This window comes from Carcharodon carcharias, chromosome 18, assembly GCF_017639515.1.
Source record: "Carcharodon carcharias isolate sCarCar2 chromosome 18, sCarCar2.pri, whole genome shotgun sequence".
NCBI classification, from domain to species: domain Eukaryota; kingdom Metazoa; phylum Chordata; class Chondrichthyes; order Lamniformes; family Lamnidae; genus Carcharodon; species Carcharodon carcharias.
In genome coordinates, this window is record NC_054484.1 from 74,904,984 (window position 1) to 75,049,162 (window position 144,179).

The window sequence follows — 144,179 nt, forward strand, 5'->3', positions numbered from 1 at the left end:
AAGGAGCCCTACAAAACTGGAGTCAATGGGATCAGGGAGAAAACTTTTGCTGGTTAGAATCATCCCTAGCACAAAGGAAGATGGTTGTGATTGTTGGAGGTCAATCATCTCAGCTCCAGGATATCACTGCATCAGTTCCTCAGGGTAGTGTCTTAGACCCAACCATCTTCAGTTGCTTCATCAATGACCTTCCCGCCATCATAAAGTCAGAAGTGGGGATGTTCGCTGATGATTGCACAATGTTCAACACCATTCACAACTCCTCTGATACTGAAGCAGTCAATGTCCAAATGCAGCAAGACCTGGACAATATCCTGGCTTGGGCTGACTAGTGGCAAGTAACATTCGCACCACACACTGCCAGGCAATGACCATCTCCAATAAGAGAGAATACAACCATCGCCCCTTGATGTTCAATGGCATTACCATCAATTGGCCATTGACAGGTCGGCGGGCCCGCAGCTGATTTTGCTGCAGGCCTGCCTTCCTGAAAATTTAAATGGGGCGGGATGCATCCTGCGTCATTTTAACTGCCGGCGAGCGGCCCTGCCCCCTGCTCGCCGATGGAAAAATTCAGCCGTAAGAATCCTGCAGTGAATGACTAACCTCCTGACTTCCCAAAGCCTGTCCACCATCTAGAAGGCACAGGTCTGTAGTGTGATTGAATCCTCTCTACTTTCCTGGATGAGTGGAGCTCCAACAACACTCCAGAAGCTCGAAATTATCCAGGGACAAAGCAGCTCACTTGATTGATACCCCATCCACAAATATTACTTCCTCCACTACTGATGCACAGTGGCAGTATTGTGTACCATATACAAAATGCACTACAGGAATTCACCAAGGCTCCTTTAGATAGCACCTTCCAAATGAACGACTGCTACCATTTATAAGGACAAGGGCAGCAGACACATGGGAACACCACCACCTGGAAACTCCTCTCCAAGCCATCCAGCAACCTGACTTGGAAATATATTGCCATTCCTTCGCTGTCGCCGGGTCAGAATCCTGGAACTCCCTCCCTAACGGCACTGTGGATGTACCTACACTGCATGGACTGCAGCAGTTCAAGAAGGCAGCTCACCATCACCTTCTCAAAGGCAATTAGGGATGGGCAATAAATGCTGGCCTAGCCAGCGATGCCCAAATCCCATGAATGAAGAAAACAAAAGTGCTGGGGCCTCAGCTGTTCACAATCTATATTGACTTAGATAAAGAGACAGAGAGTAATGTATCAAAGTTTGCATATGACACAAGCTAGGTGAGAAGGTAAGCTGTGGGGAGGACACAAAGAGGCTGCAAAGAAATAAAGACAGGTTAAGTGAGTGGGCAAAAAGATGGCGGATGGTGTATAATGTTATTCACTTTGGTCATAAGAATAGAAAAGCAGAGTATCTTTTAAAAGATGTGAAACTTGTACATATTGATGTTCAAAAGGACTTGGGTGTACTTGTACAAGGACTACAGAAAGTTAGCATGCAGTTGCAGCAAGCAGTTAGGAAGGCAAATGACATGTTGGCCTTTATTGAAGGGGGAATGGAGTACAAGAATAAAGAGTTCTTGCTATAATTGTAGAGTTTTCATGAGACCACATCTGGAATACTGTGTGCAGTTTTGGTCTCCACATTTAAAGAAAGGACATTCTTACATTGGAGGCGGTAAGGTGAAGGTTCACTACATTGACCTTGGGATGACGGGCTTGTCCTGTGATAGGAGGCTGAGAAAATTGGGCTTATATTCTCTGGAATTTAGAAGAATTAGGGCAAACTCATTGAAACCTACAAAATTCTGAAGGGGCTTGATAGGGTGGATGCTGAGAGATTGCTTTCACTGGTCAGGGATTCTAAAGCACAGGAGCACAGTCTCAGGATAAGAGGCCAATCATTTAGGACTGAGGTGAGGAGAAATTAATTTTCTCAAAGGGTTGTGAATTTTTTGAATTGTCTAGCCCAGAGGGTTGTGGATGTTCCATTGTTGAAATACATTTAAGGGTGGGGAAGGCAGATTTTTGGTGTCTCAGGGAATTAAGGGACATGGGGGGTTGGTGGCAAAATGAAGTTGAAGCCCAAGATCAGCCATGATTGTATTGCATGGCAGAGCAGGCTCGATGGGTCATATGGGCTACTCCTGCTCCAATTTCTTGTGCTGTTGTGAAAACTTCTATGGCTCTATAATGAATACAACGTAAAGGAATCTAGCTGTGAGTGCAGGCAGGGAGGCCTTCAACTTCACTCTCCCCCATTACCACTACTGTTTATTCAGTCATCATAGCCCCGCACGTATAACAAGCCACATAAGTCACAGTTTTGGTGTGCTCACCCCTAACTGAATATTTTTCTTAATTTTTTCCTGGGATGTGAGCGCTACTGCCAAGATCAGCGTTTGTTACCCATCCCTAATTGCCCTTGAAAAGGTGGTGGTGGACCACCATCTGGAACTTCTGCAGTCCATCTGGTGTAGGTACATCTACATTGCTGTTAGGGAGGCAGTTCCAGGATTTTCATCCAACGACAGCAAAGGAACATTGAAATACTTTCAAGGATGGTGTGTGGCTTGGAGGGAAGTTTACTGATTTTGGAGTTCCCGGGCATCTACTGTCCATGTCCTTCTAAGTACTAGAGATTGTGGGTTTGGAAGGCGCTATCAAAGGAGGCTTGGTGACTTGTTGCAGTGCGTCTTGTGGATAAGGCACACTGCTGCCACTGTGTAGCGGTGCTGGAAAAAGTGAATGTCTAAGATGATGGATGTGGTGCCAATTAAGCAGGCTGCTTTGTCCTGGATTGTTTAAGCTTTTTGAGTACTGTTGGATCACTCAGCAATGCAATTGCATGGTATTACATCACACTCTGGCTTGTTCCTTGCAGCTGGCTTTGGGGAGTGCTGTCTGTTGTCATCTGCAGCCTTTTGCTGCAAGCAAATAGGAAAAGGACTTATGTTAGAAATATATGAAAAATGTGTACTACTCATGTGCCTAGACCAACTAGTCAGCACTTGAAAGTGGATGAGGATACAGCATTCAGATAACACAAGTTGGCAGCACACTTGGCATTTGCCACATTTAATTGGGTCCAGTGTCAACACATTGATATGGCAACATTACACGATGGGTGTCCATGAGCAGCATGAATGTTCCTCTGTGATGGTACACCAAGTTTATCGCATAAGTAAGGCAAAATTTTTAAAAGCAAGTATCCAGATTTCCAGCATCCGCTGTATTTTACTTTTGTCAATCTATTGGCACACTTACCTTGTTACTTGTGTGTAGCCCAACAAACTTCTTTTGCACTTTTTCAAGATTTTCTCCATGAAGATAATTTTGCAACAATACACTATCAGCCTCACTTGAATGAACAATTTTTCATCTGGGCAGTGGGCCTGCAATTTTCCAATGATATGCTGGTGATGGGTGAAGTTTTTGCCACCAGTATGTAATCAGAGATGTGCAACAGCACTTTCTGCTATCTCCACCCATGTTGCTATTGCACTGTTCTTTATTGCAGGTTGGTCCTCACCTCCAAAAGACCTACCTTTCTTGGCTGAATTCCCCACAGCTGGACCTCCAAAGCAGAATCACTAAATGGAGAAGTTCTCATCCCTTCACCTTCAACTGTTTTCTTCTATCCCATTAGTACAGCTTTAAGGGCGACCAACATCCTTTCAAGGGAATCACCTGTCCTTTTATTTCCTCCCTTCCCACTGTCCAGGTCCCCAAACGCTCCTTCCAAGTGAACCGGCGATTTATTGTACTTCTTTCAATTTAGTGTACTGTATTCAGAGCTCAGATGAGGTCTCCGCTACATTGGGGAGACCAAGAGCAGATTGGGTGACCCCTTTACAGAATACCTCTGTTCAGTCTGCAAACTGTCCAAATTTCTGGTCGCTTGTCATTTTAATTCTCCTCTCTACTCTCACTCTGACCTCTTTGTCCTTGACCCATTACACTGTTCCAATGAAGCTTGGCATATGTTGGATGTACAGCACCATATCTTTCAATTGAGACATTCTGGACCCAACATTGAGTTTCAACAATGTCTGATTATAAACTCTGCCCCTATTATTTTTTCAGATGACCATTGTTGGTAATGTTTCTGCTATTGCCATTTACACCTCCTCTAAACACATCTTTTGTTTCTTTGCATGTCCCACTACCATCTCCTTCGGCCTTGCAGTATCATCTCTTTTGGCAGTTAATTTTTCCTGGCTTCCACCTTATCACACATCCTCCCTATTGTATTACCCCCTCATTCCCTGCCTCTGTTATTGCTTAATACCTGATACATCTCAAACTTTTCCAGCTCTGATAAAAGGTCATTGCATTGCAACATTAACTCTGTTTCTTTCACCACAGATGCTGGGTATTTTCAGCATTTTCTGTTTTTATTTCACATTTTCTTCATCCACAGTATTTTGCTTTTGTACCACTTAAAGGGTCACTGGTGTCTGATGGTATATCCTCTAATCCCATGGTGATCCCAATGTCTTGTGCATTGAATGTAAATAATGTCAAATGTGTAATTAAATGGTCTGACCTTGCAGCACAGTATGTGGTTTATCCCCTTGTCCCACATGCATGCATGATGTCCTGTGATAAGTCCATATCATCTGCCTTAGTTGCTCTACATTTAGAGCAAAGAGACATTGCTCCCTATATTAGTAGTCACAAAAGTACCACTCTTTGTATGTATATTCTAAATCAGAGAAGCCCAGCTCCACATTTACCTATATTCATAAATAGAGATAATTTTTACTTATTTTTGGAACTGAAGAAACATTAGCCTACAATTAAAATACAAAATACAAAATCAAGGATCTAGTGCTCTTATTGCATCCACATTCATATACAAAAGAACACTACGCTCTAGGTATGTCAATAGAGAATATTAAGCATTAATAATCTTCATGGTGAATTTCCAAACGCTGTTAGTTTTATTTTTACTCGCTGCCGTGTTGAACTGGCCATCTGGCTCTTAACCAGTATTACTTTTGAAAATTATGATGTTTGTTTTGACATTGTGGTAAATCCTTTATATGGATGGACTAAAACAATAAATTAATTCAATTGGAAAGGGTTGAGGTGATTGGGGATCGGAGCCTCATATTCGGTTAACTTTACACTCTGAATAGTTTGCTGCTACTTTACGGTGTTATTAGTCACGCTTAAATCAGGCCTTCTAATCAGTGCATTAAATACCATCTTGGTTCAGTGATTGAACTCTACGCCCTGAATTAGAAGATTGCAGATTTGAGCCCTGCTTCAGGACTAAAACACTTTAGGGTATAAATTTATCTTGGTCGAAATGGTTAGAGGGAGGTAGAGAATCAGAAGTCCATTTTACAATCTGCCTGATTTCCTTTCTTTGACATTAACGGAAACTAAAATAGTGCCTTTCACAAAATAGACTACTTGGATGCCTGGAAAAACTCAGCAGGTCTGGCAGCATCGGCGGAGAAGAAAACAGTTGACGTTTCAAGTCCTCATGACTCAGTTCTGTTGAAGGGTCATGTTTTGGATTTCCAGCATCTGCAGTTTTTTGTTTTTATACTTGGATGCCTACTTAGCATGCTGCCCAAGGTGGATTTGTACACCAATGACTGATTTTAACCCCTCCCCACCAGGTATGAACAGGGATAACAAAGTATTAACATTGATGAATGTACTTACTGGTCTCAAGTTTCTACATTCATTTATAATGAAAAATTATTATTTGTCTCCAAGGCTGCAGCCTGTCCTGACGATGCCTACTAACCTTCCTGGTGGCAGGTTTCAAGAGAATGTCTTGGAGTCAGATTTTCTTGGGTGCCTGTGTCCTTTGATCCCTCCTGATCGTCTCCATCTCTTCTGACTGCCTCCCTAATTCCTTATTCCTGACCACTTCTAATCTTCTAACCCCTTCTTCCTTCCACTTGAATCCTCCCCTGATTAACTCCCTCAATCACAATCGCTTCCGCCTCGTGATTGCCTCCCCCCTTCCAGTTGTTTCCCCAGCCTCAAATTATCTCAACCTTTCTGATAGCCTCCTTCTAGGAACTATCTGATGGCCACTGCTAGTAACACAATGACTCGAAATGTTAATTTATTTAGCTGGCAAGCTTCCGCGGGATGCTAAGCAGGACTCTGCAGCTCACCAATCTAATTTTAACAGGATGCGTTAGGAGACATTTACAACATTTTTTTCAAAGTAACATAAGATTTTGAGAGGGTAAATTGAGGTTTTTTTACAGTACAATCAAATATCCTTTATCTGTACTTGTGAAAACTGAACACATCCAAAAACCAAGTATTTTTTTGAATGGACACTAACATGAACCAACACAACTTTTTGCACAGCAAGTCTGACCTAAGCTGACATGAACCTTGCTGACTGGAGCCTCTCCTCAAGCTCCTTCAGCCAGATTTAAACAATGCGGTCATCATTTGGATCCATCTTCACTTTGTGTGTGGATAACACCAAGGCTATTGTGTAAATACTCATTTTTGAATCATGTTAATAAACCAATGTACTATTATATTATAGGATATAAGCGTTAACAGGTAAAAGGTAGGATGTGTGAGATTTTGCAAACAAAGAAATAACCTAGTATTTGTAGACCATAGCTATCCTAGGCTTAGGCCATTGTAATTTAAGTAGGCCTAGGCCTACCATATATATGGTAGATCCAAAAACAGAAAATATCTGAATACCGAAACGCAATCAACCCCAAAGGATACTCAACCTAAAGTCAGCAAATAACAAGGGACCATATAGCAGAAGGCTCTATAGAAGAACAACATAGTAAATTGAGGATTATTAGAACATGGAATGCTTCAAGGCTATGGACTATTAAAGCAGAGATTATAACATCATTTAAAATGGAACTGGATCAGTATTTTTAAAGGAAGAATATAGAAGGATATGGGGAAAGAGGAAGAAAATGGGATGAGACCAGATAGTTCCAAACAAAGAGCTAACAACCACATATTATAGTGAACTGGAATTGGAAATGCCAAAAATTTTACAGGATTGTCATCAACAGATTAGTGACCTTAAAAAGATTGCAGAGAGGAAAGTGAAATACATTTTTTTAAACAAAAAAAGTCTACAGCACAATAAGGAAACCATGCAGAAAATCCTTTTCTGCTATAATTTCTATAATTCTATGTGACATGCCACTGATGGAAGTAGATGGTTTCCTGTTGCCTTAGAATTGAATGTATTCCATTCCAAGATAGCCGTCAAAAATGGATGCAATAGAGGTGATGAAACTCTGTGGATTTATGGTTCATGTCCTATTATTGACCCTGGAATGTGAAAATACAGAAGGACTGTTGCAGATGACAATGATGCATTCAATAATTTATGCTGTTCAAGTACAGATGAAGAGATCAGCAATATGACCTTATTCATGTGAATTCATGACTTTTAACAATCTATCAAATAACATTAATCAGTGGTTAAAATCGACATTATAAAAAGCATGTATAAGCTGCTTATCGGAGTATGATGTTGATTGGAAAACACCGGCCTTAAAATTACACAGTGTGAAAGTTAATGTGTGGATGCTAAATGCATTTATATGGAGTTACATGGTTTGGTTAAAAATACAAAATGGTGCATTAAAATAAATGGGCTACCAGCAACATTAAAATTAAATTAATAATTTTGTGAGTCATACATCTGACGTGGAGCCTTATTGAACAGGAATATGCAGGTTGAACAAACAGCTGTACAATTTTATAGTCCTATATCTAACCCACTCTCCCGTCTAACAAGGTTCCACAGTATGAGTGCATGCAAATAAAATGAACGCTGAAGTGTTCACATATTAATCTTTATCTAGCATAATTTCTAGGTCTTTGTTTTTTGCACTTATCAAACTGTAGAGACTTGCTGTGCTGCTCTTGAAGTAAATAGTAATATTTATTTACTATACACTCAGGTCAAAGATTTTTCGGTGCTTCATGCCGCCTTTGTTGTGCTGTGGACCTTGTTGAAATGATACTTCACCATCCTCTTTGCTATCGGTTACTGATGATCCTGTGACATTTCTGGTACCTTCTTAACCGTATCAGATACTATGATCTAAGCCTGTTTTACCCTTCTATGATTGGTAGAGTCAATTTGGTTCCAACAAAAACAATCTTGGATTTGATAAATTATTTACCAAGTAAACATTTCAGCTTATGATAATATTTACACTTTAAGGCTTGTGCCTTGAAATTGAATCCTTTAAATATTATTGTATAAATGTGCTCTAATAAATTCCTTTATTGGCATTAATCTTCATTTTGCTTCTGATACCACAATGACTGTATGGTGTCACATTCATTAATGCGGTGATGTATTTCATTCTAGCTTGTTGAGGTGGTAGATTTAGATAATTTCAGTCAGGGTCTGAATGAATGTCTTAATTTATTGATAGCAGCATTCTAAAATGCTGAAAATTTCAATTTATAGTGTTCCTGTTTGGATGGTAAATATAACCATATACTAACACCAAACTTTTTGCAATGTCTTAAAATCCATACATCTAGGCAAGATATTGCTTGCTGTCCAATCTATCAACATGCAGATCACAGAGGTTTATCTCAGAGTCAAACTGAGAATCAGAGGAGCATTGCTTTTCATGTATCTTTAGAATACAACACATAATGGGTCAAAATATGTTGCAGTAGGGTATGTAATGGTATCTGCCATTAGTTAGACATGCCCCTGCATGTTTAGAATCATAGAATCATTGATTCATAGAATTGTTACAGCACATTAGGAGGCCATTTGGCCCATCATGTCCATGCTGGCTCTCTGTAAAGCATCTCAGCTAGCCTATGTTCCCCACCTGTAGCCCTGCAAATGTTTTCTCTTTAAATAATTAGGCAATACCTTTTTGAAAGCCATGATGAATCTGCCTCTACCTCACTCTTAGGCAGTTCATTCTAGTTACTAACCGCTTGCTGCATAAAAAGATGTTTCCTCATGTCGCTTTTTGTTCTTTTGCCATTCATGTTAAAGTGATGTCCTCTGGGTCTTGACCCTTCCATGAAGGGGAACAATTTCTCCCACCTAATCTGCCTAGATCTCTCATGATTTTGAACGCATCGAACAAATCTCTCAATTTTCCTTCTCTAAGAGTTGCGCCAGCTCTTCCAATCTATCTTGCAAGTCCCTTATCCCTGGAACCATTCTTGTAAACTCTTCATCAGAGTCACTATATGAATGGCACAGCACCTCTAGTTCTTCTCTGCTCCCTGGCATTGTAAGTATGCTTCTTCAGTCAACACATACATACATAGTGTTGCTCTTGTCTCATCGCCAGCCTGTGCCACTTTCCATGTCCAGTATTGCACCACTGGGAAGTCTGCCATTAATTCAGACCCACAACCACAAATAAGTGACGTGCACCTGGTGACCTGCACTTCACTTGTGACATGGAGGTTTGTTCACCCACCTTGCACCATGCAGTGCTCGTGGCACCTTGGACTTTGTGCTAGTTTCACAGGCAGCACCATTTCACTTTTAAGGGGAGTTACAGAGGCAAAGCTCTATGCACCAGACCAGCGATAAGGTGGAGGTGAGTTGTAATTTGCTGCAAGGCAAGGGTTTGACTGAGGGGGGGCTGGGAGGCCATGACAAGATTGAGGCATGGGAAGGGGCTGGAGGGCAAAGGCTTGACTGTGGTGGAGAGACAAGATAGAGGCAAAGAATGGGGCTGGAGGGCAAGGGCTTAGCTGGGGGGAGGAGAAAGACTGGGGAAGGTTGTACTCAGATATATAACAGGGGGCGGTGTTTGTGAATGGGGGTGTGGGTAGTGGGCAGAAGTGTCTTCTGGGCTAGAATTGGGAGAGAGTATCTTACAGAATTATGTAAGCAACTCGGGGCCAGAATTGGACAGTCTCTTACAGAAGGACATAAGCGAGTCAGGGTCAGAGTGGGAGGATTGGGAAGAAGTGCTTTAGTTTACATTAATGGCCTTCCAAAGAGAGCCCCTGTCCCAGTCCAGGGAGGGGCAGGGAATGTCAGTCTACTGTCAGTTGTGCCCAGCATAGTATGCGCATGCGTGGACATCACTGCATGCATGGCAATCCAGGGGGTTTCTGGCATAGTACTCGGCCGCATATGGTATAGTCACAGTCAGGAGAGGCACCTACAGCCTGTAGATAGGGAACAGGTAGAGTAGGAGTGGGCACTCGATTGTTTCATGGTGGGGGATCCCTATTTTTGACTGTACAGTAGGCCAAGATTGGGAGGGGTAAGGTCTACATGGCGCATAGGCAAATCCACCTCAAATGACTCAGGGGGTAACATAGGGGTATTAATCACAATTACAATGGGACCAAAGGGGGAGGACTGAGAGTAGTGGATGGGAGGGAAACCTGAGCGTTATCCTCCTCCTGGAAAATGGGAGGGATTTCCATGGTCACACAGCGAGAGTTGAAGCGGGTCTGGAAATAAAACCTGAGTGCCACCTTCTTGAACCTCAAGCAATGGCGCAGCAGAAAGTGAAACTAAGAAAAACACTGCTGGGGAGGGCTCTTGGGGCTTTTGGGTGGAGTGGATCACAGCACTGGGGAGTCAATTAAAGGCACACCCACCTGGAATCTGTATTACCACATGAGGAGGAATGCATAACTGAGACAGGTTAGGAGCATCTCAATAACTTTAGAGGCAACCTGGAGTCTTCAACGTAATAGTGCATTCATGCGAGATTAATCTGATGCATTCCAATCATCGATCTCCCTGAAATAGCCAATTGTACCAATCATGGTAATCCCCCAGTGTGATAATGACTCCAAAAACAAGTGGGCACCTGGACAAACAGGGGAAGCCTCTTGGAAACCCCACCTCAGAACCTTGCTGCTGCCAGGTTCAGAGATGGGAACTCCCAGACCCCCCTAAAAGAATCTCATTCCCCCAACAGAGCATGTGCCCTTGTGTGTTTTCCAAAGGATGTCATCATAGAGTCCACTGAATGAATAATTTATCACCTCGATAAATGCAGGACATCTAAGCGTCAGGTCAAATCCATCTACTGAAATGGGTTGAGGTGGGGGGAAGGTGAGGTTGGGGGGCTGGGAGCACACTGTGACACTGAGAGCGGTCAGTGCGATGGTCAGGATTGTATTGGCTAATAGGTACCTAGACTGTAACCAAGCCCTTGAACCCACAGTCACTCATGAGTCAGCGACAGAAAGAGAACCTTTGGAGGCTGATGCTCTGTCATGTTGTTCTTTCAATGTTCCTGCAGAGGGGAAACCTTCAGGAAGATGGAGGGTGTGTCTAATGTTGCCTGCTTCATCGCAGGCAGGCAGGAGGAAAGGTGGAGACGATTGTGATGGCAGTGCCAGGCTCGCCAGAGGGAGGAGCTTCACTCTGATGAGCAAGGAGCAGCAGGGCCCCCTCCAGACCCAGAGGACGAGGCTCACAGAAATGCTGCGAGTAGACAGCTCTCAAGAGCGAGAGTGTACAGACACACATGTCTTTTCTGCAGATGTGCGTTGACACCTCTGCATATCCAGGGATCTGGTGGTTCACATCTGCCACATTCTCCATGAGTTGACGCTGCAGGGACTGGGAGAACAACATTGCCGGTGGCTCTGAAAGTTACTGCCACTCTTAACTTCCACGCGAGTGGCTCTTTCCAGGTTTCCACTGGGGACCTCTGTGGCATTTCTCAAACTTCCACCCACAAGTGCATACAGGAGGCGATGGACACCCTCTTTACCAAGGCCCACAATTACGTGCAGTTCACTAGAGATCAAGCTAGCCAGGAGGCCAGAGCACTGGGCTTCCCACAGGTGCAGGGTGCCATCGACTGCATTCAGGTGGTTACCAGAGCTGCCTGGCAACAGGCAACACAATATATCAACAGGAAAGGCTTCCACTCACTCAATGTGCAGTTGGTCTGTGACCACCAGAAACACATCGTGCGAGTTTGTGTGAGATAGCCGGGAAGCTGCTATGACTCCTACATCTTGAGTAGATCACAGATCCCAGACTTCTTCAGGGGACCACACAGGATCCAGGGTTGCCTCTGTGGTGACTAAGGCTACCCACAAAGCATGTGATTGATGACACCCATCTGACGACCAGAAAATCCAGCTGAGGGAAGGTACAACAATGCTCATACTGCTACCTGAACATTGGTAGAGTAGGCCATTGGCGTTGAAGATGCGATTCCGATGTCTTGACAGATCTGGTGATAGATCTCCAGCGCACCCCCCAGAAGCTCTCGTGGATCATTGTGGTTTGCAACGCGCTGCGCAACTTGGCATTACAGAAAGGGGAGGACTTGCCAGATGCTGAGAATGAGGAGGTGCACCTCTTCTCCAATGAGGAGGACAACGAAAAAGATGAAGGTGATGAGGTTGAGGAAGCAGCGGAAGAAGTCATAACACAGGCCAGTCGAGGCAGGTGTGCACACAAGGCGCTCATAGCCACCAGATTCCATGAGGATGATGACGAGTAGCAGTGTCCTCCATGATGGGCCCATATCACCACCAGTGTGGCTAGTCTTCTCAACCATCCTCTTCATTCTGAAATTGAATAATTACACATTCTGCTCACCAATTCCTCATCCTTTGAAGGATGATAAAGTCTTGGGGGTACGTGTCCTCGTTGAGGTGCGGTTCCAACTGCAGGAGGTCATTCAGGCATCATATGAGAGAAGGTGCTGCCTCTTCAAGCATCTCTCCAGCATCACAGTCACTAAGGCAGCCAACAAGAGGCAGGACTTGCACTGCAGTCCTCAGTGGACTCAGGGCAGTGTACCTTCTGTCTGACAAAGTGCCTCAAAGAGATCCATCGCCAACAACGGAAAAACCCCTTATGTATCACGTTGATGGTGATATTTCTAGGCTGGACTTGGACCAAGGCAGATGATGATGTCCAACAGGTATTAATGCTTGTTCGGAGTCCTCAGTCCTCAGCGTTACCTTAATCCCCATTACATTGAGACCCTCCACTCTCAGTTAGGGATGTGGGGGCTCCAGTTAGTCTGACCTTTCATTGAACGTAGATCACCTCATGATGACCATTTTCACACATTTGCCTGACAGACATGAAAAAGCCTCCTTTTCAACACCATCAGTTTCCCGTAACGGTCAGCCCTGGTGCCTCCGACCCCAAAAATGCAAACACACCATGGAGCCTTCAAGGTTCCACTTCATTGGTAATAAAGAGCACACATCAGCTGCATTATATCCTAGCTCCCGGCCCATTTCTGCCCTGAGCATTGTCTTCCCATCAAGCTAACATATGAGCATCGAGATCAAGACCAAAGGCTCCATTGACCGCAACACATCTCCATATTGATGTAGCATTGCTGAGCTCAGCAAGTGTTTAGGGGAGGGGAGGCTAAACAGAATTAATGGGCCAGTGCTGCATCCCTTCTTTTTGACGATAGCCTTGTGAGTGCTATGCAGACAATTCCAAGGTGCAAGACGCTTAAAACTGTAGCTGTGATTGTCAGGACAAAATTGTGCCCATGAGGGTCAGAGCACAAGCACATTGAGGTGGGAAGGTGCGCACACTTATTGGTCAGCTTAGCAGATGTACACTTGTAGAGTTGACAACACATAAGGCTGGCAGGAACCCATACGACCTCTGAGTATGGGCTTAAAGGTTGCAAACCCTCACAGATGACAGACAGCATAGAGTTCAAGGAAAGGTTACCGTTCCCCATGTGCATCTACATCTCTGCGATTATACTACACCTTCACCTTTCCACAATGCAGACAAGTTGGGGGTCTACACGAGCCTCCATCTTACACAGCCAAGAATGAACGTCACTCGAACCCGCAATGCCCGTCAGCGAGATGTCTTGCACAAGCACACTTTACATTGAGGGCAAGGCCTCACTGATTTCAGTAATGAACTGAGAAGGGACACACACTGTGATGAGATGGCTGCACATAACCTCGACCAGAGGCACATGATGCGAAATCTGCGATAAGTGGGGGGAGGGGACATGGTATGACATCAGATCGAGCACAACGCAGCTCAGCAGAGGAGGCATACACAGAAGATGTGGATTGGTGCAATTCTAATTGCTTTGGTGCAAAATATATACATGTGGTGAACAACTGTGCCACCATTGTGTTCCTAATATTTCTTGAACTTCCTAACTCTACCTACCACTACATCCTGATGCATCCCCAACATCCACAGTGGAGCTGGAGGCAGCCTGCTGATTGTTACACCATGATGTCTGTGATGGCTTTGGTGGACGGCATCTGGAGGGCCGAGACCTGGAGGGCTCCTGTCTGCTTTTGGGGTCCTGCTGTGGGGCAGATGCATCCTCCTTGGCTTGTGGAGCTGGAGATGACGGGGGTCACGTGAAGAGGGGATTGGGATCAGCTGGACTCTCCCAAAGTCACCTGGGTGGATGGCCCCAGGGTATCCAGTTGCTGGTCTTCATCCCTATGGGTGTCCGAGAGTCCCTAGCTGACTCCTTGAGGAGTGAGATCCAGGTGTCCTGGCCCCCTATCACGTAGCCATTGGTGGATGCCACCAATGGCAACAGCAATGGAGCGCAACTCCCACAGCACCACAGGCACTATATCCTGGACCAAGATCTCCATGGCAGCTGCTATCCTACCAATGTTGACCTCAGTGCGCTGGCATGCTAGCACTATTACCTCAACTAAATGCAGATGGGCTTCTCCATCATACATTGCAATCTGTGGAATGCAACTGTCAACCCTGCCTGATATTCCCGTGTCTATTGCTTTAGCTGCAATATCTGCATTAAGACTGAGTCCACAGGCTTGTTATCTGACTGGGACTCAGCAGAATCCTGGCCTTCAGCAGTCCTCTGAGTGTTGGTGACCTTGGATGTCCCTGCCTCTGCCTGCTATGATCCAGAATCTGTGCTGTGCTCACCAGATTGTGATACCGAGCCTGCTCTGGATCTAGATCCCGCCATGGTGTGTGTCTCTGTGCTGGTGGAGTTTGTGGGTGAGTGCTGTGGTGGGTCTTCCTCATGTGGGTCCTCAAAATCCTCATCTGAGGTGTTTTTGGGGCTGGAGATGAGGGGCTGGCTCCTAGTGTTCCTGTGGCACTTGGCTGTGATGCCTACGAAAGAGAATAGAGATAATTCGTGCATGGCAACAGACCCCAGGACATAACATTGGGCTGTGGGGGATCAGCTGGAGCAGGCTCCTCTCTTGGGTGTGTGCCTCCAACCTCACTGTCACTACAGGCATGGCCCTGGTCCTCTCCGGCCAGGTGTATTGCACGCTGATCATACTGGGCGAGAGCCCTGAACTCTGGCATCCCACCACTGGTCTGGGACCTCTCCCTCTTATTGTGGCGAGCTTGGCCTGCATAAGGACAGATGGATAGTGTGAGCTGGAAGCATGCCAAGGCAGATGATAAGGATGCCTGCTTTGAGTGAGTGCTGAGTGGAGCCATGGATGGGATGGGAATGTGAGCTGCATAGGATGTGAACCCAGATGGAGATGTCAGGGGGTGTGTGGAAGAGTGAATTGTGAAGTTCCTTGTGCTGGTCGTGTGTGAGATCCCTGTCATCCTCTGAATGTGTGAGGAGCTTGTGAGAGTGTTAGCTTAGAGGGATGAGAATGTTGGCTTACCCTGGCTGTGTAGATGAGATCATTCATCTATTTATGGTACTGTATCGCTGATCTCCTGCAGGCTGAGGTGGTGCTCACTGCCACAGGCACCTCCTCCCAAGCTGGGTTAGTGACCTTGTTGGACCTCCGTTGGCTATCCCCAGGGTAGAGAAGGTCACGGCAGGCCTCAACAGTGTCCAGAAGGTGACTCAGCAAGGCGGCACTAAACTTGGGGGCTGCACTCTTCCTGCTTTTGGGGGCCATCTCTTGCCTGGAGCAGTCCTGGGCTGCAGACATTAAAAGATATGTGTGTGGGTGCGGTTTAAATATGGTGCCCGGAGTGAGGATCCGCTGAGGTCAGAGCAGAGTGGGTGAATCACAGGCCGCCCGCTGGCAAAGCAGTGTGTTTCCAGCTGATGTATATTTAATGAAGCGAGAGGTGGACAATCAGGCAGGGAAAAAGCTGCCTTTCCCACCTGCCACTTAGTCCACGGAGGTAAAAATCCCACTCGTTAACTCTGTTTCTCTCTCCATAGATGCGGTCAAGTCTGCTGAATATTTCCAGCATTTTCTGATTTTAGTCCTGCCCTTTTAACCTTTGCTGCACATTACTGCTTGGTTGCCTCCTGCCCTGGAGCTCTCGCTGCTTCTTAAAAGCTTAATTCCAATATCAGCTTTTAGTCAAACTGAAAATCCTCCCAGCAAGTGGAATCTACCAGCCTAACTTGGCAATGGTTACTACTGAATTCAAATGAATAGAGTTGTCACAGGAGCAATAAGTGTGAAAGATCATGGCAAATTGTCTTCCATTGTCTCCCGCCAGTCCAGACACCTGGTCTGAAATCTCATCTACAGCTGCCAGCCTACTGTCCTGTGAAGTTAAGGCCTTGAGAGCTTATTTGACTCAACCATAGCTTTTTTAAAACTTATATTGCACCAAGGCCGCCTTATGATGGGAAGAAATCCCAAAATGTGACAATTATCAATTAGCATTTTGAAGGTTTAGAGGGCTGCACGCAACAGTTTTTTTCACACTTAGGGAATATATTCATTTTAATTTGTATGAAAATGAGTCTGAAGGATTGAGATTATAATAGTAAAGTCCTTAGAATATGTGTCAATCCACTTTCCGTAGCGCCCCTAGAGACACCAATAAAGCCAAGCGTCCTTTTGCTTGTGCACACTGTGATGCCAACTGCTTCTGGTATGGCCCGTGCGGTGTGCAATCTTGAGAACGATGCACTTGTGGGTGACACCTGCATGCACTGGAAGCAACTGATTAGGCACTATGGTGATGTCTCACAATCTTACCAGCTGATATGACGTCCATCTACCAGATTGGACCATGCAAGGTCCGTTGGGTGAATTTGTATGTTATGATGAAGAAATATTAATGTGTATAAAGTTATTTTAAATTATATTAATTGAGTGAACAGTAAGGAGAACAGTAAGGTAAAGTGTGCATTTGCATTTGTTGGATAAACGATTCAAGACTGTGGGTAAAACTTTGCACCTAGCTAGAAGAAGCCAAACAATGTGCTTATTTTTTCAGCCTACTGATAAAATTGGTGCTATGAAAGGAGTTTTATTGTTAGAAGAGCTAAAGTTCAAAAGACCTAGGTGATACAATGGAAAATTTACATTCAAAGGGAGAGCTAGGTATATAAAGAAAGGAGTTTGTATGTGTAAGGTAGAGGCATTTAAGAACTAATCAGAATGTATGCCTCCAACTAACTTGCAAAGGAACCTCATTTGGAATTCATAAGGTCAAATGTGCTTTGCCTGGTGCCTATTTAAAATCTATGGAGATTTGCCTGCAGTGATTAATTTGGGGATTTGTTAAAAAGTTATTATAGTAGTAATTTGTAGCCATGTGTATGTGTTTAATTTGTTGTTAAATCAATAAATGCTTAATTTAGTTTTATATAAAAACCACAAGACTCGATGGTCTTATTCCAACTAAATTCAAAGTCTGTATTTCAAAATTACAAATTGCAAAAATGGGTTATGACAGTTGTTTCAAGTTTCCCCCTGGGATTTGAACAACTCAGCCTTTACCAAACTGCTATGTCATAATATTTGGGGGCTCTTGGCAGGATGTATTTGTAATTCCTTGATTGGTTTGGAATCGGTGAATCTTAAGGCTACGAGTATGAGAAGCACTTTGAATTCAAGAGTTGGTGAGTTTTTTTGAAGTGGCAAGACTGCAAAAATGGATGTATCCATGGCTAAATCTTTTTTTGGAAGTGGAAGATATAACTCTGATTGGGTTACAAAAAGTAACCAAGAGTAAGTTAACAGAGTTAACGGATAAATTACAATTGGGGTTACCTATGGGGACTAGGAAATAAGACTTAATTGAAGTGATAACATAGCATTTGAAATTGGAAGGGATACCTGAGAGCCAGAGTTCTCCAAGAAATGGTTCATTGGAATGGGCTCAAATTCAGTTGCAAATATAAACAGGCAGAAAGGCAGGAAAGAGAAAGAAAACAAGAAATGGAATTAGAAATTGTGAAGACAGAGAGGGAGGAAAGAGAAAAAGAAAGAGAGAAAGAATTCCAACTCAGAATGTTGGCAGTTAAAAAAGAGACATTGAGAGGTGAGGAAGGACTTATCTCCAGAGTAAAACCCAGTGGGGAGATGTTTAAATTTGTACAAGCTCTTCCAAAGTTTCTGGAAAAATATATTGAAGCATTCTTTATTCCATTTGAGAAGCTAGATAAACAGATGAAATGGCCACAGGAAAACTGGACATTATTGTGCAGTCCAGGTTGGTGGGAAGAATGCATGAGTTATATGCTTCGCTATCAGAATAAACGTCAGCGAATTATGATGTGGTTAAAAAAGGCTATCTTGAGTGCATATGAGTTGTTTCCTGAAGCATACAGGCAGAAATTTAGGAAAAGGAGAAAACTGCCTGGGCAAACTTATATTGAGTTTGAAAAAGTAAAACAAAGTAATTTTGACCGGCAGATATAGGCATTAAAAATAAACACAACATAAGCAGCTCTTAGAGAAGTAATTCTTTTGGAAGAATTTAAAGATTCAATCCCTTCGATAGTGAGAGCTCATATGGAGGTACAGAGGGTTGATTCTGTAAGGCAAGCAGCAGAGGCAGCTGATAATTATGAGTTAGTTCATTGAGTTAAACCTTTTTTCAGTCACCTTTTCAAATTGGAAAAGGATAGAAAGCAGGAAGGTGAAAGGAAGGTGGGTAATCAGGGAAGAGAAGGAGTAGCTAGAAATTGCCAGGAAGTTTTTTTCAGAATGAAAAGCAAGGTGCAGAGAGTAGAAATGACATTCGAAAAGTGAGGTGTTTTCATCGTAATTAAGTGGGGCACACAAAGTCAGTGTGTTGTAAATTAATGGGAAAATCTGTTGGAATTATAGGGGTGCAGAAAAGTTCTGGAAGTAAAAGTACTATGGATTCTGAGGTTCAGGCACAGGAAAAAACAATGGTGTGTGTTCAAGTAGAACAGGGAGAATCAATGATAGGTAAAAAAGTAGGAATTTGTTCACAGTTTACCCAAGAGAATTATGAGGAGCAAGTTGCAGAACTGTTTAAAGACTTTGTGTGTGAAGCGCAACTCTTTCCATGTGTACAGGGTGGAGTAGGTAAAGATCTTACAATTCTAAGAGACACAGGGGCTAGTCAATCTTTAATTTTGTGGAATAGCAATATTTCTTTTTCAGAGGGAGTATATCAGGAGCAGGTGATAATAAGTGGGCTTCATGGAGATAGTAAATCTATTCCATTGTGGAAAATAAATTTAAAGAGTAAATGGAAGGCAGGTGAAGTTGTTGATGGAGTGGTGGAAAAATTGCCCATTGCAGGGGTTCAATTTATTCTGGGTAATGATATAGCTGGATCATAAATGTGGGTGATGCCTATGGTAGTTGAACAGCCTGTAGAAGTGTTTTCAACAGAGGTGTTACAGAAAGAGCATCCTGGATTGTTTCCTGATAATGAGATCAAAAGCTCATCGGGAAGAACAAGATAAACAAGAAGGGCAGGCAGTTCAAAGGCAGGAAGAAGGTGTTGAAATCCAATTAGTAGGCACTGTGTTTGATAACATGGTTCAGGAAGAAACAGGAGAGGAAAATTCAGTTGAAGTGTTTAACTCAAGGCAGTAAATTAAGTTGCAGCAGGAGGATTTGCAATTAAAACAGTTATATCAGAAAGCTTACTCAGAAACAGAGGCAAAATGTATTCCAGTATGTTATTACCTTAAAGGTGATATTTTAATGAGAAAATGGAGGCTGGGTCATGCCACAGCAAATGAAAACTGGAGGGAAGTGCATCAGATTGTTATCCCATTAGGGTATAGAAATGTGATTCTGAGAATTGCTCATGAAATTCTAATGGGGAGATTTCCACAGGAAAAGATACAAAGGTTTTTTTTGGGCTGAGATTGCATAGGGATGTAGCTAAATGCTGTAGAACATGTTACACATGTCAGGTAACAGGGAAACCACAAGCAGTGATTAAGCTGGCACCTTTAATCCCAATACCAGCATTTTAAGAACCTTTTACTCGGGTCATGATTGATTGTGTAGGACCCCTCCCTAAGACTAAAAGTGGAAATCAGTGCTTACTGACAATAACAGATGTGTCTACCAGGTTTCCTGAAGTGATACCTTTAAGAAATATTACAACTAAGAAGGTTGTGGGAGAGCTAACTAAATTTTTTTTTACAATTTATAGTTTACCTAAGGAAATACAACCAGATCAGAGTTCAAATTTCATGTCACAGCTGTTTAAGGAAGTAATGAACAGTTTGGGGATAAAATAATTTCGGTCAACAGCTTATCATCTGGAGTCATAAGGAGCTTTGGAAAGATGGCATCAAATTTTAAAACTATGATGAGAGTCTACTATCAGGATCATCCCCAGGATTGGTATGGAGGAATTCCAGTCTCGTAATTTGCTATTAGAGACGTTCCTAATGCATTGACTGGTTTTAGTCCTTTTGAACTAGTTTATGGTCATGAAGTAAGGGGACAACTGAAATTGATTAATGAGAAATTGGTGGGTCAAAATCCAGAAAGTGCTCTCCTGGATTATGTATTATCTCTCAGAGAGAGAATGGACAGAGCATGTGAGTTGGCTAGGGAACATTTGAAGATATCACAGCAAGAGGTGAAAGTGAAGGCAGATAAGAAAGCTAAAACTCGCAGTTTTGTTGCTGGAGTGAAAGTGCTAGTTCTGTTACCAGTACTGAGTGATACATTAAAGGAAACATTTAGTGGATCTTGCAGGATTGAAAAGAAATTGAGTGAAGTAAATTATTTAATAAATACTCCAGATAGAAGAAAGAAGCATAGAGTGTGTCAGATAAATATGATTGAAAAGCACTTTGAGAGGGAAAAGGACCAAAAGGAGGTGTTAGTGGTGATAGATAATGAGAAAGAGGTAGAAATGCAAGACTCTGAAATTGATTTTCCTCTAATCAAATTGGATAATGAGGAGGCACTTGAAAATTTAAATGAAATATTGAGTTACCTTCCAAACAAATGTCAAAGTGATTTGGAAAAGCTATTGCAGTCACATAAACCTATTTGTGGGAATAAGTTGGGGAGGGAGGATTTAGCTACACATGATTTGTCTATACAAGTTTCATCTTCAAAAAGGCCATATCCTTATGGATTAAATCTGGCAGAGTTATCACAAGTACAGAAAGAAATTAATTTCATGCTTCAAAATGATATCATTGAGTCTAGTTGCATTAACTGGAGTTCGCCTATTGTACTGGTACCGAAACCAGATGGAACACAAAGATTGTGTGTGGACTATTGAAAGGTGAATGCGGTGACAAAAGCGGATTCCTATCCTATACCATGGTTGGATAATTACATTGAGAAAGTGGGAGAATCGAAATTTATCACAAAGATTGTCTTGCTAACAGGATATTGGCGGGTACCGTCATCAGAAAGAGCAAATGATTTGTGATGCCAAATGGCCTATATCAGTTTAAAGTCATGCCATTTGGTATGAGGAATGCACCTGCAACATTTCAAAGACTGACAAAGTAATTGCAGGTCTAAGCAATTGTGCTGTTATGTTGATGACTTAATAGTTTCCAGTCAGACGTGGGAGGAGCATTTACAGCATCTGGAAGAATTATTTTCTTGATTACCAGAAGCTAATTTAGTGATGAACTTGGCTAAAAGTGAATTTGCAAAAGCGCAAGTTATGTATCTAGGCCATACCATTGGACATGGTAAGGTGGTTCCAAAAGTTGTGAAAGTCAAAACTATTGTGGATTTCCCAGTGCCTACAGCAAAATGAGAAGTTTTGAGATTTCTGGGCATGATTGGGTTTTACCGGAAATTTGTACCAAATTTTAGCAGTGTGGTTGCTCTACTGACTGAACTATTAAAAAAGAACAAGAAATTTCAACGGACACTGGAGTGTCAGAAAGCATTTTATAGTTTGAAAACTGTATTAACTATGATATCAGTTTTGGCAGTATCCAATTATGTCAAGCAATTTAAGTTGGCCGTTGATGGAAGCAGTATAGGCATTGGGGCTGTACTGTTACAAGAAGATGACACTGGAATTGAAAAACCGAGAAGAGTATTTTTCACAGAGGTTCAATGCACAACAGAGAAGATATTCAACGATTGAAAAGGAGACGTTGGGTTTGGTGTTAGCATTGCAGCATTTTGACATCTAGGTGGCAAACAAATAGTCAGAAACAATTGTTCATACGGACCACAATCCTTTAAGGTTTCTGGGCAAATTTCGAGGCAAAAGTGCAAGGCTATTCAGATGGAGTTTATTACTGCAACCATTTAATCAACAGATAATACATGTCACTGGATGAGAGAATCTGATTGCAGATGCCTTATCAAGAGTCTGAAGCTTAAAGGGAAAATTGGACATTTTAAAACCTGAACACTGAACTGGAATGATTTCTGCTGATACCAAAGACTTATGTGTATATATATATATATATATTATTTTAATGCATGCATCTAGTAATGTAATAGTGCAATAAGTATAGGAGATAGTGTAAGATGGGTTATTAAAATTGAAGCCATCTTTTAAAATTATGACAGTTCATTTTTCAATAAGGAGGGTGATGTGATGAAGCGATATTAATGTGTATAATGTTACTTGAAATTATTTTAAAAATAGAATTCTAGTGGGGTCTGTGTCTAGATGTATGTTTGTGTGTGTCTTAATTGGATTAAAGCCAGCTAGTCTATGTGCTTTGATGTATAGTAGTTTTGAGATGTTAATTGGGTGAACAGTAAGGTAAAATGTTCATTTGCATTTGTTGAATAAACCATTCAAGACTGTGGGTAAAATCTTGCACTCAGCTAGAAGAAGCCAAACAATGAGTTGAATTTTCTGGCTGATGTGTCAGCGCGTGGCATCGCAATATTTAGGTGGGCGGGCACGCGCGCCCGCCATTATTTAAAGGCCTTGTTAAGGCCCTTAACTTGGCAATTGACATCGATTTTGAGGAGCCCGTGTGAACTTCGGCTCAGCGCAGGGGCCCAACGGGCAGGCGGGTAAGTGATTTTTTAACAAACCTCATCCACTGGCGGGATGAGGTTTAATGTCGGCTTTAAAAATGTTTAATAAAGTTTTTGTGCACTTTATTAACATGTCCCATCTCGTGTGACATTGTCACATGAGGGGGACATGTTAATAATTTTTTTATTTTTCTATTTTTAAACTTTGAGAAACTTTCAGCGATCTCCCTGAGGCAGCACTTAGCCTCTTAACCATGTGCGCACTCTTGCATTTGGAGAATCTACGACCCCCCCACCCCCCCCGCACGCACAGGAAGCGCATAGCACTTTCCGTCGGGCGTCACGCTTAAAATGGCGGCAGGGCCCGTTTTGGTGGTGACAATCGGCTGCCTGCCCGCCGCCGAGTCGGTCGGGCCCATCCGCTCGTCAAGGGCAAAATTCAGCCCAATGTGTTCATTTTTTCAGCTTACTAATAAAATTGGTGTTATGAAAGGGGTTTTATTGTTAGAAGTGCTGAAGTTTAAAAGGCCTAGTGATACAATGGAAAATTTACATTCAAAGGGAGAGCTAGGTATATAAAGAAAGAAGTTTGTGTGAGTAAGGTTTAAGACCTAACCAGCCTATATGCCTCCAATCAACTTGCAAATGAACCTCATTTGGAACTCGTAAGGTCAAATGTGATTTGCCTGGTGTCTATTTAAAATCTATGGGTTACTATTGCCTTAGTGAAGATTTACCTGGGACGATTAATTTGGGGATTTGTTAAAAAGTTATTATAGTAGCAATTTGTAGCCATGTGTATATGTTTAATTTGTTGTTAAATTAGTAAATGTTTAACTTAGTTTTATATAAAAACCATGAGACTTGGTGGTCTTATCCCTACTGAATTCAAAGTCTGCATCTCGAAATCACAAATTGCAAAAATAGATTATGACAGTTGTTTCAGGTTTCCCTCTGGGATTTGAACAATTCAGCCTTTGCCAACCTGCTGTGTCATAATAATGTCATTCCACAAAGATAAAGTTCCAGCTCCAAGCTGAGCCATACATCAATGCGATTTATAGGATCACTCAACAAGTTGCAAGTGAGGTGCTTTTGATTTACTTTTACTAAGGCTGAGTTCATGGAAGTACTGTGATTCTTTTTGGACTTCATACTTACAGGCAGGGAGGACAGAAGAATACCCAGCACAAGTATGGGAGTGTGGTTGCAGTGGCCCTTGGTCTGACCAGGACATGGAGCAGATGCAGAGAGGGGAAGCTTTGAAAAGAGGGGATGAGGAGGGTTCTCCCTGAAGGTCCTCTCCATCAAGGGTTTTAGAGAGCACTTCTCCTACCTCCACTTGACAAGGAGCAATTCCTGAGGAGCTTCAGGTTCAATAAGGAGGTGGTCACTGCTGTAGGATGGTCGAGCTATACTATTAATGATAGAGTTGATCTATAGACACTTCTTGGGTGGAATCATTAAGTTTATTTACAATATACTCAGCAGCAACTACATGTGTGCTTTCAACTCCAACTTTATCTCTACATTGACTGCAGAGGTAGCCTGCGCTACTTCCCTATTGGTTACTATAGATCATGTGATCTTCCTTAACAAGTATTATTCTTAAAGGTACATTACACATTAAATTAAACTATAACTACAGCATTCCTCCCCCTTTAACTCGGCCTATACATATTATATTTACAAGTACAAAAGTGCAAATCAAGACCACATAATATTTACACTGGGTAATGAATTTACAATTTCAGTCTTTCAGGTGGTTTCCTAGTATGTGTGGAATGCCGCAGCTCCACAACTTCATATTCTTTGTCAGGAACCTCCTTTTCCGGAGTTGTCTGAACATCAGGTGCTTCGATAGGCACTTGCAGTTCTGCATCCTGAACTCTTACAGGAACATCAGACATGTGAGTCCTGGGTTGAGTATCCTCAACAGGAAATGTAGACCTTGCCATGGTCACTGGTGGAACAATATCTAGATGACATGTCGCTCTCTTCCTTAAATGGCCCACATGTTTATGGATGATCCAGCCTTCCATCTCCAAGTTGAAAGATAGAAGTCCAGTCCCCACCCTTATTTTAGCCGGTAACTGCTTTGGTCCTTCCATAAAGTCCTTTACATATACTGGCTCTCCCACCGTAAATTTCCTCTCGTGACAATGCCAGTCATGTCTAGTTTTCTGGCCTCCCTGACTCCTTTCCATCTTCTCCTCTAAATGCGGCATTATTAAGCTCAAATTCATCCTGAGATGGCGTTTCAACAATAACACCGCAGGTGTGACACCTGTTGTTGTGTGAGGGGTAGTCTTATAATGAAAAAGTAAGTGTGCTAGCTTGCTTGCCAAACAATCACCAGTTAGCTTTTTCATGCCTGCCTTGAACATTTGAACCACCCCTTCAGCCAGTCCATTTGAGGATGGCTGGTACAGTGAAGTTTTCACATGAGTGATACCATTGAGGCTGATAAACCATTGAAACTCAGCACTCAGCACAGTAAATGCCATGCCGTTATTGGAAATGATTACTTCTGGTAATCTGTGAATGGCAAAACTCTGACGTAGTTTCTCAATTGTAGCGCAGGACATTGGTGACTTCACCTCATATACGTCCAACCATTTTGAATGGGCATCGACAATGAGCAGTAACATTGTTCCCAGGAAAGGTCCAACGTAGTCAATGTGTAACTGTACCCAGGGTCTACGAGGCCACTCCCGTGGGGGTAATGGAGCTGTCACTGGCAACTTTTGCAGTTGCTGACATTGCACACAATGCTTTACTAAACTCTCTATTTCTCCATCCAAACATGGCCACCATAGATAGCTGTGTACTATGGTCTTCATTCGGGAAATTCCTGGATGGGCACTGTGAAGTTCAATTAAAAGTAGCTCCCTTCCCTTTGGAGGAATTAACATTTGTGCACCCCACAGTAGGATGCCATCCTGGCTGGTTATTTCATGTCTTCTGTTCAAGTACGGTTTCATTTCATCAGATACAGGCTCCTGAGACCAACCATGTAGCACTTGTTCTTGTACTTGAGATAGTACTGGGTCCCAACTTGTCCAGTCTCTGATGTGCCAAGAACATACCGGCAAGGAACCTAGGAATTTTAACAGTAAAACAAGTTCCTGTGGAACTGGGAAGTGCTCATCATTTTCTTGTAAAGGCAAATGACTAAGGGCATTGGCATTGCAATTTGATTGCCGGGCCTATGTATGAAAGTATATTTGCATGCTGCCAGAAATAAGGCCCTATTAGCATTTCTGTATCTTCTTTCTACGTGCAGACTTTAATCTTGGCCCTCTTTTTGACTTCACTATTGGCCAAACTTCTCTCAGATGCAAGCTCAACTTATCTGAGTTCAATGGCTGAGTCTCCCAAAATTTCATTATCTGTCTGCTTCTTGGAAAATTCTGCAACTTTTGCTTCCAAAGCCTTTTTGGCTTCATTTAGCTGATTTTTCAGCTCTTCCGTCTCATTTTTGTATTTGTTTGCTGCTGGAAAATTGAACATTGTTGTGTCTTCTCTGCCAACTCATTCTTCAGTTTGTTCAGAGAAGTGCTGAATTCTTTCTGTTTCTCTTCATACTTTTACAGAGGGACAAGCTTTGGCTTGAGGGCATCTTATAATATGTGAAGGTCTTTCACCAAGTTTTCTTTTCCCCTGTGAAGGTTGCTCACCTCATTTCAAACTCTGTCATCAAGCAGGGTCTCTTCGAGTTTCTTCTGCTGTTCTTCCAGGTTTTGGCTTAAGACAGCCTGCATTTCTTCAGGTTGCTGAGTCCTTACACACTCCTTTTTCAAAACAGGAACGCTTCCAGCTTCCTTTTGTACTCTCAGTGGCCAATCAAGGTTGATTTCCCTCAAACATATTGCCCTAGAAGGCTTAGTCCTCTGCCTCTCAATACCAACACTGGTAGCTCTGCTGATTGGCTTCCACTATAGACAGTTACTGTGCTTATGCCTTTTACTTGAATGTCTTTACCTGTATAAATTTTTAACTTGGTCGCTGTTTGTTCCAAGCTTAATTGATGTTCACCATTATTCAAATATCTGAAAGCATGTCCCCCAATTACTTTAGTGGAAGCTCCCGTGTCTACATCCATTTTAGCAGGTTTGCCATTTACTTTCACTGTGACAGGTATTGGTTCTGTCTTTCCAACTTTCAGATTATGTCAGAATTTGTTGTTTCAGGCTCTTCTACATTGTAGATTTCATTGGGCTTCTTCTTTTGTTTACAAGCCTGCTTGAATCTTTCCTTGCACTGCCTTATCATATGTCCATTTCTGTGACAATAGTAGAATTTGATTTTCTTAAACTGCCAATCACTAAAAGACCACTTGTTTCCACCTCTTTTAAAAGTATTCTCCGATTTTGCTGTTAAGTTATTTTTCTTTTTTCTTCGGTCAGTGGGGGCTGTTTCTCACTTCTCAGCAGAGTCTTGCTTTCTCGTGCCACTTTCAGCTGAGGTTTCCCGCCTGATGTGAAGGACGGTGCCATTTTGTGCAGCTTGTATTGCTTTTGAATCTCTTACTGTGCTTTCCATGGCCAGCGCTATCTCTAACACCTTTTTGAAATCCAGATTCACTTTGGACAATGATCTTCTCTGAATAGAGTCCTCTTTCACACCACACACTAAACAATCTCTGAGCATGCCGTTCATAGTCATACCGAACTCACAATGTTCCATTAACTGCTTCAAATTTGTCACGTAGCATGCAATTGTCTCACCCGGGCTCTATTTCGCAAATTAAACCTGAACCTCTGCCTTGTTACTGAGGGTTTGGGTTGAAAATTACTCTTCACTAAGTCCACCAATTCATCAAAATTCTTTGAATCTGGGGCACTGGGTGCTGTCAAACTTTGAATCAAACCTTAGGTTTTGCTCCACAAGTACTGAAGAGGATCACTCACCTCTTCCTCCATAATCTTGTTCACTTGAAACAAGAACATGAGGCGTTCTATACATCGAGACCAATCATCTGTGGCTGGTTCAAAAGGATCAAAGGACCAAATTGTGGCATTTTGAGAGAGGATAATTTCTTCAATTCTAACGGAGCTTGCTACATACAATCACTGGACGAGGTACAGTGCCGATTGCTTTTCAACTAGATTTCCTCCATTCAATCCTGTTTTATCCTCGTCACCAATTTGTTTTAGGGTGGCTGAGTTGCATTATTAATGATAGAGTTGATTTGCAGACACTTCTTGGGTGGAAACATTAGCTTTATTTACAATATACTCAGCAGCAAATACATGTGTGTTTTCAGCTCCAACTCTATCTCTACACTGGCTGCACAGGTAGCCCGCGCTACTTCCCTATTGGTTACTACAGATCATGTGATCTTCCTTTAAACATATCATTCTTAAAGGTACATTACACACTAAATAAAACCATAATTACTACAGTCAATGAGCTGTATTACCTTCTGTAATCCCACCGAGCACCTAACAGCAGGAGATGAAAGATCCTTCCGGTGGCTGTGAAGGTCAGAATTGCCTTCAACTTTTATGCCTCTGGATCCCTCCAGGGAGGAACACAAGATATTGTCAAAACATTGCCCAGTACGCCATCCATTGCAACATCCAGGAGGTCTTGGAGCCCATCGAAGAGTTCATCATTGTTACAAACTGGGTGGCTCTAACAAAGAAGACAGGTGCCAAAGGTAGCCAGTTCACATGTCCTATTACATCATTGCACACTGGCTAGTAATCTAGAGGTCCCAGGCTAATGCTCTGGGGGCATGAGTTCAAATCCCACCATGGCAGCTGGTGAATGAATATTAAATTCATTTAATAAATCTGGAATTAAAAGCTAGTCTCAGTGGCAATGACCATGAAACCATTGTCAATTGTTGTAAAAACCCATCAGGTTCACTAATGCCCTTTAGGGAAGGAAATTTGCCATTCTTCCATGGTCTGGCCTACATCTGACTGCAGATCCGCAGTAATGTGGTTGACTCATAACTGCCCTCTGAAATGGCCTAGCAAGCCACTCAGTTGTGTCAAACCTCTGCGAAGGAATGAAACCAGACGGACCCCCAGCATTGACCTAGGCAACGGAAATGACAATGGCAAACCCAGCCCTATTGAGCCTGCAAAGTCCTCCTTACTAACATCCAGGGGTGGGGGTGTGGCTTGTGCCAAAATTGGGAGAATTGTCTCACAGACTAGTCAAGCAACAGCCTGTCATCCTCATGGAATCATACCTGACAGACAATGCCCCAGACACCACCGTCACCATCCCTGCATATGTCCTGTCCCACCAATAGGGCAGACCCAGCAGAGGCACAGGCACAATGGTATACCATTGAGAGGGAGTAGCCCTGTTGCGTCCTCAACATTGGCTATGGGCCCCATGAAGTCTCATGACATCAGGTCAAACATGGGCAAGGAAACCTCCTGCTGGTTTCCACCCACCACTCTCTCCCACCCCCCCACCTCAGCTGATGAGTCAATACTCATGTTGAATACCATTTGGAAGAAGCACTGAGAGTGGCAAGGGTGCAGAATGTACTCTGGGTGGGGGACTTCAATGCCCATCACAAAGGGTGGCTCAGTAGCACCACCACAAATGGAGCTGGCGGAGTGCTAAAGAACATAGCTGCTAGACTGCGTCTGCAACCGGTGGTGAGGGAGCCAACAAGAGAGAAAAACCTACTTGATCTCATCCTCACCAATCCATCAATCGCAGATGCATTAGTCCATAGCATCATTGGTAGGAATGACTACAGCACAGTCCTTGTGGAGATGAAGTCCCGTCTTCACATTAAGGATACCCTCCATTGTGTCATGTGGCACTACCACCGTGCTAAATGGGATAGATTTCAAACATCCAGCAACTCAAAACTGGACATCCATGTGATGCTGTGGGCCATCAGCAGCAGCAGAATTGTACTCAAACACAATCTGTAACCTCATGGCCCACTATACCATTACCATCAAAATGGGGGATCAACCCTGGTTCAATGAAGAGTGCAGAAGGGCATGCCAAAAGCAGCACCAGGCATACATAAAAATGAGGTGTCAACTTGGTTGAGCACAACACAGGACTACTTGCGTGCCAAACAGTGTAAGCAACAAGTGATAGACAGAGCTAAGCAATCGCACAACTAACGGATCAGGCCTGCCACATCCAGTCATGAATGGTGGTGGAAAATTAAACAACTAACTGGAGCAGAGGCTCCATAAATATCCCTAATTTAAGGATGGGGAATCCCAGCACATCAGTGCAAAAGATAAGGCTGAAACATTTCCAGCCATCTTTAGCCAGAAGTGCCGAGTGGATGCTCCATCTTGGCCTCCTCCTGAGGTCCCCAGCATCACAGATGCCAGTCTTCAGCTGATTCGATTCACTCCATTTGATATCAAGAAATGGCTGAAGGCACTGAATAGTGCAAAGGCTCATGCTTTGGTTCATCCCTTGCCCGGATCATGTGATCTATGTGAACATTTCTCACCTTCCATCAATTTCAACCAAGTATGTTTCGGTTCCACAAACTTTTATTATATTTCCCTCATCCCACGTGTGTAACTTGTGACGAGGCTCAGAACACAAACAGGCTCATTTTGCCTGAAACTGCATTCCTTTTTATTTGTGTCATACTGACATTTTAACTGTTTGTGTTCAACTTTAACAGTCAAATTTGGGAGAACTGTATTCAAACATGGCTTATAACTTTCTCATCAAAAGCTCAGTGGATGTATACTCTGTAGTGGAGTGTGGAGTTTGTTCTACACTTAGCAGGAAATTAGCCAGCCACTGTTTCATACTGAATTTTGAATATCCATGCAGCATTTGTTTTTTGAGTGCTTCTTTAACCGTCCTTACAGATCTTTCAGCTGTTGTGTTTGATATTGGATGGTAAGAAGGAGTGAAGGTATGTTTGATACCATTTTGCTTCATGAAATTTTGGAAACAAGCAAAACAAAACTGAGGGCCATAATCTGAGACAAGCTCCTCAGGTAATCCATGACAGGCAAAAATAGACAGCAACTCATTCAATATCGGCGTTTTGATCCATCTGCTTTACTTCACTCCATCTTGAGTGGCCATCAATGGGTAGAAAGAAATTGTTATTTTCCTTCTCACAGCAGTTGACACAAACGCTTTTGATTGGTCAAGTTGGCCATGGCCATAACTGCAATTTTGGCATTTGTTTAGCAGTGATTCTAGATCACTTTCTATACCAGGTCAATAAAACAAAACATTTTGCTATCGATTTCATACTGACTATTCCTGCATTTTCAGTGTGGAGTTCTGCCAAAATCCAATCTCCCCAAGAACTATTCTGTGATCCCACTTAATGCAGCCCTGCTCACATGGCAACTCATTGCGATGATTTTGGAATAGTTTCAGTTCCTCATTTGTAGGCTGGTCAAATTCTGTTCAACCATTCAATGTCTGTTTGTAGACTCTTTTCAACACTGAGTCTTTCTGAGTTTAGATGAAATTTCAATAGCAGTGATTGGAAAGTCATCATCTATTATTCCTTTTGTAAAGACTGCACCTTCATGGACTACTTCTGAGTCCTCTTGTAGCAAATGCAACAGTGTGTTTGTGATAGCATTCTCTTTTGCTTTGCAATATTCGATGCTGTAGTCATACTGTGAGAGACGTACAGTGCACCATTTCATCCTTGACACTGCCATCATCAGTATTTCAGATTTTGGTCCCAGAATAGCCACCAGGGGTTTATGGTGTTCGCTGATGATTGCACAATGTTCAGCACCATTCGCGACTCCTCAGATACTGAAGCAGTCCATGTCCAAATGCAGCAAGACCTGGACAATATCCAGGCTTAGGTTTACAAGTGACAAGTAACATTTACGCCACACAAGTGCCAGGCAATGACCATCTCCAACAAGAGACAATCTAACCATTGCCCCTTGACATTCAATGGCATTACCATCACTGAATCCCCCACTATCAACATCCTGGGGGTTACCATTGACCAGAAACTGAACTGGACTAGGAATCATGCAACAAGTGACTAACCTCCTGACTCCCCAAAGCCTGTACATCTACAAGGCACAGGTCAGGAGTGTGATGGAATACTCTCCGCTTGCCTGGATGAGTGCAACTCCAACAACACTCAAGAAGGTTGACACTGTCCAGGAAAAAGCAGCCCAATTAATTGGCACCCTTTCCACAAACATTCACTCCCTCCACTACCGATGCACTGTAGCAGCAGTGTGTACTATCTACAACATGTGCTGCAAGAACTCACCAAGGCTCCTTAGAGAGTGCCTTCCAAACCCCCGACCACTACCATCTTGAAGGACAAAGGCAGCAGATAGATGGGAACACCACCACCTGGAAGTTCCCCTCCAAGTCACTCACCGTCCTGACTTGGAAATATATCACCATTCCTTCACTGTCGCTGGGTCAAAAGCCTGGAACAGCCTTCCTAACAGCACTGTGGGTGTACCTACACCACATGGACTGCAGTGGCTCAAGAAGGCAGCTCACCATCACCTTCTCAAGGGCAATTAGGCATGGGCAATAAATGCTGGCCTAGACAGTGATGCCTACATCCCATGAATGAATAAAAAATTCTGTTACTAGTGTGAAGTTTCTGCCGCAAAGAAAACTAGCAAAGCTTTTTGATTCTGAAGATGATTCCAAGTTTTTCCTTTTCTATCTTTGCGTAGTTGTGTTCAATCTTGGTGAGAGTACACAACATGAATGCTAAGGGCTTCTCAAGACCATCATTCAGGACATTACTAATCATTGCTCCAACTCCATTGTTTGAAACATCACATGCCAGCTTCAAGTCATGATTTGTATCGTAATGAACATGTAGTATATCACTGGTTCTCTTCTCTTACATGTGCTATAAGCATCTTCTGCTTTGGACCATTCCCATTTCACATCATTCAACAACTCATGGGGCATAATTTTACATTCTGCTGTCAGCTAGTTTGTAGACAGGTGTTGGGGGCGTGACCATAAAACCTCTTGGACAGCCTTCCCACCGACTTCTCTGCACCCTCCCTTGCCTGAATTGAAGCTCTAAAGTGGCCAATTATTGAGCACTTAAAGGCTGTTTCCGCCTGCCTCAATTTTCAGGCTGGCAAGCGGAGTTTAGGGGCAGAGGGAAGCCTGAAAATGAACCTTGTTCAGGCCTTAGGTAGGAAGGGGGATGGGTGGTGCCTCCATCAGCAGCCCCCTTTAAACATTGGGCACCCCCTCCCCACCAACCAACAAGGTCCGGCCCCTGCAGGTGCTCCCTCCTCCCCCAGCCTCTCCACTAGCCCCTCTATCTCACTCTGCCCACATCCCTGGGCCTCACCTCCCCTCCCCACCCTGAGACCCCCACACTACCCTGGTCCTAAACTGCCAGAACTTTAGACTCCAGGGACTGCTTACTTTCCCAGTCCTGTACATTGCAACTTCTGGCTTTGCAGGGACTGGAGAACTGCTGGCCAATCAGATAGGCCAATCAGATTGGCCGGCAGCTCTCTGAGGAGGGACTTCCTCTCGAGTGAGGGGCGGAAGTCCCGTCTCCAGCCAATTAACACTTGTTGGAGTATTAAATGGCTGCGGGACAGGCAGTAACAGCAGTGATGTGTTTTCCACCGACTCTTTAGGACGGTGAAACCCAGCCATCCTAAAAACCCTGGCCTGGAAGTAACACCGTTGCAAGCTCAGGCAGAAATTATGGCCAGGATTTTATGGCCGTGCCACAGCATGTCACCCCACCACCTCCACCTGGCGGATGCGGTGAGCCTTTTAAATCTCCACTCAGTTTGGTGAGACTGTAATATCCCGGGAGGGACAGTAGAATCCTAGCCCATGAGTAGAATTGAACTACACCTAGAAAAGATCCATTAAACTTCTTTCTGCAGTGCTTCCAGGTTCTCAGCGCCAGACCCTGGACATTGATGTCCCTGACCACCTGTTCTCACTCCCTTATGCGGATAAGTCTCAAGGGCCTCCTGACCCTCTGAGTAAAAAAAAATTCTTCTTCCCTTCCATCTACATCCATCACTGGTGCTTCCAGTGTGACTTGGGTGAATCTTGGACCCCTCTCCCTGGGCTGGTGCTCCATTTTCTTTCACCCTGAATGTTTCTATTTCAGCTGTTTCCAGGCTTGAGTGTTCCAATGTGGTCCACTTTAAGATGGACAGGCTGCCTTTAACAGCTGCAGACTAGCTAGAACTTGTGTTCACCTCACACGCTTACAGGCCCCCTAGTGTGTGTGTGTGTGTGTGTGTGTGCTACCAGCCAGCAGTATGGACCATGTTGGGCTACACACCATAATCATGGTAATAGGGAGGCAGCATAATGTTAACCTGCTGCCTTCCTCTACTGGAAGAGGCACAGGAAACTCACCAAGCATGACACCCCTGTGCCCAACTAATGGAGTAGGTGAAGTTTTAGTCCATATTGTTTACACAATAGATGATACTTTCTAAGGAGAACATGAAACGGTGTTTGCAGCTGCCTTTGAAGTTATAATATGCGCACATCAATATGTGTATGTATGTTAGTGAAGGTCCTGGGCTGGTGTTCACTGTGAAAACTGTAAAAATGTCACTTATTTTTACAGGTGCCTTATGCATCTTATTTCTTATTTCTGTCTCGTTTATATATGCAGTTATTTTCCTTTCCTACTTTCTTGAGATTTTGGTGTTTTTGCCTTTCTATCCTGTTCTTCCCTGGTTTATTCAACTTTTCTGAAAATCTTTATTTTGATATTTCAGTTCCTATTGCTGTGTTTTGTTTCTGTTCTTCTGTTATCTTCAGGTCCTAGTCCCAATCCACCTTAAGCATTATTTAACATTCCCAAAAATCTGATAAAATAAGCTCAGTTACAAAGAGTTAAAATGGAATTGGGGAAACAGAGAATGCAGTGGGGACTTGAACTTAAAGGGGAAAGGAGCACAGAGAGAGCCAGCATTGATGAGAGTCAAGCTTTAGAGTGAGTTCACAATGAAGCTGAGAAGCAGTTTAGAAGCACAGCTCGGGAGGGTGACTGAAAATGAACTGGTGACAGAAGTGTCTCAAATATCTGCTCTGGTTACCAAGCCCTCTACAGTACAAATTTAAATCTATTTAAATGCAGTTTGACATAGGCTATCATTGTCATCACTGAAATCCATTGATGCCCTTGTTATCTGGTCCCCAGTTTTATATCCCATTAAACCCTCCATTCACACTAAACTGCAATAATGTTCACTTTTGCTTAGTAATTTTGTAGAGTGCTGCTATTGCCTGACACTTCACCTCACAAATCTCCTCCCACCTATTTACTAGCAATTAATTGATACCCTTACCAATTTGTCAAGATAATGAAAGCTGGAGCTACACAATGATATTAGGTAGAATTATTGATATTAATTTTCACCTTTGTGATACAGTACAGTGAACATGGAAATTGGCCTGAATTTCATGGTCAGCAGTGAAGTGACAGCACTAGCCACTGATCTTGAAGAAAACTGTCCACAAAGATCTAGCAATCTCCATAGTTTGTATTTTAACATTACTGAAGTTAATTTGATCTGATACCAAATATAGATCTCTGGTGTCCACAAACAGCAGTGCCATCAAGCAAGCTAAGCAGCCAATCACATTGAAGAGAACATATACATAAGGATTCCTGGAGGCTATAGTATTATAAATAAACTTCAAATTATTTTTGTTTAATTAAAAATCTCTGTTTTTTTATCCTAATAGAGAAATATAACACTCCACAAATATAAAATTAGTTTTTCAGGGCCAAAGAAGTTTTGCAATAGTACACATTGGAGAGAGTGCAGAAGAGCTATACAAGAATGGTTTCAGGGATGAGAATTCAGCTATGAGGAGAGATTGGAGAGAATGGGACTGTTTCCCTTGGAGAGAAAAAGGCTGAGAGGAGATTTGATAGAGATGTTCAAAATCATGAGGGGGCTGGACAGGGTAGATAGGGAGAAGCTGTTCCTACTTATAAAAGGATCAAGAACGAGAGGGCATAGATTTAAAGTGTTTTGCAAAAGAAGCAAGTGTGATGTTAGAAAAAACTTTTTCACACAATGAATGGTTCAGGTCTGGAATGCACTGTCTCGAAGTGTGGTGGAGGCAGGTTCAATTGAGGCATTCAAGAGAACATTAGATGATTATTTTAATAGAAACAATGTGTAAGGGTACGGGGAAAGGTAGGGCAATGGCACTAGGTCATAATGCTCATTTGGAAAACCGGTGCCGACATGATGGGCCTAATAGCCTCCTTCTGTGTCATTAAGATTCTGTGATTACGAACTTAGCAGTTATCCAGTTATACATCATTCACCCTCTTTTTAAGGGATTTAACAGTGAGGCTAATGGCATAAAAGTGGAAGTTCATGTCAATTCAAGTGATTTCAAAAGATTTCCCAGAGTGCACTCTAGGAGGAGCAAGGAATCACTGACAGCACCTTCTGCGTTTTTGTGTTTAAATGCACGTGCAGCTCCCAGAAATTGCTATCGGTTTCACAGTTGTCATAATAATGAATGTTGACAGTTTAGCTGTCATTATAACTCCAAATTTCAGACCATTAATACATCTTTCTCTTTATAATCATGTGAGACTGAATAGCCTAATGGAGGGTTAGCATTAGTCATTAGACATTGAGTTAAGGGCTGAATGATCTCACATTCATCAACATTTAGCAGAAGAAAGGAAGCTTCAGAGAAGGAGCAAAATTCAAATCCCAGGCCTGTGAAAGAGAGTAGGCTTCTGCATTAAACTCATTGGATGAATTCCCACAACTTATGGGCAATTTTATGGATAAACCTTAACAGACATGCAAAATACTTAAGTTTTTATGTGAGTTTGTTTTGCAATAAATATTATTTTACACGTATATAGTTGGCTAAATAAACAATCTGACCACTAAAAAAGTCAGAAAAATTTTATGAATTGGTTGGTTTTTGTATATGGGTTGCTTTTCCTTAGCTGTTTATACTTGAATGTAACCACAGATCAATTTAAAAGTTGGTTATTAATTATGCCAATCAGGAAACTGTGATGTGAAAAGCGATGGTGTATACTTTTGAGCTTTGATGCTCCAAATTTGACTCTTTTATGATACTTTATGAAGGTAAGTTCTACACAAGTTTTTATGAAGAGAAAATGTTATGCCTGTAACACTGACATTAAAATTTATGGCTGCACCCCTCCCAATGCTTCAGTGAATAAATGTTTACGTTGTGTGGCATCCCACAAGATAAAGGACAGCTCTGTTTTGATCCCTAATACATGTTGAATCAGTTAATCTCATTCGGGGTGGCAGTACGCTACAACTAACTTCAGTATTAGCAGGCCAGGAAAGGAAAAAAAGCTTTGATTAATATCTGTTCACATTTGCTGGAATTTTGTCTCTGGAATAAGAGTTAGCTCAGGTTGAGGCTCATCTGAGGGCCCTTTTGCTTGGATATCCTGTCACTTTCTGGGTTTACACTGTCAGAATGATGACATAAAGGCTGTATGTTGCTATACATCACAAGAACACAACACAAAATCTAGCATCAGTGATTGCTTTCTGGATAAGGAGAGGAAAATCAAGAAAAAATTGTGACTACTCATTAGATTCATGCAAATATTCTATCTTGCATGCATAATTTAAAAGTGTGGCATAGGATTTTGACTTGTATGTGCACTAGCACACTTGACATAAATTTATTGAGCTATTTATAATTGTATTCTTTTCATAAGAGCTCAAAAATTATCCTTTGATTAAGCCTTCCCCTCCCAAAAATCATAACTCATGGAAGTTATTGCCAACTTATATGCAATATTTTGATATTTTGTAGTGGATTTCAGCTGATTATTATAACATTTAAATAAGGATGCTACACTTACTGTTCAGATAATTGTGTCTGTTGTGGACAAATAGTTTTTATGCTGTGCGAACAATAATGTGTGGAGAATAGACGGTCATGGTGGTGTGAGAGTAGTTATCTGCTAAGTATGAGTAAAGGTGGTAGAGTGAAGCATGGCAAAGTGATTTTAGGATAGTAAAAGGAAGCATAGGAGGAGGGTATTGTGAGTAGTGAGGTTGCACTTGGTGCAGGTGTAAGGAGAAAATAATTGAGGTGAGAAGGATGACTCTTACCACAACATCTCTGATGTGGTCATTGAAATTTTTCCAATGTTGCCAGCAGCAGCCAGGTTAGTGTTGGTTGCACCTGCTGATCCATGATGTTGCGCTGTTTGCATAGATTTCATGATGTTCTTGCACTCAAGTGAACAGTGGAGGTTGGGGTGGGGGTGCTGTACACACTCAGAGCCCTGTATGTTCATTTTCAGTTGAATTGAATTTCTAGGCTGTGATGGTTTTTGAGAATGCAAGGACTCCTTTTTCTATATCTCATCTTTTTGAAAGTCAAAGGTAAGCTGGGGGATGGTAGAGAAGATGTTGAGGGATGAAGGTAGGTATTAGGCTATAGCAGCACTAAGATTTGGAGAGCAGTGGGGTGTCCTGCACATAGGCAACTTTGGAATGGTCATGGGCTTGGTATAATTAGGGTAGTAATATTAGACTAGGAATCCCTGATATGAGGAACCATTGATGTGGCAGAATTGAGGGTTTCTGTAGTGTGACAGAAGTGGGAGATGTTCTGGCATTGGACGAAAACATTTAATTTCACAGAGAAAAGACTTGCAGTTAGATAGAAAATTTTGTGATCTCAGGAAATCTGAAAGCATTTTACAGCTAACGAAGTACTTTTGATGTGCAGGCAGTGTTATATGTAGGAAGCACTGCAGTCAATTTGTACATTGTGCCACAAACGGCAGTGTTACAATGGCTAGTCTGTTTTTGTGATGTCAATTGAGGGATATATATTGTGCAGGACACCAGAGATCACATCCCTGCTCTTTTTTAATATGGCGCCATGTGATCTTTTACATCCACCTGAGAGAGCTGACAGGACCTTTGAAAGATGGCATCATCCGATAGTGCAGCACTCCTTTAGAATTGACCTAGAGCATCAACCTAGAGCAGAGCTTGAACTAGCAGCCTTCTGACTCAGAGGCAAGAGTGCTAACATTGAGTCACAGCTGACACATGTCAAAAGTGAGGAGTCCTCAACTCCAATGGCAGAGAGGGTCCTAGGATGTGGGAGAGCTGGGCATGTGTACTCAGGACCTGATAATATTGTGTTTGTGTCCAAGTGTTAACGATCATTTGGGGAATTGAGGGTCTCCAAGTATGAGAACAGTTGAATGGGTGTTACTGGGTTATAGGAGCATTGAGTAGTCTTGGAGTATGGGAGTACTGATAGATGCACCAGAGAGTATGGGAATAGTGTGAGTTGTGGTTCACGGCCTTGGAGCAGTGTGAAGTGGATCCTGGGATCCTGGCGCAGGGGGATATACTGGAAGTGGCTTTTCAAGGTCCTCAAGGACTGGGGAGATGGCCCTTGGAGTATTGCTGGGTCTAGTTGTGTCTGGTGGCAGGGTCTAACAATATCAGGAGTGCTAGGATCTAGGATTGACAAATTTATTGAAATTTTCTGAGGGTCGAACTAGTAAGGTAGGTAAAGGGGAAACAATAGATGTCTTATATTTGGATTTCCAAAAGGCATTTGATGAGATGCAACACAAAAGGTTAATATACAGCCGAAGGGTTCATAGGGTTTGGACCAATATATTAGTATGGATGGAGGGTTGGTTAACAGATGGAGAGTAGGGAAGCAGAGAGTAGGGATAAACAGGGCATTTTCAAGTTGACTATAACTAGTGAAGTGCCGCAAGGATCAATATTTTGGTCTCAGCTATTTACAATCATAATAATGACTTAGGCAAAGAGACCAAGACTAATGTACCTAAGTTTCTAATGATACAAAGGCTAAGTGAAGAATAGAAAAGCAAAGTACTTTCTGAAAAGGCATGAAGCTTTTAAATGTTGATGTTCAGGGTGACTTGGGAATGTAAGCTACGAGGAGGAGACAAAGAGGCTACAAAGAGATACAGACAGGAAAAGTGAGTGGACAATAAGGTATGAGGTTATACACTTAAGTAGTAAGAATAGAAAACCAGAATATTTTTAAAAGGCATGAAAATTTTAAATGTTGATAGAGGGATTTGGGTATGCTTGTGCAAGGAACACAGAAAGTTAGTAAGCAGGCAAGCAGTTAGGAAGGCAAATTGCATATTGGTCTTTATTGCAAGAGGATTGGAGTACAGGAATAAGGAAATCTTGCTACAATTGTATAGGGCTTTGGTGAACTCACACCTGGAGCACTGCGAATCATTTTGGTCACCATATCTAAGCATGGGCATACTTGCCTTGAAGATGGTACAGTGAAGGTTCACTAGATTGGTTCCTGGGATGAGAGGGTTGCTCTATGATGAGATGCTAAGAAAATTGGGCCAATATTCTCCGGGGTTTAGAAGAATGAGAGGTGATCTCAGTGAAACACACAAGATTCTGAAGGGGTTTGACAGGGTAGACACTGAGAGATTGTTTCCCCTGGCTGGGGAACCTAGAACACAGGGGCACAACCTCAGGGTAAGGGGTCAATGATTTAGGATTGAGATGAGGAGAAATTTCTTCACTCAAAGGATGGAGAATCTTTGGAATTCCCTACCCCAGAAGGTTGCAGATGCTGCACTGTTGAGTATATTGTGTCAACCATGGTTCAATTTTGCCTCTGAGTCACAGGTTCTGGGTTCAAGTCCCACTCCAGAGTTTGCGCATAGAAATCAAGGCTGATAATCAGTGCATTACTGCGAAAGTGCTGTGCTGTTGGAGGTGCCGTCTTTCAAATGTAATGTTAAACAGAGGTCCCACTTGCCTGCTTGGGTGAATGTAAAAGATCCCATGGCACTATTTTGAAGAAGAGCAGGAAAGTTATCCCATTGTCCTCACCAATATTTATCCATCAATCAACATCATGAAAAGACATCTGGACATTATCACATTGCTGTTTTTGGGAGTTTGCTGTGTGCAAGTTGGCTGTAACTTTTCCTATATTACTACTGTGATTACATTTGAAAATTACTTCATTGCTAAAAGGTGCTTTGAGATATCTGGTAGTCATGAAAACTGCTGTAAAAATGCAAATCTTTCTTTTTATTTTCAAGACTGAGATTGATAGATTTTTGATCTCAGGGAATCAAGGGATATGGGAAAATCAGCCATCATCTTATTGAGTGGCACAGCAGGCTTGAGGGGCTGAATGGTCTACTCCTGCTCCTATTTGTTTGGCTTCCATGAGAAGTGTGGTACTGGAGGAGAGGGGTCCAGGCGAATGTGACTTTAATTCACCCTGTCCACTTTAGAGCTTTTATCTGGTTCTCTGGCAAGTTGGTAGTACTGATGCTTCACTCACCATCCAGGTCTCCATCTAATTGGCAAACTCACATTTTACTACATTAAATATGATATATAAATGCAAATTGTTGTTGTTGTTGAATCTAGTAAGTTCCAAAGCACCAGCTAGGATCTAGTTTTAGGTCAGTTGAAAGCATTTACCATGCTTTCTTTGTCATTGCCAACTTAGTCCAGTCCATTTGATTATCAGAAAACCAGAAAATGCCGTATTGAGGCCTTAAGATAAACATTGACAAATGGGAATGAGGGAGAAATAGCAGGGAAGTTGGCTGCAGCAGCATCAGTGAGGACCTGAAGAAGGCATAGACGGAGGGATGGCTGGAATCTCAGCAACAACAGGAGAAAGAGGGATTGATTCTTGGATTATGTGCCGGTCAGGTTAGCTATGATAGAATAAGTCCCTTAAACAATCCATGGGGCATGTGGGCAGTTGGATATTGAGCAGAGGTAAGCAGCAGCTCAGGTCAGGCAGGAGGCTTAACAATCAAAGGAAAGCTGTTCAGAAATTTGCCACCTATAATTCTGAAATGCAACTCAGCAGCTAAAAGGACCAGGCCCTGATTGAATTACAGTGCGCAGATGAACCAATCATAACTAAATATATGAGAATGGTGAATAAGGGTGACAGACAAATGTGGGGAAAGTGTCATGGTAAAAGCATGACCAGAAAGATTGGGAAATGTTAAAGTTGGTAAGTGTTACACTCCTATGAATAACACATCTAATGGAAGACTTTGAATATGTTATATATATATATTTTTAAATGGGTGGATATTAACTCATTCCCTTCAAAAACATTATGGATGGTCACTGACACTAAGCCACTATCCACTGGTAATACATAACCTAATAACACATGACATTTTGTCTGGTATGTAGTTATTCAGCAATATTGTAATAAAATAGTAAGTTGCTTAAATGGTTATAAATTGTTTTATTTTTTATAAATTGATGCAGTTTTCAATATGAAAGCAAATTATTCCCCACTCCCTAGATTTTGGGACCCTCAATATTAAAATGTATTAATATTTTATCTGTAGATCAATTGATGATGTTCCTCATGCTCAAACAAATGGAAACTTCACTTGAAATGGACACATATTTAAAAGAATTGTGTTTCATTGCTGTTGCTTCTAAAGATCTGGAGCTCTTCCCTTGCTCAGTGTGTAGCACTCTTGCCTCAGAAGTAGGAATCTGTGGGTTCCAGCCTCACTCCAGAGACCTCAGCCTATATTCGGGCTGATATCCCAGTGCAGTAGTAAGGGAGTTCTGTACTGGCTACATTCTGGTGAGATGTTAAACCAGGGGTCAGAATGTCCTGGCAGATGGACATAAACGATCCATGGCCCACCACTTGGATAAGAGCAGAGAAGTTCTTTCCAGAGCCATGCTCAGTATTTATCCTGCAACAGACATTGCTAAAAACACGTTATCGGGTCATTATCACACATGATGAAATGTTGTGTGGAATAATGGTCCCGGAGTTCCTACGCTCTCCAGCACTGCTGACAAACTCACTGAATGGATTCGTTTGAGTTATTGAGAAAAGGATTTGTGAGTGGTCTGTGGACGGAATGGACTTAGCAGGCTGAACGATCCTTTCTACTTTGAAGCTTTGCAATACTTTTTGTAATGCATTTTAAATCTATATTCTGACCGCTCCTATTGATGTCCAACATTTGCCGTTATATGGTGGGTGATGGGCGAGGTTGCAGTTGGTAGGTAGAGCAGTGCACGGTGTTCGAAAAGCCTAATTATCCGAAAAACCCAAATAAAACTCTTCGTCATTTCGCTTATCCAACCCCTTAGAGCAAGGCATAAATTCTGCTCATCCTCTCCCTGAAACAGGGCTCCTATCCTTCCTAATCCTTGCAAAATTGCCTTGTCGTATAAGTCTATTTACGAAGTACCTCTTCAAAACGCTTGCTGACAGGTAGTTATGATTACAGGTCCCATAACAACAGCGTAGGAGAATGGTTATGTACAATTAATTTTCTTTCGAAAGCGTGTTATCTTTGACGCATCACTCCCACAGAAAGAGGACGCAAAGAAAAACATAACCACGTCAGAAAAAAATGAAACGCACTTTGGAAAGCTCAGAAAGCACACCTCTCAACTCTTCTCTATCTCTCGTACATCATGGCAATATAACCACGCTTGCTCATTTGTCCCTGGGGAAATATGACGAAATTTTAAATATAACTCCTTTCACCATCCCCTCGCATACTAATAACTATGAGCTGACACACGTTATTCGCGCTCTGTCTAACATATCTCCCGGATTTATAAAGTTGTGTTCCGTTTATAGCCAGATTAAGCTGATGGACTTCTTTAACTATTTGAAGCCACTTTCGCAATGTTAGTTTTAAATTCATCCTATTGGTCATAATCCGTCGTGTTGATAAAACATTAAAGTAGGCTATTGACAGATATTTCACTTATTCTTAATGAAAGGCAGTGTGTATATTTTGCTGAGTTGGTAATAAACAGACAGACTGCACTTTTCATTTTTTATTGCCAAACGGCACCATTCAGGAATAGATATGAAAACTACCTTATATAAACCAGCTCGTTGTTTCAACCACAAAATATTCTGAACTAGGCAAAAAACACATTTAGAAACCCTGAAAAAGACGAGATTCTTTGGATGTCAGTTTGATATGTCCATTTTTTTGTTTGTTTTTTTTGTTTTTTTACAAAATCCGCGCACTTCAGGGGTGCTAAGCAGAGATCGGGGTGGGGGTGGGGAGGGAAAGGGGGCAATTAATAGAAATTCAGTTTTTGGTTCAATTCGAAAGGAGATGATTCGCCCAGATTATTTTCTAAATGTGTTGAAGGATAGACTAATCCACTGTGGGGGGAGGGAGGGGGGAGGTGAACTCCTAGGAGTTGCTGCACAATCTGGGAATCCTTCTCCTCTTGTTTACCGTGTTCAAAACTGCGACACATTCTACCAAAAAAATAAACATTTTGTACAACAGCAACCGCCACGGACCTTAAAACATTGAAATGAAACAAAAGCATGAAGTGCGAGTGCTCGACTCTCCTAGAAACAACAACAAACTCATTGCACCAAATATTTAAGTACGGGGTGGGGGGAGGGGGAGGGCGAGGGGTGGTGGTGTTGGGTGGAAATAAGACGAACATAAAAGCTCTACCTTCAGAAACAAGTGCGAATACAAGAGGCAAAAAACATCACTGCTCTCGAACCAGCAACCTAGCACGACGAGAAAGAAAGACAGAAATAACAGCTTACAGCTCTCCAACAGAAGGTGTAAACACTCGACTGAGAACAGGTGGCACAAAAAAAACATCTTGACACACATTTATATAAAAAATAAATAAAAATAATATAGAAATATACTAATTATCAATACGCACATTTATAAAAAATAAAATTAAATATAAATATACCGCACCCACTAACACACTTTAAGGTCACAAACAGATTTTAAAGTTCCATTTGTTTTGGAAACGGTGGCACTTGACAACCTCCTCAAACAACTCTTTTTATTTCCAGTTTTAAATCCACAAACTTTACTTTTCCCATTCTGATCTCCACTGTTTCACTCTCTCTCTCTTTCTGTCTCCCCCTCTCACTGCCTAGACATCCAGGACATGGTTCAGGTAGGAAATGTAACAGATGGCCAGGCGGAGGATCTCGATTTTGGAGAGCTTTTTATCGGGGGGCAGAGTTGGCAGCAGTTTGCGAAGTTCTGCGAACGCCACGTTGAAGGCCTCCACCCTGATGCGCTCCCGGGTTGCGTGAGCCGTGCGGTACTTGGCAGTGGCTCGCCGCCGGCGGCGCTTCTCTTCCCGGCTCAGTGTCTGCTGGACTCCCCGCTTGCCTTCGGCCTCATCTGGCTTGTCCCGCACGCAGCCTCCCCGAGCATCGGACAGCACCGACTCGCTTTCCGAAGAGCTGGGGTTCAGGTCTAGGTCAGTCTGATCGGAGTTCAACATCCTGGAGAACACGACCCGAATTGCAATAGGGCACACCTGAAGATGCAGAGAGGAGGGGGAAAAAGGCTTGATATTTTATCAGAGTAAATATCTCCAACGTACTCGGGGAAACACAAATCCAATAGCAACAACAACCAAGTAACTAAAGCTAAAACGAATAATATTCAAAGTCGAGCAATCAGCTTCGAGCAACCCAGTGAAATTGGAATATACTGAATTACAAAGCAGACCAGAGTTCTCCACACAGTAAACGAAAAATACTACATATGAAGTTGCCCTAATAATAATCCAATATATGAACTCAAACGTTCGCTTTAAAACTGAAACAACGTTATGAGGCAGATAGCAACATATTAAATCCCCCAGTTTCTAATAAGAAAATATCAGAGTGTTTATCAACTCACTATCTGAATCTAACACTATTTACCTACACTCTCTATGTACAGCATGTAATACCAGTTCAGGCTTTATTTCCCTCTTTATCCATCTATCTATTTAATGCAGGCTGTTTTATTTAATATATTTCTTTTGTATTCACTTGCTCTAACAATCTGATATTTTATATGATGCCAATCCTACCATTTAAAAAAAAATGTTCTTTCTATCTAACTATCGATCTGTTTCTATCTATCTCTTTCTATCTTTCTATCTAGCTATATCTAGCTAATTTTGCGTATCTCTGGCTATATCAATGTAATCTTAGTTTACAGCTGTTTATATTTCCAGGGCTATTGATTCCTGCCTGTATGGTTATTACCCAAGGCCTGCAGGATGTTGTATTTGTAATGGGTGTTAAATGAGTTTATTAGAAAACCTTCTACGAGATTAAGACAAAGGCTTTGTTCGCAGTATTCTTGATATGTGACCAGCAGTAATCGATGTTTGCCCGTGTAGAATATTAATTTATTATTATTTCATTTGGAACCGAGCCGGGGTGAAAGGAGAGACAGACTCAGGCACCATCTGTCACCCGGAAAAGCAGACTGCAGGGACATCCTCACACCCAGACACACACACATACACTCACACACATACACACAATGTGCACCGAGACTGAAGTAAACTGGGCTAGGAGAGAGAAAAAAAAGGATAATCGACTGAAATTAACACATGCAGACACAGATTGAACATAAAGTACACTAGAATTGAATTTGTTAGGTATGACTTAATATAAATATGTTATACATTTAATGCTCTCGAATAAGGAGAATGAACATATAAAGTAAAATATCCACACAGCCAGACACAAAAGAGATAGGCTTCAGGAGAGCCAACAGGGCAAGTGTATGAGCAGAAACTACAGTAGTGAAAACACACAAGATGCCCAAGACCTAAACCGGCAACCAGAGAACATTAATAAACAGCCTGAGTATGCAAAGTACAGACATTAGTCTGAAATAGAAACATTTTCCCAACACATTTCCGAATACACATCGTACGAACAGTTGGAGCTAAGGTAGGGAGATAGGGGAAAATACATAAATTGAACGGATAGGAATGCAGGCAATCCGCCAGAATAAATAAATACTTACAAATTAAACTACAGCGATAATCAGATTACAGCACCATTATTTCCAGTAAAGTTAATCATTGTTTTAAGAAGTTAGCTTTCGTATTTCTTCACACGTTGTAATTAAGTTTACGTTTTGCCTTCTAGCAAACAGCGGGCAGCAACCGAAATCATTTTTGTGGAGAATATTTTGTTTCCGATATAATTTAATTTCTTTATCGCCTGACAGTATATTCTATTTTGTGCGACAGAAAAAACATTCTTACCAACAACGGAGGAAACGAGGATCCAATGGAATGGAGCAAGAACGACTTTAAAAAAAAACTAGATTCCAACGACTAGTAATTTTTCCTGAAGATCTTATCTGGGTTCTTTATCCACAAATCAGCTCTGCAGATCCTGGCATTTTGTGTCGGTTCAAATCTCTGATACGAGCAACAAGAATTTAGTAAAATGTCCTTTGAATCTCTGATCCCAGTGGCAGGAGTTTGATAAAATATCGTTCGAGTCTCTGATCGCAGCGATAAGAGTTTGATATAAAAAATGTCGTCTCCGCCTCTGATCGCGGCGATAAGGGTTGTTTCTCTCTCTCTCTCTCTCTCTCTGATGGTCCTGTCTGATCTTAGTGGAGATGGAGATGAGAGAAGGGCTTGGCCAGGCTCGGGGGCCGGGCTGCAACCAAATCCTCTTTTAATGGAGCCTCCGATTGGAGAGAAATCTCCCCAGGAGTCACCTAATGGGATCCGACATCTGTCACAAACTGAGAATATTCACAGAGCAAGCACATTCAACAGATTCATATCACAAATACAATATCACAGATGCCAATCCATTTTGAAATACAATCCACAGTGCCATAATATAGTCAAATAAAACAAATCAGACACCACAGACGCAGTATTGCAGAAACCAATCGGGATTAGAATGTAATCCATATTTTGAGAAATGTCTGCATAATAAAACCATATCACATCAATAATATCTCTTAATCCAATGAACATTTAAATATACGGTACGATGTTATTACAGATAAACAAATCCGTACCCCATCTGTTCTTTTATTCAATCAAATGAAGTCTAACAATAATGCATGATGTTATTCTACCCACATAGACAAATTCGCAATAACCCAGCGCAGATTTAAATATAATACTCAGTGTTGCTCTGCTGATATTACACATTTAAATCAGGCCATAGTATATAACATAAGGTGTTATACAAACTCATCTCATATATCAGAATCACCCATCCCATGGGCAATGTTAAATATTATACTTCATCTTAATACTTTAGCAATAACTAAATGCAGTTTGTATTGGAAGAATTACTAAATTCAAGCGAAATTTAAATATATACCAGGTGCTATTAAATTCACAACAATTCCTAATAATTCATTAAAGATTTTCTGTCTAATATATAGTGTGCCAATATACGCAAATTCTTATTACAGAAGCGTTCAATGCAATGGAAATTTCAACATAACGCATGGTTTTGTCTGTGCAAATAATCTTTAATTGCGTCATCTACGGTGGGACTCCATTCAATGAAAATTTGAATGCATTATTAAACTTATAATCAAAAATGACAGAACACATTCTTAATTCTCACACTATCCAATTTCACAATTCTTAACAATCATCTTTAGGTATTAAAAATGTTTGTATTAAATTTTATATTTGCACCCATATAATTCTCACTGGGGTCACAACCATTGGGGCCCGAACCAAGTATACAATTCATTAACAACATAATCAAGCCGAATATAGTTCATTAATGTTTCAAAAGCTCACTTAGTGAACATTCCTTTCACCTGTAGTGTGCTGTCATCCCAACTCACCTTTAGCCACATTTGTTTAATTTAATAACTATTTTTGCCTTTTCTCGCATCCACTTTATGCCATGTTATTGACATTCTGCATTTTCTATATTTTCATAGTTCTTACACTTCACTCGAATACAATCTACATTCTCATTTCTACGACATCCACGTGTGTGTTGCTAACTATTTGCTCTTTATCCACATTCTTATATATATATTTATTTCGCACATTCCATATTAATGCTTTGTCCATTTTTATGTATCCAGTGCATTTCTATATACAAGTGGTATTCTACGTCCCCCTTTTAGTTATAGCACTTCTCCTACAATATTTTCCACGTATTCGCCATCCATTAGCTTTAATATTGAACATATAACTATATGATGAAATGAACAGTCACCAATCTGAATGTTATGATGAGCAGTGGTAATTCAACGATGTACCATGGTCAATACCTAGTCGGTTTACTATGACGCGGTCACATTCTGTGAACTGTATCACATGATTATATACTGGTAACAACATCATTACCAATAACAATGGAGAAGTTGGCTGCCTTTTCTTCTAAAATGTGAATGAAAGGCAAGAGAAAGCCTCACCCAAACTATAAAGCATATCACTGGTGGGCAAAATTTGTACCTCAAAAATGAAACGAAGAAATTACCTCAGAAGTAGCAGCCCTGAGAACATTTTCTTTCCTGCACAACGTGCTAAATAGTTAAATGTAGGATAGTTGGTTGGGTTTTAACTCTCCAAAATGTATACTACAATATCCAAAACTACCTCAGTAATTTATGTCTAAACTTTATAATGTTAATTTCCACTGTTGTTTAATATACTTCCAAAAACAGCTCTTGTGCATTGATTAAATATAATACATTTAATTAGAAGAAGAGTTCTTAATTGCCACATACACCTGTTGGAGGTAATGCTTAATATGGATGAATGTTAGTACTCTGGGCTATAGTTTTGGAAGTCATTACATTTATTGTGTGTGAAAATGAATTAGAAGTCTGTTTTCTGTAACTCTATGCCAGTAGATGGAATCTCTCTTGAATTCCAGTGTTTTGGAATATGAAAAGCTACTCACACTATGATCATCAAACAATGAACACAAGCAATCTCCATAGTTCGGATTGCTAAAGCTGAGAAATAGTTCACCTGAAATGCAAACAGAAAATACTGGAAATACTCAGCAGGTTAGGCAGCATCTGTGGAGAGAGAAATGGTTATTTTTTTCAAGTCAATGACCATTTGACAGAAAGGTAATTAACTTTTCTCTTTTTCTCTCCACAGGTGCTGCCTAACCTATTGAGGCATTTCCGGTTTTTATTTCAGATTTTCAGCATCTGCAGTGTTTTGCTTTAGTAAATAGTATGTCTGAATGCTCACTATGGCAAACAACAACAGCTTACATTTATATAGCATCTTTATAGCAAAAATATGTCCCAGCATGCTTCACAGGAGCATTATAAAACAAGATGTGACACCGTGCCATATAAGACAACAGTAGGTTAGTTGACCAACTGCTTGGTCAGGGAGGTAGGTTTTAAGGAGTGTCTCAAAGGAGGAAAGTGAGATTTAGGGGTGGAGAGTTGTAGGGAATTCATTCCAGAGCTTAGCACCTAGGCAACTGAAGGCGCGGCCACCAATGGTGAAGCAATTATAATCAGGGATGCTCAAGAAGCTAGAATTAGAGGAGCACAAATATCTCAGTGGGTTGTGGGGATGGAGGAGATTCCAGAGGCTATGAAGGGATTTGAAAATAAGTTTCAGAATTTTAAAATCAAGGTGTTGCTTGGTCAGGAGCCAATGTAGGTCAACGAGCACAAAGGCAATGGACAAGGATGACCTGGTGTGAGGTAGAACATAGGCTGCAGACTTTGGATGATCTCAAGTTTACAGAGGGTAGAATATGAGAGACCAGCCAGAAGTGCATTGGAGTTATCAAGTGTAGAAATGTAGAATGAAGGTTTCAGCAGCAGATGAGCTGAGACAGGGGCAAAGTCAGACAATGCTATGGCGGTGGAAATAGGCAGTCTCAGTGTTGCATGAATATATGGACAGCAGCTAATCTCAGGATCAAATGTGACATCAAGGTTGTGTACAGTTTAGTTAAGACTTAGGCAGCTATCAGGGAGAGAAATGAAGTCAGTAGCTAGGGAACAGAGTTTTGAGTGGGGATTGAAAACAATGGCTTCAGTCTGTAATTGGAGTCTGTAATTCAGTCTAGTATGTAATTGGAGGAAATTTCTGCTTATCAAGTACTAGATGTCAGATAGACAGTCTGATAATTTATCAGCAGTGGAGAAGTCGAGAGTGGTGGTAGTGAGGTAGAGCTGGGTGTTGTCAGCGTACATATGGAAACTAACATGGTGGGCTGAATTTTCACCTTGGCTTGCGGGTGCACGCCCAACACGGACGAGCGTGAAATAGCGTGCGATGATGTCGGATGAGTGTCTCGACATCATCGCACATTTGCACGATATTTCGGTTGGCGGGCGCGCGTGGGAGTTGGCAGTATGCCCGCCAACAATTAAGAGGGCTGTTAAGCCCATTAATCAATTAATTAAATAGAATTTTTCCTTGCCCGTCCAACCTTATGGTTGGCAGGTGGGTGAATAGGCCAAGCGGCCTTTCGATATTTGAAGAAACCTCATCCATGGGCAGTATGACGTTTCTGATGTTAATTAAAAATAAAATAAAAGTTTTCAGAACTCATTTGCAACATGTCCCTGCTCATGTGACAGAGTCACATGAGGGGACATGTTTTCCTTATTTTTTAAAACTTTACTTTTAGTGTGGAATATCGTCAGTTTCCTGAAGTAGCTCTGTGCCCTCAGAGAGTTTTCTGTGAGCACACCCACGCGCATGCGCTGACTTCCACGCCCTCCTCCCTCCCTCACTCAGCAGCACTGAGCGGTTCAGTGCGATTCACTTTGGCCGCCTGTTAATTGGCCAGCCAGCATGAAATCATGGTCAAGACCTGATCTCAGGTGGCAGACCATTGTGTGGCCGCTCCTGGGCCCGCCAGCTGCACCTGCCTGACAAGGGGAAAATTCTCCTCCCTGTTTTTGCATGATGCTACTAAGGGCAGCATATGGATGAGAAGCAGGAGGAAAGCCAAGGATAGATGCTTGGGGGGGACTCCAGAGTGCAGTTGTGGAGAAGCCATTGCAGATGATTCTCTATCTACGATTAGATAGATAAGAATGGAATAACATGTGTGCAGTCCCACTCATCTGGACCACAGTGGAGAGGTATTGGAGGAGGATGGTGTGCTCAACTGTGTCAAAGCCTAGAGACAGGTTGTGAAGGAAAAGGACAAGTTTACATGTATCACAATCACATAAGATGTGATTTGTGACTTTGATGAGAACTGTTCCAATTCTGTGGCGGTGGGGGGGACGAGGGTTGGAAAACATCAGACACAGGCCTCTCTGGAACATGGAGACTACCAGAAACACAAGGGAGATCATACCACCTGTAAGAATTAGTATACTTTTACTTGAACTCCAAGCATACAATTGCTTTTAAAATAAAAGTATTAAAATATCCTTCTTTGTTGGTGTAGATCCACACCTGTCACTCAGCCACTAATTTTCAAGACTGATACTATTAAAGGAATTTAGCACATACTAACTTCATATGCCAAAAAAAGTTTTTTTTGCTACTCTTTTTCCTCCTTGACTTTAGACAATGATTCATAGATGAGCATTATTCCATAGATACTAGTAGCTAAGATTAGTAAGTTAGATTAGACAAAGCTCTGAATGTGGGACCTTCGTGGTCAGTAGGACCAATAACACTGGTAGTCATCCAAAAGTTGTGTTCGGGGTGGGATCATGTTGGAGGCAGCAGAAATGGAGGGAGATGATCTGACAAATGAAAAGGCTGGTGGGGTGGAAGGTGAGGACAAGAAGGGGAAATAGGATGCACTTGGTCCAGTGTCTGTCTGTCTTAGTGAGAGCAATCCTTGGCTGAGAAAAAAGAAAGACGTTACAGAAGCTTTAATGCCGAAAGTAGTAGTATCATCAGAGCAGATACACTGGTGATAGTGAAACTGGGAGAAAGGGATGGAGTCATTACAGGAGCAAGGGGGAAAGAAAAATAAACAAGATTGTTGTGAAAATTAGTCGCTTAAATTGATGTGAGTGAAAAGTCCATTCTTAGGGATAGAGATGTCCTGAAAAGGAAGCGAAGAGCCAGAGATGGATCATGTAAATGCAAAGGAAGATACAAGCAGTGCAGGAAGCAGCACTGATGCATCTGAGGAAGGATCTTCACCAAAACATTAACTGGTCTGTTCTCTCCACAGGTACCATTTGACCTGCTGGGTGTTTCCAAAATTTTCTGCATTTGTTTTAGGTTTTCAGCATCTGCAGTTTTTTTACTTTTGTTGGTAATGATGTATTTTGTTATGTATCAGTGTGTCGCTAAGTTACCAGTAAGTAGACTAATCATGAATAAATGTAACTGTGAGTTGACAGTCAAAGTCTTCAAACTGTATGAGTGTGACTGATTTAATAGGGATGGTTAAGTGTGTCTAGTTTCCATGACAGTGACAGGGCAAATCATAAATCGGTGGATCAACAGGAAGAGACCTAATCATGGATGAATTTAACGATGGTGATTTTTGTATGATGAGTACTGCAGTGTGTTGACAAAAGCAAGGCTATTTATGGATTAATGATGACACAATATTACACAATTTCTCACAATTTATTGGTTGATGATATAATCTGACATGGAATATTACAGAATATTAGATTGGTGGTGAATTAGAAAGGAATGCTCTATCTGTATAATAATTCATCGTTCTGATTATAATAGTTTACCATCCTCCAATTCATACTAATCTATCATGCAATGCTATAATTTCAGAGGCATCTCTGGATAAAATAAGAGGAAGTTCACATGCAAGTGATGTTCCCAGTAAGTGGCATTAAAGTAATTTATCTCCATAGTAGCTCCCATTATTATTGATATTTATACATTTGAATACTTTAAAATACTTATTAGGAATGTTGGTACTGGGAATGAACATGCAATTATTTTTATCACCTGGTGTTATTATCAATGTAAGGTATACTGTGTAATTTTTCCTCCACTTGGTCTCAACCACATTCTTTACATCCAAACTTTGAAGAGCTCCCCACTGCAGCATTATTGATCTTGTGTGTCACAACCAGGCTGTCTGATTTATGTTTTTGTTTGGCTGTGGTCATGTGGCTACTATGAACCAGGTTGTGACTGTCAGAGGTAATTGATGCAATTCCAGGTGTCAGAGACAGATTTTCTTTCTATCCTCCTGGGTTGATTTAAACGCAGATTCTAATCCAGCTCTTAAAATAAAAATAATTTTACCCTTTTAATAAATATATTGTAACAAACTATGATCATAATCAGAGAAGGTAACACCTTCCGCCATGGGATAACCTATTACAAAAACCAGTGCAGCTGAACAACTCATCTAGACAGCATGAAATAGAATACAATCCAAAACCAAAGGTAAACACAACTTAATGCAGAATTTGAACCAAACCTAAAAACTCTTCATCACAACAGGATATTCAACCTTTACTTAAACCTGGAAAGAAAAAAAAAATCAGTTTTGCTCAGTTTTATTGGCAAACCAGGGAAGTTTCTCTCCCCCTGTATAAAGATGTCAAAGTTGCTCTAAATTGAAATAATCCTCTTATGTATTATTGTATTATCACAGTTTAAACAGGTTATTATTTGTATCGTACATTTCCTATTGAATTAACTAAACTTAATGGGCATGATTTTGCACTCAATGATGAAGGAACAGCACCAGCCATTCATTAAAATTACACCTACAGATGTTTGATTCTTTCCAAAGTACTGCAACTTGCAATGATTAGAAAGTCTTTTTGTTACAGGGCCCACTTCTGGGATCTGGAGCCTATGAGAACAGGACAAACAACTGTATATTTCAAACTGTATATTAACAAATCAGACTGAAGGCATGCGGAGTCTATACCAGGAATTGCAAGTTAGAATTATTAATTCAAAGCCAAAGTATGAACAAGAAACAAAATAAAGAGAAGGACAATGTTATGGTCCATTAACTTTTAAAGAGAAATCCTAACATCCAGTGATTAACTGGAAGAACTATGCCACAGGATTTCACATTTTTAAACAAAGACAAACTTTACTGTATATAAAAAGAAATTAAGCAAATCACCACTAACTTAATACTTTCTTAACTTATCAATTATATTTTACACTCAAAAAATAATAAACCAGTCACTTATATGTGAAACTGAAATCCTCAACTGAGTCTTTTCCTTTCCACTTTGACTTCCCCTAGGAAATCTTTAGCTATTTATCAGGCTCTTGAAGGTTCCTTCACTTCCTGGGATCAAACCAAAATGCCACAACTCTCAGGAATTCACTTCAACTCTCCTCAGTGTTCCTGATATCCTGTGAGACATAAGCTTCCTTGGAATCCTTCTGCTAGCCTCCAGCTAAGTGACTTTCCTTTGCTTCTTAAACACTCACAATTGTGGACACACCCACTCAAATGTGGGCTTCACTGCAGTCTGGCATAGCGCCTCTATCTTAGAATTACCCTTGACTTTCAATAGCTCTTTTGCTTCTGGTCTGCAGCTGCTCTTTCTTTCCCCGTCTGCTGAACTCAGGATTCGGTCCCGCCAATTTGGGACTTGAGTGCTTTTAGCTCCAACCCTCTTGATAAATCCCGCAGGCAACTTCCCAGAATTCCAACCAAGGCGCCACCCTGAATTACTCATCTCTATTGCAACAGAGGATAGCTGAGGTGTCTGATAGATTTTTTTAGAATAATTATATAATTATAGCTTCAAAATCAAACCTTCTGACCCTGAGGTCTGCAGGACTAATTTAAATTTCTAATGAAGTCAGGGCAATTCTCCTTAGACTTAGTGGCTACAGTTCCCCAGCTAAATGAAGGCCACCTGTTGTTTTTATGGCTTTCACCACCGCACTCCCCACCCCCCCTCCCCGCCTCCCCAAAGCCAACCTCATAAGTACATGTGGAATCCTTTGAACTGCTATTCTTTGAGGTGCCCTGGCAATTTCTAAAGTCCAGCATTTTAATTACCTCATCCGTACAAATTTAATCTTCTGAAAACTAAATGTTACTCTAAAATATTAATTTGAACCATGAACTAGATGATTATGACAAAAGAAAAATGGGATTAAAAGAGAGAGATAGAGACAGAGGGAAAAGATAAAAAGTTTTTTTAAAAAATCTCCAACCGTAACTAAAATCTGGAGGAAAGAGATCCACACTTGTAAAGGTTAAGTTTTAGTGTCAAAGTAAATAAGACTATTGTGATGTTAAAAATTTACTTATAATGAAATTTTCAAGCCTAAAATTTTCTGGCAAGTTTAATGTGTATCTATCCCGAGTACAGTAACTTCACACCAATCCATGTACTTCCATGGCGACCTTCTCGGCAAGGTACTAGTATAGGATAGCGTCTGACTGAGCAGGGCCACTCGGATAGCAACCTCCTGATTTCCATTTTAATTGCATGCATTGTCACTGGAAGTTGCTGTTCAATTTACACTTTAGTAATGGTGAGCGCTGATGCCCTCACTATTATTTTTATCACAAAACCCAGACCAATATCAATAATCTATAGATTTGTGAACTATGCCTGATTATTTTCTCTACAGAATTATATGTGGCAAAGCATTAATTTACTGTACGCAAATGATCTTGGAAATTTTAATCACAATTTCTATATCAAATTGTGTTTGTTAATTAATTTTGAAGTAAGACATTTTAGGTGCCTGATTGCTTTACCTGTCCACTGCTTGTATCCTAACTGGTTATTCTCTGTCTTCCCCCACCTCTGGAGAACAGTATTTGGGGCTATGACTGCCACTTGCAGCTTGCCAGTGGTCCAATTTCCCATGGTTCTGCCGCCACTCTTTTTCAGATATTCCTTAAGAGTATATCTCTTTTGCTGGCCTTTTGGTTCCTCTCATAATCTCTTCTTCGTTTTGGCGTCACATCTTGTTCGTTAACTCTACTATGAAGCACCTTGAGACATTTTATTATGTTAAAGGAGCTGTATAAATGCAAGGTATTGTTGAATGTTTCAGCTGATAAATTTGTGCTCAAGCCTTATGAAACTTTTATAAATGTGGTCCCTCAATGAGTTTATTCAACTAATAAAAATCAGTTAACTTATTGATAGATTTAATTTAACTCACTTTAAAGTGTCTGTGAAGTTTATCCCTAATTGCTAAAGTCTTTCATAAGGTTTAAACTAAGTTAATTACACTGATTGAACTAACTGACTATGAAGAGAGAGAAACTTGAATTTGAGAGGAATTTTAATTATTATTAATGGCATCACATTCATCCCTAGTAATATTAACTGATGATTTTAGTAACAATGCATCGTCAGCTTTTTAAAAGTTTTACAATATCATTTCTTTAGCCTGTTATGCCTATTTTTATGTCACGACCATTCAATCAGTCTGCAGTTTAATTCTACCCCATTGCTAAAATATATTTTTATGTTTTCTCCCTTCTAATTATTTGAGTTTTGCTGAAAAAAGAGACATGCTGTTGAAGCTTTTTGTCTTGCACTCATGAGGGCAGATGCAAGAATGCCAAATTTCAAAGGGAACAATTTATACTGTACGACAAAAAGGGTACTGATTGATTGGCAAGTTGGCTGATTGCTTGAGATGTTGCCATGACAAATGCACCAGGGAGCTATTGCCCCCATGCTTTTGTTTATTTTAAAAAAGCTGCATTATCTGGACATATTCCTTTTGCCTGCAGAGGACATGTCCCTGCATATGAATAAATGTAGCTTCTAGCAAATACAGGTGAACTACATTGTGCTAATCTTAAATTGGTGTTAATATGATAACCTTAAATTGGTGTTAGTGTAATTCTTAGCACACTTGGGATTGATCAGCAAATGCTGTCCAATTGTAGAATCATGCCTAATGTTAGATGTGATTCCACAATTCCATTACAATGTCTCAATGAATCAGAGCTAACTTGCCAACCAATCAGTACCCTTTTTCTCATGCAGTATAAATTGTTGTTCCCTTTGAAGTTTAACATTCTTGCATCTGTCTTGATGAGTGCAAGACAAAAAGCTTCAACAGCATTTCTCCTTTTTCAGCAATACTCAAATTCTGTGCAATTATTTCTAATTTTTATTGTGATATTTCCTACATGCAATTCTTCAAACATATTGTGCAAAACTTTTTCACAATTTTAATTTACTTTGCACCAAAAAATCTGATCCAATCTCAGTTCAGGAAAATCTATTTCCAAGATGTGACTGCCATGACAATGCCTCATCCATCCAATACATATCTCTAAACAAAAAGGCCTGGGGTTTCCAATAGTTTGCTCATATTTAACAATGCAATCTGGCTGAAATTGGCCAAATCAATGCAATAGATAAATCGAGTTCCTGCAATCTTTAATGTTATTTTTTAAAACTTTGGCTTGGAAACTTGGCCCCACCCACAATGCTGGCCAAGCCAGCACCCCATGTGCCACCAACCCCCCAAATGAGTTTAGGTGAAAGTTTGAACCACAACTTCATTTTAGAAAAAAAAAATTTCAATGCAACTTGTGCCCAGTTTCCTGATTGTGAACGAAATGGAAGCTCTATCCCAAAATTTATTACATCACATCGGCATAAAAATGTTGCCAATAATTACTGTTACTTTTATCAGCATTTTTATTTTCAGGTTTCCTTTAGTAATTTAATTCAAATGATGGGCTTTGAACTATGCATTCTGTAAATTAATACAGTCCAGTAACACTACACAACTCTACCCCCTTATCTTACCCACCCCAACCTCTCTTTGCTTTCCTTCTAAATAACAGCTGAGAGAGATGAATAAGTATAATGCCATGCTGTTTTTAGAAATACAGGTGGTGGAATGGGTGTTTTTTTCCCTAATGTTTACAGCAGAAATTTTAATGTGAGTCAGCACTGGGATCATGAGACTCTGTACAAAACAACTTCTTGTGGAGAATGAAATCTCCAGCTTCATAAAGGGACATCAAGCAAAACTGATCCAATGATTTCCAAGACCAGAATTTTGAGATCGTTGTATGGGGGCTTGCGTCCCGATGTCACCGTGTGTCATCGCAATATTTTGGTGGGTGGGTGCTATAAGCTCCGATGCATGCCCGCCTTTAATTAACGGGTCACTTAAGGCCCTTGAGTCATTAATAGACTGAGATTTTTCAGAGCCTGTGTGATCTTCAGAGCGTCGCATGGGTGCAACGGGCAGGCGGGTAGGCCATATTTTTAATAACCTTATCCACCCGCAGGATAAGAGGGTAAAGTGGGCTCGCGAACGCGATTTGTTAGACATTTACTTTTTAAACTGACTGCTACTTGCTTGTGTGAACAGGAGAACTTCAAATCTCTTCAGAGCTGCTTGTACAGGAATAATAGGCTTCAGGTCAGGAATCTGGAGTAAACATCATTCTTGGGGCCTTGCTGGTTTCAGGCAGCCTTCCCTTATGCTGGGAATGGGAGTTGTGCTATCCACCTCCTCCTCTGAGGAAGAGAGGGCCAGGAGGAGGAGGAAGGCAGGAGTCCATATTCAGCCTCCAGGGGAGCCACCTTTGGGAGGAGAGGCACAAGGGGTGCAAAGCGGAAGGGGCCACAGATGACACCACTATCCTGCTGCCAGGGTTTACAGGCGACGAAGCAGCTACCTCAATATATCTGAGGTGCAGTGCCAAAGGAGGCTCTGTCTCTCAAGGGAAACAGTGACCTCCATATGTCAGATGAGAGGCCCTGAGATCAGCGCCAACTGTGTGGGTGGGCACCACATGCCAGTGGCGTTGAAGGTCATGACTGCCCTCAGCTTCTATGCCTTCGGCTCTTTCCAGGGGTCGGTGGGTGATCTTTGCGGAGTGACCCAGTCAGCTGTCCGTATTTGTGTCAAGCAGGTGACAGATGCTCTGTTCAAGTGTGCAGTGACATTCATCCACTACCGCTGGGATGAGGCCAGCCAGAGGCTACGCAGAGATTGCCTGCTTCCCCCGCGTCCAGGGTACTATTGACTGCACACATGTGGCCATCAAGGCGCCCGCAGGTGAGCCCAGTGCCTTCCTCACCAGGAAGGGCTTCCACTCTATGAACGTGCAGATAGTGTGTGATCACAGGATGCATATTCTGCATGTCTGTACAAGGTATCCAGGCAGCTCTCATGGTGCTTACATGTTCAGACACTCCCTGGTGTTGGGGCTCTTCAGTGCTCCAGCCTGGCTGGATGGATGGCTGCTGGGCGACAAGGGCTATCCCCTCAAAAGGTGGAACATGACGCCTCTCCAAGAACAGAGGCTGAGCAGTGGTACAATAGGAGCCACACCTCCACAAGGGCTATGGTAGAGAGAACCATCGGTCTTCTCAAGTTGCGCTTCCGATGTCTGGACCGTTCAGGAGGCATACTGCAAACCCCCCAGATTGTGTGTCACTGATAGTGGTTGCAAGCTGTATTCTCCACAATCTGGCACTGGAAAGGGGGGTGCACAGAGGAGGAAGAAGGTGTAGACGCAGATACTCTGGCTGCACACAATGAGTCTAGCACTGTCAGGAAAACTCTGAGGGGATTGACGCTGACCCAGGCAACCTCCAGGGAGGCAGGGACTCCTGGGAGGCTTTAATCCAGTGAACTTTCAGCTAGCCCACCACAGTTGGACCACCAACACACGGCAGGGCTGCAGGCCCCATACTTGATACCTGAAAGCAACATCTGCTTGGTTAGGAACATTAACTACGTGTCTTGTCAATAAGGCTCAATGACAAACAAGTCACTCGTAACATCATGGCTTCCTGTACACCTGCAGAAGTAAGGAAACACCCTGAGCCATGTTCAGAACTCAAGCATTTAATGTTTTCATAAAACAAAACAGAAAAGAAATTTCACTCACAGGCGTGGAGCTGCACACCGACTAATAATCAACTAATACTAGGGCAACAGAGAACCACCAGTGAGAACCCCGTGTTGTACCGAAGGTGCCTTACGCTTGTGTTTTTGGGTGCCACATCTAGGTGCTCCCCGTCACTGGCACTGGCATTGGAGACAGCCTGCTCGCTGTGCTGTCCTGTTGGCCTCGATGATCTTATCAGATGTCCTCTGGCCCTTGGAGCGTGTGATGGCCCCACCTTGGAGGGAGTGGCCAGTGGTATGGCTGGCATCTCCCCAATTGCCACAGTCTCATCGGATGCCATGTTCACTGGCAGAGGGGTGTAGGAGCTGCGGCCTGCATCTGGAGCACCCTGAGAGGAGCCCGCAGAGACAACAAGCAGCTGGTGCAGCAACATTAGGTCGCTTTGGACCTCTCTGCTCACCATTGATGGATGGGCACCCAGCTGTGATACTGGGTGCCCAATCCATCTCCCACACTGACACTGACCAGCTGAGGTCAATGCCGCTATGAGGGCTTGGAGGTCCGATCGCAACCCCAGGAAGCCCTGGTTGTTCTCCTGGAGGAGCCTCTTCTTGAGAGTCGCCACTCTCTCCATAGAGGAAGCATTGTGCTCGGCCTTGAGGGTCAATGCATTACTGATGCTCTGCATGGATTCCTCCATCACGGAGGCCATGGCACACATTGCCTCATGTATCTCTGTCAGATTCTCCTGCAGACCCTACTGGACTTGTAGCGTCTGCTGCCTCAGGGAGGACTCCAGAGGCACATTAACAGTCACTGACTGAGCATGTTCCTGGTCTCCTGCAGTCCTCCATCTGCCGATGCCATGGGCACTCTCTGCCTCCACCTGCACCTCAAGCGAGTGTGAAGTACCCTCACAGCTGTGCCCTGGGACACTAGCTGATGATCTTATCCCTACTGAGGTGCTAGTATCTGCGCTGGTGCCTGCCTGGCTGAGATGGTGTGAGGCTTGTGCTTGTAAGTCGCCAGGGCCCACAGGTTTTAGTGGCGGGCCCTCTGCCTCCTTGTTCCGGGCCTGCTCCAATGAGGCTGAAAGGAAGAACAAGGACATTTGATTAGTTGAAGTTGTGATGCTGTTAATGTGCATGCCTGGCCCCCAGATCAGGATTCGCTCCCCCTTCCATAATCAAAGGGAAACCCATGCTGGATGCCGAATTCACTAAACAGTCAACAGTGGAATGTTTGTAAGGACAGACATTGTGACCTCAGTGCATGGCACTCTTACCTCCCCCGGCACCTCAGCCTCATTGCTACCATTTGACCTGGGCGCGTGGCGCCTCTCCAGCTCAAGAGCCTCCTGCTTGTATCTGGTGAGAATCACCAACTGTGCCTGCCCTCTGCCAGTCCGCATCCGCAGAGTTATAGTGTATTCTGAAAAGGAGAAAGGAGCATGGATTAGTCCATCCTGTACTTGGATGACCATTGTAGCCCTGCCACCCCCACCTGAGTTAAACATTGCAGGGCTCATGTGAATCATGACTCTGGAGCCGCTGCACACTCACTCCAAGCAGCCACGGCTGACCCCTTTGCCCAGATGATGCCTCCATCACATTTGCCACCCACACTATATCACCTTCCAAAGCAAGGAAGCACTACCACGTGGAACGCCAAGGCCAGCAGATGGATGGCTGCCCCGCCACCTGGAAGTTCCCCTCCCAGTCAGCACCCTGACTTTGAAATGTTTTGGGGTTCCAGCACCGCGCCTGGGTACAGATCCTTGAGGTTGCCCCCAAAACAATACTGTGGGTGTTAGTGTACCACATGCAGCGGATACAGAAGTCAGCTCACCACCACCCTTTCAGGGTCAGCTAGGCACGGACAATAAATGCTGGCCCACCCATCCAAGGCCACATGCCATGAATGATTCAATGCAGTCACTACATTCAGAATTGCGAGGTTAGGGGTTCAGGAGGGCCAACCTAACTGCTGCGCTAAGTGACACATGCCAACATGGCACTCGCCTTTCCCGATCGCAACAGGTCGTTGAAGCGCTTGTGGCACTGAACCTAGGTGCGTCACACCACATTGTATGTTCTGACCCTTTCTGCCAACTCCTCTCAGGCACATTTGTCATGGGGTGGGGGGGGCCTCTTCCTCCAGCCCCTCGGCATGAGGATTTCACACCATGCTGCCACCTCCTCGAGGAAGGCAGCAAGGCACTCATCCAAGAATCGCGGGGCACAGTGCCCCATCGACCTGCCCTCCTGCCTCACCTTCTCTCCAAGAGCGCTCTCGGGAACCCTTCTGGTCGCCATTGTTGCTAGCCTTTGGAAGGCTGCCTGCGCGCTCTTTGAACAGGCTGCTGGGTTGCTATTGGACCTGATGGTCATTGGAGTCCCAGCATTGCCCACCCCGCCACCCGCCCCCCCACCCCCGCTGTCCTCAGGAGCCGCGATTTACGCTGGGAGGGCCTTAGTTGGCCCGCTCGCGTAAAATGGCGATGCAGAGCCGATCGTGGGTTGTGGGTGGTGGGCGGTGCAGAGCCAATCATGGGTGGCAATTGGCTCTGCGCCCGCTCCTGACCGGCCTGCCCGAAATGCAGAAAATTCTCCCCTAAGTTTGGTGAAATATCATCCCCTAGACTATTTTTGTTCAGTGAGATACATCCAAATTGATAGTTGTGATAAAAACTACTAAACTAATTGGGTATGGAAAAGATCTGTGAAATACATTAGACATAGATTTCAAGTCAATAACTATTAAAAAGAATAATTACCAATCAAATTGAAAGTTAGAAAATTACATAAATGACACTGGAGAAAATTTTCAGAGCCCCTCCCACAGTGGATGCATCATTTGAAAATTGCCATATTCTTGAGTTCAGTAAAGAAGGACATCATGTGTTCATTCATTTAATTTATCAAGTACTGATTTTCCCAACTTTCTCTTTTTCTTCCCATCTCTTCACAAGGCAATGACTCATACTCTATCATTGTTTAAGTTGCAATGTAGCTTTACAGTTTCTTATCCAAATAACTGTTATTCATGTGTGTGCCTAAACAGTGTATATTGGCAAACTATTAATCTGTTGTTTGCTGGACAGTGAACATCTAAGGCTATTGATTCATGGTGTGCTGGACAGTGAGTGTTGTCAGACTATTTAACCATGAAATCACTGGATTACAAATAGCAATGAGGACTCAAGCCAGCTTTTGCTCTCCTTAATCAGCATTCATTGAGGTCATCTGAAGCAAACCACTCCCACCCTTGCTAAAACCTCATACTTATCATAGATTAGGAACCTAGCACTTTGCTGGTCTTTATGGTTTATTACCACACCAGTCAATGCATTTACTCACTAAGTCTAAATTAAATTTCTTTATATATTAAATAATGTATAAGGATGTTAGAATTATTAACTTGTGCTCACATGCCCTGTATCTTGCATAAAATGAATTTATTAATGTGCTGTAGGGTTAACAAGCAGCCTTTTCTCAAATTACATAATAAAAAGATATTTGGAATGCTCATTGCACTCTCCTATCACTTGGATAGATGGAAACACTGTGCTGGCAGCCTTGGTTTTAACTCTCTGGGTCTGAGGCAGCCAGAAAACTGTCTGACCTGCCGCAGTGTGAGGCCTGGGAGACATGTGCTTTCAGGCCTTTTCAGCACAGACCACATCAATCTCCCATCCAAACCTGACAGGAAGCATTAATGGCCAATCCAGTGGGTGAGAGCAGGATTTGAAGTGGAGGCCACCATTGGACACCCAAACTAATGGTCCCCAGCACTTGTGTAAGTGATAAGGAGGCAGATTAGGAGGGGGCAGGGAAGACACAAGATTTTATTTGAGGCCTGGACGTGAATCCAGGATGGTATGTTGTCTTCCTAGTGCCAGGATCAAGGATGTCACTGAACAGCTGTAGAGCACCCTGAGGGGGGAAGGTGAACAGACAGCAGTTGTGGTCCACATTGGTACCAACGACATAAGCAGTAAAAGGGATATGAACATAGGAACAAACAGGAATAGGCCATTCAGCCCATCAAACCTGCTGTGCCATTCAATTAGGTTATGGCTGATCATCTACCTCAATGCCACTTTCCTGCGTTATCTCCATATCCCTTCGTGTCATTAGTCTCCAGAAATCTATTGATTTCTGTCTTGAACATGCTCAGTGATTGAGCTTCCATAGCCTTCGGGGTACAGAATCCCAAGGATTCACCAACCCTCTGAGTGAAGAAATTCCTCCTCATCTCAGTCTTAAATGGCCTACCCTTTATGGCAAGTATATCCTTCCTTAGTGGATGTGGCCCTACAGTCAGAATTTAGGGAGCAAGGTAGGCAATTAGCTAGCAGGACCTCAAAAGTAGTAATCTCCAGATCACTCCCGGTGCCACGAGCATGTGAGTATAGAAATAGAAGGATAAAGCAGATGAATGTATGGCTGAAAAGATAGTGCAGGAGGGAGGGCTTTAGATTCCTGCGGGACATTGGGACCAGCTCTGGGGGGATGAGACCTGTACAGGTCGGACCAGTTGCACCAAAATATAGCCAGGACAAATTTTCTTGTGGGTTGATTTATTAATGCTATTGGGGAGGGTTTAAACAAACTTGACAGGGCTGAGGGAACCAAGAGGTAATATCAGAGAGGACTACAAAGGTGCACAGAATACTGGGACAGATATATAACACTGGAATAGGAAATAGTAAGCAATGGGGGCTGAGTCAAGGGGAAAGTAATAAAGTCAAAATTAGGGTTACTGTGCATTTATGTGAATGCACAGAGAGTGGCAAATAAGATTGGTGAATTAGAGTTGCAGATTGTCATGTGGAAATATGATGTTGTGGCATTATCAGAGACCTGGCTCAAAGAAGGGCACAGATTTAAGGTAATTGGCAAAAGAAGCAATTGCGACATGAAGAAAAACATTTTCACGCAGCGGGTGTTTAGGGTCTGGAATGCACCGCCTGACAGTGTGGTGGAGGCAGGTTCAATTAAGGCATTCAAGGGGGAACTGCATTATTATCTGAAAAGGAAGAATGTACATGGTTACTGAGAGGAAGTGGCGGGGTGGGGGGGGGTGGAATGGCACTAGGTGAATTGCTCCTTCGGAGAGCCAGCACAGACACAACAGGCCGAATGGCCTTCTTCTATGCTGTACCCATTCTGTGATTCTATAATTCTGAGTTGTAGCACAGCAGTTCCTCCTGGCTAACAATGAAACAAAAGAAACCTCCTTTTTGTGATTCTTCTGCCCTGACTTCTTTTTGTCACCAGGTTGATCCTGTGGGGAAAACTGTAACTGTTTCCTTCCATTGGTGAATGGAGAAGGGCTGCATGATTCTGAGGTGCAGAGGGATATAGGTGTTCAAGTATATGAGTCACAAAAAGTTAGTATACAGGTACAGTGAGTAATTAAGAAAGCTAATGGAATGCTATCCTTTATTACAAGAGGGATTGAACATAAAAGTAAGGATGTTATGCTTCCATTATACAGGGCATTGGTGAGACTGTACCTCAAATACTATGTGCAGTATTGGTCTCCTTGGGAAGAATTTTCCCCCCATTGGGGGGGATGTTCAAGAATGGGCGCATGCGGGCGGTCCTACGATCGGCGCCCCTGATTGGGGGCACACCGCCATTTTACGTGGGCGGGCCAATTAAGGCCCGCCCAGCGTGACGTCCACAGGAAGCGCTATGCACTCCCTGTGTGGGTGGGTTGGGGGGGGGGGGTGGAATTCCCTGAGCCGAGAGTGCGCTCTTTCGCGCATGTATGTGAAAGAGCGCATATCTCCCTGAGGCTAAGTGCTGCCTCAGGGAGATCGGGGCCAACTTCAAAAATGTGAAATATAGACAAATAAAACTTCCCTGACATGTCCCCTCATGTGACACTGTCACATGAGTTGGGACATGTCCATCACTTTTAATTAAACTTTTGTTAAACTTTTAAACACCAACATGAAACCTCATCCCGCCCATGGATGAGGTTTCATGCTTTTTCTGAAGCCCGCCAGGGCTCCCGGCCTGCCCGCCAACATTAAGATTGGACAGACAGGTCTTTTAATTACTTCAATCAGTTTTTAAATGGCCTCAATTGGCTGTTGACAGGTTGGCGGGCGCACAGCTGATTCGGCTGTGCCACCGTCGACCTGATAAATGAAATGACGGGATGATGTTCGGAGTTCTGTCCGTGTCATCCTGCGTCATTTTACGCTTGCTGAACGCAATATCCTGCCCTTTATTTAAGGAAGGACGTAAATGCATTGGAGGTGGTTCAAAGGAGGTTTACTAGATTGATACCTGGAATGAGTGGGCTGCCTTATGAGGAAAGGTTGGACAGACTGGGCTTAGAAGACTGAGGGGTGATTTGATTGAAGTATACAAGATCCTGAATGGCCTTGACAAGGTGGACATCGAAAGGATGTTTTCTCTTGTGGGTGAGTCCGGAATTGGGGGGGCACTGTTTTACAATTAGGGGCCCACCCTCTTAGGACAGAGATGAGGAGAAGTTTTTCTCTCGGAGGGTTGTGCCTCAGAAGGTGGTGGAGTCATTGAATATTTTTATGGCAGAGGTAGATAAATTCTTGGTAGACAAGGGAATCAAAGTTTATCGGGGTTTGGTGGGAAATTGAAACACAAGATCAGCCATGATCTTATTGAATGGTGGAGCAGGCTCGAGGGGCTGAATGGTCTATATTTAAAGAAGGGCTCTTCAGTGGCTGTTTGCTCTTGCCTGCTCAGAAGAGCAGGTTAAAATTGGAACCCATGGGGCAGAATCGTCCCAGGTTTGCACTGTGAGGTAGCAGGTGGGTAAAACGATGTTTTATCCGCCGGCCGCAATGGCAGTTTTTCACGCCACATCGTTCCAAACCCACTGCATTAATTATGCATTCACGCGAAATACACTGTTTTCATGGTGGGCCAGCTCTTATTCGCCCACTACGCCTTCACCTCGCTGCTTCATCAAACCGGGCACCATATTTAAAGCCCAGCTATGCGCACACCTCTCAGTGCTTCCAGCCCAGGACCGCTGCACAGAAGACATGGCCTCGAAAGGCAAGAATACTACAGCCCCTAAGTTTAGTGACACGTCCCTCGATGCGTTTTGAGCACTGGGGAGGCCCGCTGTGATGTCCTCTACTCCCGCTCTGGCCACAGGATGGGCAGCTGCATCACCAATGCAGTATGTGAGGCAGTGGCAGTGGTGGTCAGCGCCAATGCCCTGCAAAAGAGGACAACCACCTAATGTCGAAAGAGGATGAATGGCCTCATCCATTCCACCAAGGTAACTCACTCTTTTCTTCACTCTCAACTCACACTCACACAAACCCATCTCACATCTCTAGGGACAACACCATTAATTCTCACATACGCCCTCACATCTCCATCAGGCTCATATCCTCTGGAGCTCGCATCCTCATCCTGCCCATGGCTCCGCTCACCACACAAACATTCCACACAGTGCCATGCATCCTGCTCACACTATCTCCATCTGTTTCCATGCAGGAGAAGCCTGCTTAAATCAGCAGGGAGAGGTCCCAGCTGAGGGTGGACTGGCCCACATTAAGGCCCCTCACTCACTTTGAGCAGCGTGCTATTGCACTGACTGGTGAGGACATGGATCCTGCCCGTGGCAACGGTGAGGTCGGCAGTGAACACCCACCTGAGGATCCTGAACCATATCATCCCTCTCTCAATGCAATTGTGAGTGCTCTCTCTCTTGCTTTTGACTCTGCTTCCACGCACTAATTACACTAATTATCTCTACTTCAGTTCACAGGGTGCTCTGCCAAGCGACCTCAGCCAGCCAGTCCTTCAGCTCCATCCAGGTCCACACCTCCAGCCAAGAGGACATCTCTTCCATTGAAAGGCTGGAAATAAGCAGCCTGGAAGACCTGTCACAGCACTTACCCACACCTTCCACCAGTGCAGTGACCCACACCTCGGTGGGACCTAGATATGGGGCAGGCTAAGGTTCACAATCTGGTGGTCACTGCATGGACACGTATCCGCAGCAGGAGGAGGCAGGTTCAGCCGAGCTCCCCACCACACAGAGGACTGCAGGGGGTGAGGCATCTGTGAGTCAGATGATGAACCTCTGGGTTATTTTTTCCAACTCATTCTGGAGAGTCAGCAGAAGATGGGGGAATATCACGCAGTGCAGTTAGAAGTCCTCAACATAGTAGCTCACGAGTTGGAGGTGTGCGTCTGCCTGTGCTCTGATGAAGTGTTGCCCACATATGCGCAAATAGAGGTCTCATTGGGAGGATGGTGGACACCATGGAGACCCTGGTCCAGCAGAACATGGAGATTTGCACAGACCTGCACTCATCGTGGTCGTCATGGGTGAGTTCCTGCAGTGGCAATGTGAGAGGGAAACAGGGCATCTTGACATACCTCCAGGTGCTCCGTCCCCTCAAGGAGCCAGGCTGGGGCCCTCGGGCACCCGAAAGGAGGAGAAGCGGCAGCTGGACACCCCTGGGTCATCCATACAGGCGTCACAGAAGCTGTCTGCACCCTCCAAGTCCCCTTTGCCTGTGAGCCCCTCAACCTCATCCTCTGTCACTGCAGAGGCAGCAGCTGGCCAGTGAGTGATTTGGAGGGAGAAATGTACATGTGGCAGGGCCTTTTGGAGCCTTGTGCAAGCATCTCCCATGCCCGCGGATCCTTCCCGAATCACACTCATCCCAATTTCATGAGCATTTTCAATGCTGTCTGCTGGGGTTCTCTTTCAGTTGTCCATCTGAGTTGACCTGCATCTCTGCCCACCCAATGTTCACACTCCCATGCGGTACCTGATCTCACCCAATACGACTCTTGTTTCACTTTCAATTTGGGCAGCATGGTGCTAATTTGGTTTTACTTTGGCTCCCCTGTCCTCTACCCTCCCCCAGTCACCCATTCCCTTTCCCCTATCAGAGTTGACCCCCTGGCATCACATCCCACCTCCCCTCCGTGACCTACCTGCCGCAACTCGTTTCCTTCATGGATGTCCAGATGAACGTGCATGTTCTCTTCTTTCTCGAAAATCCCATCCCCATCCACATTCACCTCCCCAACCTCCTTCCCACCCCCAGGTTCCGTGCCTGCCTCCAAGTCCCCACCAGTCACACTCGCCAGCCCTTCTACTGCTACCGTCGAACCCTTTTGCTCCCACCCTACCACCTGACTCTGCCCTTGGTCATCCTCACCATTCCCTCATACCACGCCCACCCTCAGTTCACTCCCCAGGAGGCAGTCATGGACCCATCAGACTCCTCCCTTGCACGTTCACCTGGACATCCCCAAATGCTGGAACCCTTTCCTCCCTCCAAGCCCCCCAACCCCCCCCCAAGCCCCATCCCCCCTCCAGGACCCTTCCCCCCCTCAGAACTCCTTGCCCCCTCCGGACCTGTTGCTGGCTCAAGACCCCTTTCACCCCCCGGAACCCATTCCTCCCAACTCAGTCCTTCCACCCCCCTGGACTTCCCCTCATTTAGTCCTTCCCCCTTCATGACTCCCTCAGACTACCTTACTTCTTCCTCCAGCTTTACTCCTTCTCCCTTCCCAACTTCTTCTTCCACCCTTACTCCCTCTGCTCTATGCAATTACCCCCTCCCAAATTCACACCCCCAGCACCTCTTCTTTTCCCAGTCAATCCTAGAATAGACCTTCCTCTCCCACCCCCTCAACAATCATCCGCTGTGAGCATCAATGGTGACTTTCCAACTTCCATGAGGGAGAGCCATGTCCATGAGAATCCACCCAGCATGCCATGGATGTTCCTCCAGTGTATCATTGCTGTCGGGCTCCAGCATCTTCTGTTCCACGGATGTCCGCAATGTGAGCAAGGTGCTGGCAGTAAGTACCAACTTCTGCACTTCACAGTTGTCAAGATGTGTTTTGCACTGGTGTGTTTTCCCGCTGACGTGGGCAGACGATCCAGCAAGCTGGGAGATGAGTCCAGTGGGCTGGCCTTATACTGATATGCTGATGTATTATAATGAGGTTCCTGATGCCTGATGGCAGAGAACATGGTCCGTCATTGACAGGCTGAGTGGACAATTGCAAACTGGTTGCACTACATCGTGAAACCGATTTTTGGCCTTCTCGTCATATTGTCTGCCAAGCCACTGGACACGCCTGACGTCAGGTACATGGACAATTCTGCCCATGGGATGTGAATGGCATTAGTAGCGATATAGTTCCGGCCTTTTTAACAACCACCCACCTCAGCCCCTCTTTTCCATGGGACCAGGAGGAATCAAATTAGCCCTTATTTTTTTTGAGCTGAACTACTGATCAGTTTTATTACAGGACATAAATCTATATGGAAGCAAACTAAATCATTAAATAAATATCAAATTATGCTCAACTTTCACCAGCACTGAGTGATTGTAGAAACCTTAGAAGTATTTTTTTGGAATCCTTTAACTGAGACTTAGAGGACCATAACATGCCCACACCATGAAGTTCCATCTCAGCCCTGCAATTTTTTTTATTCATTCATGGAATGTGGGTGTCGTTGGCTGGGCCAGCATTTATTGCCTATCCTTAGTTGCCCTTGAGAAGGTTCTGTTGAGCTGCCTTCAAAACTACTGAAGTCCCTGTGGCGTAGGTACACATACAGTGCTGTTGGGGAGGGAGTTCCAGGATTTTGACCCAGTGACAGTGAAGGAACGATGATATATTTCCAAGTCAGGATGGTGAGTGACTTGGAGGGGAACTTGCAGGAGGTGGTGTTCCCATCTATTTGCTGCCCTTGTCCTTCTGGATGGTAGTGGTTATAGGTTTGGAAGGTACTGTCTAAGGAGGCTTGGTGAGTTCCTGCAGTGCATCTTGTAGATGGTACACACTGCTGCCGCTGTTCGTCGATGGTGGAGGGAGTGAATGTTTGTGGATGGGGTGCCAATTAAGTGGGCTGCTTTGCCCTGGATGGTGTCAAGCTTCCTAAGTGTTGTTGGAGCTACAATCATGCAGGCAAGTGGAGAGTATTCCATTACACTCCTGACTTGTGCTTTGTAGATGGTGAAGGGGCTTTGGGAAGTCAGGAGGTAAGGTACTTGACACAGGAGTCCTAGCCACTGACCTGTGGCACTAAGTAGTTTAGCCAAGTGCACTAAATAAATGTCAAAAGGTTACTATAAATATAGCCTCTTACACCTCGGTGCATTTTTGTGTTTTTGCAGTTGATAATGTACTTGAATTCAGCACCAATAACCATTCCCTTAGGTGTACTCACATCACTGAACCAGAGATTGTCTTTATCTGCTCAAAATTTAGGTGAACAGAAGTCTTAGTTGTAAAGAGCAGTTGACATCACCAAACTCCCGTACTGCAGTGAGACCTGGACCGTTAATCAATGTCACATAAGAGTGCTAGAGAAATTCCACCAGCAATGTTTCTGCTGCATCCTTTGTTTTCAAGAGGAAGACTGTTGAAAAAATTCTAGTGTCCTTCTTGAAGCCAGCTCCACAAGCATTCAGGCAAAGCTGCTGCAAAATCAACTTGGATGGACTGGACATTGTGTCCAGATGGCTGAAAACCAATTCCCCTACCAGGTCCTGTTCTCTCAACTCTGAAATAGCCAACATTCCAGGCGAAGACAAAGAAAACACTTCAAAGACACCCTGAAGCTGTTCTTGAAGTGGGCAGTGATGACATTAATGACCGGGAGGAGCTCACTACCAATTGTTCAACAATTTGTCCATCAAGGTGCAGCGGGCTTTGAGTCACAACATCTTAATGATGAGGCAGAGTGGCAGCACAGGAGGAGAGAAAAGGAAGCAAATGCACTCTGGATTCTCTCCTGAGACATACTGCCCTTTTCCCAAAGGACTGTGTGTCGAGAATCGACATGAGGACACATGAAGACCCATGGCACTGAGTAGACGTCAACCTCAAAATGAGGGACAGCCAACTACAACCTAGGTAAATGGAGTAAGATCCCAGGATCAAACTGAAAACCCTTGGCACTGTATTCTGTTTACTAAATTGTCAGAGGTTCTGGTTATACAGCGACAAACAAATTTATTTAATATAAAATAAAAAAGTGAACAGTATTTAGTCTCAAAAGCATGTTTACAGTCATTACAACCTTTACCACTTTCCACAAAATTTCAAAATGATAAAGATAATTTACTTGTACTATCTCTCAACAAAAAGCTGATCTTACGAATTTCTTACTTTGCAAAATGCGAACACAGAGGCAGAATTAGCCTATTGTCTCTGCTGGCTTTAGACTGACTCCTTCACTGAACTCAGACAGTTTACTATAAGCTTGTAAATGGCTACAGAGCTGTCCTTCAAAGGGGCTACAAAGAATCATTGACCTTGCTCCACAATACAGGCCTAGCCAATGTCTTCACCCCAGACAAAGCTGTCAACCATTACCCCAGGATGTCAATTATCAAGGATGTTTGGAAGTGAATGGAACAATTCTGATTTATCGATCTCTGCCAAATACTTTGAATTACCTGGTATATGAGTCCCCAATCCAGTGTAATGCAAACAAATAAACTATGAATGTCAAGGATTTCCAAAACTACACAAATCTCTTTGCTCTCAGGCATGAATTTCAGCCAGACTATAATGTAAATTCTATGGGAGCTTGCAGAAAATAGTTTGCAAAACCTTTTAACTCTGTGTGTATTTTGGACAGCAATAAAGAAACCAATACATAATCTAGCAAGACAAAAATGCTCCATGTTGTGGCATACCTCAGATCCTTTTCACGTCAGGCAAGTGTCCATGAAGAATATTTAAACTCCTTTTCAATAGGCCAATAATCCATATAAATTATTTCTATCACCCAGATGGTTGGGAAGTGAGAAAGCAACTTCCTTTACAATCTAGCAATTGCCTATCATGGCTGACATACTATCAAATTTCAACAAGATACTGAGAATTTTTTATCATATGATGGCCCAGAATTTGTTTCAATGGGACATAGTGCAGTGTACACCATTAATTGGACTTTTTCCTCACCCTGCAGCTCAAACATTTTTGTGCTACAAATTGCTAGAAATGTAAGGCATCTAGGACCTTGGTGATCAGTGGAAACAACAGACTATCTCCTAAGCCAATAAGATATAAGGAGCAAATTAGAAACAGAGGAATGACGGAACAGGAAATTGGGTGAATTAGAGCGTAAGTAGGTACAGAAAGGAAAATAAAGAGGGGGAAAGAAAGATAGGAATAAGAGAGACAAAATAAAGAGAAAGGAAAAGTAAGAGCATATTTTTAAAGAAGTTTTAATTTTAAATTTTAAAAATAATTAAGAATAATTTACTACCCACAGGAACGAGACACTGTACTTTATGTTTCTCCCTTTCTGGGCTGGAGATGTTGAGTGGCATTACAGGAACACAAAGCTCATCATTAAAAAGATACTTGTGCTGTTGAGTACCAGGCCTAATTTCCTATGGTGAGTTTAATTGGTAATTAATGCACAGGTTTATGGTCAGCTTCTGTTTTCACAAATCATCCAGCAATTTGTGGTGATTTCCAATTTATTGGGGCACTCTTCCGCACCACAAATTTCTGGACCATTTGCACACTCAAAACAATGTGTGCATTAAACACACCATTATTTTCCCAGCAAATTCTGCTCCAATGTCTCCAAACCGAATTGTTTATTCGTTCTACCAACAGGCCATCAACATAAGAGAACAAAGCAAAACTTATAATAAACAACAACCAGAGATTCAATTTTTAAAAATTCCATTGTATTTGTCTTATAAAATTCATTGGAAAAGATAAAACATAGAAATATTTCCTGTTATGATGCAATACAGAGACAATTGATTGTCGAAGGTTCACAAATTTAAGTTATAGATAGAAGACCATAGGCCGTGAAATTCAGTGTTTTAGCACCCAGTTTTCGGCACTACACATACTGTTTTACCTACTAATGGTGCCAGATACATTTTGGTGAGGGCCATATCTTGCCCAGAGGAAGTATCCACCTGAAGTATGCAGAGTAGGCAGATTGTAATATCATCAGTATATAACATGATTTGATGCCAATGCTACAATTTTGGATCTCAGCATTCCAACTAATTCCCTCTCTTAAACACACACAGATGAAAATGCATTCAGCAAAAGGAAGGACCTCCACTCACCCCACAAGTGCTATATAAGGGACCATCAATTTCAGGCTAGTTGCTGATTGATTTCTACTTGTTCTTAATATGATTGTAGAAGTGTTTGATTGTTTCCACAGTTGCTTAAAGTTGCTAAAGTCTACAGGGAGTTGTGCAGCAGATGCTGTAGGACTTGGTCCTGACATCAAAGATTTTCCATAAACCACTTGGTCTCAGACATGGGTGCAATAGTTTGCATCCCCCTTTGGCCACAGCATGACAAACAGAATGAGCAGATGTGACACAGAGTAAGACAACCTGCTGGAAGAGGGAGAAGGGCTTTCAGCAGGAGGCAATATCACTCAAGAGTGTTCAGGGTGCAATTCTCCTACCTGAATCTCAGTAAGAAACAGTTGCCAGATGTTTCATTTTCTCTAAGGATGTCCTCACCAGCCCAGCACATCATGAACATCAGTGCTTGATATCCTGGCAGCAGTCATGATGCCTTCAATCTGTGGCAGTTCACTGTGCAATCTGCATTCGAGCCACCACATCAATCAGTGGCTACTGGTTGAGAATGGGTAACCTTTCTCGATATGTCTCATGACTCTGATGCACAACCTGTTCACACCTGGATAGCATTCATATAAGACATGTTGTCACACAAAATGTGACCAAGCAGGTCACAGGGGCACTGAAACAATGGTTCCACTGCCTGGACAAATGTAGAGGAGCCCTGCTGTAGTTGCTGGAGCATGTATCAAGATTCATGGTGGTCTGCTACATCCTTCACAATCTTGCTATAATGAGGGCACAGCCCTTACCACCAGCTATATGGTGAGCAACTGAGGAGGAGAAGGAGGAGGAAGAGGAAGAAGAAGATGAGGACTGGAGAAGACAGCAACACAGGTCAATCCATGATTGACTCATTCAAATTGGATACCAGTAGCCTCAACCTAAACTCCCCATTCACCAACAGGCCACACCTCTGTTAGTGACCATCGCAGCATCTGCTTGGCCATCATGTAAAAATAAAAATCATCACAAAATAAACATTCCAAATCAATTTTATAAGTCAAAACATGCTACATTCAATACAAATGCCAACGAATCTCCCTTGTTCCTTCCCTTTGGGCCCGTCTGGTGGGTGCCTTTGACCGTCCTAGTGTGCTACTACACAGTGCTAACACAGTGGCAAAGTGATCGGTGGAAGGCAGCTGATTTTCAATGAAGGAGACTGCAGATGGCCTTTCAGGACACCCTTGAGCAACTGTGGGTCTGGAAGGCCCAGCTTTAGATTGCACCATCTTGATAAGTGTGGCAGCAGCCTGGGCTGGTTGGCTGACTGACAGGCAACAGCAAGGGCATTGGCAATGTGGCAATGGTTGGAGGGTAGTTGGAGTGCTGTCATCCTGAGAGAGGACAGTATGTTCATGCTCCACGTATGCGGTGCCAGTCTACTGAGGTGGCACCTCAGCAATCCCAGCAAATAAAGGACAGATAGTTAGACTAGTTATAGTTAGATAGTTAGAAGCTGGTTGAGCACTAGTATCCCAAAGATGGCATCAGTTTGAGCCTGCATGGCAACAAGCCAATCTTGTATGACTTCAGTCTGAAATTCCACTGCAGCAGCCAGATGTTGGGTACCTTCTGCTTGTGGCATAATGGAAGTTGAGATATTGGCCACCAGGCACTGAATCATGGTTGGATCCACAAGTGTGGTAATTGGTTACCACTTCTATGCTGGAAAGAATTGGCTCCACACTCTGCGCAAAGTGCTATGATAAGTTGGTGCTGGACTCCTGAATGCTCCTTGACATTGCACACAGGCTTTCTGATAGGCCTGACAATGCACCAAGCATTTAATTGTTCACAGCCATTAATGATCATCTGTAGCCTGCTCCATTGGAATCCTCATGCAGCAGAATTGTGTGTCGCTTTGCCATTTGGTGAGCTGGCATCTGCAAAACCCTTTCCCCTTGCCCTAGCTGCAGGCCACTCATGCTCAGTGTCTCACCACACACAGATTCTGCTCTAAGCTAACCTCTAAAGTAAGTGCACTGTCAGTGTTTAAGCTGATGGCTGTGAGTGTGAGAGCATACAAACATAGCATGTGATGGTGTTTGTCCTTCAACACTATCTTCCTGCATTTCAAGCTCTTGCTTTTCCACCCTTGTTTGGCCAAGTTGCATTCTTGGATTTCAGAAAGGAGAAAGGCACAATAGTAGCATTGTAGTGTGGGGATGGGGGAAAGTAAGAAGTGCATGTTTACACCATCAATGGTTTATAAATCAGAAGATATTGTGGGATGAAGGAAAATGGGATGTGAAAAGGGAGATTGGGTATCAGTTTAGGATCATCTTTGATTGTTTTAGCTCTGTTGTTGGCCATGGCCTCAGTGCTGGAAGTTCCAATGATGATGACCACCATCTCCTCCAGCGGGGTAAGGGCATGCAACCAGGGCTGACCCCAACCTGCTCCTGCTCCTGTTTGAGCATCACTTTGTCCTGCAAAATAAGGTTAACTAACAGAAGACAGAGAGTTGGGATAAGGGGGGCATTTTTGGGTTGGCAACCTGTAACTAGTGGACTGCCACATGGATCAGTTATTTACAATATATATTAATGACTTGGATGAGGAAAATGAATGCACTATTGCCAAGTTTGCAGATGACACCAAAATAGGTGGGAAGGCAAGTGGTGAGGATGACGCAAGGAGTCTGCAGAGGAATAAATACCGGTTAAGTGAGTGGGCAAAAACTTGGCAGATGAAATATAATGTGGGAAAATGTGAGGTCATGCACTTTGGCAGGAAGAATAGAGGAGCTGAATATTATTTAAATTGTGAGAGACTGCAGAAGGCTGCAGCACAGAGGGATTTGGGAGTCCTTGTGCATGAATCCCAAAAAGCTAACATGCTAGTTCAACAGGTAATAGGGAAGGCAAATAGAATGTTGATCTTTATTTCAAAGGGAAAGGGGTATAAAAATAGGGAAGTCTTGCTAAAACTATACAAGTTAAACCACAACTGGAATACTGTGAACAATTTTAGTCCCCTTATCTAAGGAAAGATATACTGGCATTGAAAGCAGTCCAGAGAAAGTTCAGTAGGTTGACCCTGTGTATGGAGGGATTTTCTTATGAGGAGAGGCTGAGTAGGTTGGGCCTGTGCTCATTGGAATTTAGAAGAATGAGAAGCGACCTTATTGAAATATATAAGATTCTTAGGGGACTTGACAAGGTAGATGCTGAGAGGTTGTTTCCCCTTTTGGGACCAGAGGGCATAATCTCAGAGTGAGGGGGCGCCCATTTAAAACAGAGATGAAGAGGAATTTCTTCTTTCAGAGGGTAGACAATCTGTGGAATTCTTTACCACAGAGGGCTGTTGAGGCTGGGTTATTCAGTATAGTCAAGGCTGAGATAGACATTTTTAATCAGTAAGGGAAAGAAGGGTTATAGGGAAAAGGCAGGAAAATGGACTTGAGGAATATCAGATCAGCCATGATCTCATTGAATGGTGGAGCAGACTTGAACGGCCGAATGGCCTATTTCTGCTCCTATGTCTTATGGTCTTATGGCCTAAGATGGAGGGAAGTGTGTGAGTGAGCATTGTGCAAAATGTTTGGGTGATGTGCCTGTCATGGCTGAATAGCTGGTGGTGTGGGCAAGCTGTGAGATGTGGATTTGAGGCTTGCAGCAGTGCTAAAAGTTTCAGTCAGAGTGAAGTTATGAATGTGAGGAATCAGTCGTGATTGATATTACTGGTGGGTGAGAGATGAGAGTGTGGTGCATTGGGCAATGTCTGAGGCTAGTGGTGCAGTTGATGGGATAGGGCATTTGAAGATACATTCACTGACTTTGACCATTCATGTGAGATCATTGAACTATTTGTGGCATTGCATCAGGTCCTTGGGGTTAGACTTCTGGCATTGACTGGCACAGATATCTGTTCACGTTGCCTTCACATAATTTGTCTGGAGGCCCTCCTGGTCACTCTGTACAGAGAACCTCTCCCCACCTGTCTGCCATCTCCGCCAATAGCTGTGCAGTGCAGCATCAGAGAACCTTGAATTCCTCGCTCTGCCCTGTTGTACCATGATTCAGTGTTTGTCTTGCTCACTTTCTTTTGCAACCAGTTCCTGCTCCAACCAGGAAGTTCCTCCTCTTTAAGAGGTGCACAGTGGCTTTAAGGCATGCAGACTAGCTTTAAATGGTGTTAACCTCTCACAAACTTGTGCCTCCTGCTGATGGGGAGCAGTCACTCAGCAACGCGATTAGTGTTGGCTGCACACAGCTACCATGTAAATCAGTAGGCAGCACAAAGCGATACCCACACCTGTTTTCATGCCCAGCCCAATTTCATGGCTAAACTGTTCAAACAAAATTGTTTTAAAAGATGGAGGTGCATTTCCAATTGACAAACCTAGCTTTATTTTCCACCTTCACTCTAATGAAGCAGAAATTTAGTAAGCATTGATTTCATGAGCACGAAGGCCGCACAGACAGCTAACCCTGGGCAATTATCTATTTATTATAAAGACAGTCTTGCACAATGCATCACGGCTGTGCCCCAATTATAAATATAAATAGAAAATAATGGAAATACTCAGCTGGTCTGGCAGCACCTGAGATAATGGGCAAGATTTTCCTGAGGGTTTTGATAGCCCAACATTGGGACCAAATGGGGGCCCTGAACTCATAGGGTGGAATTTTCCTATCCTGCCCGCAATGGGTTTCATGGTGGGTGGGAGTGGAGAATCCAGCAGTAGGCAAAAAGTCGGAAATCCACCAGTGTAAAAACAGTTTGCAATTCTCCCGATGGTGGGTTTATGGCGGATCGGTTATCACACCGACTAGTGGTGTGAACACCATTTGCCTTTGTTAACATGTCATGGATGCTCATTAAAACAGCTGCTTGCCAGAATCTTGCCAGACCTTCCAATCTTCGGTAACGCCAGCGGGAGATTACGTCAGCCTCAAATCCATTTGAAAAGGGGTGGCATGCACAAGGCTGACCTCAGCTCACTGATAACTTCGAGGTGAGTGGAACATACATAGCCTACCTGCCATAGTTCTGTGCCGGTCTTGTTGCGATGAATGCCACACTGCTGAGGCTGTAGGGTTGGTCTGCTCCTGTTCTTTGCCTACATTGTCCCAAAGTACACCACTGTGCTGTGGTACTCATGCAGGCCTCCACTTTCAGCCAGTGGTGGGCAGTAAGGTGAGGGTGGGGTTGATGAAAACAAGGGGAGCAACGGGGAGGAAAGACTGTGGAATGGCATTTGGGGGAAGGGCGAACACGAGGCGGGGCCTTTCTGGAGTCGCCCTCTAACCTCTTGTTGCTGCAGGAGTGAACAGGAATCTGCTTAGAAAGAAAAGAGGAAGACCTCTTTGTGATGAAAGCCACTGAAAGCCAATGGCTTCATTAGCACTGCTAAAGGGCTACTCAGAACTCAGAAGCTTCACATCACAGTCACTTTATCTCATGAGTAACACAGGAATGTAAAATTTGTGAATGTAGACAATAGTGAAGGAGGCATAGCTGCATCATATATGGTATTCCATCAATGAAGGCCTGTCATGTGTTCACCAGATTTGACACTCCCAACAGGCCAAAGGGCATCCACTCATTGACCATGAGCAACTGATTAGTCATTAATATGTCACATCAGAGTTTGGAGCACAGGTTGGGTCACTCATCTTATTTAAACTTTAGCATCCCACATAAGGCTCAAGGTGTAACATCTGTGATGCCATCTTGGTCACCTGTGTGTGTGCCAATGTCTCAGGGACAAGGCAGCATCAGCCACAATGCAGGTAGGTCAGGAAAAACTATGAACCCTCACAGTTTCAAAACATGTCATCTTCTGAGCTTCACTTTCTTGCCCCTTGAATCATTAATGTCTTCAATGTTTCCTTTTAGAGAGAAGGCAAAAGCAGATACGGGTCCAGGGCTCAATGCTGCCTTTGTCAGGGTCCTAATGTAATGGAGGCGGTGAAAGAGCAGAAGGTGACACTGCGTGCAGCTCCAGCAGGAGGGACATGGTCAAACAGAGCCACAGCATGAACAGGCGGGTCAGGAGGAGAGACCCAGACGATGGGAGTGACTCACCAGACCTAGGGTTTATCGTAGAATAGTCTCCTATTTACAAATGAGTGAGGCAATGCTGCACATGTCTGCACTTGCCCAGAGCTCTGGTACATCACATATGCCACATTCTTCATGAAGACCTGACACCACATGGAGTCGGAGGGTATCCCCTGCCAGTGGCTTTGAAGGTGACTGCAGCACTCAATTTCTTGGCCTCTGATTCTTTCCAAAGATCAAAAGACGACCTGTGCGGAACTTCTCTGCCGATTCACATCGATGCATAAAGGAGGTCACAGATGCCCTTTACAGGAAGGCTGATTATTATATCAGGTTTGCTCTGGACGAAGATAGCCAGGCTATGAGATTCACTGGCTTCGCCACCATCTCAGGCTACCCAAAAGTGTAGGGTGCAATAGATTGTTCACCGGAAGCACATACTGTACATTTTTGCACGGTGCCCTGGGAGTTGCCATGATTCCTACATCCTGAGTCACTCTCAAGTGCTTGAGATTTTTGAGGGGCCGTTACATCTGGAGGGATGGTTGCTTGGGGGTAAGGGGTACCCACTGAAATGCGGGCTGATGACACTGGTGCGTTGCTCTCAGATTCCGTCCGAGGAGAGGTACAATGCTGCTCACAGCTCTACATGCTCCCTCTAGAGCAGACCACATGGCTTCTGAAGATGCACTCCAGATGCTTGGGCCATTCAGGAGGCTGCTGAGAGTCAGCATGAGTATGATCATGCCATGGAGGAAGGAAGATGTGGAAGACGTGCCCGTGATATGTTAATTGCTGACAGGTTCTAGGGAGAGTAAAGTTAAGTGAGGGAATATGGCCGCATCTCTCCTAGCCTTCAACGCAATTTTCTTTGAACTCAGGGTATATCCACCCATTCACAGTGAGAACGAGTCCTGCATTCACACTTACACACTCTGGCCTCATGAATCGCCAGGCCATGATCTCTGCCCTGGTCCATAGGGCCCTGTGAGTGAGCTCACTCGGCGAACTGAGAGTCCACTGAGGAACAATAGTGATGTAGGAGATGACCTGAAGCCTTCATCGTCTTCTAATGATGCAAACACTGCTGCACTAATGTAATGGAGGCGGTGAAAGAGCAAAAGGTGACACTGCGTGCAGCTCCAGCAGGAGGGACATGGTCAAACAGAGCCACAGCATGAACAGGAGGGTCAGGAGGAGAGACTCACACAATGGGAGGGACTCACCAGACACTGCTGCAACTGAAATATGGACATGCCTAGGGATCTCCTCCTCCCATGCATGTCTTTTCTTCTGCCACTACCACTGAGGAGACACAAATGTCGTTCAAATATCAATGCTGATAAGCTTCCCTCTCTCAATGGTGTTCCTCAAGGAAGAAGGGTTAGAAACGCTTACATCATACACTTCCAATAAAGATTTAAACACACCTCCCTGACAAGGGGTGTAGAAACTTGTTCAACTGAGGTTGACATCACAGGAATGTGAATCTCACAGTGGGGCAGTATCACTGAGTGGGAGGAAGGCTAAACTTCGAAATAAGAGGATTCCAAAGTACAAAATCTCAACACCTTCAGTTCATAACAACATTCACATAACCATCAAATGTATTAACAAAAGTACAATTTATTTACATGTCTAGCACACTCATGACCCAAAAATGACATCAATTTTTCGTAACTTTCCTAACTCTACTGCACGCCTGGGTGCTGCCCTGACATCCGCAGCACAGGTGGAGGCAGCCTGCTGACTGCTATGTCCTGATGTCTGCAATGACCTTGGCAGATGCCCTCTGGTGGCCTGAGGCCTGATAAATCACCTGCTCAGGGGCAGAAGAGCCCTCAGTGGCCTGAGAAGCTGTTGTGGATGGGGTCACAGGCAGAGGGGGCTGTGAGTGGCCGCACACCCTTGGAGTGTCCTGAGAAAAGGCCCCCAGAGTGTTCGGCTGACACTGACACTCATCCTCCCTGTGGGTGCCCAAGGGCCCACCCTGACTCCTGCAGGAGATGGTGCACCTGGAGGGAGGTCAAAGCGCCTCGTCCCCATGTCGCCTTCATCCTGATGGTGCCCACCAGGGTGTGTGGCATTGGAGTGCAGGGCTGAGTTCAAATCTGGCAAAACCTGCTGGAGCAAGGTCTCCATGGTGGTCGCCAGTCTTCCCATGGTGAGCTCGAGTCACTGGCATGTTGGAGCCACAAAATCAGACAGAGCGGGGATGGACTCCTCCATTGTTAACTCTAGTCTGCTGAGTGACTGTCGAATCTCTGCCTGATGTTCCACTGCCTGTCTTTGATTCTCCAGCATAGATTTGATGGCCACTTCCAGACGCTCATCATCTGACTCAGACTGAGTGGGTGGCTGGTCTCCACCAGCCCTCCAAGTGCTGGAGACCTGGGCTGTCCCTGCCTCCGACTGCTGCAGGGATGTGTCAGTGAGATGTCTCCCAGAAAGTGAGGCCAAGCCTAATCTACAGCTGTGTCCCACTGACATGTGTATCTGTGAGCTGGTGGAGGGTGTGTGTGAGTGCTGTGACAGTTCTGCCAGAGCTTTCTTCTTGGATGTAGTCTGTGGGCTCGCACTGGTGCTGGACTGACTTAGGGGCCTCGATCTGCTGGTGCGTAGAAAATAGAAAATGGAGTTTCAGTTACTGAGAATGAGCTAGATAAGACTGCATGTCACTCATTGTGAATGTCAGGATTTGATGAAGTAATGGAGCTGTGATCCGCAATGGTTTGCTGGAAGGGGCCAATCTCCCCTTTCCCACAGGAGTGATCCCTGTCCTTCCCAACCAGCTCGACTGCAGCCTCCTCAAACTCACTGGGGGTGATGATATCAGCCACCCCTCCCTTGGTCCGCCATCGTTCAGGCCAGTTGTGCGCCTGCTCCTGTATGAAGACGAAAGAAAGGCATGTGATGAGAAGGGATGGAGCAGATGTTGGGTGAGATGCATGTCCCTGTGTGTGGTGAGCCCTCCCCAGGAGGTCCAGAGGATGGAGTGTGAGCAACATGACAGATGGGTGATGTGAAAGTCTCAGTGAGAGAATGAATGGCGGTATGTATCCCCCACTAATGGGGGGATCCCTGAAGAGAGCCGCCATTTGAGTGCTTGAAGCCATGATGAGAGTTTGATATTGGAGGGAGTTGAAGGATGACTCACCCTGGCAGAGTGGATGAGATCATTCATCCTCTTCCTGTACTGGATGGCATTTCTTACGGGTTTGCCAGCCGTGCTCCGTGAAAGCCTCCCAGGCCGGAGAGGTGAGACTGCTGCGCTTCCTGCAGCCATCACTGGTATAGAGCATTTACCTGTGCACCAGCACCGCTCTGATCAAGGCCTGGAAGGCCTGGTGGGTGAAGTGGGGTGCTGCCTTCTTCTTCTGGCTGTAAGACATCGCTGGTGGGTTGGAGAGAGTGAGATTATATGTTGGGCTGGCCTACAAATATGGCACCCGGACCTTCGAACCCGCCAGCTGACGGTGGGCGGACGAATCAGCTCCCGACTCGCCAGCTGATTCAGACTGAAATGCGCCGTTACATAATTAATAACCCTCCAAGTGTTGAATTGGGCGTGAGTTCCCGCCGTTCCGGATGCTGCTGAAACTGCCCGCTGCTGCACTTAGTCACATTAATGGAAAACTCCACCCAAGAGATGGGTCTTAAGGAGCTGTAAGTGGCAAAAGCAGAATCACTATCAGCACCTTCTGAATGAAAAAAATTGGAGTAATGGTTAATATCTATGTTGAGTTTGCCAAATTGTAAGATGAAGTTTCATTCCTCGAGCTTCCTTTGAGCTTCATTAGAACAGTGTAGGAGGCAGAGATCAGACAGGTCAGATTGTGGCAGAGAATTAAAATGACAGGTGAGTGGAAACTCACGGTCATGCTTACGGGCTGAACGGAAGCATACTGCAAGGGGATCACCCAATCTGCTTTTGGTCTCCTCTGTGAAGCTGCAACAAAGACTAAATTCTGTTCTGAGGAGTCATATTTGACACGAAACATGAACACTTTTTCTCTCTCTACAGATGCTGCCAGACCTGCACCTGTATTTCCAGCACTTGCTGTTTTTATTTCAGATTTCCAGCATCTGCATTATTTTGCTTTTAAGTAAAGAGAGAAGTTGTTCAAAGTAAGAACAATTTCAGCTAGATGGAATAGGTTGGTGGTGAATTGGGATGTGTTGGGCCTCCATTTCAGAAAGAAGTGGTGGGCCTACAGGTCACCCTGGGGAGGGAATGGGAGTGAAGGGCTGGACACCTTGGTACAAAGGAGATGGTTAAAGCCAGGAAAACTGGAAGCTGTGAAAGTGGCGAAGGGTTTCGGAAGAATCATGGATGAAGGCTGGAAGAGACTAGACATGGGGAGGAAAGAGAGTTGAGATAGGAAGAAATAAGTTCTGTCAACCAAATGTAAATGTTGTTTGTTGACATGTAGACATGTAAAAGTGACTGCCATTTCAGGAAGTAACAAAGTCTAACTACTAAGTTGTTGCAAAATAGAAAATTCACTTCGAATATAAATGGCTATTTAGGTGCTATGAACTAGCTTGATGTCAAAAAAGTTATTTTTTAAAATTATTTTTCTTCAGCACATGGATGAAAATCATGTTCAAATATGGTGCCAAAAGTATATGATGTTTTGTGAAGTGATGTGTTCTGTTGAATATTGTTCCAGCAGACGATATCATAATGGGTGCTTACGTGGAGATGTGAGTGTTGAATTGTTTTCTTTTGTGTAATTAAATGTATGATTATTTTCAGCTTTTTTCCAGCTATTGATTTATTAGATTGGCTTTAGTGTCAGAGCAAGTGGCATTGTGTAAGCAATGGTACATTGTATTGCAGAAATAATGTAAAATTCAGCACATAAATTACACTTTAATGTAAGTTTTTATGAACTATGAACTTGGAAGTGTGACATACATTGGAGTGAGTGACATTTCTCAGCTGGCTGCTTTGTGTAAAGGTCACAATTGTAACTTTTACAGCAATGTGTCAAAAAATACACCTTATGGTAGGTCCTATTACTCTCTGGACATTTATCACATCATAATATAAGAAGATTATTGTGACATTTAAGAAGGAAATAGATTAAAATCCTAAATTCTCACTGGAGTTCTGCTGGATTCAGTAAAATCCATTTGAAAATGGCAGGATCCTGGTTGAACCAGGATCTTCTATGCAACCAAAGAAACTAAGCTTGCATTGCTCTTCTGGCCTGCTGGGGGTGGCCATTAACAGCTGTTGCATTCTAGCCCAGCCATATGCATACAGCCTAACTTTCCTCCCTTTCTCCCAGTGCAGATGAATTCTGCATTCTGTATTTTGTAGGCCAGAAGAATTATGGAGCAAAATGAAAATAAGTTTTAAAGTTTTGCATTATATCATCAGTGACAAAAACATTGCACTGACAATAAATCTGACAGCCTTCCTACAATTTAAGCCCATTATGCCATCTCTTGATGCACATTTTGTGTGTCCTCTCAGTTCTTGCCTCTCCCTTCTCATACAGTGGTAGGAGACTCCAAGTTAGCAGGCTGATGATTTGTAGCAGAAATGTTGAGGGGTTGTCTTTAGTATTAGATTGATTCCCTGGTTAAGAAAAACGTAGAGAGAGTGAAGACACTCATTATGTGAAAGAACGCAGATTTCAGAAAGCATTCCTTATCAAAGTAAGAACAAATGATGATATTGAAATACCTGTCATGTGTGTTTTTCATTAATGGTCTGGGTGTTTAGCTGTGAGTAAAGGAACACTTACAGAAGAAGAAAAGGGACATGGAGGGTGTTGTGGTATCTCCTGGTTATAGGTGATAAGTTTCAGATGATGCTTGACACAGTGACAGTATGATGATTGCAATGGGGAAACTTGTTCATCACAGGGTATTGTTACAAGGTTGACTGCCTCCTGTTACCTCAGTTACATTGGAGAGTTCAGTAAACTTTAAGTAGCTTCTCTGACACCCTGGCATACATTTCTAATTGGTTGTGCCTGATTAATGGGAGTGAAGTGGATGTAATCAACCAGAAAAGTGTGCAGACATGTGTAACACCTTTCCACCCATTTAGCACCTCATCCAATATTCTGCTCAGATTTCTTACTGGGCCAGTGATGCCTACTAGGTTACAGTTTAAAAAATATTAAAATTAGACTTTGATGATACTATTTAGATATTCATTATCTGACAGAGGCATGAACCAGAACCCACCTGGGGGCACTGGCCAGAATCATATTCTTTTTTATATTTTAAAAGTAGCCATTAACAAGGACAGCTTCTGGATTTTTTTCTGTGGGTGGGAATCCATGAGAACCCCCAGCCCTCCCGCCTTCCATTGAACACAAGCCTTCAGCATGTAAGTAGCCCTAGATATACCCTTTTGCCCCGAGTATTTTTTGTGTCAACCATCAGGTTTTAACAGCTTTTTTTTGTCACTAAAATAATCTTTCTAAATGCTGAAATATATATTACAGCCCTTATCCAACCAACAAATTATTTTCATCCTCATAGAGAGTCCTTATCTTTAAATTTACCTATTTCTTCTAAAGGCAGCTTGTTTGTGATTTCTGGTCCTTTTGGTGTGCTTAATGCTAAAACTAATATTATTCATGCTGTATAGATAAAGACAACCCAGAATCTAATTTCATTTATGCTTTTCTCTTGTGACAGTACTGTTTAGTCCAGTTTCCTCTGCTCAACCCTCATCTCCTTAAAAGGAATGGTTTGATCATAATTGCCTTATTGACTATCATATACTTAACCTTCTACTCCATTACACAATGGTTGTTATTACTCAAATTCTGTGTCAATCTATCACCTTCTGGTTTTTCTTAAGCACAGATTCAATAAATAGCATCCCAGTCACACTGGTATCCTGATAAGTTTTCTTGGTGGCAGTCCAATACTGGGGTAAAGTTCCATCTTCACGTTATCCACTCGTTTTACCCTATTGTGTCGGGAAAAGTGTTGAGTATTAAAATATAGAATGTGATTCCCTTGGCGAGTTCAGTAGTCATTAAGGATTCTCAACCTAGCCTGAGGAAATGTATGACCTGCCTCATTAACTGACCTGGTCCTTTAAAGAATTGACCAGAATTGTTGATGACAGTTGTACTGTTGATGTGGTACAAACAGATTTTCATTTGAAGTGCCACATGTTTGAAATCTCATAGGCAGAGGAGGCAACAATTCTGGGCTTGGAGCTGCGCTGCTTGAAATGTCTTAGAGTGGGACTTCTGCTCATCTGACTGCCTGGTGTTGGTCTGGACTGCTCCGTTGTTGAAGGAGTTGTGAATAGAACTGAACTTTGTAAGATTATTATGAGAGAGAGAGAGGTCACTGATGAAGCAGCTGAAGATGATTGGATAAAGGACATTACCCTAAGGAACTCCAGCAAAAATGCCTGGAATGTAGTAATTGGCTTCCGACAACCAAGAGCTGCCTCTCTTTATATCAAATGTGATTTTGGAGGGTTGACCCCTGTAGACCTCAGTTTTGTTAAGGTTTCTTGGTGTCATATTTGGTTGATTGAAACTCTCAACCAGCGAACAAAAAATATTAGCTTATCATTAATCTCATTGCATTTTGTGGATCATTTTTTGTTGAAGTTGGTTGATGTGTTTTCTTATGAAACAAGTATAATTGCGCTTCAATATAGGTAACTCATTGAATGTGAAGATGTGAAAATGTCCACTTGAATGGACTTTCTCTTTTACAGCTCTACATTTGTTTCAAATACGTGTTTGTAGCTGACTCACACTAAATTCCTAGGTGTAAATAATAAGGAGAAAACAAAGCCATAGGTGATTGTAGTAATCTGATGTGTAATATATCTTTAAAACAAATGTTGTAATATAAGAGCACATGATCTTGGTACCCAATAGCAGAGTAGCACGGGCTACCTCTCTGCGTCAGGAGTCTTGAGTTAGTCACTGACGAGTGAAGACGAAGTTTTATGTTGAGAGCACACAAGTGTAGATGCTGAGCTTAATTTGTAAATAAAAACAGAGTGTGTTTATTCTAACAACAATCTCCTAGTGTTCTCTGTCTATGCACAGACTCAGTCACCCCAATACAAGCATGCAATCCAGATCCTTTAGCCCCAACAAACCTAAGGGCACTGATCCACCAAACTGGCGACAAGAGTAAAAGCAAGAACAGCCACGGAAAAAATGAGGTAAAAAGTGAAAAACAATGAAGGAAATCAGAAGGACCCAAATTGGGCCATACCTCGCACAGTAGTTGTAAGTAAAAGAAAATTTCCTTCTCAGCATCAAAGCAATCCCCTCAGGCCATAATTTAAAGGTGGGAAGAACAGAGCTTATCTATGTAACCATGAGAGTGAAAGAATGGAGGTGGATACTGGTGCAGCCAGTATGGTGATTGGTGGGCATACTTTCAAATAGCTGAATCATTGAGAACATGAGCTGAATTTAAAAGAAAATGATGAAAAATTAAAAACTGTCACAGGAGAAGAGATACAAATCAAGGGTGTTTGTAAAGTCATAGTACATTATGGAGGTCAAACAGTGAGATTACCCTTTATGGTAGTAGCAGGCGAAGGATCCAGTCTCCTTGGACAAAACTGGCTAAAGGAGATCAACCTTGATTTGTCACAGAGACAAGTGAAACCCTGCCAAAAGATGTGGGGATCTGGACATGTAAACGCCAGGTTAAGGTCACACTGAAGACCGACGGTAAGGGAGCCACCTTCCACCCTCCTTCCAGATTCGCTATCGGGGGAAGCCATGGCTACCTTGTCTATGCTGGGCAACCCAAACTTTGTCACTCATGCAGCAAGTCTGGTCATGTGGCGGCCAACTGCAGCGCCGTCCTCTGCAAGAACTGCAAACAGGAAGGGCACCAGACAAATGACTGCAAACAGGTTAAGTGCTGCAACCTGTGTGGCGGGGCAGGTTACCTCTACAGGACCTGCCCCAAATGCTGCCGTACTTATGCACAGGCAGCCAAAGCCAACGAGGGGGAAGCAGAAGAAATGCTTCGTGTCACTCCAACCACCAAGGACCCCAGGGAGAACAACGGGACAAAGGAGGACACAGAGAGAGACAAGGTGGAGGAAAAGATTGAGGCAACAGACAGCCAATCAACAGCACTGCCCCCTGAACTTCCCACTCCTCAGGAGAGCGAATCAATGGAGGAGGAGGAAGCAGCAGTGGAAAAGCAGCAGGGGGAGTGGCAGACGGTGAAGAGAGCTACAAGGAAGAAGGGGCTAAGAAGGAACCAAGCCATTTCCCAGACAAGTGGCAAGAGGCATCTCCCATCCGACACGAATGACAAGGGCAGCAGCTCTTCGGGCGAAGAAGTGCCAGGGCGGCACCGACAGAAGAAGCAGCAAAGCTCTAGGGAGTTGGAGAACGAGACACCTGAGCTCCAGAACATTGGAGACAATGAGGAGACCAGCGCACCCCAACTTTGCCTACAACCCGAAGAGGCCAGTGTTCCACAGCCCCAGGAATCTGGGAGCAGTGAGGCGCTCAGCGCACCCCAGCTCCGGGAAGCCGGGAGCAGCAACGCCCCAGAGGGGGAGAGGATTGGAGAAGCTTCTCCAACAAAGGTCATTTCAAACCCCGTTCTCTGTACGGACCCCCAGATGCCACCCGAGCAGAACACTGCCAATGGGGAGTTTCAGGACAATTTCCTCAGCCCATCCAAAGTGAGGCAATTTGAGCACACTACGGGCATGAAGGAGCAGACTAAAGGTCTGGTAAGAGAATAAGTGCTTTAAAATGGGTTTAAAGATTGTATCCATAAATCTATTATGTAATGTGTTGCGACCTTGGACTACCTTGCCAAGGTCAAAGCTGACCTGTTGTTTCTGCAGGAGTGTGCGATACCGCACCTCAGCTCCTACAGGCAATGGTCACGATGCTGATCCCATGGGCCATCGATCTGGTCGGGCGGAAACGACTCTCGTTCTTCTGGCCTGGGTATTCTGCTGCGGGGAGGCAACTTCATCATCTCCCAGTTAAGGAGGTGGTGGGTGGGCGCCTCCTCGTAGCAGACATAGTGTACAAGAATGCTCCACTCCGGTTAATTAACGTGTATGCCCTGTCACAAGGGGCTGAGCGGCTGGAGGTTTTTCAGCAGCTCCCACTGCTGCTGGCAACCTCCAGGCCGGTCATTCTGGGCGGTGACTTCAACTGCATCATCGATGCAGCTGGACGATCCGGCAGGGCCGACAGCAGATTGGAGGCTACGTCCAGATCCCTGATGGAAACAGTTAAGAATGCCAAGCTGCACGACGTCTTCAGAACCCTGCAGAATGAGTGCAGCGTAGATACACCTGGTCGCGGCCAGACAGGTCCATCCGTTCCAGGATAGACTTCCTGTTTATGTCCCGTGCATTCGCAGTCAGATCCACTGACGTCAAGCCGGTGTTTTTCTCTGCCTCCTACTGGTTGACTGCCACTTAGAGAAGGGCCAGAGGGTGGGCAGGGGGCCATGGAAGCTAAACGTGCAACTGCTGACCCCAGAAAACATTGAGGAGCTCAAGAGGGATTACAAAGGTTGGAGAACTGTGTAACCCCTCTTTGAGTCCCTGACACACTGGTGGGAAGCGATCAAGGGAAACATCAAGAGGTTTTTCATTCTCAAAAGCACCCAGAAAGCTAGAAAGGAACAGAGGGAAATGTCCCAATTCCAGAAAAACATGCAGAATCTGCTCCAGCTGCAGTCGATGGGGGTCGATGTCAAGGAGGAACTCCAAGAGGTGAAGAGCCAGCAAGCCTCGCTCTTTGCCTCGGAGGCCTCCAAGATCATCTTCTGTTCCAGAGTCCGCTCCGTGGAGCAGGATGAGATGTGCTCACATTTCTTCTTCCAAAAGGTACACAGAGAGAGCTCTGTGATCAGCAGCCTGAAGGAAGAAGATGGCACAGTAAAGTCATCACAGTCCGACATTTTGAGGATCAGCAAATCCTTTTATGCTGGATTGTATGACGTGAAGCCCACAGACAGCACGGCTTCCCAGTGCTTCCTGTCCTCTATCACAGAGGTCTCAAACGACAGTACACGGGAGAGCCTGGACAAACCGCTAACTCCTGATGAACTGACTAAGGCCCTTGAGTCCTTCGAGAAGAGTAAAACTCCTGGAAGCGACAGCTTGCCGGTGGAGTTGTATTCGGCTCTGTGGGACTGGATCGGCTTGGACCTGCCAGAAGTGTACGAGAGTATGCTCCTGGCCGGCAGTATGTCAGAATCCATGAGGAAAGGCATTATCACCCTCATCTACAAGCACAAGGTGGGAAGGGAGGAAATTAGAAATTGGTGACCCATTTCACTGTTGAATGTGGACTATAAGATTCTGTCCAAGGTCATCGCCCATCGGGTCAAATCCGCTCTGGAATTGGTGATCCACCCTGACCAGACCTGCACTGTGCCAGGCAGTAAGATTTCTGACAGCTTTGTGCTGCTCAGGGATATGATTGCCAATGTACAGGACAGGGGTGTGGATACCTGCCTCATCAGCCTGGATCAGGAGAAGGCCTTTGACAGAATATCGCACACCTACATGGTGGATGTGCTCTCCAAAATGGGGTTTGGGGATGGAATCCGCAATTGGATCCAACTGCTCTACAATAACATCTGTAGTGCAGTCTCTATCAATGGGTGGGAATTAGATAGCTTTCCTATTAAACCTGGAGTCAGGCAGGGCTGCCCTCTCTCCCTTGTCCTGTTCGTGTGTTGCATAGAACCCTTTGCTGAGTCCATCAGGAAGGATCTGGGCATAAGAGGAGTGACGATCCCAGGCAGTGGAGACACTCAGATCAAAGCCTCCCTGTACATGGACGATGTCGCCGTCTTCTACTTGGATCCGCTGTCAGTGCGCAGACTGATCCACATCTGTGACCAGTTCGAACTGGCCTAGGGAGCCAAGGTAAATCGTGGGAAGAGTGAGGCCATGTTCTTTGGGAACTGGGCTGACCGATCCTTTGTCCCCTTCACCATCAGGGCTGACGGCCTGAAGGTGCTGGGGATATGGTTCGCAGGGACCAGGGCACGCGTTAGAAACTGGAAGGAGCGAGTGTCTATGGTTAAAAGGAAACTGGGCATGTGGGAGCGACGTTCCCTCTTCATTGCAGGTAAGAACCTGGTCATCAGGTTTGAGGCACTCTTGCTGTTGCTGTACGTGGCACAGGTCTGGCCCATTCCACATTCCTGCGTGGTGGCGATCACCCGAGCCATCTTCCGCTTTATCTGGAGGTCGAAAATGGATCGTGTCCGCGGGGACATGATGTACAAGCCTCTAGATAAAGGGGGAAAAACGTGCCCAACATCGCCCTCATACTGATGGCCACCTTTGTGTGTGGCTGCTTCAAGCGGTGCATAGACCCTCAGTATGCAAACACCAAGTGTCACTACGTGCTGTGGTTCTACCTGTCCCCGGTGTTGCGAAGGATGGGTCTGGCCACTCTGCCGCGGAATGCTCCAAGTATTTGGACCGTGCCGTACCACCTGTCCCTCGTGGGAAAAATTATGCAGAGAAACAGCTTTGACCACAAGTCCATCAGGTAGTGGTGGGCACGTAACGTCTTAGAGGCCCTGACGGAAAAGGAGAGGGTCGATCCTGTGGGATGGTTCCCCGAGCAGACTGTCAAAGTCATTTGGCAGAATGCCTCATCGCCAGAACTTTCCAACAAGCACCAAGATGTAGCTTGGCTCGTGGTGAGAAAGGCCCTCCCCGTCAGATCCTTCCTACACGCCAGAAGTCTCACCCCCTCGGTACGTTGTCCTCGTTGTACGAGGTGGCTGTGGTGGGGAAGAGACCGTTGTTCACCTCCTTGTAGATTGTGCCTTTGGCAAAGAAGGTCTGGAGAGAGATGCAATGGTTTCTGTCGAGGTTCATCCCGAGCAGTTCTGTGACACAGGACTCTGTGCTCTACGGGCTGTTCCCAGGGACACACACCAAGACAAACATCAGCTGCAGCTGGAGCATCATCAACTTGGTGAAAGACGCTCTTTGGTCTGCCCGAAACTTGTTGGTCTTCCAGCGCAAAGAGTTGTCCCCGACCAAGTGTTGCAGACTGGCACATTCCAAAGTCCAGGACTATGTGCTGAGGGACGCACTAAAGCTTGGAGCAGCTGCCGCAAAGGCGCAATGGGGAAGGGTCGCTGCCTAAGACCTTCCTGCCACAGTGCACCGAGGGACTGGGAACTGTGTAGAGCCCCTCAGGCTATATAGCTCAAAATGAATGTCTGAAAATGATTGTAATATTCATTGATTGTACTGATGCACCTTGTGATACATGTTGTAAAAGTTGAATCTGATTGTACCTTTGTAATGGTGATTTTGAAATGGTTTGGAATGTGGTTGAAGATGTTTTATGAATAAAGTATATTTCTGCAAAAAAAAAAGAAACCCTGTCAAAAGATCTTCACACACTAGCAATTTCCCTCCTAAGGATGTACCTCTGGAAAAGTATGACCAGGAACAGGAAGAGTTCTGCACTTCTCTAAGTAAAATGATCAATGAGTTGGCCAAGAAGAATCAACAATGCTTAATTTTTCAGGAGGCAGTACACTAATGCAAAAAAGAGATGGGAGAGCTGAAAAATCACCTACCTGAAACCAAATTGGCTTTTGGGGCAAAAGTCGCAGAATTTTCTAAGAAGCAGGCAGATGATGAAATTCTGCAAAACTCAGCCACTGAGTTCACTCAAGTCGAGCTCACAACTGAGATTAGTCTGGTCAATATGGAAGTTGAAAAGAAGGCTGAGAATAAAGTCAGTGTCAGAAAGAAGAATGCCCATTGAAAGAAGACACAAAAGCACAAATAATACCATTGCTCTTAGCAGCGTATGAGTAGGCTTTCATTCATAGACCCAGAAGTCACATTGCAAATGCTGATACTCTTTTACTCTTGCAAGTAAAAGATGAGGATGATCCAATTCCTCAGGAATTAATTTTGTTGTTGAACTTCCTCAACTCATCACCAATATGTGCTAAAAAAATTAAAGATTGGACAAACCAAGACCCAGTCTTATCCTAAGTGAGAACTTAAGTCCTTTATGGTTGGTCACAAACAAAAGAGTCTGATGAAATGAAGCCATATTTCCTGAGAAGACACAAGATAACCAGCTAGGAAGGTAATTTATTGTGGGGAGCTTTGGTGATTGTTCCTCCAAAAAGATGAAAGCCATTGTTATCTGAACTTCACAGTGCACATCCCAGAATTTCCAAAATGAAGGCAATAGCACGTAACTATATTTGGTTGCTGGGAATGGATGGAGAAATAGAAAACATAATGGGAAGTTGTATGCAGTGTCAATAAGTACAAAGATTACCTGCAACAGCTCTGTTATGCTCCTAGGAGTGACCAGGAAGGCCATGGGTATGAGTACAATCAACTATGTAAGATCAATATCATCCATTCAAAATGGATGGACATATGCGAAGTGAGCCCATCCACATCTTCAGTGACGTTAGACGAGCTACGACAAAGCTTTGCTATAAATCAATTACCTAGAGTGCTAGTATCAGATTATGGAACAGTATTCACAAGTGCTGGATTTCAACGATTTACAAGCCTCAATGGTATTGTTCATGTGAAAACATCTCTATACCACCTTTCTTAAAATGGCCGAGAGAGTGGTTCGGATGTTCAAATCTGTTATGAAGAAATTGCCTGGAGATTCTATAGCGACTAAATTAGCATGTTTTCTCTTCCATTATAGAACACCCCTCATTCAACACCAGGTGTCACACCTGCAGAATTGTTGATGAAGTGCCGTCTACTGTCGAGACTGAGTCTAATCATGTTAAACTTGGGGGGGGAGATGGTAGAAAGAAGGCAGGAAAGTCAGAAAATGGAACATGATTGTCACAGTTGGGCAGAACACTTAATGTAGGTGAGAAGGTATTTGTGAAAAATTTTAGGGAAGGACCAGCATGGTTGTTTGGTGAAATAAGAGCTGTAATGGGACCTCTTTCCTACCGTGTGAAAGTTGGAGACTGAATAGTACGGAGACATGTGCATCACATAGGAAGAGGAGAAACCAAATATCCAGAAGTGATTCCACCAGTGTTTAAGACTGAATCAACATTTCCTGTTGAAAGAACTCAGCCAACTACAAATGTATTTGAAGGGCCGACTGTACTTGAAAGAGTCGAAGAAACAAATTTACAGATACCTGCTGTAGAACCAGACGCTCAGACGACTTCAGTAAGGGAGACTCCAAAGTAATCTTCAGAAGCTGTAGAGCAAAGACGTTCTACACACAAAAGGAAACCCCCAGAGAGACTGACTTTGTAAATAATTGATCTGTGTAAATAAACTGATATATTGAAAAATTGTAAAATGTGTTTTTCAGTAAAGGGGGAGGGATGTAGTAATCCGATGTGTAATATACCTTTAAGACAAATGTAATGTAAGATCACATAATCTTGGTGCCCCATAGCAGAGTAGTGTGGGTTACCTCTCTGTGTCAGGAGTCTTAAGGTAGTCACTGATGAATGGAGACAGAGTTTTCTGTTGAGAGCACACAAGTGTGACTGCTGAGTTTAGTTTGTAAATAAACAGCATGCGTATATTCTAACAACGATCTCCTGATGTTCTCTGGCTCTGTACCAACTCGGCCACCCCGAAACAAGTGTGTAACAGGGATCCTTTGTTCCCAACAAACCTAAGAGCACTGGATCCAACAGTGACATAAAACAAAACCTGTGTGCTGTGTTCCAGATTTATGGCTTCTTCACAGCAGTCTGTTTCAACCTCTGGCTCTTTCAGATATTACATGAAATAACAACTAATACAAGGAATCGTTGTTTTGCTTAACAACTTACTAATTAACTACAACAGAAAATGCTGAAAAAACTCAGCAGGTCTGACAGCATCTGTGGGGAGAGAAACAGAGTTGATGTTTCAAGTTCATATGACCCTTCTTCAGAGCTGCTGTAGCTCTGAAGAAGGGCCATATGGACTCGAAACAGCAACTCTGTTTCTTTCTCCACAGATGCTGTCAGACCTACTGAGTTTTTCCAGCATTTTCTGTTCTCGTTTCAGATTTATAGCATCTGCAGTATTTTGCTTTTATATTAATTAACTAACTTGCCACCCGGAAGTGTCTGCAATTTCCAATTTTTTTCAATTGACGTTTACAGCTATTATGTGAGAAATGATTCAACTACAGATGAAATTTACAGCAAACCCAAGCTTCATAAATATGTGACAGTTGACTTGTGTTTGCAAGGAAGATTGCTGTTGGCTACCTTGGAATGTCAATAATGCATACACTGAAATATATGACAATTATAATGTGGCTCTACATCTCCCAACATGTCTTCTCTCTTCTATACTTGGATTGCAGAGGTGTCAGCATCAAGGAAATGTCAGGAGTGATGTTTATGATTAGCTGCATGACACCGCTTGTAACCCATTTAAATGCCCAAAGCTACATGTATTTTTAGATTGCTTATATATAAAATAATTCATTTTTAAAATCAAAATGAATTGTTGTCACTCCAAATGTGTGGTAGTTGACAGATCAGGGATTATATTGCACAGTTATGTATTCAAAGAGAGCATAGAATCACTGCCACAACACTGCAGCCCTATCCACACTCCTGTTGTGTGCAGTTCTTTCATAGTAAACTTACTAGCTTTTCTCTCATTTCTATGATTCAAGTTTTACTTTTGACTTCCCCTTTTCATGCAGCGTGAAACGCGAGCAGCAGCGCTGAGCACTGCCTGTGCAGGCGGGGGGAGGAGTGCACGCCAGATAAGTGCAATCTTCGCGCATGTGCACAAGCGCGCGCTACATAATCTCCCTGAGGCAGAGAGCTGCCTCAGGGAGACGAAGGTATATGAAAAAATATAATTTAAAAAATAAAAATGTAATGAAACATGTTCCCTCATGTCTCTGTCACATGAGCAGGGACATGTTAATAATGAAAAAATAAAGTTTTTATTTGATTTTTATTTGCTTTTGGAAACTTCATCACGCCTGTGGATGAGGTTTCCAAAAAAGTGCAAAGGTCCCTTGGCCTTTTCGCCTGCCCACCAACTGTAAGATTGGACAGGCAGCAAAAAATTTATTTTAATTAACTTGTTAATGGCCTTAACAGGCCTTTTAATTGATGGCGCGCCCGCCGACCAAAATATCGCATGTGTGCGCAATGACGTTGGGACACATGCCCGACATCATCGCGTGTCATTTTATGTTCGCTTGGGTCAGGTGCACGCCTGCCCGCACGCCAAGCTAAAAGTTTTACCCTGTGTGTGTCAGAACAGCTTCTGTTGTTATTTTAAAAGAGGGTAACAAACATGACTATTTTAGCTATGTGATCTGTTACAAGTCCAAAGTCCTTATCCAAATAAGGCCATGTGTTACACCAACAAGCACCCTATGTTGTGGATTTTCACATCTTGAGAGTTTGAGAGAACCAATGTTTTTAGATGAGGGGCCATCACAATACAATGAAAGGTCAATATGATTTATTTCACATTCATCTAAAAACCATTGGGTTTTGATGTCCCTGGTGAAACATGGAGATGAGTTGTCTGCAAACCTCATTGTCTGTAGGTTTTGGTCCATTCTTAAACAATGAGATGTGTGAATTACTCAAGTGGCTGTGAGGTTCCTTCACTCAGGTCCATGTTTAAACAGGTCTTGGATGCAGTTCAAATGCCAAAAGTCACATGGTATGTTTCAGCTGTCTTAACTGTTTTCCTGTTCACCTTTTAAAATATAGCTTTAAAATTTGTAATATCTTCATGTCTGAACTGAGCAGGACACTTTGTAATTCCTGAAATTTTGTTTGAATTAAGTGTCTCAGATCACTCCTTCAGGTGAATCCATGGTTCTTATGATCTGGAGTGTGCCTTTATACCAAAGATTAAATGCTTTTGGAAGCAGCCCACAATCAAATAGAAAATGCTTATCACAGCATCTTGTTATAGCAAGTATATGATATATTCACGTGAACTTGCTTGTCTTTAGTTATGAGTTGAACTTGGCACAAGTCCCTGAATACATGGCAGTTTGCTGTTGAGTTTCCATGAGCCTCCTTGGCATCTCTATATTTATTTGATAGCTTCATGTAGACAGGTAAATTGGAACAAGGCAGATGCTACTTCATTGTTTAACTGGACAAATTGCTGGATTATTTTTAAATAACCAACTTATTCATTAATAACATTTATAGAAGTGAGCCTTCCACTTATCTGGTCTGACTGATGTGTCACTCCAGTCCAACTCTATGCAGTTGTCTCTTGGTGCTTTCAGGGCAACTAAGAATGGATAATAAATACTGCCTTGCCTGTATTGTCCACATCATAAAAACAAATACAAAAGGCATGATTTTCCCTTCGTCGGGCGGGCTCAGGAGCAGCCACGAGAAGGTCCCCGCCAGTGATCAGGCCCTGACTGTGATTTCATGCTGGCTGGCCAGTGTGACACGAGTGCTGAGAACCTCAGCGTTGCCAGGATGTGGGTGGGAAGAGGGCGAACGCTAAAGTCTGCGCATGTGTGGGGGAGTGTACAATGTAAGTTCCCTGAAAGCACAGAGCTGCCTCAGAGAGCTGAAGAATTTTAAAAACAAATTTAAAGATTTTAAAATTCCGGAAAAAATGTCCGCACAACAGACTGATGCACATTTACATGGGGCAGGGTTTATCAGCTGGCATGGGGGGGCGGGCCTGACACATAAAATGACGCGCGATGACATTGGACGTGCGTCCTGACATCATCACGCTGTCTAGTGATGTTTCGTTCAGCGGGCACGCGCCAGAGTTGGCTATGCGCCCGCTGATATTTAGACAGCCTATGAAGGCCATTAAGGAAGTGATTCATGTTACTGTTAACACTGCCCCGTCCAACCTTAAGGTTGGCAGGCAGGCAAAAAGGCCAAGCAGCCTTCACATTTTTTAGGAAGCCTGATCCACGAGCGGGATGAGGTTCCCTAAAGCTTTCATTAATAAAATGAAAATATTTTCCTAACCATAAAAACATGTCTCATCTCATGTGATAGTCACATGAGGGGACATGTTTCATTAAATTTTTAATCCATGTATTTGATCATTTCAATAGCGATTCAATCTCCTTGAGGCAGCTGGTCTCGACTCTCTCTCCCCCTCCATGCCCACACACATAGCACTGAGCACTACGGCTCGCATCTTACGCTGGACAGGCCTTAATTGGCCCACCCACGTAAAACAGTGGCACTGAGCCAATTGCGGGCAGCGATCGGCTCCGCGACTGCCTCCGCCCACACCCGCTGATCCTGCCCGCTGCCTGAAAAATTCAGGCCATGGAGATTATAAAATTCCTGCCCAAACTTCGTTTTTTAAATTTAATTATGGAAACCTCATCCCGCCCATGGATGAGGTTTCCTCAAATATCGAAAGGCCGCCTGGCCGATTCACCTGCCCGCCAACTGTAACGTTGGATGGGCAGGGAAAAATATGGGTTAATTAATTGCTTAATGGTCTTGATAGGCCTATTAATTGTTGGCAGGTGCGTTGCTGATTCTTGCGCAGGCCTGCTGACTGAAATATCGCTCGAGTATGTGATGACATCCGACATTTGCCTGACATCATCGTGTGCTACTTCACGCTCAGGCATGTTAGGTGCACCCCCGCACTCTGAGCTTAAAAATCCTGGCCAAAGAAAATTTAAACATATTATTTTAGATTCAACTATTGCAGCCAATCAAACATAGCAAATCTTCTCTTTTGAATACTTGCAGACACACATAAAATCAGGGATTATTGAGTATCAAAGTAACTTGAGCCATTTTTGATGAGTGAATCTGATTTTAAGCCCTGCATGTGCCATGGCAGGAAGAAATAAGCCAATAACGTTAAAAAAAATCACAATCTCTTTCATTTCTGGCATCCTGCCCTTGCTCTTCAGTTCTCATTTTGGGAAGGCTTCTGCCTTCTGTTCCCAGCTTATGGCTTTCTTTCTCTTTATTTTGTTAGCTTTAATCATGCTTCATTTTAGGTGTTGGCAGTAAGGTGCATTTCTTTTTATCCTCAGTGGTGTTACATCCAGGTGGAACTCAGATGAAGGTGCTCTTTAAGCATTCTCCTCAGTATAGGTGAAAATGACCTGTAGACTTATTAAGCACTTTCATTTATGGAAAGAACATAATGAAGAACTACTAATAATTTGTCTTGAGAATTATAGCATTCCTACAGCTGAGTTTTTCCCAATTTTTCTTAGCTGCTGTAGCCAATTCCCTCCCAATATCTCTGGAGCTTGCAAAAATAGTTAAATGAATATGGGCCTAGGTGACGCACAGGGTTTGCATTTCTGCTCTTAACCCCTCCTCTCTCAATAACAGAGGTTTCCCTTATCTGTTTTACCCCACTGATCTCTGTATTTGTCAGATCATCTTCTGCCATTTCAACCAATCATATAAACCCACCCAACAGGCACAAATTTCCCACCCCTTCCCATGCCACTTTCTAAAGGAACCAATTCTCCATGGTTATCCTAGTTCACTCTTTCATCATCCCAATTTCCAGCTGTCTTTCTCCAGCCATCCTCTGATGCAATCTTAGCACTTGTTCATTTGCTTCCTCACACTTTCCAAGGCCTCAAACATTTCTTCCAGCTGAAATAGCAATTCATGCCTATTTATTTCATCTAGTATGCTGTGCTTACTGTTCTTAGCACAGTCTGCTCTACATTGGAGACTGCAGATGCAGATTAGGCAACCACTTTGTTGGACATCTCCATTTTGTTCACAAGTGTGACCATGATTTGCCTGTGGCTTTCCACTTTAAATCCTCAATTCCTACATGGGCTTCTTTGCGTTTGGTCCTGGACACCATTCCAATGAGGCACAATGCAAACTTCAGGAACAATATCTTACCTTTCTACTGGGCTGTCTGCAGCCTTCAGGTCTGGTTATTGACTTTAATAACTGCAGTCTTTAACCATTTTCTTTATAGCAGGGAGTGCTGGTGCTTTGTGTCAGTCTACCCTGTGTATGGGGGGAGAGGAGTGGAGGTGAATTGATGTTTGGAGTGCATATCCTTTGTTAAAGCTCAGTGCTTTAGGAGTTGTGGCCATTGTGTTGACCTGTTTTCTTGAGACTGGCAGGTCTACTTTGTCAGCACTTTTTGTTTCAATCTCAGATCTGCTTCAATCATATCTTGATTTTATTTACCCTTTCTTACTCTATTATTCCCCATTTTCACTTTTCTGTATTTGTGTGGGTTTTGTCTTTCGCGTATTTTTACATTTTATGTTTGCACATTAGTTTGTCCTTTGTTATCTCTGCATCATTTCACTGATGACCTTTTGTATCAGATAGGCCTGAATTTTAGGTTTTGAGGTTGAGCGTGCGCCCGACCCAACCGCATGTGAAATTGCGCGAAATGCTTTGGGCATGCATCTCGACCTTGTCGTGCATGTGAGCAATATTGAGGTCGGCAAGCGCACACGAGAGTCAGAGCCGCTCCCGCTGACTATTAAAGCGCTAATGAAGGCCATTAAAAAGTCTATTGTGCACAATTTTACGTTGCCCGCATGATTTCACACGGGCAAAATGGGCAGTCGGGCAGCCCGTTTTAATGAATTGTCATCCAAGGGTAGGATAAAAAGGGTCTGGAGCATTGCCACTGTGTGTAGTGAGGAGTTTTTGCTGCTGGCTGTTTAGTGAAACTTGACAGCTTTATCTCTGTTTTGAGCTTCAGTCTTTGCAATGCTAGCCTTCATTTTATGACTCATTGGTGTCGCAAGGCCCCTGGAGTATTTATACCGTGTGGATCCTTCCAGTCAACAGACTGCCTTCTGTTTCTCTGGTAATGGTGATTGTCTACTCCACTGGTGGCACCTCCTCTGAGGATGAAGAGAGAGGCAGAAGAGAGAGGAGGCCAGGTGTCCGTAGGCAGCATCTAAGGGAGTGACATGTGGGAGGAGAGGCGCAGGCACAGGATGCGCAGTCACAGAGTCCAAGGCGGAAGGAGTCGCATAAGACGCCACTATCCTGCTGCCAGGGTTTACAGGTGGCGATGCAGCCACCTCAGTATTTCAGAGGAGCAGTGCCAAAGGATGCTCCGCCTCTCCAGGGAGACTGTGACCTCCATTTTCCAGATGATTGGGCCAGAGATCACCTTCAACTCTGAGTAGCTACCCCATGCCAGAGCTTTCAACTTCTATGCCCCCGGCTCTTTCCAGAGGTCTGTGGGGGATCCATGTGGAGAGTTCCAATCAGCTGTCCACAGTTGTGTGAAGCTGGTGACTGACACTCTGTTCAGATGGGTCATGACATTTATTCATTTCCGTACGGATGAGGCTGGCCAGGCTGAGTGAGCCAGAGGCTTCGCAGCAATTGCTGGTTCCCCCGCGTCCAGGGTGCCATTGACTGCACACATGTGGCCATCAAGGCGCCAGCAGGTCAGCCGGGTGCCTTCATTAACAGGAAGGGATTCCACTCCGTGAATGTCCAGATAGTGTGTGACCACAGGATGCAGATTCTGCAAGTCTGTGCAAGGTACCTTGGCAGCTCCTCCAACACTCAGAGGTGACAAAGCTGTTCATGGCTGCAGCTCGACTGGATAGATGGCTGCTGGGTGACAAGGGCTATCCATTGAACAGGTGGCTTATGATGCCTCTCTGCCACCCAAAAACAGAGGCAGGCCAGAGGTATAATAGGAGTCATGCCTCCACAAGGGCTGTGATAGAGGGGGTCATAGATCTGCTGAATATGAGATTCAAATACCTGGACCGTTTAGGGGGAGCACAGGACAATGCCCCCCAGAGCAGGTGTCACTGATAGTGGTTGCATGTTACGTTCTCCACAATCTGGCTCTGGCAAGGGGGTACCATTTGAGCAAAAGGATTTCAAGACAGCCCCACAGGCTGGATCAGAAAAGGAGCCTGGGGAAGAACACAGTAAGGACGTGGAGGCAGATCTCTGGAATCTTCAGGGAGGCAGGAACACCAGGGAGGACTTGATCTAACGCTCCTTCAGCTAGGCTGCCAAGACATTGCTGCCATCTCATGCCAGGGGTGCTGCTTCCTTACCGGATGTTTGAAATGTTCCATTCCATTGAACCCAATCAGTACCTGTGAAATAAAGCCTAGAACCAATGACATCCAGCAAGAGACACTGGCGTATCCTGCACCTACAAAACAAGTGAAACAAGCAAAACTTTTATAATGTTGGCACTCACATCAAATGAATATAACAATATAAGGTGTTAATGTTCAAACCCCAGTAAACAATTTAACAAAACGATGCTGAACAGAAGATCACTGTGAAAAGTCCCTCTTGTGCTCATGGTACATTAAACTTATGTTTGCGAGTGACACGTCTTGGTGACTGCCCTCCCACCCCTCGCTGGCAGTGGCATTGGAGGCAGCCTGCTAACTATGCTATCCTGTTGGCCTTGATGACCTTGGCAGTCATCCTCTGGCCAGTGGCTTCTGTGCTCCCCTGCCTGGGAGGGAGCGGCCAGCACCACCAATGGGCACTCCTCAGTCATTACAGCCTCATCAGATGCCATGGTCACTGGGAGAGGGGCAGAGGAGCTTCTGCCACCATCCAGAGCGCCCTGAGAGGAGCCCGCAGAGATGAAAAGCAACTCATGTGCCAACGAGAGGTCACTCTGGACCTCCCTTCTCACCACTGATGGACGGGCACCTAGCAGAGATAGTAGTTGCATCATCCATCTCTCACACTGGCAGTGACTTCCCGAGGGCATTGCCTGTGTGAGATTTTGAGGTCTGAGTGCAACCCAGGAACCCCTGATTCTGTGCCTGGAACTGCCTCTCCATGAGAATTGCCACACTTTAAATGGAGGAGGCAGTGCACTTGGTCAACTCAGTACTCATGCTCTGCATGGACTCCTCCATGACATAGACCATGGCACACAAATCTTCAGGAATCTCCACCAGATCCTCCTGCACATCCCACTGAACATCCAGCATTTGCTGCCCAATGGACATCTCCAGACGCTCGTTGTTTGCCTCAGACTCAGCAAGGTCCTGGTCTCCAGCAGTCCTCTGACTGTTGGTGCCCTGGGCACTCTTTGCCTCCGCCTGCTCTTCATGCGAGTGTACTGTGCTCTCACTGCTGTGCACTGACATTGTAGCCGATAACCTAATGCCCGCTTAGGTGCTGGTATCTGCGCTGGTGCCTGGTGCAGAGTACGGGTATGATGCAGGTGCCTCTGACAGGCACTGGTCCTCCTGTGTCAAGGGTAGCTCATCCGGGTCCTGCAATCGTTTCTTGGATGGCGATTCTACGGGAGAAAAACAACGTCATTAGTATTAGTCATCACACTATCACTGTACACACTAGGTGGGTGAGAAAATGGAGATCTGCATCATGGTGCCATTGTCTTTCAATGAACAATGGTGCCTCCAGGTTTGAGGTTTCCATTTCAGATGAGACTACACAACAATGTTTACACACTCCAATATTCTCATGTCTATGTATTGCACTCTTACCTTTGTCAGAGACTGCTGCCTCTCCATGACAAGAGGCACAAGCTGGGCATTGGCACTCCATTTCTGAGGCATCTATCTCGTTCTTCATCAATATGAGCAGGTTTGTCCTTGACCTCGATGTTATGGCTTCTCTTATCCTGAAAGGACAGAGAAGCATTGATTAGTCCACTCTCTACCTGCAGCGCCAATGCAGCCTGGCCAACTCCACCTGAGGAAAACCTTGCAGGGCACAACCGAGTCATGGCCCTCAACCCTGAATGCCATCAGGACAAGCAGCCACAGCTTACTGCCTTGGCCGGCACCGATATCATCGACAGTGGCACTCAGGCTCTTACACCCCTGAGCACCATTTGGCGGGGGTGGGGGATGGCCAGCCGTTAACAATTCCCCACACAGATCCATGCCAACTTAGTGCTCACCCTTGCCGAGTATAGCAGATCATTGAACCTTTTGCGGCACTGCACCCATGTGCACAAGATTATGGCTGCTGACCTGGGCTGCTACCTCTGCCCATGCTTTCTTGGTCAGGTGCGGTGTCCTCCTCTTGCCATCCCTGGGGATGAGGATGTCCCGCCTGGCACTGACCCCTTCCACAAGGATTCCCAGGCACCTCATCCCAGAACTAGGGGGCCGTATGCCCAAGGACATGCCCTCCGACCTGGCATGCCCAGCAGGTGCAGATGCCATTACAGCTCAAAAAAACTGTTTCCTCAAACAACTTCAAAGCTACAATGTGCCCCCTGGCAGCCTTTGGGGAGCTGCCTCTGCTGCTTTAAAATCCCCCAGCAGGTTGCCATTGGACCCAGTGCCCGACAGGCTCCTGCCCCCGCCTGGCCTTTCCAACCATTGAGAAGACGTGTTTCACACTTGGCAGCTCTTAATTGGCCACCATTGTGAAATTGCATTGGAAACACCATCCCATCTGGCAGCGGATTATACATCCACTTCCCAGCCCTCCCTTCAGGCCGTTAAGTTTTTTTATGAATAGTTTGCAGGTTATTCCATCCATCTGTTGATTCTCGTCAAACCCCTTGCTTTTAGTCTCTATTTGTTCAACTGTATGAAAATATCTCTTTATCTTCATTTCTGTTGTCATTTCTCTTTGCAGTTGCTGTTTGGCTTGCTGCACATTTGCAGAATTTGCTTTTTTTATTTCAGATTTTTAGTCTTTTTATTATTACTGTCCTTCCAACTTTAGGGCCAGGATTTCAATCTAGCCTCAATAGACACAATGAATATCTCTCCCATAGTCAATATGAAGATCGCATTCAAAAGGTCTTGGGTAATCTGAACTGTCTTCCTGGTGGACAGGAATCTATAGTGCAAAATGTCCCACAATTTATTATAATCTGCCAATTTCATAGAGAGGCCATAAGGGCAATAATTGAAAAACCTCAGACTGAATATTAGCTCTTGCTTGTGGTTGGGATTAAAGCATATTGTTGGAAGATGAAAGAGAGAGCTTTATTTTGAATCATGGCTGTGTTATATCAGATCTGTGTTGTACCTAATGAGGGAAAGATAAATAAGCAGTGCAACCATAAGATCTATGGTCCATGGAACTCAACATAGAACTGGGGGTACTAATGTATTACAGTAATAGTGAAAGCAAACAAGTCATTATAGTGTGTACCTAGAGAAACAGAGTATAGTACCCAAGGAGTAGCAATGAACAAGTATTTGTTCAGCTGCACATGGTGGAAGTACCATGTACAATTTTCATCACCTGAAAATAGCAGAAGCATTATCTATGGTAGTGTGGTGGTTATGGTTTAACGTTTGCAACTCAGAGGTCATATGTTCCAATCTCACTGTGAAAAACTGTGAAATTGAATTTGACAAACCTGGTACTTTGTGGGCTAGTCCCAGAAATAAATGACAATACATTGTCAACTGACAATTCACTAATATTAGGAAATGGAACCTTACAACCCATATGCAGTCCAGTCCCCGCAATGTAGGGTGGTCTTTTGGCTTTGGGGAGAGCTATGATTGGCCATATACAGCCTTGTCATTACTACCAACATCCAAATAATGACTAAATTGATGTTGAATATTCTCAAGGAGAGGTTTCAGAAACTATAGGGGAATGTGTGGATAGTTAAAGGGTTGACTCAGGAAAGTCCATATTTATGGGTGCATACAATTTGAACCCAAGGCATATGTTTGACAGATACTCAAGCTTAGATGAGGGAAGGCGAAAAAGTTTAGATTTGCAGACTGTCCAGTGTTGGCAAATTGAGCAATTGGATAGCTAATTGGCAGATAGTGTTTGAGGGATATAGGAGAAAGAATACAGTGATGAGTGTTATTTTTGAGGACAGTTTTTGTTTCCATGTCCTAACAATAACATTTCAGGCCTTGGTGAGCATTAAGCCTTAATATTATAATCAAGAAATTATACTCTGATATTAGTTTCAAACATTTAACACATTCATCAGAAATGACATTATTTGCTTTTCATGGAAGCATCAACCATGGGCTTTAATGCCTCAATTAAAAGAATTGCCAAAGAATGGTAATTCTGCACAGGCACAATATGCTTTTGTACTTTAATATTTGACAGCATAGTTTCTAGGATCAGAGTACTATTAGAACATTTTGTTGGGCTATCTGATATGAAGAGTAGTACATTGCCTAGCTAGCTATCAGTGAAAACAACTCATTTCAACTAATGTTTTCATGCATTAATTATGAAATTTAAAAAATATTCTTACTATTAATTCTTTACAGAGCTACATAATTTAAATGGAAAGAATGGTACTTTTTCTATCATAGCTTTTCATATGTGTATTCACATTAAAGTAATCAAAAGAAATGATTTACTGAAGGTCAGAATGAGAATAATGAAAGAAAGAGGAAGGAGAGAAAAGTCCAAACTTAGATAACCAGGGCAATATAAATAGTGAGAGAAAAAAATATAAAATTATTGATTCACTAGCCCTTCTGGTATGTTTGTTTTCCTCATACTGTCACTTACTAACAGTATTTGAAGAAAAGAAATGGGTTATTTATTGAACAAAAGAGGTCTATGAGCTGAATAATTCCATCTCAGCAAAACACTCTAGAATAGAATCCGTACTTGATTCACCCTGTAATGATCTTGATATTGTAAATTAAGTCTTGTTCATTCTGTTCCTTTCTCTTTTGCTGTCTTCTCACTTTCTCTCTCTCCCACATTCTTTCAATCTTCTTTTCTCACTTTCTTCATCTCTTTTACTTTCTGAATGTCTGTTTCTCTCTTCCTCTCGCCTTACTGACTCCCTCACTCTCCTTTTCTCTCTCTGGAGACAGGTAGTGTAGTTCTGACTGCCATCTGCTGCCTGTTTTACGAGGTTGGGATCAGATGGCATCTAATCAATCGTCACTGTTTCCCTGGTAACAGGAGTCCACAGGAAAGATGAGAAACTCGGTCTCCAGCCTCAGGCTGTTACCAGTCCAGAGGGACTCTCTCTATTTTACACAGTCACTCCTTCAAGAATACCTCCTTTATTCAAACTTTCAGTCCCTTAGTCCCTGTGACAACATGGTTTTAAAAATCATTTTTATAGGTGCTTCTATACTCCATTTCTCAACCTGGCAATAACCTGTTATACGTTTTGCATTTCCCTTCAGTCATACAGAAGAAAGGAGAGTCCTTTTATTAGAAACATTCATGGCTGCACCCTTCAGTACTTAAGGGAATAAAAATCTGTCTAAGAATATCCATTGGGCTATGACTGATTCTCAGGTGGGCCATCCACTGACATCAACATGGAACAAAAACAAAATCATTTTTAACACTTTCAGTGCCAATAACTCCTCATAGATTTTAATAGAAACCTTTTATTTTTAGCCAATAACATTTCTTTAAATTATTTTATAGATATTCCTAATGTTGAATATTAAAGCGGTAAGTATTATTTGTGTCCCTTTTAACAGCTTTTAAACAACTTATAACAATTTATGTCTAATTATAATATGTTTTATTTTTCATGTCTTTTTGAATGAATCTTTGCTGTCTGCTAAAGGCTATGCAGCCTGAGATTTCTCTCTCTGTATTCCTTCCTTTCCAAGTTCTTCCAGGCCAAATGCCTTTTCCAGTGAAAGGACAGCAGGCGGCCTGATCCCAGACCACTGCCAATGCGGCTGTTTGGCCAGCTGCCGAGAAACACATGACAGTGACCTAGTGAGACCACCCCCCTACCCCACACCGCACCTCTGCCATTCCCTTCCCCCTGCAGGGAGACACCTGCCTTCTCCTTTACAGCTCTCTGTACAATGCAGTTCAGGTTAGGAACTGAGTGGAATGGGGACTGAGCCTCCATCTTCCATTTTGTGACACTGCACAATGAGCTGCCAATGACCCTCCAAAAACTTTTGGTTTGTTGTCTTTGACTTAAACAGCAATTACTGAGGAGACAGTTAATTTGGCGGACTCGCTATTTATAACAATGGACTTTGTGGTAACTATACAATATTTCCTATTTCATATATTTTTGGGGCAAACATGAAAAATTTCCTAATTGATTTATTCTTGGATACAGAAGTATCTCCAAGGATTAACATTCAAAGAACAATGGCATGTTACTGGACAATTTTCTTTTTCTCCTCCAATAATTTGAATATTTGAACTTTAATATCATTTAGGAAGCCTGCATTTGGGCCAAATCATGAGTATACAACCTATATACACCTATATACAACCTCCATACAACCCCTCTAGTAATAAATTTATACTTCTGGAAAAAACAAATCATATATTTGAGGCAGTTTTTAAAGCTTAGTTGTCTTTTTCAGATACACTGAGTCCACTGATTCTCTTCGGTTTGTCCACAGCTGTAGTATTAGGCTTCATTGAATTATTCATAACGCTGTCCTCAGCTGGCCATTAGTACAAATGTTCCCAGAATATCCCTGCACTGACTGTATGCATAACTTTACTGCAGGTACAGAAGGGTGCCAGTACTAACCTATAATGCTTCCCCTTGTTTGGTAAACAATTATTGATGATGTGACTTTGTTGGCCATGATGTTGACACATTATTTTTCCAAATTAAAGGTTTCAATTTTAGTCCACCGGTTAAGTTTGCTTAAAAGGCATTCTTCACTGTGATTTTTTAGGGTTACTTATTTTACATTTTATAATAGGATAACGATGAATTTTGCTTGAATAGTGTGGATTTAGAGAAAATTAAAACTCAAACCAAAAAATCATTACTCACTTTCTTTTGTTAAATTATGGAAATTAATCTATTGTGGAAATGTAACAGATAATTAATATATAAATATTACACCTAAGAAGAACATATTAAATTGTTTTATTTTAAGTCAGCACACCTGTAAAGTTTCATGCTCAAGAACTGGTATGGTATGTGTGTTTTACCCAGGCAGGTCCTTGCCTCATTGTTTGCTGATGCTTCACCCTGAGCTGTTTTCTTAGCAATTTTATCAGTGGTGGTTTACTATTGCCTTCCGTTCACAGAGGCAGGGTGAGGAGGTAAGACTACCTCAACTGAAATGGTGTTACACTGAAACACATGCTAGTCATCTAGCCAACTGAACTAACTAGCCTCCTCCTCAAGAACAAGGGCCTCCAATACTGTCTTCCTTCATTTAAAAAAACTTTTAAATTACAATGTAGGATAAATAGATGAATATGTTGGATATGTGACTGTATATTATTATGAGTTATACACTGTTATTGCTTCCCTGGGTCCTGGGTTCAAAACCAACCCAGATTGATGGACTGAAAGGTTCATCGCTTAGCTGCTTGCAGTGCCCTTTATGAAATTAGTTTGGGCAGTCATAACCCACTGTTCCTGTGGGTACAAAACTAATCTTAATTCAGCATAGATTGGCAATCACACTTAGACTATAGAATAGATGGTGTGAGAGGCATAACCACTGCAATGGCTCCAAACCAATCTTTACTAGGGACAGTTTACTAGGGACTTGCAATTTGCTGCTAGACCTCCAGAAAATTTGTATATATATTCAGCGGGCTGGCAAATTGGGTTAAGGGAGATGATTTGGAAGGGGTAGGGATTCATATGGACCAGGGTTCTCCATGGCCAGAGGAAAAACCTCTGGTAAAGTTCTAGCTGTAGCTCCACCAAAAATAACATAAAAAATTCTCTCACTCTTAATTTCAGCATCCTCCAGTGATCCCTGTAAGGCCTACTGATTAGGCTGTTCACCCACTGATATAAATAGATGGAGTGTGCATAGTGCATGGACATGCTGCATGGCCTGAAAATTGCATCAGGCATCAATGGAACAGGTGTGAGACCCTGCTTTCAATTTTTTAGGCAAAAACAATGTTTGAAAGCTGAAAATCATTCCCATCTATCTATAAAGCCTCCATATGAAATCTGTGCTCGTGACTTTATAAACAGGGTCCCTAAGTTCTTGATTCCAGAGCTCTTAAGTCAAGGAAAGCCATTTCTTCCCCCTCCATGGTGAAGTGACTATATCTTCATCAAATTACTTTGCTCATTCGTGTACTGTGATTCACCCAATAACATCTTCTTGATCTCAGTAATGCCCTTGCCCCCAAGTGGGTCTATCTGGCCAGACACCTAAGCAAGTAAGATGCCATGTTGGATTGGAAGTATCAAATGGAGAAGGATGCCAGACTGTTCAGCAGAGGCTTCTTTCTGCAAGCCTTCAGCATCTGTGAGGGACACAAGTATGATCAACTTAGGAAGGTACTCTATGACTCAGAACTAATAACAGGGTGCCTTTCAAAAAGACATCTGTCCAGAATGCAGAGCTTCTCCCTTTTTACAGTGTTAACTTCAACTGGGTTTCTGGTGCAATCAGTTGATTTTCTACCCACCTGTGGCATCATGAAGCCACTGTGATCTTAACCACATCTCTTTATTAACATAACATTGGCCCCTTTCCTACTGAGACCTGAGGTAAAATACCATTGAGGTCCAATTGATGTTATCAAACCAGTATTAGCATATTTTAAAAAGGAAGTTTACAAGTGGGTGTCTTTGCTGCCTGGTCAGAGCGGGTTAAAACTAGATCCAGTAGGTGCTGTCTAAGGAGGCTTGGTGAGTTCTTGCAGTGCATCTTGTAGATGGTACACACTGCTGCCACTGTGCGTTGGTGGTGGAGGGAGTGAATGTTTGTGGGTGGGGCACCAGTCAAGTGGACTACTTTGTCCTGAATTGTGTCAAGCTTCTGTAGGGGGTGGCGGTGTGTGTCAGTTTCACCTCTGACTTCTGAGCGGTTCGAATCGCTCCCACTCCCTGGCTTCTAGACCTTGGACTTATTTGGGGGTTGTGACAAAGTGCATCAGACAACTGGTTTTGGTGCAAGAAAATTTATTGAGTTTATTTAAGTCACAAATGAACTTATAACATTAGGATTACACTGATATAATACGTACTTACAAAGTACACTTAGTTAAGAATGGGGAACACACGGCATAACGAGGGAAAATCATGCTACTAATCCCCTTACCCTTGTCCCACCCCCAAAACCTAACTAAATTGAACTAGGAGAGGTCAGGGATCAAGCTCACCAACCCAGGGTTCCTTGACAGTTTGAAATCCAGCCAGGTAAGCCGGTTGCAGTTTTGGGGTATGCTCTTTGTGTCCTCTGGGGCCTGCCATCCCCACATGGTCCTGATCTGTGGAATCTGCAAAGGTTCTTCAGTTGAGTGGAGGACACGGTTGTGGGTGGTCGATCTTTGTGGAGGGCTGCGGTTGCGGCCTTGTTGTCTTTGGATGAGCCTGCCACCCCGTGCCCCTCACCGTGATGTTGCCTGCAGGCCAGAAAACCTCCAGATCTTCTTGCTTTCACTCTGTTTCAACCGTTTCAAAACTGGCCACCCTCCTGCTAGCTGGTCTCTCCCCCTCTCCTTCGTAACTGACTGGGCCAGTTATACTGTCTTTCGAATTACTTATCAGAATAAATCAAGGTTAGTTCTTTGTTGATTCTGGTGGGCTTCCCCCGGTGATTGTTGTCTCATTGTTTTTAATGGGCTCACATGATGTTGATCATTGTCTTCTGCCCCCATAACTAGTCTTGAACTGAAAGCCATTTTATGTGTGGAGTATTGATGGGTTTGTATAATTGCATTGATTGTGCCTTCCTGCCTTAGTAGTTAGTAGTGATTATTTATGCAAGCTGTTGTTGGGCTTTAGTTTTGTAGAACATGAAGTCTTTCTCTGATTTGATTGTTTCAAAGGGAAGAAATGCGTAATCTGTCTCCTCTCGTTGTCTGGTTTCAGGCAAAAAAAGACTGCACTCAACAAGCCCGGGCATGTCCAGTTTCAAGCCTTTATGGGCCTAGCCTCCTGTCTGCAGGGTTTTACACTTAATTCAGCAGTTTAATAGTCCAAAAGTCATATCCTTGTCAATGAAATGAAAAATGTGGGAATTTTGAGAACTCTTCACTTCTTAAGTGTTGTGGGAGCCGCACTCATCCAGGCAAGGGGAGAGTATTCCATCACACTCCTGACTTGTGCCTTGTAGATGGTGTACAAGCTTTGGGGAGTCAGGAGGTGAGTTACTTGTCCAAGGATTCCTAACCTCTGACCTGCTCTCATAGGCACAGTATTTATATGACTAGTCCGGTTCAGTTTCTGGTTAATGGTAACCCCCCAGGATGTTGATAGTGGGGAATTCAGTCGTGGTAATGCCATTGAATGTCAAGGGACGATGGTTAGATTCTCTCTTGTTGGAGATGGTCATTGCCTGGCATTTGAGTGGCAGAAATGTTACTTGCTACTTGTGAGCCCAAGCCTGGATATTGTCCAGGTCTTGCTGCATTTGGACATGAACTGCTTCAGTATCTGAGAAGTCACGAATGGTGTTGAAAATTGTGCAATCATCAACGAACATTCCCACTTCTTACCTTATGATGGAAGGAAGATCATTGATGAAGCAGCTGAAGATGGTTGGGCCTAGGACACTACCCTGAGGAACTCCTGCAGTGATGCCCTGAAACTGAGATGATTGACCTCCAACAACCACAATCATTTTCCTTTGTGCTAGGTATGACACCAACTAGCGGAGAGTTTGCCCTCTGATTTCCATTAGACTCCAGCTTTGCTAGGGCTCCTTAATGCCACACCAGGTCAAATGCTGCTGTGATGTCAAGGGCAGTCACTCTCACCTCACTTCTTGAGTTCAGCTCTTTTGTCCATGTTTCAACCAAGGCTGTAATGAGGTCAGGAGCTGAGTAGGCCTGGCAGAACCCAAACTGAGCATCAGTGGGTAGGTTATTGCTAAGCAAGTGCTGCTTGATAACACTGTTGATGACCCCTACCATCACTTTACTGATGATGGAGACTAGGTCAACGCAGCGGGAATTGGCTGGGTTGGATTTGTCCTGCTTTTTGTGTACAGGTCCTACCGGGGCAATTTTCCACATAGCCGGGTAGATGCTAGTGTTGTAGCTGTGCTGGAACAGCTTGGCTAGGGGCACGGCAAGTTCTGGAGCACAAGTCTTCAGTACGATTACCAGAATATTGTCAGGGCCCATAACCTTTGCAGTATCCAGTGCCTTCAGCTGTCTCTTGATATCATGTGGAGTGAATCAAACTGGCTGAAGACTGGTATCTGTGACGCTGGGTCCTGCTGGAGGAGACCCTTTCCAAAAGGCTCTTCAGAGATTTAAAGCGCAATACTGGGCAGAGTTTTACATTGGTTGGGCAGGCTCGGTGGGAGTGGGTGGGGGCAGTTGGGAACTCGACTACCTCCCGTGATTGGCTCCGCACCATTTTACGCGGGCCAATTAAGGCCCGGCCAGCATAATATGTGACTCCGGCATCAGCAAGAAGGGGAAGGCAGGGGCAGGAGATCAATGCCCGCCAGGTCCAATGGCATCCCGGCGGCTGATTCAAAAGCTGCCGTGGCAGCCATGCAAAGGCTACCATTGATTCGGAGGACCCTAGTTATGGAGAACATTAGCGCTGAACATGGCAGGCGGGAGCGCAGGTCGGCGGGGCAGTCGGCCTCACGTTTTTCTGAAGAGTGTCTCACTGCCCTCCTGGAGGAAGTGGCAGCACACCGGGATGTACTTGTTCCCAGGGACGGGAGGAGGTGGCCACCTCCACCTCACCAAACATCCCTGGGAGGAGGTGGCATCCAGGGTGAGCTCCCATGATGTGGTGAGGTGCAGTGCCGTAAGCGCTTTAATGACCTGTGATCGGGAAGGGTGAGTACCATGTTGGCATGGGTTACTTAGCACTTCAGCTAGGAGCGGCCTCCCGACCCTGACCTCAGAGCTCTTAGAGTGTGAGTGGCAAATGTCAATGAGGCATCATCTGGGCAAGGGGGTCAGCCCTGGCTGCTTGGAATGAGTGTTCTGCGGCTCCAGGGTCACGAATCGGCTGAGCCCTGCAAGGGTTTCCTCAGGTGGGGTTGGCCAGGCTGCAATGGTAATGCAGGTACAGGGTGGACTCATCAATGCTCCTCTCCCATTTCAGGAGAAGACATCCCACAATAACGCTGAGAGATAGTGGACTGGCAGAGGACCACCTCACCTTCTAATTCTGACCAGATACGAGCAGGAGACACTGGAGCTGGAGTGGCGCCATGTGCCTAGGTCAACTGGCCACGGTGAGGTTGGGGTGCCACAGTGGGGTAAGAGTGAAGTGCACTGAGGTCAGAACGTGTGTCATAGCAACCATTCCACTGTAGTCTCCATATTGATGTGAACCTCAACATGGAATCTCCATTGATAATGGAAAGATGAGAGCATCTTGATCCGGGTGCCAGGCATGCACAGTAACAATGTAGTGACTTCAACTAAAGACATGGTCCTTGTTCTTCCTTTCAGAAGCCCGTCAGGGTCAGGGGTCTGAAGGCCCGCCGCTCACCCCAGAGGACACTGACGATTGAAACACACCAGCATCCCACCCTCTGTGACGACTGGGGAGATGCCAGCTATGCCACTGGCCACTCCCTCCCAGGTGGGGCCAGCACAGGCTCCACGAGCCACAGGGCGCCCACCAAGGTCACCAAGGCCAACAGGACAGCAGAGTGAACAGGCTGTCTCCAATGCCAGTGCCAGCGATGGGGGAGCACCTAGACGCGCACCTGCAAGCGAAAACTTAAAGCACCTTAAGCACAACATGGGCTTATCGCTGGTGATATTTTTTCCCCCACTTTTAAGTTAATTATGAGTAGGTGTCATGGAGAACACCTTTCCATTTAATTTGTTTTATGTATGCCAGGCACCACACCATTAAATGTGTTTATGTTCAACAAGCCTCTGGGTGCTTCATTAGTTCTGCAGGTGAAGGGTAACCCATGATGTTATGAGTGACTTGTTTGTCATTGAACTTTATTGAAATGGCACATAGTGTGTGTTGTTCACTAATCAAATGTTCCTGTCAGGTATCGAGTATGGAGCCTGCAGCCCTGGCATGTGGTGCTAGTCTGTCTTTGGTAAGCTAGCTGAAGGAGCATTGGATCAAAGCCTCCTGGGTGTCCCTGCCTCCCTGGAGGTTGCCCAGGTCAGTGTCTATCCCCTCAGCATTCTCCTGACCATGCTTGTCCTCAGATTCACTACTGGACTCATCGCCTGCTGTCAGAGCAGCTGTGTCAACATCTTCTTCCTCCACTGTGTCCCCTCTTTCCAGCACCAGATTGTGGAGAGTGCAGCATGCAACCATTATCAGTGACACACGATCTGGGGGGTATTGCAGTGCGCCCCCTGAACAATCCAAGGATCGGAAGCGCATCTTGAGAAGGCTGATGGTTCTCTCTGCCACCGCCCTTGTGGAGGTGTGGCTCCTATTGTACCTCTGCTCAGCTTCTGTTCTTGGATGGCAGAGAGGCATCATCAGCCACCTTTTGAGGGGATAGCCCTTGTCACCCAGCAGCCATCCATCCAGCTGAGCCGGAGCACTGAAGAACCCCAGCACCTGGGAGTGTCTGAGGATGTAGGTGTCGTGGGAGCTGCCTGGGTACCTTGCACAGACTTGCAGAATCTGCATCCTGTGATCACACACTACCTGCACGTTCATGGAGTGGAAGACCTTCCTGTTGACGAAGGCACTGGGCTCACTGCTGATGCCTTGATGGCCACATGTGTGCAGTCAATAGCACCCTGGATGCGGGGGAACCAGCAATCGTGGCAAAGCCTCTGGCTTGCTCTGCCTGGCTGGCCTTGTCCATGCGGTAGTGAATGAAAGTCAGTGCACGCCTGCACAGAGCGTCTGTCACCAGCTTGACACAACTGTGGACAGCTGACTGGGAGACTCTACAAAGATCACCCACCAACCCCTGAAAAGAGCTGGAGGCATAGAAGTTGAGGACCACTGTGACCTTCAGCTCTGCTAGCATGGGGTGTCCGCCCACACAGTCGGAGCTGATCTCAGATGACAGATGGAGGTCATGCTCTCCCTTTGGAGGTGGAGCCTCCTTCAGCACTGCACCTCAGACATATTGAGGTAGCTGCATCGCCGCCTGTAAACCCTGGCAGCAGGATAGTGGCGGCTTCCGTGGCCCCTTCCACCTTGAACTTTCTGTTGGCCCTGTGCCCCTTATGCCTGCTCCTCTCCTCTCACAGGTCACTCCCCTGGAGGCTGAATATGGACTCCTGGACTCTGCCCCCTTCTGGCCCTCTCTTCCTCCACAGAGGAGATGTGTCCAGCGGAGACCACAATCCCCATTCCCAGGGTAAGGGAAGGCTGTCTGATACCTGGAAGGCCCCAAGTGTTATGACTTCTCCAGAGTCTTGAACTGAAGCTTGTTCTTTCTGTCTATGCAGCTCTGACGCGAAATGAAGTTGTCCTGTTCACACAAGCAAGCAGCAGTAAGTTATATGCTAAAGTACTAACAACTCGCATCAGCGAGCCCACCCACCCCTCTTATCCCACCGTGGATGAGGTTTTGAAAATGTGGCCTACCCGCCTGCTCGTTGCGCCTGTGCGATGCCGTGAAAATTGCACAGGCTGCATAAAATTGCAGTCAATTGGTGCCTCAAGGGCACTGTTAATTAATGGCTGACATGACTCTGTCATCATCGCGCGCCTGCCTACTGAAATATTGCGAGAGTGTGCGATGACGTCGGGACGCACGCCCGAGGTCATCGTGCGTCATTTTACATTCCGGCGTGTCAAGCCCAAGCCCGCACACCCAATGTAAAATTCTGCCCACCATGTACTGGCCTCTCTGTGGGACAGGAAGTGAGGGCAGTGGAGAATAGGAATCAGTAGAAAAAGATTATTCATAGTGTGGCCAACCCTTGTATGGTTCTTATTGGAAACTGTTTAAAAGGAGGAGTGGGAAGAATGAGTTGCAGGCAAGCCCCCAAAATCTTACACACTCATGTGAACCACAAGCACTGGTATACATCTGCTGGGCAGCATGGCCTGTTTCTATGCTGTAAATACTACATAAGCCTCCCTGGAAGTGCTGTTAGAAGAGGTGAAAGGCAAGGAGGGAAGTTCTGTGCAAGGAAAGCAGTGAAAGACAGTTTCTCAAATACGATGTGGACGAGGCCTGGATAGGGAAACAATTGTAGACTCCTGGTGTTACAGTCAGGAACTGGATCCGAGGGTAAGTAAGGGTCATCATATCTCCATCTCTCTCAAGGCAGCAGCACCTCTGGAAGCACTCTGGCCTATTCACTGCCTCCCTCGGTGCTTTGGTCTATTCTCTCCCTTCATCGCTTCCTTCACAGTTAATTACAAGAGCACACTGAACCACCTCTTATTCTCTTCCCAAAACACACTTACCTCTTCCTCGCAAACACTAGTCACATTATCTCCTGACATGGTAGTCTTTGCAGAATTAGCATTCTCTCATTGCTCTTTCCTCACTTTACATTCCAGTCACTTGTATTCCATTCAACACTTTTCCATCCTTTTGGCATCTTGCTCTTGCACTCAATTATCAATATAAGCAAAAACCCCATATGTGCAACTCTCCTTTGTGGGAAACCTTCACTTATACTGCAAGAGGATGCAGCAAACGTTACAGCTTCTCTGAGTGCTGCTTGTTTTTCTCCCCGTGCTGCTTGCCCATTCCTCACTGCATGGGCAGAATTTCCTGCTTGGCGTGTGGATGTATGCCCAACACGCTCAAGCATGAAATAGCGCGCGTTGACATCGGGCGAGCGTCCCGACATCATCGCACAATATTTTGGTCGGCGGGCATGCGCGAGAGTCGGCAGTGCGCCCACCAACAATTAGGAGGCCTATTAAGGCCATTAAAGTAGTAATTGATGGTGATTTTCCACTGCCAATCCAATGTTACGATTGGTGGGTGGGCAAATCTGCCCGGCGGACTTTGTCTTTTTGATAAATCCTCATCCAAGGGTTGAATGAGGTTTTTGCTATTGATTAAAGAATAAAAATGTTTGGACAGAATTTTCATCATCTATATTTTCATGTGAGTGAATCTGATGTGTGGACATTTTTTTCTGCAGTTTCAAATCTTTATTGATTGGTTTTAACTTCTTCAGCTCCCTGAGGCAGCTCTCTGCCTTCAGGGAGCTTTCATTGCGCGCTCCCCCATGCCTGCGCAGACTTCAACAATCACCTTCCTCCCAACCCCAACCTAGCAGCACTGAGCCTATTAGCATGCATTTCACGCTGGCTGGCCGTTAATTGGCCAGCCAGCGTGAAATTGTAGTTGGAGGCTGATGGCGGTTGGTGGTCTGTTCCCCGGCTGCTCCTGGGCCTGTCCATTGACCTGAAAATTCTACCCAGGCCTTGGCTGGGGGCTGAGTCACTGGACCAGTGAATGGTTCATCAGTGGGGCAGTTTGAGGCATCTAGATGCAACAGCTCATTTGTGCTTTTGAGACCATAGAATGATCAGCATGTGAATGCCTAGTTGCATGAAGGTTTTATGCAGCTGCTCAAATCGCCAGTTGACTGGAATCATTTGTTAGAAATTTTCTCCCTAGTATTAAATGACAAAGACCTTTGTATACTGGTAGACCTTTGCTTTCCAACGGCATCGCCCTCATAAACTCCAGCTCATCAACCATTTTTTCATAAACATGGAATGGATCCTTCCTTAGTTTCATAAATTTCTGGCTGTATGCTCAAGGTGTTCAGTCAGAGGTCCTAAGAATAGATTGCTTTGCAATATTATAGTTTACACCATTGGCAATTCCTTTTCTCCTTCATGGTGCCAGAAGTTGGCTGACTATACAGAACAACAGTTATGATTGAATTCACTTAGTTCAATCAGTACAACTTGTCTTCGCATAATAACACAAAACATTGAATACAGTACGGTCCCTCGTAATTTAAACAAAGTCATTTCTATCTACCTTCCTCTACCCTAACAGTATGACCTAGTAGCTTTCTGTTTAAAAACATGAATACTGTGTTAAGACCATGTTGGAAGCTGGTCAAGATTTTGCTTAGATCAGAGCAGATACAGTGAAAGGCATAGCAGCATGGGTGCATCAGTAAGACTCACTTTACTGGGGTTATGGAACATGAGTTAAAAAAATAGCAGTGAAAGAAGCCAGGGGTGAATAGAAGAGGGTCACCAGGGACTCTATGCAAACAGTGTATGCAGAACAGGCAACCAGTCTACTTCAATCTTACTGAGGCTCCTGGCTTTGCTATTCTAGGTTGTGGAGGCTCTGATGAAGAAACCTTGGCAAATGCTGCAGTGCATCCTTTAGAAAGTACACACCATAGCTATAGTTTGCCAATATATGCATCAACAGAAAAGGATACCAGTATATAAAGCAGTCTCTGATCTCTCCTCAAGAATCCTATGTGTGTGTCTGTGCACAATCTTCAGAGTAAATATGCCCAATTTTTATAACAGAAACTCTCGTTGCCCACTTAACATAGATGGACAACAGACAGAATAGTTGACACTAAAGGAAAATACTGAAGATTTTGAAAGTCTGAAATAAAACAGAAAATGCTGGAAATACACAACAGGTCAGGCAACATTTGCAGAGAGATCAACAACTAACCTTTCAGGTCGATGACCTTTCATCAGAACTGAGGAAAGTTAGAAATGTGACAGGTTTTGAGGCAGAATAGTTGGTTTTGCAGAGATGTAGGCTAAATACTCAAAATATAAGTACTGATAGTGTTAAGCAACTTCCACAACTCTCATCAAAGATCTTAGAATGAAGGACATACAAGGGACAAGAGCCTCACAAACAAATATATGCACTCAAGTATCGTGCATGGGTGCATGCCAGGACTTCCTCTGGGTCCTGACGAGCAACGGCACAAATTCAATCAGGAGATTTGGGCCAATGATTCTACTGTTTGAGCCCCTCCTAAATTTCTTTAAAATATGCCCAGGATTTGGCAGAATTCTGTCATTGTGCTGCATGTTGTACAATTTAGCTGTGGAAAGAGGCAAGTGCTTGTGAACGAGGAGCAGAAACAAATAGAAAAAAAATGATCATGGATTTAACAGAAGTTAAACAACCATTGCAGGAAGCAACACAAATATACTAGGCTCTGACTGAGGAGTTTTTGCTTGAGGTCTGCCTTTATAGTTAATTGGATGTTATTTCCTCAATTGAGTTCCAAACCACATTCCTTATTACTATTGTTCATCTGGAAAACATTGACTTTATTAGAAAATAATTATTACAATATTTAAAATAAATTGTGCTTGTTTCAATAACATTGAATATGTAGTATGTGTTTAACATGATACGCTACTTGGCTTTCCTCTTCTGCTATTTATGTTTTGTCTTGGACCTTCTTATGTGCTATTCTTAACTGATAATGTTGAGGCTTCCTGAACAGTCTCCAGGGTATCTACTTGTGATTCATCTACTCGTTTTGTCAATGCCTTGCCAGCCCAGGAGGTCTTGCCTTTATGCCTTCTACAGGTAATCCTATTCCAACTGCAGCAGTCTGCTTGTTTTGGATTAGGAGAAAGAGCACTACTCCTTACATTTGGCCAGACATAGCTACTAGCAAGGAACTGGTGTCAATGAGAGAGCCATCCACTTATTCCTATGCTTCTTTACTCACGTTATTTTTGGAGATTGTGGCTTGACGGTAGCCATTGATCCCTGTGAACTAAGATTGCACACTAAATCTCGGAATCCTTTATTAGAGTTTTGAAACTGGCTTTAGGCTGTCTTGAACTCTAGACCTTAATGCCTCAGAATCATCAATGGGAGCATTCCTGAAAAATGCTTTAATTCAAACATGTAAAGTAATACATGGCCCCGAGGTGGCACTTGCTAATAAAAGTGTGTGCTGTTAAGTGGCAGTCCGTGGAGCAGATAGCTATTTTTGTTCAACCACATTGTAGAATCCCACATTGTAGAATCTACAGCAATGGCAAACTCAGTGTTTTAGCAGAGATTGCACGGAGGCAAGTGACTGGAGTATCTGCTCAAGGTCATGAATTATATACTCTGCCAAAGATAGCCTCATAGGCAGATTTATGACAGCATTTATGCTATGCACCCCCTCAGAAGTGGCTACATCTCCTCCTTCCACCAATGAAAAGTGACATGCACTGCTTTTTCTATTCTAAGTTATTAATACCATTCTGGTACGGTGCCTGCTTCAAGTTGTGATGGCAGCACTGAGTACTGTAGTGAAGCTTAATGTTCAGAGAGATCATCTTGCTGCTTCTGGATTTTTTTTTATTTGTTCATGAGATGTGGGCTTTGCTGGCTGGGCCAGCATTTATTGCCCATCCCTAATTGCCCTTGAGAAGGTGGGGTTGAGCTGCCTTCTTGAACGGCTGCAGTCCATGTGGTGTAGGTACATCCACAGTGCTGTTAGGAAGGGAGTTCCAGGATTTTGAACCAGTGACAGTGAAGGAACAGCGATATATTTCCAAGTCAGGATGGTGAGTGGCTTGGAGGGAACTTTCAGGTGGTGGCGGTCCCACCTACCTGCTGCCCTTGCCCTTCTAGATAGTAGTGGGCGTGGGTTTGGAAGGTGCTGTGAAAGAAGCCTTGGTGAGTTCCTGCAGTGCATCTGTAGATGGTATTGTGCGTTGGTGATGGAGGGAGTGAATGTTTGTGGATGTGGTGCCAATCAAGAGGGCTGCTTTGTCCTGGACAGTGTCAATCTTCTTGAGTGTTGTGGGAGCTGTGCTCATCCAGGCAAGTGGGGAGTATTCCATCCCACTCCTGACTTGTGTCTTGTAGATGGTGGACAGGCTTTGGGGAGTCAGGAGGTGAGTTACTCATCACACAATTCCTAGCTTCTGCCCTGCTCTTGCAGCCACAGTATTTATATGTCTATTCCAGTATTTTAGGCATATCGATCAAGAGAAGAAAACAATACATAATGAGGCATGTTTTTTCTGCACTGCCAATCCAAAGGCCTGGATTTTCATCCTCAAGGTGGGAGTCAGAAAAAATCCCAGCTCGGCTCGCCCGCCTGGGGAGAAAGTAGCCACAAAGGTGGGATTCTTTTTTGCTGGGCAATGGCTGTGGGGTGGAGTCGGATCAGCTGATCTGGGAAGAGTTTTGGAGGCTTGAATTGGGGCTGCCAGGAGTGGAGGTGGGCTGTTTAAAAGGCCTGCCTTGGAGCTGTGGGACTTTGTCCTAGTTAAAATAAAACAGAAGGGTCTAACAGCCCTCACAACTTATACCACATCACCCTCCAACCACTCCCCACGCCTCAGCCATGCTCCCACCCAACCCCTATGGTCCCTTATGACCCCTATGCCAAGCTCAACCCTTCCACCCACTCCCCCATAGCCCCTCATGCTTCCTATGCCAAGCTCAACCCTTCACTCATGGTTCTGCCCTTCCACCCACGTGCTATGTGTTTTTTGTTATTGATAACTTTAAACAGTCTGGATGATTGACTTATTAGCTTGTAGTGAAATGACTTTTTTTTCCCAACATAGGAGAAAGTTAAGAATGAATTACTTTTTTTTGAAGCCATTTTTTCACATATCCTATTGTCACGACAGGGTCATTGGTTCTAGACAGTGTATAGTTGGTCAATGGGCATGGAAGTACCATAGCTTGGCATGGGGGGCATGAGGGGTCATGGGGGTAGGTGAAAGGCCAGAACTTGACATAGGGGGCATGAGGAGGACTTTTTGAACTTAATTATCATAAGGTCCCCTCACACAGACTCAGGTTCACGACTCCTCTTTGAAAACCTGACCTATCTCCGCAATGGAGGCGGCCAGGTCAGGAGTGCTGGATGCAGGCCTTTGACAGTAACCAGCCTGCACCCTTTAAAATCCGCGATCGGGTCAGGAATCCTGGAATCGGGACCCACCCACTTTTTTTAAAGGGCTCCCAATTCATTCTGACTCGGTGAAAATCCAGGCCATAGTACCTTTTGCAGCACACCACAGTCACTGCTTTACACCTGGACATAGTTACAGAATAAGGGGACACTCATTGAAAACTGAGATGTGAAGGAATTTCTTCTCTCAAAGGGTAGTGAATGTCTGGAATTCTTTACCCCAAAGAATTGTGAAGACCAGATCACTGAAAGTATTTAAAGAGGAGTTAAATAGATTTTTTAAATATTGGGGAGTTGAGGACTATGAGGAGCTGGCACGAAAGAGGAGTTGAGGCCTGGGGCAGATCCGCCATGATCTTATTGAATGGTGGAGCAGGCTTGAGGGGCCAAATGGCCTACTCTTGCTCCTATTTCTAACGTTCTAACGTTCTTATGTTCACCTGCTGAAATATATTTGCATGGTTAAGTTATACATTTATACTTGTAGAACCAAGAGTTTGGTCTTCTACTCCAGCTTGCATGCCACCCACACAAGAGTTGCTCTTTCATGACCTAATTACCTTTCCACAGCTGGTAAAACATTTTATATCCTGTGTCCCACTGTCAGTTTGGATTAAGTGCCTTCTGTTTATTGTAGTCTTCTTCTGCAACAAGAAGAACAATATGCACTGAATTAAGAGATATTTTCTACTGTCTGGTTTAGGCTGTTGCACAGTTTGTGCCATTACGCACAGCTTACCTGAATTTTAAAAAGAATTAGCTACAGAATTTGAAGGAAATGCCTCAGTGTATTGGAACTGACAGGTGTGTAACTGAATAATGGCAGTCAATCATTAATCCCTCTCACTTGCATCTTTCTAGCTTTCTACTGGCCTTTTCTAATAGTTATCAATAATCCTCATTAGTTCTTCAAAATGTACCAATTGCAGTATCAATTTATGTTCAGCATCCCAAGCTATTTAAATAAGTACACTTTACCATCTGAAACTTATTTTGATTGTCATAAATGTTTCCAAGTCTTCAACCAGCCCTTGAGGAGCTTCTTCAGGGAACCATTCCCCACACCGGCTCAGGGCAGTAACTTGCATTTATGTTTCATCCCGAATGAAGGAAAACATCCCAAGACAATTCACAGAAGCCTAGGGGGAAAGAAACAGTTGCCAAACTAAAGGAGGAAGTGAGAGGGATGAGCAAAAGCTCCTTTAAAATTAACAAGTGAACTTAAAGTTTGGTCCACTGTGCAGTTTATATCTGTTAAGTGGCTAATTATGAGGTAAAGTATCATTACTGCGGGTGCATAACACTGACCATTCAGAGAGTTATAACACACTGGATCCTGTTACACTGGATGCAATTACAAAGATCGAATCTGTGCACTCTGAAGGTGTTTAAAAAAGGAACAATGAGCCATTTCCTGCAATTTCTTGACAGTAAGGTTTACCCTGCATTATGCAAATTGACTTGAACTTAATTTATGACCATGTGGATTAGTGATTTGCCCCTAAGAATCAGGCTTGCGCGGGATGACACCGAGCTCCATTTGTAAGCCCTGATTTTCCTCACTGGTGTGATTGCCAATAGGTGTGTAATGGGGCAGGCTTTCCATCCACCTAACACAGTCATGCTAACTTTGGCAAAGTCGTATTTTAGCACCATTCCAGTATTACCACCTGTGCTTGAGTTTTGGATCCTTGCAGTAGCTTTAAGGATCAGGATGTCTCCCAGGAAGATCTTCTAAAATGTTCAAACCAAATTTCCTGGTTTTTTTTTCATTTTTTTTGTGACCCATTAATGAAATTCCACGTGAAGATGTCATTCCTGAGAGTGCAATTTGATTAGCAGGAATGGAAAAAAAATCAACCAATCACAAGGTTAGAAATTCTCAAATTGTATGGAAGCCAGGTACTTATGGTAATAAAGAAGAAACTCCCAAAATGAATGGGCTTGAACCCACCCTTTCCAATTTTAGTAGAGGGTGGGTGAAGAGGGTGCCTCCCTGGAGGCATTTATGTATTTTAATGAGACTGCATGCTTTAGATTTTACCTCTCTTGCAGGTTTAACACTGGCCAGCCATGTTTCCCATGCCTCAGGAAACCCGGTAACTAAAGGAAAGTGAGTACCGCTGCATGGAAGAGGTAAGAGCTTTTCCAGCACTGCTGGTGGGCCAGTAGGATCAAGGTGTTGTCCCCAGGTCCCGTGAGCTAACCAGCTTCCTTTCCTGTGATCAGACATCCCCTGTAATCACAGCCCCTCTGCAATCTCTGACCTCCATGTGATCAGGCTCTTACCCTTCCCACCTCTCCCTGGATCCTCACAGTCACCAAACACCCCTCTGATCACTAATTCCCTGTCCTCCTATCTTCACCCTGATCACTCTCCAATGTCCATGATCACCCCTAACCCTCCAAACATGTGGTTAAAATACCACAGCATTTGGGATCTTGACATATATATATATATATATATATATGATTCCAATATCTCACATGAATGATTCTTAATACCCTCAAACAACTATGAATGAACAATAAATACTGCTTCACCCATGTTGCCCATTTCCTGAGGCCAAAAAAAGTTGTTAGAAATTTTGTTAATCCAGTTTTGAAAAGTACATTTTTGTGCCAAATTGTTCAATAAAGTTGATAAAGTTCTAATTTGCTTGCAGGAACCTGAATATTAAAAGCATTGAAAAAGAAATAATAAGCACTTACAGTTACATTCACACCACATCAGGATTTGAACAAATAATCTGGGCTGATACTTCACTGAGTGTTGTGTATTGCACTGAGTAAGACGTGAGTTCACGTTCAGCTGTAGGCACCCATTACTGAACTAACTTTATTGACACCTTCCCAACAGAGAGGGCAGTATAACAAAATGCTTCGATCTTGCAGTATGCTACTGTACATGGAGTACTTATTGTTGGTGGTGTTGCCCTCAAAATGAGATGTTAAACTGATGTGATCCCTGTTGGTTCAAGTGGCCAACAAAGATCCCGTGACTAGTTGCAAAAGAGCTTGATGTTCTAGGTGGTATTCCTTCTTCAGTTAGTATTAATTTATGATTGACTGGACATTTATTTTGTTGTCAATTGTGGGAGTTTGTTTTGTTGCAGAACAACAGTCACTGAGTTCAAGAAAAAGTAAATCATTATATGGGAAGCACTTTGAGACACTCCTAAGGAATATAATAAGGCAGTAAAATCTTTCTTTCAACTCTAACACTGAACAAATTAAAATTAATTTACTTTTATTATGTTTTGTTAATTAGCCATTCTTTCATTGTTGCAGAAAATGTAAGTGTTAGCTGCCAAAACAAACAAGCTGCAAGAGCAAGGATAGTAATTGCCAGTTCCGTGATTGTAACCTTGTCCAAAGAAAATAATATTGGTACAGAGAGTTCTCCAGTGTCCGTACCGATATTCTTCCCTCAACTCATCCCATGAAAAAGAAACTGATTAGCTATTTAATTTTCTCATGGTTAATTAATGTAACAATTGGCTGGCCAGCAACTATGACTAAATAATTGGGATCACCCATTTGCATTTCTGGAGAGATGCTTGTCTAAATATCTGCTGAAATGACACTGTATTCTAAACTTCCAGGTTTGAATCCTTGTTTTTTTGGTAACAGGCATCAGCTTTGATCAGGAAATCTCAAGAATTTCTATGTGCTTAAGATGAATGATTGGTCAGAAGAAACAGTTCAATGGTTGATGGTCTAAAGTAACTTCTCAATAGTTGTGATGAGAAAAGCAAGTTTTCCTGTTTAGTAGTTAGAAGCAATGGAATAAACCTGAGACTTTCTGAGATCAGTAAGTTATTTTGCCCATAATTTAAATTGGTTACACTGGAGTTGTGATGATTATAATGCACTTATTAGGTAAAATGATTAAGTTTCAAAAATGTTGAATTCCTGATGATTTTGTGCAGCGAGGCTGTAAGACTTGGTCATGTAGACAAGAAGGTTCCAGCTTTAATTCCCAGTTTATATGGAGTTAGGTGATCTCACCTGAAGTAACATTAGAGGTACTACAATTAGTTTTAGTGTCAATGGGCCAGAGAAGAGAAAATTCAGCCAGTATTCCAGTAACCTCTACTAGAATATATGCATGTCAGGTTAGGACAAGGTGAGGCCATCTTGGCTGCAAAGGCAGCTGAAACTATGGTATTGGGAACAAAATAATATTGATAGGGCAGTTTTTTCTAAGACTGGACTTTGACAGATCTATTTTCCTACCATTCATATAGCTTCAATAGCTGTTTGATAAGTTTCAGATAGCAATGTGTACAACTCTTTAAACCCTATGTAAAGCTCCGATTCACTGGGGTTGATTTCTACGTCCTCATTAAATTATCTGGTGGTTACTGTCCGTGGTTTAAGTACACTGATGTCACAATTCCTAGTGACACTAAAACAGACCTGTGCTCAGGGGTTCACAAGAAATGAAATATCTGATAGAAAATAACTTATAAATTGGTTACTGATTTATACTGAATGTTAATTATATCTGACATTGGTTCGAGTATAGTTATCGGCACAACAGTGATATAATGCGCCCTGAGGGAGACAAATAGTCACTGACAACTAGAAAGTGGGTTATTGTAAATATCAACTGCAACACAAGAAGTCAAAGGCTTGAATTTTGGCAATTGGCGGGCAGCCCAACATCAGGAAATGCGTCACACTGGCACCCGTGTGGGGCCTGCAGGAGTTTCCTCTGAATTTTATTGGCAGCAGCTGATTAGGTGCCAGCCCAATCAGAAGGCTGGCAATCTAGTGGCCTCAGCAGTGCCAACAGGACCGGTGGTCACTGCTGAGGCAGGCAGGCACCCTACTACAGAAGGTAGGCAAAGAAAATCTTTTTAAAAATCCAGGTCAGGTGCTGGAGGAGAAACCCTTCCAGGGAAATCTCTGGGTTTGTGAGGAATACCTTTCCTGCCTGCCACCCCCGCTTCACTTTTAAAAAACCATCACCCTCATCCCTTTCGCTACTCGGAGGCTGCCTCCATTTCCCTGCCTCCTTACATGGCGGGGTGTCAATCAGCAAAATGCCAACAGCTCCATTAAATAGCCTCGAATTGGGCCTTTATTTATGGAAATTGTTTGCCCATCTTCTTGGGCAGCAAGCCTGTCTGATTTCGGCCTTGCCATCAGTGAAATTCACCGACAAGGGAACAAGGTCAGGGAGCCAATCCAACAAAGCTCCCTGTAATTCTACTGACCTCCCCACCTTCTTCCACACCTCCTGGGGTCCAGTAAAATTCAGTCCAATGTTTCTTCCTGATTACTTAAGCAAGCTAAAATAACCTGGAAGATGAGTTTTAAAGAACAGCACTCATTCTTGCCGAAGTTGATGTAACAATATTATCATCCAAAATGCAGTAAACGTTACAAAGAGTTATATAGATTATATAATCGAATATAACAGTATCTGCTTATTGGTAGAGTGGTCACAGAAAGGTCGGGATTTTCCGTGCCCACCAGCGTCGGGCGTGTTCGGTAACGTGCGCGGATAATATGACGCGATCAGTTTCACGACAGCGTGAAACCAGTTTCCAATCATCCATTTAGCTCTCTGATGGCGGGCCGCGTTTCCCAACATCGGACGTCGGGAACTCCATTGTAATACATCTGCATATCATTTTAAGGCTGGCCTGCTGGACTCATCCCCGTCGCACATAAGCGACGTGCACCTGGCGAGCTGCACTTCACTCAGGGCTTCAAGTTTTGGTTGCCTACCTTGCTTTGGTCAGCACTTGCAGTCATCAGCACAATGCTTCACAGACAGCACCACATCACTTTTGGGGGGGGGGGTGCTCACGGGCAGGTCTCTACCAACCAGGTCAGCCAGACGTGAGTGGCTTTTCAATGGCTGCTGGGCTAGGGCTTGTTTGGGGAAGAGGGAGGAGTGGCCTCAGGCAAGGGAAGAGGCTGCATGATGAGAGCTAAACTGGGGAAGGAAGGTATCCCAGGGTGGGTGTGGGGGCACATGTTGATCTGTGCAAGTGGCCTCAAGAAGGTGAGGGCTGAGGAGGCAGTCTCCAGAGGAGATGAGGCTAAATGGACATGTGAGGATATGTGTGTGTGAGAATGCATGGTGATGTCCCTTGAGCTGGTAGTGAGTGAGATGCCAGTGAATGTGTGATGGGATTAAGTGTGTGAGTTTAGAGTGATGAGATGGTTGCCTTACCCTTGCTTCCTGGATGAGATTATTCATCTTCTATCTGCATTGGACGGCCAACCTCTTCTATGCAGCACTGGCACTGACCATTGCTGCCACCACCTGCCATGCTGGATTGGTGATGCTGCTGCCCATCCTGGGCCAGAGCGGGGGTAGAGGACATCACGGTGGGCCTCCACAACGTCCAAATGGCATTCCACTGACATGTCATTTAAGGAACATGTCTTTTTATTTCTGTTGGACTGTTGGAAAGAACATATCTCTTTATTTTAAGTTGGACTGTGGATTAAAATTATGATGGCTGCAGGTTGAAAGACATGTCCACTAGAACAAGATGAGAGATATATACAATATTGCAGTTCTGGAACAGAGTATGCCATGAAAGACAAGATGGTGCCAGAAAGGAGTCCTGGACCAAGGGAGCTTCCTGGCAACAACGTTTTAATTGGCTCCTGACCAGGTTTTGTGTGAGGGCAGTGTAGAGAATAGCTCCTAGCCTAAAAGGAACAAGACCAAAACACTCTTTCTCCTGTGTGTGGAATATTCTAGTAATTCCACAATAATAGCTAGCTGTTTTTTTCTCCTCAAATCTCTATAACCTGCTCTCTCTCTGGAAACCCCTGTCAAGAGGCAAAGGATAAAATCACTGTTATAGACATTGAAAGGCAAGTGCTCAACCAGTGAACTAAATACTGAAAGTGCTGGAAGACCACCTCGTGTCATCAACAAGAACTGAAAGGAATTTGGAAGACATTGATCAAAATCAACCCATCGAATCCTGTACTCCGGAATTGGTGCTATAGAACTTTTTTATCCCACCCTTAAAAATCCATGTTTTTGTGTGTCTAATGTGTCTTGTATGTGTGCATATAGGGATTTAATAAGAAATAGTTAGAAATTAGCAGTTCATATTTCTTTTTGTTGCCACTGGTTAATGACATTTTGTTTAATAAACAGTTATTTACTTAGTAAGTTTACAAATCTGGTGATCGTATTCTGTAACATAGATTAAACAGTTTGGTAGAATTGGGGCAATCTGATGGTTTGATCAAACTTGTTCACATTTGTCGCTGCTCGGGGAGCAGTGGAGCTTGATATTACAGCGCAGTGAGTCGTGGCAGTCATTAAACCTGGGGGCTGCAGTTTTTTTGCCTTTCGTGGACATCTTCCCTGCAGTAGTCGTGGGCTGGAAGCATTGAGAGGTGTGCACGCAGCTGGACTTCAAATATGGCGCCCGGCATGATGAAGCGGCGAGGTGATGGCAGGCGGGTGAATGACAGCTCATCTGCTATAGAAATGGTGTGTTTCCTGGGAATGCATAAGTAATGCGACGGGTTTGGGATGATACGGGATGAAAACCCGCCATTGTGGCCGATGAATTAAAACATCGTTTTACCTGCCTGCACCCGCACTTAGTGCAAATCTGGGACGATTCCACCCAGAGTCTTGGTGAAAACATAAATGAAATGTAAAAATAGGGAGCAGAGGGGGATGGAAGTGCTGCTTTTTTTGCCTCCAATATTTGTAATGGTTCACTGACACAATAATTATTTACATTTTTTGCCCAGTGCTTTGTGCAAGTTAGTATGTAAAAAGGAGAAAAAACGTGAACAAACTAAAAGGTAGATATAAATAATATAGCATAAAATGTGGAAGAGCAGGTTGTGGGCTGCAGTTTGTGGGAGTTTGTGGACAATGTAACTGTTGGGAGTAAACTCATCTGCAATAGGTACCTCTGTCACGCGGCTGAGACCTATTGAGTTAGAGGGCAAGTTGGAGATATTCCTGCAGGTAAAGGTGGGGAGCAGTATCCAGACAGTTTGTTCCAGACTACGGCCACACTTTATAGAGAGCTGCAGGTTCAGAACAGGGGTAGTGATTGCTATCTGAAAAGAAAGAATTAGCAAGGTTACGGGGATAAGGCAGGGGAGTGGGACTAGGTAGAATGCTCTTTCAGAGAGCCAGTGCAGACTTGATGGGCCAAATGGCCTCCTTCTACACTGTAAAGATTTGATGATTCTGTGTAATTGATGGTGTAAAGAACTACAATTGTAAGAAACTGTCCATCAACGACGTGTGAGGTTAAGAATAATGACTGTCAGAAGGACAGCCAGAATGCAGACTGTGACATGCATATTGGAGAAGGTAACTGTCCAAAGTTGGGAGAAGGAAGGGAACAGTAATGTAACTGTATCCCGCCCTCAGTTGTAGGAGATGCAATAATCAAGGGGAGAGATAGCATCCTCTGCAAGATCGAGAATTCCCACATGGTAAGTTGACTATATGCTGCCAGGTTGAGGGATATCCCAAACTGGTTTGAAAGCATAAGGAGAGGGAGAAAAAGGATGTGATCCATGTTGGAACTAACAAGATTGGGAAGAGTAGGCAAGAGGTCCTGTTTTTAGATTACCAGGAACTAGGAGCTAAATTAAAGAAAAGAACCTCAAAAGTCTTCACTTAATTATCCGAACTATGTGCAAATTGCTGAAGGGTTGAGCAGATTTGAGGTGAACACATGGCTGAAGGAGTGGTATGAGAAAGAGAGATAGATTTCATAGGATACTGGCACCAGGATTGGAACAGAAGGAATTGTACTTTTGGCACGACTACCTGAACTCGGCTAGAACTGGGTCCCAGAGGAAAGGATAAATAGGACAATCACAAGGACTTTAATCTAGTAAGCGGGAAGGCAGCAGGGTCAGATGGAAAAGGAAGTATAGATAAGAGCTTGAAAAGAGATGAAAAGAAAGAGATAAGGATGAGAAATTGTGCTTTGGGGAACAACAATTGAAAGAAAAATTAAAAGACATAGGGTAAGATTTTTACCTTGTTGGCGGCATGGCTGGTGGGCCTGGGAGCGGCCGCAAACCTGTGATCAGGCTCCAACTGCGATTTCAGGCTGGCTGGCCAATTAACAGCCAGCCAGCGTGAATCATGCGCTGAAACACTCAGGGTGTTTGGGTGGGGAGGCGGGGTAGGAGGGCGAGCGTGGAAGTCAGTGCAGGCGCTGGGGAACGCACAATGAAAGCCCCCTGAAGGCAGAGCGCTGCCTCAGAGAGCTGAAGATTTCTAAGATCCAAAATAAAGATTTTAACATTAAGGTAAACGTGTCCCACCGTGTGACTCTGTTACAAGAGCAGGGGCATGTTAAATAAGAGACATAAAAATGTTTATTTTATTTTTAATTAACATTGGAAACCTTATCCTGCCCGTGGATGAGGTTTCCTCAAAAATCCAAAGGCCACTTGGCCTTTTCGCCCACCCACCAAGCGTAAGGTTGGACGGGCTGGGAAAAATTCAGTTTAATTAATTTATTAATGGGCTTAACAGCCCTCTTAATTGTCGGCAGGCGGGCTGCTGACTCCCAAGCACGCCTGCTGACCAGAATGTTGTCTGAGTGTGCAATGACGTCGGGATGCTCACCCAATGTCATCGTGGGCTATTTCACGCTCGTGCATGTCGGGCTCGTGCCCGCTCACCGAACTGAAAATCCAGCCCATAAAGTGATTAAACCAGGAGAGAACAGTAAGAAATTTATGAGTAACTTAAGGGCAGGTTAGGTGGTGTGGCCCAAATAAACGTTCTTTATGCAAACACTTGAGTACAAGGAAAAATTTGAATGAATTGCAGCCACAAGTTCAACATGGAGGTTACACCTTGGTAGTCATTACTGAGATACAGCTGCAGGATGGTCAGGACTAGGAAATAAATATACCTGTTGAAGAGTCATACGGACTTGAAACGTTAACTGTGTTCCTCTCCGCAGATGCTGTCAGACCTGCTGAGTTTTTCCAGGTATTTTTATTTTTGTTTTGTAATATATATATCATGTTATAAGCTCTACAGGAAAGATAGGGGAAATGACAGAGTGGGAGAAGTAGTTTTAGTGATTAAGGGTAAAATCTCTTCATTGATTAGATAGGATATAACAAGGTGCAAACATGCAGTGGAAACTTTTTAGCTAGAGTTAAGAATAGAATAGAAAAGGATTGAAGACTGTAGTGGGAGTTTTGAATAGGCCCCTTGGTAGTAGCTGTGAAGTAATAGTTTGTACAGATGCAGAGATTAGATAAGCATGCAGCAAAGGCAGAGTGGTTTTAATGGGAAATTTTAACTTTCCTTTATTGGATAAGCAGACTAGTGCATCTCAAAAAGATAGTGAATTTATTGAGTGTGTCTTTCATACCTTACTGCAACAATATGTCCCAGGGCCAACAAAGGGGCATGTCATATTAAATTTAGTAATGAGTAATGAACCAGGTTTCGTTAAGCTTCTTCTATTAAAACCTTTCATAATTTTAAAGGTTTCTATTAGGCCACCAGTCAGGCATCTCTTTTCAAGAAAAAAGACCCAGTCTGATCATCCTTTTCTGATAGGTATAACCTCACACTTCTAGTGTCATCTTTGTAAATCTTTTTAGAGATACAGATAGAAAGTAAGATAAAGCAGAAAAGTGATGTGTATGAGCTGTCAAGTTGATAATACAAGTGAGAACTAGGCTGAGTATAGAAAGTTCAGAGGTGAAGTGAAAAAAGAAATAAGAACAGAAGGAAGACAGTAAGAGACTAACGAGCAGCATAAAAGAGAATCCAAAAATCTTCTATAGACATACAAATAGTGAAAGATGTAAATGGAAGAGTGGGATGGATTAGGCCCCAAAATGGTGATTTCTGCATGGAAGCAAATGGCATGGCTGAGGTACTAAATGAGCACTTTATGTCTGTCTTTACCAAAGCAGAAGATGCTGGCAAAGTAATAGGGCAGGATTTTACAGTTTGCATGGGGGGAATGTGCCCAACACGCTGAAGCGTAAAATGATGGGTGATGACATCGGACATGCATCCCGACGTCATCGTGCAGTCCTGTGATATTTCGTTCCGCGGGCGTGCGCCAGAGTCGGCTATGTGCCCGCCGAAATGTAAAGGGCCTATTAAGACCATTAAAAGAGTAACTATTGTGATTGTGAACGTTGCTCATCCAAACTTAAGGTTGGCGGCAGGCGGAAAGGCTAAGCGGCCTTCACGTTTTGTAGGAAACGTCATCCACGAGCAGGATGAGGTTTCCTAAAGCTTTTATTAAATAAATAAATAAATGTTCATAAATATAAAAGCATGACCCAACTCATGTGACATGAGGGGACATGTTTACATGAATTTTTAAACCTTTTATTTAATAATTTTAGTATTGATTCAATCTCCCTGAGGCAGCTCCGTGCCTCAAGGAGATTGAATGGCTCTTTCGCACATGTGTGTGAAAGACTGCTGGCCCCGACTCTCCCTCCTTCTCCTCCCGCCTGCACAGGTGGCGCTCAGTGCTACCAGTCGCGTCTTATGCTGGGCGGGTCTTAATTGGCCTACTCGCATAAAATGGCGGCGCGGAGCCGATTGTGGGCAGCGATCGGTTCTGTGCCCGCCCCCGTCCCCGCCCGTTCCTGCCGAGCCGTCCCGCTATATGAAAAATTCTGCCCATAGTGAAAGAGGAGGTAGCTGAGACATTGGGTGGGTTAAAATTGATAAAGAGGATGTATTAGAAAGACTGGCTGTACTTAAAGTTGATTAATCACCAGCACTGAATCACATGCATCCAAGGATATTGAGGGAAATAAGGGTGGACATTGTGAAGCATGGCCTCTAATCTTCCTTAGTTAAAGGAGAGGTGCCAGCAGAATGGGAAATTGCAAGTGTTCCCCTTGTTCAGAAAACAGTAAAGGGATAAACTCAGCAACTACAGGTTATTCAGCTTAACCTTGGTGGTGGGAAAGCTTTTAGAAAAGATAATCCAGGACAAAATTAAGATCAATTATAGACAAATAAAGATCAATTAAGGAAAAACAGTACTGATTTGTTAAAGGACAAACCATGTTTAACCAGTTGACTGAGTTTTTCAACGAAGTTAAAAAGAGGGTTGATGAGGATAATGCTGTTTGTGTGGTATACATGGACTTCCAAAAGGTGACTGAGAAAGTGCCACATCAAAGGCTTGACAGCAAAGTTGAAACTCATGGAATAAAAGGGACAGTAGCAACCTGGATAGGAAGTTTGGTGAGTGACATGAAACAGAATAATGGTGGATGGTATGTCTTTGGACTGGAGGAAGGTATATAGTGTGGTTCTCCAGGGGCTAGTATGAGGACCATTGCTTTTCTTGATCTAGACTTTGGTGTGCTGGGAATAATTTAAAAAATTCCAGGTGACACAAAACTTGGAAATATTGTTAACTTTCAGAATTCAAGGGGACATAGACAAGCTAGTGGAATGGGCAGACATGTAGTAGATGAAATTTAATACAGAGAAGTATAACGTGACACACTTTGGTAGGAAAAATGAGAAAATAAAATAAAGGATATAATTCCAAAAGGAGGATGCAAGAGCAGGGAGACCTTGGGGGTATATATACTCAAATCATTGATGATAGCAGGGCTGGTTGAGAAAATGATTAATAAGGCATAGGGATCCTGGGCTCTTTAAATAGAGGCAAGGAAGGTTTGGTAAACCTGAATAAAATGCTGCTTTGGCCTCAACTAGAGTATTATGTCCAATTCTGAGTACCACACTTTAGGAAGAATATGAAGATAGTGAAGAGGAAGCAGAAAAGATTTATGAGGTTCCAAGGATGAGAAACTTCAGTGGTGCCTCCCAGGCCACTGGTAGAATATCAGTGCCAATGGGATTAGCCCTTAAGTAGCCCTTAATTCCCCATTTAAGGATTGCAATTGGCATAAGGGTGGGAAGGTCGACCTCAAGCTTACCCCACTCCTGACTTAATCGGGGCAAAGTTAGGAAGGCAACAGTCACTCCACCCCATGCCTTCCCATCCAATTTAACAGCCCCCAGCCTTCCAGCCTGCTCCTGGGTAGGGAGTCATTAAATTCCATCCACTGCTTTCACTCCCAACATGTAGTGTTCTCTAGGGAAAAAAGTATTTTTATTTTCTTTATACTTTGTGGTGAACTAAACTTCTACGTCAACTGATGAATTGTTCTTAGTAAACTCTTGGATTCAGGATACAAAAATAGCAACTTATCATCCTGCATTCAGTTTATGATTATGGTGGAAGGGGTAATTTGTCCAGTGAGAGTTCTGTGTCTATCATTATGTAGTATTAATTTGAATCTTATTGCTAGATGAAGCACGAATGAGGTAATGACATAACAAGTGATGAATGGGTTGTGGGTGATCTCATAAATCTGGGACTAGCAAATGGTTGGTCATTAATGTACTTTCAGTCTCATGTCCATCATCTTATAATTGGAAAGAAAAATACTTCATGTCAATTAATGAAAATTAATAATGAGCACAAAAACCATGATATTGAAAACTAACAAAACTCAAATGGACTAAAATATTTGAAAGAGTGACTCATATTAATTTCTACTGAAAAATCATTAATTTAAGCACAAAAACATGTTACCATAAAAGTGCCGATAATTCATCACACAAAAAAATTATCTTTCACAGCATTATACTGCCAATTTTTTTCACAAATGTGTACATTCCCCTGCTTTCTAACCTTGTCTTGATCTCTCCATCTCAAAAAGACACTCAGGTATGATGAATTCGGCCCATGTGGATATAATACATATGACATCACCTTGCAGCATGCCCTTGCTTGATCCTGTTCATTTCACCATAAATTCCCCTCACCCTTACACTGGTCTCCATTCTACTTCAGTCATTTATTCAGACTTGCTTTGACTGCTACTTTTCCATATTTTTTAGTGGGTATGCATTTATCAAGGTCATGTATGCTACGGTTGTTGACCAGAGCACCTTTACAACTTTGCCGCCTAATGATAGAATCAAAGAATGAAGTATACTTTTTTCACATTTTGTTAAAATTCACAAAAACAGGATTTTTGTCCCATGATTTCCCTACTCAATAAGGCTCTACCACTTCTCACAACATCAATTGCTTTTGAGCCTGACTGAGTGAAATTACTGATTACTTTGATGCACAAATAGTATGTGGCACCATTGCCTTAACCAGTCATAAATGTGTATTTGCCAGAATGTTAATGTTGGAATCCTGTTACAAACTAATGCAAGCATTTCATTGTAAGTGGGCACAGCTGTCACTAACGGGGAAAGATTGGGGAATTATTCATAAGTATATAAGAACTGGTTTGCACAGGTGTGGTAGGGGAAAAGGGAGTTTGTGCCTGTGTTCTTGTGAATAAACCTGTCTGACAGAATAGACTGATTTCAGATTTGTTCTTTCCTCCATATATGATTAGTGAGTTTAACAGGAAGATGCCATGATACCTTCAATGTGCATTGAAGTAAATACCCTTATCCTCATAGCATGAGGGTGTTGTACAGCAAAGAAAGCAGTGGATTAATATAGCTAGATTCAGGAGGACATAACTTATAGCAAATGCTTTCAATAAAGCTGTGCAGGTTGACACACCAAATAAAGTCACTTCGTATCTGTTTAATTTACCCCCAACACCCTCACAATAACCCTCATTGTCAAAGACTTCTGCTAAGTCCCTTCATAAGAAAGAAGTCCAAAGGTCCCCTACCATCATCCTACTCTCAAAAGTTTTAGTATAAAAGGAAAATATTGCAGATGCTGGAAATGTAAAATACAAACAAAAAATGCTGGAAAGACTCAGCAGGTCTGGCAGGATCTGTGAAGAGAGAAACAGAGTTAATGTTTTGAGTCCAAAATGACTCTCCTTCAGAACTGGAGAGAGGTAGAAATGTAATGGGGTTCATACTGTTGAAAAAGGGGGATGGGTAGGTGGAGCAAAATAGAAGGTCAGATAGATTGGAGGGCTGGGGAGATTAAATGAAAAAGATGTCATGGAACACAAGACAAAGGGAGTGGTAATGATAATGTAAAGACTCACCATTGAGTTCAACAACTTCAGAACATGAACTCCTTCCTCCATTTTGATTTTTTTCCCCCAAGTGCCAGTCTGTATCTTGTTCTCATGGTTTGCTTTCAAACAGTGCTATCTTTTATTCTGCATTAACCCCTAATCTGGACCAAATCTTTTATCTTTTTGCCACTCAATATGATCATGGCTGATCTTGGACTTCAACTCTAATTTCCTGCTCGCTTCCCATATCCCTTGATTTCCTGAGACACCAAAAATCTGACTCAATGTATTCAACAATGGAGCAATCGCAACTCTGGGAAGGAGAATTCCAAAGATCGATAGCCTTTTGAGTGAAGTAATTTCTCCCCATCTCAATACTAAATGATTAACATCTTATTCTGAGACTGTGGCTCCATGTTTTAAATACCCCAGCCAGGGGAAACAATCTCTGTGTCTTATATTTCACCTCATTTCTCTATTTCCTTAGTTCTGATGAAGAGTCATACAGACTCAAAACGTCAACTGTATTCCTCTCCACAGATGCTGTCAGACCTGCTGAGTTTTTCCAGGTATTTTTGTTTTTGTTTCAGATTTCCAGCATCCGCAGTATTTTGCTTTTAATTTCTGTGTCTACCTCATCAAGCCCCTTCAAAATCTTGTTTGTTTCAATGAGCTCACCTGTCATTCTTCTAAACTCCAGAGAATGTGAGCCCAATTTACTCAGCCTCTCATCCCAGGACAATCCACTCATCCCAGGGAGCAATCTAGTGAACCTTCACTGTACTGCCTCCAATGCAAGTATATCCTTCCTTAAATATGAAGACCAAAACTGCACACAGTATTCCAGATGCGGCCTCATCAATGCTCTGTACAATTGTAGCAAGATACCTTTATTCCTGTACTCCAATTCCCTTGTAATAAAGACAAATATGCTATTTGCCAAGCTGGTCCTTTCAGCTGTGGAAGAGCCTAAGTGCACTCCTGCTTCTTTTGTCCGAAAAGGAACTTTAGAAATGTACAAACCACATCTCCCCTCACCTACTTACCCCATCTTCCAGTAGCTGCCCAATTTTGCTGGTCGTTAGAGATTATGTGGGATTTAATCAAGCCCATGTTTAAGGTGGTATCTGTGTCCCAGTAACATCATCAGAATGCAATTAAACCCATGAAATGCTTTTCACAATTTAAAAAGACATACATTTTTAAACTTAAAATTAAAGCCAGTTTAAACTTCAGATTTACATTTCCATTGACTCAAAATGAAAAGTAGCACTTGGTATGTTTGTACCACGTATATGGAATGAATTTCAATGGTTTGTTTGTTGTGGACTATTTTTCGAACTAATATTACTTTCCACTATTGTAAATCGTCACAGACCACACATACATACAACATGAATTTGCATTTATATAGCACTTTTGATGTAATAAAACATCCCAAGGTGCTTCACAGGAACATTAGCAAACAAAATTTGAGACTGTGCCGCATAAAGAGACATTAAGCCAGGTGACCATAAGCTTAGTGTTGCGAATATCCAAGTTCATAAGGTGTGTGTTTTAGAGGTATAACCTTTAGTTTTAGGAATTGAATTTTAAATGTAGGTAAATGGAAATATCTAATTGAGAAATTGGTAAACAACTCTATTGTAAATCAATTCAAACAGGCCTGGATAATTACAGTTCAAAGGAGAAGTTTTATTGTGCTGCTGGTGGTAAAGGTTTCACACCTAAGATTGTAATGGCTTATTTGGATCTACCCGGAGGAGCCAGTTTATCTCATTACATGGCAGCTCTACTGAGGCACACAATGGTGGAGAGACTATGGTGTAGAAATGCATAGTGACTTGTGCCAAAGGTTGCATTCAGGTCAAGAGGGATGAGGAGGTATAGTTTACCTTTATCACTGTCACATAAGATGTCACTTATGATTTTGGTAAGAGCCGTTTTGGTATGGGGGCTGATATCTGATTGGAAGAATTGAAAACATAAAGTTCCCAGAAGGGTGGTAATGGGTTTGGAAGATGTCAACATGTTCAAGGACCTTAGGGGAAGAAAGGTTAGTGATGGGTCAGTAGTTTACAAGGACAAAGGATTCAAGGCTTGTGTTTTTTGAGAAAAGGGATGATGACACCAACTTTGAAGGAAAAGGAGTATAGTACCTGAGGGGAGAGCCTTGTTCAAATCAGCTAAAATGGGAGTCAGGAAGGGAATGTGTGTGCTCAGCAGTTTAGCGGGAATAGGGTTGAGAAAGCATGAGGTGGGTCTCATTGACATGATAAGCTCGGGGAAGGAAAGAGGGGTTAGAGAGGAGAAACTCAAGAAATATGCAAATTTAGGGTTAAGCATATCAAAATGATAGTTGTATTTTAAAACGTCCTTCATTGTGCCAGTTATAAATAATGGAATGCACCAATCCTCTGCTTTCCAATACCAAAGCAACAAATAGAAATTCCTCAATGTTTCACACAATGTACACTTTAAATCTTCGCATAACAAATGGAAAACCCCACACACATCACTGGGTGCTCGAAACCAAAAGTAATACTATTTTACAAAGGACAAGGAGAGGTATTGCCTCTGTATCTAATGTTTAAATTCATGATGGTCTGACAGATAACAAATGTAAAAGCAGTTGCATTCCAGTGTAATTGGAATAACCCTTTAATCACAGAATTGGAAACTTTTCCACAGCAAAAACCACTAGCAAAAGTTGAATTTCAAATTCCAGAACAGGAAGTCCATAAGCAACAATGATCATAACTTGGAACACATATATAATGCTACATAATACACTATACCAATAAATAAATACTCCGCCAATTATCTTATGGATATAAACTTACAATTTAAGCCATTTATTTTCATTTTCTAGTTTTACATATATAATACTACATAACACACTATACCAATAAATGAATACCCCGCCAACTATCTTATGGATATAGACTTACAATTTAAGCCATTTATTTTCATTTTCTAGTTTTACAGAGTGTTTTGTTAACTATTTGGCCCTTTGATTGCAAAAACTTTCTTATTATGTTTTGCATTATTGTGCCAGTATAGTGTAAGAAAACTAAAAGAGCAAAATACTTGCTAACTCAATGATATTCTGTTACACTGAAATCAAAGAAAATCATGTGAGGTCATGTGATAAAATTATTAAGCCAAAATTAAGTGGAGAGTTTTACGATTACTTCTGCATATCTGCAACATAGGAACCAAAGGTATTAACATCATTCGCACGTTGTAATGAGGTGGTTTTTGATTGAATTAAATAAGCATTTGAATTTAACACCTCCAGCAGGGGCTTGCTGGAACATGGGGAACTGGCCCGTGAAAAGGAGGTGAGATTGAACATTAATTCTTGGGGGTATTTAAATTCAGATTGCCCAATCTAAATAAAGGTTTAGTGCTTACAGCTGCTTTACTGGTTCCCTCTGAAAAATGTTTTGCAAAGGGTTTGTGTCAGTGTAGAGGTAATTGAGTAGTCTGGAGGCTTTCAGATGGTCACCAGCAGGATAGGGGATGGTGATGCTGTGCATGGATATTTTTCACAGTACATCGGATGAGGAACACAATCACCACCGATGATAGCAATGCCATAGAATTATACAGCACAGGAACAGGCCCTTTAGCCCATTGTGTCCATGCTGGCCATCAAGCACCTATCTATTCTTATCCCATTTTCCAGCACTTAGCCCATAGCTCTGAATGCAATGGCATTTCAAGTGCTCATCTAAATACCTCTTAAATATTGTGAGGGATGCCATACTTTGGTGGGATCAGCAGATGTACAGAAAAGAGCTGCACAAGAGAGAGCAGCACAAGAGGGAGCTGCTCAGGAAGGGGTGCACCACAGAAAGATACACAGGATAGAGGTGGAGAACAGCAGAAAGAGGATTCAAGGTAACTGGAGGCACTACCCATGAGCCATTACTCACTGTCAAAGTCACCACTGCCCTCAGTTTCTTTGCCTTTGGGTTCTTCCATCAACAGAGGCAACTCGGGGTTCTTTCAGTTGACTGCTCATAAATGTATATGGCAGGTCAAGGATAGGTTGTTTGCCAGGGCATATGTGAATTTCCACACAATAGCCAGAATAAGTGGGCAATTGCATTTTCCTCCCTGCTGTGTCCTCTTTGATACACATGCCATTGATTTGGCAATTTGAGCACCACCAATCAGGAGTTTTAATCCGCTGCAAGTGATTTTATCCCATGTGTAGCTGATGCAACCACAAGAAGAGGTTGATATGGATGTGTCAGATTTCCTGACAGCTTTCATGGGCCTTTTGTAGGCTGTCCGATATTCCAAGACTGTTCACTTCAGACTTACGGACTGGCATGCAGGAGTCATCACCTCCTTCAAACTTAGTTCAAAACACCTGAGAGGAGCCTCATCAGTGAGGTGCACAAGTGTTACAATGAAAGCTACATGATCATCAGCTGTGTCTGTGTCATAGAGCAAGCCATCAGTATGTTGAAGATATCCTTCATGTTCCTGGATAGATCTGGGGGCATCCTTCTGTACTGTCCCATTAAGATGTCCAGAATGATAGTGGTGTGCTGCATCCTGCAGCGCATTGCCCAGCAGGCAGGATTAGATGTGATGAATGATCAAAGTATTCATGAGGAATCTTCTGATGAGCAGAAGACGAGGAGGAATAAGAGATGGGTGCCCCACACCAGCATGGTTGCCTGGGTTTCCATGGCTACCCTTTCAGTTTGAAAGTCCAGTTATTATTCTGACTGGAAGAAATAACAAATGAAAGTCAACACCACCCCTTCAGCTTTCACAGAACACCGTTAGCCACAGAAACACCTGCTGCATATCCAGCCAATGAATCCTGTCATGTGTGGACATTTATCATGTAACAATCGAAAGGATGAGTTGCTGGAGACGAACTAGTAGGTAAGATGTAGAAAT

At 43.5% G+C, this 144,179-nt stretch overlaps 1 protein-coding gene across 1 annotated transcript; it reads right to left on the minus strand.

Annotated features, from left to right (window-relative positions):
• Positions 1–44,940: 44,940 nt before the first annotated feature.
• On the minus strand, positions 44,941–45,300 carry nhlh2 (nescient helix loop helix 2). The gene has a single exon (XM_041211989.1). The coding sequence runs from the start codon at positions 45,298–45,300 to the stop codon at positions 44,941–44,943; it is 360 nt and encodes a 119-aa protein (XP_041067923.1).
• Between the last annotated feature and the right edge of the window lie 98,879 nt (positions 45,301–144,179).

Coding starts and splice junctions, on each gene's coding strand:
- nhlh2 (XM_041211989.1), bottom strand. CDS start 45,300: ATGTTGAACTCCGATCAGACTGACCTAGACCTGAACCCCAGCTCTTCG.